At 41.6% G+C, this 144,179-nt stretch overlaps 2 protein-coding genes across 2 annotated transcripts; one reads left to right on the top strand and one right to left on the bottom strand.

The window, feature by feature from the left end:
- Positions 1 to 73,537: 73,537 nt before the first annotated feature.
- On the top strand, positions 73,538 to 88,976 carry dph5 (diphthamide biosynthesis 5). Its single transcript, XM_060941223.1, has 7 exons — positions 73,538 to 73,971; positions 75,920 to 76,044; positions 78,759 to 78,867; positions 80,397 to 80,517; positions 84,520 to 84,559; positions 85,370 to 85,473; positions 88,337 to 88,976. The coding sequence occupies exons 1-7, from the start codon at positions 73,837 to 73,839 to the stop codon at positions 88,567 to 88,569; spliced, it is 867 nt and encodes a 288-aa protein (XP_060797206.1). The 5' UTR covers positions 73,538 to 73,836; the 3' UTR covers positions 88,570 to 88,976.
- Positions 88,977 to 89,424: 448 nt separating this feature from the next.
- Positions 89,425 to 141,266, bottom strand: slc30a7 (solute carrier family 30 member 7). Its single transcript, XM_060941222.1, has 11 exons — positions 141,130 to 141,266; positions 140,556 to 140,657; positions 129,953 to 130,066; positions 123,407 to 123,494; positions 123,188 to 123,317; positions 114,607 to 114,756; positions 113,160 to 113,207; positions 111,829 to 111,964; positions 92,498 to 92,588; positions 92,181 to 92,330; positions 89,425 to 90,306 (listed from the first exon to the last, which is right to left on the bottom strand). The coding sequence occupies exons 1-11, from the start codon at positions 141,207 to 141,209 to the stop codon at positions 90,259 to 90,261; spliced, it is 1,137 nt and encodes a 378-aa protein (XP_060797205.1). The 5' UTR covers positions 141,210 to 141,266; the 3' UTR covers positions 89,425 to 90,258.
- Between the last annotated feature and the right edge of the window lie 2,913 nt (positions 141,267 to 144,179).

Below are 144,179 nucleotides of genomic sequence, written 5' to 3'. Positions count from 1 at the left end.
ACCCTGATATGCAACACAGAGTCTTTAACACAACACCCAGCTGTGCAACACATCCTTGAACATCTTCTGCAACACAGTCTGGAAATTCATAACCAGGTAGGCTATGCAACACACAGAACCTTGAATATCATACCCAGGTATAAACTATAACACAGAGCCCACCATTCTCTTAACATTACTGAACAATATACACACTTCAGATTCATGAACATGAACACTATTTATACACAAATTCTGCCCTCCGCTCCTTTTCCAGAAAATGGTCTGTGACCCTGTCATACCAGCTGGTTGTGCTTTCCAGAGACTTCACCAATTTCTGTTAGCAGCTAGCACTGCAGATCCCAATAAGGCTCAAGCTAGCCTACAACCAGATTGAACTACAAATGAAATAAACGAGTGAATTCACGAATGATCAAACTGATAGAATGGATGAAAGTTAACGGAGCACAACGAGTAATATTTACATTTATTTACAGAGTAATGTACAGAGACATCAATGAGAAGAAACGTTTATATGAAAATAAATTCGGGCAGCACTTTGGCACACGACTGCACTTTCTCGACATCCGCTAGGGACTGATCATACTTCCGTGTTCCTCGCCGAAGTACCGCCCTCCTCATGTCTTTCAAACACTACCTCCAATAATCCTTTATCAGCCTGGCTTCTTGTCCCTCCCACTGTCTCGTTTAGTCCCAGAGAAGCCCGGCTTCCCTGGAAGTGACGATTTTGTTGATTTTAACCAATAACAACTAGCCGAAATTGGCTGTTCAGAGCCGTCTCGTAGACTGCAACGGATACCCGGCTGCCAGTCAGTGTTGCCAGATACTGCTGACGTTTTCCATCCCAAAATATGTTCAAAACCCGCCAAAATGCACTTAAAACCGCCCAATCTGGCAACACTGCTGCCAGTCCATAGAGCCCATTGAAATAAGAAAGGTTACAGCCTGGCAGCAAAGGTGATTCTCGTAGCGAACTGCAAGTTCGTCGGACATCACTCAAATAAGTTACAGGATAGTTATGAACATAAATACAATCTTGGGCATATATTATGTTATGCAAGTTATTGTTTTAATGAGAATTCAACGTCGTAGACGCCGCAGTTTGGGGAGAGAATTTTAGGGGAAGCTCGGCTTCCCTTGTTGTCTCTGAGAAATCGCCCCTGCTATATAGTGAGGATGCCATTTTGTAGTGCTGTCCGAAACCTTAGTTTGGATTATTTACACCCTATATAGTGCACTCAAAGTATCTCACAATGCATCATGAAAAGTAGTGTACAACAATGGTCACTAACCAAGCAATATATCCCATCATGCACTGCAGTTGCGCTGAAAGAAATCAAATTAAAAGCCTCAAATTTGATTTAATAAAAGGCAGCGGCAAAGAAGAAAGTATTCAGCCTTGATTTAAAAAAAACCTGAAAGATGCAGGTACTTTGGACTGATTAATGTGGGAAATACGCTCAGTATAATATGTATTTATCACAAAAATACATATATGTTATTTACCAGTTGGGAGGTCCGTATCGTGAAATACCGTGACCGAGGTCTTGAAAGTACTGAGCGAGGCCCTCTGGGCTGAGGTCAGTATTCAAGGCCGAGGTCACGGTATTTCACCATACGGACCGACCTTAAGCTGGTAAATAATATTTTTATTTTTTTCTTTACCAAATTCTAACAGAAAACGAGAGCGCCCGAAAGGGAAAACTGAGTCGAGGTGAGCCGCCATTTTGAATCCTCATTCACGGCTGTAAGGCAAATGGCTTGCTCCTCGGGATACAAGTGCACTTCCATGGCAGGAAAAAAAAACTACATTTTGCCACCTATGTAGTCCCCCTGGAGTGGCAGACTGGGGTGGTGGTCCCTCTTTTTAAGAAAGGGGACCGGAGAGTGTGCTCCAATTATAGGGGAATCACACTTCTCAGCCTCCCAGGGAAAGTTTACTCCAGGGTACTGGAGAGGAGAATTCAACCAATAGTCGAACCTCGGATCCAGGAGGAACAATGCGGTTTTCGTCCTGGTCGCGGAACACTGGACCAGCTCTATACCCTTCATAGGGTGCTCGAGGGTTCATGGGAGTTTGCCCAACCAGTCCACATGTGCTTTGTGGATCTGGAGAAGGCATTCGACCGTGTCCCCCGTGGTATTCTGTGGGGGGTGCTTCGGGAGTATGGGGTTCGGGGCTCTTTGCTAAGGGCTGTCCGGTCCCTGTACGAACGGAGCAGGAGTCTGGTTCGCATTGCCGGCAGTAAGTCAGACCTGTTCCCAGTGCATGTTGGACTCCGTCAGGGCTGCCCTTTGTCACCGGTTCTGTTCATAATTTTTATGGACAGAATTTCTAGGCGCAGCCAGGGGCCGGAAGGAATCCTGTTTGGGAACCACAGGATTTCATCTCTGCTTTTTGCGGATGATGTTGTCCTGTTGGCTTCTTCAAACCAGGACCTTCAGCATGCACTGGGGCGGTTTGCAGTCGAGTGTGAAGCGGCTGGGATGAGAATCAGCACCTCCAAGTCCGAGGCCATGGTTCTCGACCGGAAAAGGGTGGCTTGCCCTCTCCAGGTTGGTGGAGAAGTCCTGCCTCAAGTGGAGGAGTTTAAGTATCTCGGGATCTTGTTCACGAGTGAGGGAAGGATGGAGCGTGAGATCGACAGGCGGATCGGTGCAGCCTCCGCAGTGATGCGGTCGCTTTACCGGTCCGTCGTGGTGAAGAAGGAGCTGAGCCAAAAGGCGAAGCTCTCAATTTACCGGTCGATCTACGTTCCGACTCTCACCTATGGTCATGAGCTTTGGGTAATGACAGAAAGAACAAGATCGCGGATACAAGCGGCTGAAATGAGTTTCCTTCGCAGGGTGGCTGGGCGCTCCCTTAGAGATAGGGTGAGAAGCACAGTCACTCGGGAGGAGCTCGGAGTAGAGCCGCTGCTCCTCCACATCGAGAGGAACCAGCTGGGGTGGCTCGGGCATCTTTTTCGGATGCCTCCTGGATGCCTCCCTGGGGAGGTGTTCCAGGCATGTCCCCCCGGGAGGAGGCCCCGGGGAAGACCCAGGACACGCTGGAGGGACTATGTCTCTCGGCTGGCCTGGGAACGCCTCGGTGTTCTTCCCGAGGAGCTGGCCGAGGTGTCTGGGGAAAGGGAAGTTTGGGCTTCCATGCTTAGACTGCTGCCTCCGCGACCCGGTCCTGGATAAGCGGAAGAAGACGAGACGAGATGTAGTCCCCTATTTATACAAAATTGAGTCATTCAGGATTCAGCCATGTTTTTGCTCGGAGTTAGCAATAGTTACAGGTTTTTTAGCTTTCTCCTGAAATGTTTTATTTTATTTTATTTCTTCTTCCTCAGGGTAGTAAAACTCGCTTTTGCTGTGAAGACTGTCGTTATCGCTATCCATGATGTAAAATTAATGCTATTCTCCTGAGAAATGCTGGCAAAAATGTATAATATTTTTGATAATCTTATAAATAAATCTTATAAAAAAAGATAAATGTTGACAAAAAATGCTACTATGTTTGTTGTTGTTGTGAAAGAGCAAGTTGCCAGAGGTCCATAACCGGGGTCTGTATCGTAGGATACGGACCCGCTCACCAGCCAATCAGAGCACAGGATTTGATGGAAACCGGACAGCGAAAAAAATAAATGCATGTATTTATTATTTTGAAAACCCACCAGCTGACTGATCTGGCATGTTTTAATTGTGCAACAGTAATGACGTAAATACCACCACGATGGAGTAGTGTCCGAAAGTGTTTTGTCATTTTACCGATGAGCTCACTACATAGTCCTTATATACTGTAATTCCCTATATAGGGAGTAGGGAGTAGTGAACGAGTGAGCAATTTCGGACACAGGGTGAGAGTGGTGAGGTGCAGGAAGTTTGTTGTAGTCCATGGTGGCCATATTTGAAGGCCACTGCAAACTCTGGGAAGTGGAGTCTTGAGTGTGAGCAGGCGCAGACATGACACATACCTTCTAATTCAGTGTTTTTTCTTTATTAATTTTTAATTATTTTCTACATTGTAAAACCATATTGAAGGCATCAAAACTATGAAATAACACATAAGGAATTATTTAGTAAAAAAAGTGTAAATAATGTTTTATATTTTAGATTCTGCAAAGTAGCCACCGTTTACCTTGATGACACTTTGCACACTATTGGCATTATCTTAACCAGCTTCATGAGGGAGTGACCTGGAATGCTTTTCCAACATTTTGCCATCATCATGGACGTAGCGGAAGAGAGCAGACATGCTGCCTTATCTGTACAGGAGTGTCTCCGAGGAGAACAACATAACGTCTGGGTGAAATGGATGCCTGTTTTGTAGGCACTACACATATACACATATACTGTACATTTTAAACATATGAATTTATATATATTATATACACACAACCCCGATTCCAAAAAAGTTGGGACAAAGTACAAATTGTAAATAAAAACGGAATGCAATAATTTACAAATCTCAAAAACTGATATTGTATTCACAATAGAACATAGACAACATATCAAATGTCGAAAGTGAGACATTTTGAAATTTCATGCCAAATATTGGCTCATTTGAAATTTCATGACAGCAACACATCTCAAAAAAGTTGGGACAGGGGCAATAAGAGGCTGGAAAAGTTAAAGGTACAAAAAAGGAACAGCTGGAGGACCAAATTGCAACTCATTAGGTCAATTGGCAATAGGTCGTTAACATGACTGGGTATAAAAAGAGCATCTTGGAGTGGCAGCGGCTCTCAGAAGTAAAGATGGGAAGAGGATCACCAATCCCCCTAATTCTGCACCGACAAATAGTGGAGCAATATCAGAAAGGAGTTCAGCAGTGTAAAATTGAAAAGAGTTTGAACATATCATCATCTACAGTGCATAATATCATCAAAAGATTCAGAGAATCTGGAAGAATCTCTGTGCGTAAGGGTCAAGGCCGGAAAACCATACTGGGTGCCCGTGATCTTCGGGCCCTTAGACGGCACTGCATCACATACAGGCATGCTTCTGTATTGGAAATCACAAAATGGGCTCAGGAATATTTCCAGAGAACATTATCTGTGAACACAATTCACCATGCCATCTGCCGTTGCCAGCTAAAACTCTATAGTTCAAAGAAGAAGCCGTATCTAAACACGATCCAGAAGCGCAGACGTCTTCTCTGGGCCAAGGCTCATTTAAAATGGACTGTGGCAAAGTGGAAAACTGTTCTGTGGTCAGACGAATCAAAATTTCAAGTTCTTTATGGAAATCAGGGACGCCGTGTCATTTGGACTAAAGAGGAGAAGGACGACCCAAGTTGCTATCAGCGCTCAGTTCAGAAGCCTGCATCTCTGATGGTATGGGGTTGCATTAGTGCATGTGGCATGGGCAGCTTACACATCTGGAAAGACACCATCAATGCTGAAAGGTATATCCAGGTTCTAGAGCAACATATGCTCCCATCCAGACGACGTCTCTTTCAGGGAAGACCTTGCATTTTCCAACATGACAATGCCAAACCACATACTGCATCAATTACAGCATCATGGCTGCGTAGAAGAAGGGTCCGGGTACTGAACTGGCCAGCCTGCAGTCCAGATCTTTCACCCATAGAAAACATTTGGCGCATCATAAAACGGAAGATACGACAAAAAAGACCTAAGACAGTTGAGCAACTAGAATCCTACATTAGACAAGAATGGGTTAACATTCCTATCCCTAAACTTGAGCAACTTGTCTCCTCAGTCCCCAGATGTTTACAGACTGTTGTAAAGAGAAAAGGGGATGTCTCACAGTGGTAAACATGGCCTTGTCCCAACTTTTTTGATATGTGTTGTTGTCATGAAATTTAAAATCACCTAATTTTTCTCTTTAAATGATACATTTTCTCAGTTTAAACATTTGATATGTCATCTATGTTCTATTCTGAATAAAATATGGAATTTTGAAACTTCCACATCATTGCATTCCGTTTTTATTTACAATTTGTACTTTGTCCCAACTTTTTTGGAATCAGGGTTGTATATATCCCTCATGTATTTTATAGTTGTAGTATTTCCTATAATTATCTATGTGTAGTACACTATATTTTATTAGTATTTTCTATAATTATTCTATAATATTTAGACTTTTATCAGGGTTTATACTAATATTTAGACAGACAGACAAACAGACAGACACACACACACACACGCGCGCGCACGGTTGAGATATGTTTATCTTGACTTGACTTCTTCATTCACTTGTATTAATATTAAGTAAATTCCTCAGTCATGTGTCATTCTGTGGGTATTAACATGATGACACATGAAGCAGAATGACTCAACGTGCCTTTGGTCAGACGGTCACTGTGCTGCTCTCTGTGATTTCACACAAATCCCACAGTGATGTGACCTGACTCACTGTGAGCCCTCTCGTCCCGCCTGTTTATAAAGAAACTTTGCAGATCTATGAATAATAAATGATGTTGTGCTATAATCTCTCTCTCTCTCTCTCTCTCTCTCTCTCTCTCTCTCTCTCTCTCAAACACACACACAGTAATACCAAGACTGAAAAGTGTGACAAGGTGGAAATCATGAGTGTTTATCAGTTCTGTTCTCAATTTAGAAGAAAATCCAAGTTGATCTGAAATGACCACATGACCATTTATAATCTGTGTAATATGGATGGAAATACAGTTTGATTATTCTGGCACTTGATTTGCCAAAACAAGAGCTCAAGGTGCTTTTTCTTTTTCTTTTAGCAAGTCAAAGATACATAAATAAATAACAAATTTGTGATCAATTCAAACTAGTCTGTATAAAGACTGTTTTGACTTTTGGAACGATTCTTTTTGATGAATCTGTGGAACTGGTTCCCAGTCCATTTAGATCAAACTTTGTGCTGTGGCTGTGCAACATTATTGTTAGTGATTTAAGAATTCTAGCACAATTCTAACAATTTCTTACCAATTACATAAAGTACATCTCATCTCATTATCTCTAGCCACTTTATCCTGTTCTACATAAAGTACATGTCTAATCTAATACATTGGTTCAGTCCATTGCTTTCACTGTATTTAAAACTATTTAAAGGCAACTAATAAATTAGATAGCTAGGTTAGCTATTTAACAGTTATTCCACGAACTCGAGTTGTACATGAGCTGATAGCTGACGAGACACTATGCGTCAAGTTGGCTATAAGTCATGTACGACACGATTGAGTGGAATAACTGTTTTATTCTATTCACATTCACTGGATTTTGAGAAACAGAGCATTTTTATTTTTATTTTTTGCAAATTTGATAAATAAAAAATTTATACAAAATGGCTGACAAAATCATTCCCGCTTAGAATGTAAACAAACCGGTGAAATAACACTAGCAATTTGTGAAAAAACTCTGGTTCATCACATCATCCTGTTGTACATTATTTTCTGATTCTAGCACTTCCCCAAGTCTGTTATTCCTTACATAATATTAGTGCAATTATAAGTCCTTTGATGAATAGTCTCAAATTTAGGCTACATCCACACGACAACGGCAACGAGATTTTATTAAAAAAAAAATCGCGTCCACATGGGCAACGGATCAGTAAAATATCAGGTACATATGGCAACGCAACGCTTGCTGAAAACGATGCAATACACATGCCAGACCTCTACGTGCGCTGTAAGACGGTCCCATCGGAGACACCAGAACAAAAGAAGAAGTAGGACGCATGCGCATAAACCCCTTCTTCTACCCGGCGTGAAGCACTCACAGGAACAAGCACACAACAACAAGAAGAAGATGGCTGCAACTACGCGAGGAAATCGTGCCTTCTGTGTGTACAAATTAGTTTTATTAGTGTGCATAGTTTTATATAACTTAATTTTCTTATTGTGTGTGAACATTTTGAAAAGCATTTTTATATAATTTATATAACTTTTTATATTGTGTGTGAACATTTTGAAAAGCAGTCTTATCCAATAAAAAAAATAAATTCAAGAAATGGTTCAGTTACTTGTTTATTTAAAAGAAAAGCTGTATACAAAAGTGAATGCAATGCAGTGGTTCATACAAAACAGCGAGAGCGCTGCTTGTTCTAGTCATGTGGTTGTGACGTCATCGTAAACAAATCCGTTCTACTCATCCAGACGACTTCGCAACGGCGCCATTGCCAGATCTTTCCACTCTGGAACCCATTCTCAAAAAATATCGTTTTGGGGCACCCAAAACGCCGGTGCCGTGTGGACACCAGGCCGAAACGATAAACAATTTTATCAGATTCACCTGAATCCTTTGCCGTGTGGACAGGGCCTTAGAAACAAGTCTTCTGGGGTGTGACACATCTGAGTAACCATAGTGCTCTGAGATGAGATGTTAATTTCACACTAATAATAAATTACACACTACAGGGGAACGCCAGAACCTAAATTTGGGAAAATATTGATATTTTCGTCTTTCTTGAGTTCTACCTTTAGCTGAAAACAAGACAAAATTACAGCTTATCGTTGCAGTCCATGCTGCCAGAATGATGCTGTGCTAATATTAAGAATGAACTGAACGGCTCGATAGCCATCAAATAGGAAGCTCTCAAATGAATCCCACAATAGATGTTGAAACAGCTGACTCGTTGGCTCCATTGTGCCTGTGGACCATGTGCTTGACAAGAACAAAGAGCAAACAGAGTGCACTAATGTGTTTATGAATGGAAAAGACAAAGTGGGGTACAGCAGTTTCATTGTTGGTCATTAATGTCTGAGTCAGTGAGGTTTGGGAAAGAACCTTCAGCAGAAGGAGTTGGAGGATGCTTGGAGAAGTTCAGCTCATGCACTGTGTTCTGAGATCAGGGTAAGAAATGTAAGATTCCCTCTAAGCAGGAAACTTTTTCTGATGAGCCAATTCTGGGGCTCACAGTTCTCAGAGACGCTCTCCAAAAAGTGGTCTCCATGGAGAGACAAAATCTGAAAAGAGAGAGAGGAACAAGTCTTTTGTTGGAGGAAACGACCCCCCTCTCAACACTCCTTTCCCTTTTCTTCATTGCTCCCATTCTAAACCTCTCTCACAGTCACTCCAACCAATGATTTAGTGCTTGGTTGTGGTTTGTGCCTGAATACAGAGAGCTCCATATTGTTTGGATACTTCAACGTTTTTCTCACACCTTTCTGTATGAGTCTCATCTATAAATGTAAGGAATAAAACATGGCGAAATGGTGTGATGAAACCAGTACCACCCTGAAGTTCATTATTTTTCAACAGAAGCACATCCTGGGGGATTTTATTCCTCTTACAAACGCCACAGCAATTTGCCAATGATACATTTTATAAAAAAAAAATTACACTTGTTAAAAATCTGTTTATAGTTGCATTTAATATTGTTGTGGAACATCCGTGAAAGGAGTTCATTCTTGTTCACACTTAAACAGGAATATAAACAGTCGTTCCCTCACCAGCCTCTGTTTCTTTCTATTTTGAAAGTTATAAGACAAAGAAAACACAGCTCATCATATTACAGAGAAGCCACAAAGTATAAACTCCTCTGTCCTAAAGATGTCAGAAAAAAAAAAGCTATGGCTTTTTCTCTGACTGTTAGAAAGTGCTGACACTCCTTCCATAATCATTAAATAAATGTGTGTGTGTGTGTGTGTGTGTGTGTGTGTGTGTACACAGTGGTATAGAGTGGTGCTTGACAGTTTGTGAACCCTTTAGAATTTTCTAGATTTCTGCATAAATATGACCTACAACTGGCGGCACGGTGGTGTAGTGATTAGCGCTGTTGCCTCACAGCAAGAAGGTCCTGGGTTCGAGCCCCGGGGCCGGCGAGGGCCTTTCTGTGTGGAGTTTGCATGTTCTCCCCGTGTCCGCGTGGGTTTCCTCCGGGTGCTCCGGTTTCCCCCACAGTCCAAAGACATGCAGGTTAGGTTAACTGGTGACTCTAAATTGACCGTAAGTGTGAATGTGAGTGTGAATGGTTGTCTGTGTCTATGTGTCAGCCCTGTGATGACCTGGCGACTTGTCCAGGGTGTACCCCGCCTTTCGCCCGTAGTCAGCTGGGATAGGCTCCAGCTTGCCTGCGACCCTGTAGAAGGATAAAGCGGCTAGAGATAATGAGATGAGATGACCTACAACTACATCAGATTTTCACACAAGTCCTAAAAGTAGATAAAGAGAACCCAGTTATGAGACAAAAATATTATACTTGGTCATTTATTTATTGAGGAAAATGATCCAATATTACATATCTGTGAGTGGCAAAAGTATGTGAACCTCTAGGATTAGCAGTTAATTTGAAGGTGAAATTAGAGTCAGGTGTTTTCAATCAATGGGATGACAATCAGGTGTGAGTGGGCACCCTGTTTTATTTAAAGAACAGGGATCTATCAATGTCTGATCTTCACAACACATGTTTGTGGAAGTGTATCATGGCACGAGCAAAGGAGATTTCTGAGGCCCTCAGAAAAAGCGTTGTTGATGCTCATCAGGCTGGAAAAGGTTACAAAACCATCTCTAAAGAGTTTGAACTCCATCAATCCACAGTCAGACAGATTGTGTACAAATGGAGGAAATTCAAGACCATTGTTACCCTCCCCAGGAGTGGTCGACCAACAAAGATCACTCCAAGAGCAAGGTGTGTAATAGTCGGCAAGGTCACAAGGACCCCAGGGTAACTTCTAAGCAACCGAAGGCCTCTCTCACATTGGCTAATGTTAATGTTCATGAGTCCACCATCAGCAGAACACTGAACAACAATGGTGTGCATGGCAGGGTTGCAAGGAGAAAGCCACTGCTCTCCAAAATGAACATTGCTACTCGTCTGCAGTTTGCTAAAGATCGCGTGGACAAGGCTATTGGAAAAATGTTTTGTGGATGGATGAGACCAAAATAGAACTTTTTGGTTTAAATGAGAAGCATTATGTTTGGAGAAAGAAAAACACTGCATTCCAACATAAGGACCTTATCCCATCTGTGAAACATGGTGGTGGTAGTATTATGGTTTGGGCCTGTTTTGCTGCATCTGGGCCAGGACGGCTTGCCATCATTGATGGAACAATAAATTCTGAATTATACCAGCGAATTCTAAAGGAAAATGTCAGGACATCTGTCCATGAACTGAATCTCAAGAAAAGGTGGGTCATGCAGCAAGACAATGGCCCTAAGCACATAAGTTGTTCAACCAAAGAATGGTTAAAGAAGAATAAAAGTTAATGTTTTGGAATGGCCAAGTCAAAGTCCTGACCTTAATCCAATCGAAATGTTGTGGAAGGTCCTGAAGCGAGCAGTTCATGTGAGGAAACCCACCAACATGCCAGAGTTGAAGTTGTTCTGTATGGAGGAATGGGCTAAAATTCCTCCAAGCCGGTGTGCAGGACTGATCAACAGTTACTGGAAGCGTTTAGTTGCAGTTATTGCTGCACAAGGGGGTCACACCAGATACTGAAAGCAAAGGTTCACATACTTTTGCCACTCACAGATATGTAATATTGGATCATTTTCCTCAATAACTAAATGACCAAGTATAATATTTTTGTCTCATTTGTTTAACTTGGTTCTCTTTTGGCCCTTTTCCACTACCCTTTTTCAGCTCACTTCAGCTCGCTTCAGCTCGACACGGCTCGCGTTTCGACTACCAAAGAACAGCACGACTCGGCTCGCTTCAGCCCTGCTTAGCCCCTAAAACTCGCACCGTTTTGGAGTGGGGCTGAAGCGAGCCAAAGCGAGCCGAGTGAGGCTGGGGGCGTGAGCAGACACTCCCCTGTGCACTGATTGGTGAGGAGGAGTGTCCTCACATGCCCACACACGCCCCGCGAGCATGCTGGGATCTGTAAACACCGTAAACCCGGAAGAAGAATAATTACGAATTACGAGAATTTCTGAAGCCTTATGCGCCTCGCCTCATCTTTACACTCTTGCCAGTATCTGTTGGCGTTGTCGGTGACAACAAGCCACAGCGCCAAGACCAGCAACACTAACGACTCCATGTCCTCCATGTTTATTGTTTACTATTCGGGGCGTGAGACTACCGCTTAAAAGGTCACTGATGTCACTGTTTGCGCCGCTTAACGACATTACGTGACGTCCACCCACTTTCGCTAACTCCACCCAATGTGTCCACCCACTTCCAGCCAGCACGGTTCAGCGTGGTTGTAGTCGAAATGCAACTCCAACAGCCCCACTCAGCTCGACTCAGCCCAACTCAGCACGGCACGGCTCAGCCCAACTCAGACGCGTTGGTAGTGGAAAAGCGGCATTTATCTACTTTTAGGACTTGTGTGAAAATCTGATGTACAGTGGTGCTTGAAAGTTTGTGAACCCTTTAGAATTTTCTAGATTTCGGTATAAATATGACCTAAAACAACATCAGAGTTTCACACAAGTCCTAAAAGTAGATAAAGAGAGCCCAGTTAAACAAATGAGACAAAAATATTATGCTTAGTCATTTAGTTATTGAGGAAAATGATCCAATATTACATATTTGTGAGTGGCAAAAGTATGTGAACCTTTGCTTTCAGTATCTGGTGTGACCCCCTTGTGCAGCAATAACTGCAACTAAACATTTCCAGTAACTGTCGATCAGTCCTGCACACCAGCTTGGAGGAATTTTAGCCCATTCTTCTGTACAGAACAGCTTCAACTCTGGGATGTTGGTGGGTTTCCTCACATGAACTGCCCGCTTCAGGTCCTTCCACAACATTTCAATTGGATTAAGGTCAGGACTTTGACTTGGCCATTCCAAAACATTAACTTTATTCTTCTTTAACCATTCTTTGGTAGAGTGACTTGTGTGCTTAGGGTCGTTGTCTTGCTGGATGACCCACCTTCTCTTGAGATTCAGTTCATGGACAGATGTCCTGACATTTTCCTTTAGAAATCGCTGGTACAATTCAGAATTCATTGTTCCATCAATGATGGCAAGCCGTCCTGGCCCAGATGCAGCAAAACAGGCCCAAACCATGATACTTCTACCACCATGTTTCACAGATGGGATAAGGTTCTTATGCTGGAATGCAGTGTTTTCCTTTCTCCAAACATAACGCTTCTCATTTAACCCACAAATTTCTATTTTGGTCTCATCCATCCACAAAACATTTTTCCAATAGCCTTCTGGCTTGTCCATGTGATCTTTAGCAAACTGCAGATGAGCAGCAACATTCTTTTTGGAGAGCAGTGGCTTTCTCCTTGCAGCCCTGCCATGCACACCATTGTTGTTCAGTGTTCTCTTGATGATGGACTCATGAACATTAACATTAGCCAATGTGAGAGAGGCCTTCAGTTGCTTAGAAGTTACCCTGGGGTCTTTTGTGACCTCGCCGACTATTACATGCCTTGTTCTTGGAGTGATCTTTGTTGGTCGACCACTCCTGGGGAGGGTAACAATGGTCTTGAATTTCCTCCATTTGTACACAATCTGTCTGACTGTGGATTGGTGGAGTCCAAACTCTTTAGAGATGGTTTTGTAAGCTTTTCCAGCTTGATGAGCATCAACAACGCTTTTTCTGAGGTCCTCAGAAATCTCCTTTTTTCATGATACACTTCCACAAACATGTTGTGAAGATCAGACTTTGATAGATCCCTGTTCTTTAAATAAAACAGGGTGCCCACTCACACCTGATTGCCATCCCATTGATTGAAAACACCTGACTTTGATTTCACCTTCAAATTAACCACAAATCCTAGAGGTTCACATACTTTTGCCACTCACAGATATGTACTATTGGATCATTTTCCTCAATAAATCAATGACCAAGTATAATATTTTTGTCTCATTTGTTTAACTGGGTTCTCTTTATCTACTTTTAGGACTTGTGTGAAAATCTGATGATGTTTTCGGTCATATTTATGCAGAAATCTAGAAAATTCTAAAGGGTTCACAAACTTTCAAGCACCACTGTAGTTGTAGGTCATATTTATGCAGAAATCTAGAAAATTCTAAAGGGCTCACAAACTGTCAAGCACCACTGTAACTCTACCTGTGAAAATAGGAAAGTTGGTGGTAGTGACTTGACAGAAACATGTATACTATTACTCAAAATCCAAGAAAAAAAATTGCATGAAAGCAGATGTTTTTCATTTGTTGTTAACATGTTAGGTTTCTAATCTTTCATGATCATAGAGAGGAACAAATTTAATGGCTGCTTAACTTTCCAAACATAACCAAAGGTGCCAAAAATTATATTTTTAGTGCAAAACCTAGCACACATTCAATGACCAATGATTGATGATCCACATCTCCTGGCTTGGCGTGCATGGCATCTGGGCAGGAAGTATGACACAGCCCACTTGGCAGTGGAATTAGAAACAACATGGAGGATTGTGGGTAATTTGCCAGTTGTAAAATGTTATTAGTGACCTGGGCACTCACCAGCATCCTGTTGATTCATACAGCGGTGTTTTCAAGCCCACCAGAGCAGATTATCAGATCTCTGTTCAACTGATATCTCACCTTATACAGTATAAAGTACCTCATGCGACAAGGACTTGACTGATTGCTAACTTCTTAGTGTGCATACTGTAATCTTATATTTTTACCCTCGATACTAAAAGAACAAATCCCACCACAGTCAACCTTATTTCCTGGAATGGAACATTTGTAGCCTGTTGTTGTTCTTTTACATGGCCGTGAACATGTTGTGCTTAACCAGCTGTCTTATTTCCTTCTGCAGATTTCTTGATAATCCCTCCAGTCAGCCTAGCAAAGCATGAGAGGTTCCCAAATGACTTGAGCCTCTCACTGTACCTCTCACTCTCTCACTAACACCTCTTATTAATGTCAAGTTCGATGAAATTTGTAAACCATTCGTGCTCTGTACATCTCCAAGTCCAGCTGTAGCTCCAACCCCAAGCGTGTAGCTTTGATTTGTGAAAGTTTTTTTTTAATTTCTGAAGAGATTATTCATTTCCCCAGATTATTATATGTAATATTAGCTATTTTATTACAACACACAGCTTGAAAACTGCTTGAAAATGTATAGAAATATGTCATTTAATTAAATTTAGTGCTGAAAAATTAGGTCAGTCAAATGAGGACAAATTAGCTCATAGAAGAATTTTCTTTTCTTTCTATGTGATACACTTTTAAAAAGAAAGGATCATCTACTTCTCATCAACATTCTTCATTTTATCTTTCTGGGAGAATGTTCAATGAAGAACTGTTCAATAGAGGGTTTCTCTTGTAAAAAAAAAAAAAAATCCAATACTATGAATGCTATGCACCATCATAAATAGGGGTAAAGTAGGAGTCCATTTCTGTCTCCCAAGGTACAATTTACAGTAATGTATCTCCCTAAGGCTCATTACTCAACCTCAAGGTAACTATGTGCACCTTTTAAGGGACAAAAATGTACATATATGTTCCCAAGCAGTATATAAATGGTACAAATAAGTACCTTCGAGGATACTGCCCCAGTGACAAGCCGTTGTACCCCTAAAGATAGAATAATGTACTTTATTTTCTGAGAGTGTGTGACACAAGCCTTGTGAACATTGTTTTACAAAAGAACAGATGAAATAAAATGTCAGCGATCTGTCTGGATGTGTATCACAGTTAATGATGGCAGTCAAAGCAAAGCAGACTGCAAACTGTGCTCTGTGGAAAAACAGCATCTTTACAATACAAGTAACCTGAGAAAACACTGTATGGTGTTTAAACAAATGCTTAATTAAAACTTTAAAACTTTCTAGACTAGTTAACTAGACTTCCACATAAGCATTCTCGAGCTTTCACTTGCCCGGTGGGCGAGCTAATAAATTTATGATTTGTCCACCCTAATTATAATTCAATTCTCATAATTTGGAAAAGTTGGGGAATACTTAGTAGACCCACCCAACCAGGGGTTAAATTGGGCCGGGGCTGTCCGGGGCTGAGCCCCGGCACATAAGCTCGGAGCGGATGGCATATGATCATGCACACATCAAAAGCAACAAACCCTTTTCACGATTTTCAGTTCTGAATAATTAAATATCGTTTTATTAATCAATAAACCCATGACTTTTATGAGATAGATCATAGTTTTCCTGATAACAAGACGACCTGTCAAAGCTATTTAGAACAGAACTTGCGATCAGAGATTCTGGTTTCTGGAACACTGCGTGGGTTGCCAATTCCGCTTTTTATAAAGGGTTTCTTTTTTTGTGAGCTCGCTTTAAAAAAAAATCAGAAGTCGTGGTTTGCGGGTTTTTGGGCTTGTGTTTCAGCGTTGTGACTTGTTTATAATTTTCTCTGTACACCGTCTCCCCTTTTACCTGCATACGATCCTAATCCATCAGAGGTGCTTGAACGAACTGTCTGTGCATTTGGCGAGTTCAATTTCCATAGTCCTATGCATTCAATTATTTATTTGGCATGTGGTGCTTTTTGTACTGTCTAGAACATACATAAGATGAGCATATTATAGCAGCAAAATAGAAGCACAATCATTTGAATGCAGCAAAACTTTTGCTGCATTCAAATGATTGTGCTTCTATTTTGCTGCTATAATATGCTCATCTTATGTATGTTCTAGACAATACAAAAAGCACCACATGCCAAATAAATAATTGAATACATAATAATAACAATAATAATAAATGCTTCCAATGTTATAGTGTTGTTTGTATTTGGTTGCATTCACTGCATGAATATATTTGATTGACAATTTGACTGACAGTGTTTTGGCATATTTAACATTTATCCTCCAAAATAAATCAACTGTTTTGGTTTAAGATTGTGCAAGCCTTCAAATTTTCTCACTGAACATTTCTCCTTCACATTTTTCACCTGTAGGCATGTGACAAGATTTAACATGATATTGCTCAACCTACCTCTGTAAAGTCAGCTAACAACTTATTAAAATGCACCAGAATTCAGCAAATAACATGTATGATAATAAAAAACTTCTGGGGGAGGACCCCCAGACCCCCCACTAATCATTTCCTTCAAACCAATGTACAACAACCTGTACAATCTGTTACATTGGCCAACCAATCTACATTCAAACTGCCATAATGTGTAGGGGGGCACTACAAGACACACATAGGCCTACAACACACAGATAAGGTGTATATCTCTGTGCAATATGATATGGTTATCAAATTAGAGGGTTATTTTCCAAAAAGTATATTGGGGCAGGGCGGCGGGGGCAGGGGCGGGTACGAGGCAGAGCCCCCCCACATAACCAATCCCAATTTAACCCCTGCACCCAACCCACAACCTCAAGATAGCTTTAAAAGCAAGAGGAACAAAATCTGTAAAGTCTTTAATATAACACACCACCACTGAAACAACTGAGACCAGGTGTGAGATGAGTGCAGGGCAAAGTTGGTTCTGAGAGTTTACATCTTACAATAAACAGACACAGCTTAATAAACTTTAGTTTATCTTTTTCAGTGTATAAAATCTAAACATCAAGCCCCATTGTAATGTGTAAGGAGGTCTCCACGTGAACTCCTCTTACTGCACTAATGGCAGGACGTTATGCGTCTCATTTTCCAACCCTCACTTTTGTAGTAAGTCTTTTTTGTGGTTCAGACAGACAGCACCACATTAATCTACCTCAAAATGGTTTATCCTTTGGTTGTTCAGAGCCCTGTTTGCTGGAAAGGGGGTTGTGTCTCAGGCACATCCCTGAACCCAGACAGAATGGAAACTCTGAGGATTTGGTAACCAATTTCCCAAGATTCTTCCCAAAACCCCCAATTGACCACAATTTTTTGATGATGCTGCAAAATTAACATTATACGCTTTGCATGCATGGTCTTAGCCCTGGCTCAGGTGGGATTAAACACTCACTCTTTGCTCCTGTAGTGTAACCGGTGGGTGCAGATGTTACGGGAAAGAATGTCAGTTTTTGGAAAGGTGCGGCTGGCAGCTGATATCAAGGCTGACACAATGGGAGTATGTGGAAATGCCAGTCCAGTTTCTCATCCCAGCTGTGATGCATCAACACAATTTACCTTGACTGAGTATGAGTACATCTTTTTTAGTACTCAAAATGAATAACCTACTTAGTATTAACCAGAGGCATCAGGGAACATGTTATCTAGCTCTGTTTATGTTGGTTGTTGCTATGCGCTGATAGAACTTTTTTTTTTAAATCGTGTTATTGTGTTTAAACAGTGTCTTTAAAGAAAGAGTGAGATGGTGGCCAGCCTGAGCGTGCAGAGAGGAATCAGTGAGCACAATATGCTATGAATCACACCTTGACTTGTAAGCAAAGTGTATGCTGACAAAAGGAAATGAGCATGTCTTAGTGCTCACAGAACTACCATCATTAATCCTGAAATATGTCCAGAATGCTGTTATTTTGCGTCATCTGTTCATTAGCGGGACAATGTACATTAAACTAAAGTCACGTAATATTATCTGGTATTGGAGCATATCGCATTGCAAGCATTTTTTTATGACTAGGAAGATGAATATAAAATGCACACAATGCTGGTGCATCCTTATTTAAATCTGGAATTTATTCTCAACAGCACATCACTGAATTCATCATTAATCACCCGCCGGTTATAGATGGTCAATATGAGCATGGTGGATATCATAGCCCCAGACAATGAATTGCAATCCATGTTTAAACCTTATTACAAAAACAGAACATCAAGGTCATTAATAAAATCCATGATATATTTTAATAAACGCTACGTAATTAGATGATAGTCAGCACAGATGAGTGCTTCCTAAACCCTATAATGTTTATGCATGAATGCAGCGATTTGCATATTTTCGACAGAGGATTATTAAACTGTGAATACTCTCACAGTCTCTGCTGTGAGCTAAAAATCTTATCAGCCTTTCTCAAAAAAGCAAAACAAAACAAAAAATAAAACCCCACCAAATATGCAATGTGTGAAACAGGCATAAATCATCCATACAAGTGTCAACAATCACTCCAGTGCACTGGTAGGAGACCAAACATGCAAAGACCCCAAGTTATTTTCTGAAAGGCACAGGGTCACGTCTAAAGGGAGAAGAATCTTTTTCATGCTTACACTCAGCCAACAAACTCAGTAACCCAATGATATGATGGATTCAAATCTGTTCCACCCAGTCCTAAATTTAGCCCTCGACTTTATAGCATCCATAAATGAGAAGCATGTTTGTAAATTATGAAATTGTAAACATTCCTTATCCTTTCTATAATCGAGTACCAGCTTCTTGCAGCAGGTTTTTAATTCAATATAATAATTAAAAATAATGTAAAACTTACATTTGTTTTTCTTTCTTTTTTCATATTTCTGGGTCAAATCCCTAATTAATGTTTATATTAAAAATATTCAGAACTTTACGAGTATAGTACCAGTTAAAAGTTTGGACACACCTATTGATTCACTTGTATATATACCAACCTATGTATGTACAGTACTTCATTAAAAAATGTTAAGATCTCATCTCATTATCTCTAGCCGCTTTATCCTGTTCTACAGGGTCACCACCAGGTCATCACAGGGCTGACACATAGACACAGACAACCATTCACACTCACATTCACACCTATGGTCAATTTAGAGTCACCAGTTAACCTAACCTGCATGTCTTTGGACTGTGGGGGAAACTGGAGCACCCGGAGGAAACCCACGCGGATACGGGGAGAACATGCAAACTCTGCACAAAAAGGCCCTCGCCGGCCACAAACCTGGACCTTCTTGCTGTGAGGCGACAGCACTAACCACTACACCACCGTGCCACCTAGGATTATGTATATTCTTTTTTTTCTCATTTTTTCAGTGTGAGATGAAGCTACTTCACAAAATGTGGATTTTTTCTAACCCTTTTTTACTAACCTTTACAAAGGGTACCATACCGCTTATCCATCAAGGTCACAGAGGGGAAGCTGGAATCAGTCCCAGCTGACTTTGGGTGGGAGGTGGGGTACATTCTGGGCATGTTGCCAATCTATCACAGGGCTAGCACAGAGACAAACAACCTTTCACACTCACATTCACACCTACGGGCAATTTAGAGTAGCCAGCTGACCCAATCTGCATGTCTTTAGACTGTGGGAGGAAACCAGAGCACCTGGAGGAAACCCACACAGGCACGTGGAGAACATGCAAACTCCACACAGAAAGGCCCCAGTCAGCCACAAGGTTCAAACCCAGAACCTTGTTGCTGTGAGGTGACAGTACTAACCACTGCACGACCCTGCTGCCCTTTATTTATTTCAGTACTTTTTAAAATTAATATCTTACTTTATTTTGTTAACTGGTGTGATTTTTTTAAACTCTTGTACAGTGCATTAGTCAACACATCTTGATTTTAAATATGCTTAACAAGTAAACTTGACTTTGAAACATCATTTTATGCAATATACTTGTTACATTTTTTGCAAAAGTGTCAAGAACTGTTTCTATAGTAATGCATTTAAGTGCATTTCAACAAAATTCACTTTCAAGTACTTGAAAAACCAGTATTATAGTTTGAGTAAAACATAACCACTTCATGGTACAACTCTTAGCATGCTGACTGAACATTTTAGCAGATGTCTCACCAAAGCGTCTATTAATGCTCACTCTCCAGAGGGAAAGAATGAAAATACAAGAAAAGGAAAATATGGGAAGCAGAATGGAGTTCAGGACCCTCTGATTTGAGGCAGGCAGTATGCTGGGGGTATATATGTGTGTCCTGAGATTTGCAGAGGCTTTGATGATGATGATGATGATGATGATGTGTGTGTGTGTGTGTGTGTGTGTGTGTGTGTGTGTGTGTGTGTGTGTGTGTGAGAGAGAGAGAGATGTTGCCTGTTTATAGTGATCAAGTCTGGGAAAATGGTAAGAGAGAGAGGAAGAAAGAGAAGGGGGCAGGACTGCGTGGGCCTGGGTGGCATTTTAAAAGAGGCAGTGGAGCATGTGAAGAAAATTTAAATGGGGAATTTCAGTGAAGTGCAGCAGGCCAGTGGAGCAGACAAGAGCTGGACAGGAGGAGCCGAGCAATTTGCTAATGAGCCATCCTCAGGATATGAGTGGAAAACCCGTGGGAGCATCGAAGTATATACCGGTATATACAGGCATATCCAAGTGTGCTTCCATTATGCCACATGACATCTGAGTCATACTCCATATTCATGGATGAAATAGTTTATTAATGAAATGATTTGAGGTGACGTTCTCATTTCCTTTCCATGCTATGTGCATTTTTGACAAAGGAAAATATTGAAACTGAACTTGAGTCCTTGTGAGTAATCTGTAGGTTATACAGTGGCCTTGGATTCAAAGGAAGTATAATTACTACTCCAAATGAGCATTTCCTGGAGGCCTCATGAGGAAGGAGAAGGGGAGGGCTCTGGAAAAGCAGAAAGAAAAAAGAAAGAGATGTTAGAGATATGGAAGAGTTTATCCTTGGAGGAATGAACACCTCCTTCCTCTGCTGATGATGTCACTTCAGAAGCCAATGAAAACTCTAAAAGGCCACTTCAGACATGGTGGACATTATGTCATTTAGGAATAATGACTCATAGTTTCTATTGTTTCTCCAAAATGGGCAACGATCTTTTTTTTTCCTGAAAAAAGAAACCTGAAAGAATTTTAAGAACAATAGAGGCACCGATCCAGACTATTTATTTAATAACTATTGCAGACAGTTTAACCCAAAAAAGCAAACCAAATGTGTCTCTGTAACCCCAGACGTGGAGCACTGTCCTACACGAGTTAGCATTCAGCTATCTAATAACAATAAAAGCTCAAGGTCCATTTGAGCTGAGATGTAACCAAACAAGGGCAAGCTGGAGAAAGGGGAAACAATCAGGGGATGTGAGTCTAGTCATTGGACCCTGTGGAATTGTACTTTTTCTTCCTGACTCCATTTTGCATCTACAATACTCGGCGTTACATAGTGTTCCCTTTAAAACAATATTCACTAATGACAAACAATCTGAACCAAAGATCTGATGTGGAAAATATGATAGAGGCCACCAAGGCTGGCTGGTATAAATGTGCTAAAACCGCAATATAAGGTTTCATGTCTTTAACACTTAGACAACATTCAAAAAACGTCTACTTAAACAGAACCATTATGTGATACGAAACTGACGTACTCAACAAGAATATGGTTAGTTTTGGACTAAGATTAGTTGCTGAACCATGCCTCACTGTAACGGGCTATAAATGAATTTATACCGCAGCACTGTTTAATTCTTGATTCTAATTGGTAAAAAGGTGTTGATTAATTTTCTATAACAGCAGCTCTGATAGTTGTACAGCTACACATCACAGATTTCAGTGAGGAGATGTTTATTTAACATTTTTGGAAGACGTCTCCAGTGTCAGCATTGTAACTTTGGGTTTTCTGACATGGGAAAGTCTTCAAAGCCCCATTCACATGCAAAATATGTTATTGTATGAGGTAAAAACAACACGGAATAGATAACAAATTTTCATTCCTACTCAGTCTTCCATAACGGAAAAGTTATGGATATCGTGCATTCCCACCTGACTGCATTCAACACAATGCTATGGAGCACCAATGATGTGAGACGGGAGAAAAGTATAATTCACAAGGCGGCAAGTTCACTGCTGTGAAAAGCCCAAGCTGAGACATTAGCTAGTTAGCAACATGGCACGAGTCAAGCTGCATCACGTCTCTGTTTAGAGAGTTGTCTTGTCTTCCTGTTTCTGAAGATTTGTTTTGTTTAAGCAAAGACTATTTATAACATTTTTGCTTGTTCAGTGGGACCTACGTATCTGCTGACTCGGTCAAGCATATAAGCATGAACCCTTGAACTACACAGCGTAACCGTATTATTAACCGTAAACACCTGCTTTCGTTTTGGACATTTATTACTCTCCTTATTTAAACCCCGGCTTCTGTTAGTTTGTCTTGCATTTGTCTTTATTTTTCATGCCAATGCTGGAAAATATTGTGAAAGAACTGCGTTTCTCACTCCTACTGTCGTGTTTTCATGCCTGGTGTTTTTTTGTTGCTTTGACTATCCTGTGTAAATAAAAGTTTTCTGCACTTGCATGTGTCTCCATGCCTCACCCATGATAAAAATATTAAATGGAAATGTCAGATTCTCATTCATGACAGAGAGAGAGAGAGAGAGAGAGAGAGAGAGAGAGAGAGCACATTCACATAACTTTTATTAAAGAATGTTGTTATAACTGTTTTATTTTAATATTATTTGCTGTTGTTGATGTTATCTCATCTCATCTCATTATCTCTAGCCGCTTTATCCTGTTCTACAGGGTCGCAGGCAAGCTGGAGCCTATCCCAGCTGACTACGGGCGAAAGGCGGGGTACACCCTGGACAAGTCACCAGGTCATCACAGGGCTGACACATATGCCGCTTTTCCACTACAAACGCGGCTGAGCCGTGCCGTGCCGAGTCGAGCTGAGTCGGGCTGAGCGGGGCTGTTGGAGTTGCATTTCGACTACAACCGCGCTGAACCGTGCTGGCTGGAAGTGGGTGGACACATTGGGTGGAGTTAGCGAAAGTGGGTGGACGTCACGTGATGTCGTTAAGCAGCGCAAACAGTGACATCAGTGACAGTGGCGGAACAAGTCAGAGCCGGGCCGGGGGCGGGGCAAATGACCGGGCCCTTTATTAAAGCTTATCATAACATCATTTTAGGCTACAAAATGTCCGCAACTGCGGTGTTTACCAATTTCAACACTACCGGGTGCAACTATGTTATTTAGTACATCAAGTCCTTCAAACGAACATGTAACTCAGAAACAAAAAACATTAGGATACTGTACATGGCTCATAATAAAACATCAATAGCCTATACTGCGCACATTATTTGAAGGGCATACGAATGAGCGCTCAGAGGTTGCAACGGTGACAGGAAGAGTCAGAAATAAAAGGAGGGCGGTGCAAACCTCACTGAATGCACTGTGTTTACCAATTTCAACACTACGGGGTGCAACTATGTTATTTTGTACATTAAGTCCTTCAAACGAACATGTAACTCAAACAAAAAAACATTAGGCGACATACTGTACATGGCTCATAATAAAACATCAATAGCCTACTGCGCGCATTATTTGAAGGGCATACGACGAGCCTTGCGCTCCGCGAACTCGTGCACGATGCTCTGTATGTCACTGATTCAGTGAGCTTTTAAGCGGTAGTCTCACGACCCGGATAGTAAACAATAAACATGGAGGACATGGAGTCGTTAGTGTTGCTGGTCTTGGTGCTGTGGCTTGTTGTCACCGACAACGCGGACAGATACTGGCAAGAGCGTATAGATGAGGCGAGGCGCATAAGGCTTCAGAAATTCTCGTAATTCGTAATTATTCTTCTTCCGGGTTTGCGGTGTTTACAGATCCCAGCGCGCTCGCGGGGCGTGTGTGGGCATGTGAGGACACTCCTCCTCACCAATCAGTGCACAGGGGAGTGTCTGCTCACGCCCCCAACCTCACTCGGCACGGTTTGGCTCGCTTCAGCCCCACTCCAAAACGGTGCGAGTTTTAGGGGCTAAGCGGGGCTGAAACGAGCTGAGTCGTGCTGGTTTTTGGTAGTCGAAACGCGAGCCGTGTCGGGCTGAAGCGAGCTGAAAAAGGGTAGTGGAAAAGGGCCAATAGACACAGACAACCATTCACACCTACGGTCAATTTAGAGTCACCAGTTAACCTAACCTGCATGTCTTTGGACTGTGGGGGAAACCGGAGCACCCGGAGGAAACCCACGCGGACACGGGGAGAACATGCAAACTCCGCACAGAAAGGCCCTTGCCGGCCCCGGGGCTCGAACCCAGGACCTTCTTGCTGTGAGGCGACAGCGCTAACCACTACACCACCGTGCCGCCTGTTGATGTTATATTGTGTGCAATTTATAAATTAAACTTTATCATAGGTATGTACGTACATGAAAAAACCAGCTTTATATATGGTTCACTTCTCGCTTAGATCTTGAAATGTATCCCCCATGGATATAGCGCATCTTTTCCACTAGTTGTTTTACATTGAGGTAGTATGAGTTGTGCTTTTGCAATATCACTACAGCGTCATTTACGTCATCGCCAGCAACGTCATGACTGATGGTTCTGATTTTCACTGAAGCCATAACAACAGATTACCATAAATGTTACTTGGTCACCAGAGGATAGATTAAAGTTTTAACTTTGCTGTTTTGCTCCCATTCCCACAGCACAGCTGCATAGTAGCGGAAAATATACGGTTTTCACTGTGAGTGGGAATGGGGTGCAAGACAGGGGAGAGAGATCACAGTTTATGACTTTTCTGTAACATGACAAGCTACATTTTTGTCTTATTAACTTCAAGAAAGAGAAAAAAGAGAGGATGGTACTGGGAACTAACCTATGTCTCAAATGTTTCATAACAGGTAACTATAACTATAAATGGATAAAAAGTATGAGGTGTCATTCGTTAATAAATAAACATTTGGAACTGGTCATTTGCTTTGATATAAGAGGAAGAAAATACATCATGATGCGCTGTTATAGGAAAATAATCTATTTCAGGATGGTAATAGTAATGCAGCTTCATCACACCACTCCATCATTGATTATTCTCCTAAAATGGAGTATTTTGTTCCATACATAATTTCCAGAAAACAAAATGGTAATCAAAAAACACCTGATTTACAAGAACGTGCTCTGATAGTGCAGCGGATGAGTGGGAAGGATGGGAGTGTAAAAGGTGAGAGAGAGAGAGAGAGAGAGAGAGGAGAAAGGGGAGAAGGGAAACCCTGGGACAGAGCAGGCTTAGTGTTCATGGCCAGCATGGGATCCCCATCCAATGGCTGCCAGGCTTCGGCTGGGAAAGAGAGCCATGTGAAAGAATGCAAAAGGAAGGAAAAACTTCAAGCTGTGTGAAATCCCCAGTTAAAAGAATGTGTTAATGACCCAAGGGGGCACAGGCCAGATTGAAAAACGGACAGCATGACGTGTGTGTGTGTGTGTGTACTGTGAATGTGTTCCTACTGAAATATGCGTCCATGTTTTGTATTCTGTGTGGTTTTCCAGCACAGAGTTTGGCCAGTGCCCAATTGTTGAGCAAGACACCAAACATGTCAGAGAAAAAGATTCTCACACACCTCTGTGAATTAAACAGTGTATTTGCAGACTGCAGACATCAACAGCATTAGAAATACCTGTAACTGCACTTGCATGACAAGATTCACACTATAATTCATACAGTATGTTTAGTATTTTAATTAGTCAACTGGGAAAGTGGACTCTGGCTTCTGATTATTGTTATTTATATTGACATGCATTCATTTGCAAGCGGCACGGTGGTGTAGTGGTAAGCACTGTCGCCTCACAGCAAGAAGGTCCTGGGTTCGAGCCCAGTGGCTGGTAAGGGCCTTTCTGCGTGGAGTTTGGATGTTCTCCCTGTGTCTGCATGGGTTTCCTCTGGGTGCTCCGGTTTCCCCCACAGTCCAAAGACATGCAGGTTAAGCTAATTGGTGTCTCTAAATTGACTGTAGGTGTGAATGGTTGTCTCTGTGTCAGCCCTGCGATAACCTGGCGACAGTGGTGGCTGGTAGCCTTTCAAACAGGGGAGGCTGGTTGGTTACGATATTTCCAGATTTTAAAAGAAAACACATCAATTTTGCCCATACTCTTGCCTCTGATCTGGCTGATTGTTGGCAGGGTCACAAACTGTGAAATAACAGGTTCTTTTGGCCCATTAGCCTACTGTCCAATATACATGATGGCGGTGTTGGGGGGGGGGGGGGGGGGGGTATATTTTAACATTTTATATTTTAAAATTGTGGCATGTTGTTTAAAAATTGATCATTATTGAAAGCAGCTCTTTGTCAGGAACCTCAGCAGTAGAGCTGGGTGCCACACATTTCATTCAATGACACTTTCCCTATATTTTACTTATTTTGACTGAGAAATGTTTTATTGACAATTTTGATAACCCTTCACTTTTAATCCAGGTCTGTAGTGTGAAATGTTCTCGGCTGTGTTTTTGTTTAAAAATGTTTTCCAAATTGTAGCCTTGTTTAATTCATATCCAGAAAAATATATATTCCAATATAATATACTCAGCATAAACATTTTAAATAGATTCTATATTTTTGGTCCATCCATGACATATTACTAAAGTAGCCTATTTACTGTTGTTGATGTGGGTCACTTGCTGTTAGCCAATTCACTTTCTCGTACCAGGAGAGCTGAAAGGAACGAGTATTATTCCCTACCTTTTTCACCAAGTCAATTTGAGGCGTTGGTCTACCCTGCTCTTTAATTTTAATTTTTTCCTCGAAAGGAAGACTGGCAAATGGCTTCACCAAAATTAAATCAGCAATGCTTGGCATCCGTGCGCAGCTTTCTTGCTAGCTGACTAGCCCCCTCAAGTTCAAGTTCAGTCACTCAAATAAACGACATTTCTGGAACTAAGATAGCAAACTTGACAACACTATATTTACACTTTATTTACAATGAAAATATATACAAACTAAAAAAGCTGGTAGAAACCGTATGTAATGAATGAAATCGAAATGTAAGCTGATCTCTTACAATACACCACAGCACTTGCGAATCTGCATGGGACTGAACTGAGATTCACCGCTGCCTGTCTATATTTGAAACGAGCTGTCAATCAAAGAAAATATCCGGCCGCTTTCACCAATCACCAGTCTCCTCGCGGAAACTGCCATGTCCCTCCCATGTGAGGCTGAGAGTCCGTAGGCGGACGCAGTATTTGTCCAATAACCGTCTTGCATTTTGATATTGAAAAGCGCATAGCTCCCAAATGCCATTGAAGTCCACTGAGGCTGGGAGTCCGTGAGACTCCGTGGGCGGGCGTTTTCGCAGTATTTGTCCAATAACCTTCTTGCATTTTGAGATTGAAAAGCGCAGAGCTCCCAAATGCCATTGAAGCCCACTGAGGCTGCGCTGCATCGCGCTGTCACGAGGGGGAAAAACTCACGCACACATTAAAGTTATAAGGGAATGATTTCGCACTGCAGTTGGGTTGAGCACATATATTTCTATGATTCTGGATCTGAAATAGCAATGTTATAAGGTCGGCTATAACATAAGCCTAGCGCAATTCATCCTACACGATGTTCGTCATTTTTAGAGGAGGCTGAGCCTCCCTCGTTGTCTTAGAGCAATCGCCCGTGCCTGGCGACTTGTCCAGGGTGTACCCCGCCTCTCGCCTATAGTCAGCTGGGATAGGTTCCAGCTTGCCTGCGACCCTGTAGAACAGGATAAGTGGCTACAGATAATGGATGGATGTATTCATTTGCCAAATGATTTCATCCAAAAGCAGCATGTAATTGCATATCCACCAACTGACACTTGAACACCAACCAAGTTGGTTGTAACAGCATGGTTCCTTCCAGATTTGATGGGAGTAGAAACACTGGTATTGGGTATCAGTCTGATACTGTGCTCATTGACTCATCCTCATAAAAAAATCCTGTACCATGTAATACTATGTGACATAAGCCTAGTGTACGTTGTCACGGTAAAGAAATAGATGACGCGAAATGACAGCGAGCTGGACATATTTTACAATTAATGCAAACTGTGCTCTGTGAAAACATCAAGAAGAGGAAATATAGCATATTCCTACAAATACAAATAGCCTTAAAAAACATCTTAAACATAAAACTCAGCATGAGTAGCTCATTGCTATCAGCATTCAAGCAGAGAAAATTTTTTACTTTACTTCCAGGTGTGAATTAGTGCCTTTCTGAAGTGAAACTAAACCCTCTCTTCTCCACTGCAACCCTACTTGATCTGAGGTAACTAATGTAGCTATTGTAGCTAATGCACTTCACTTAAAATCACCTCACTAACATTGCAAAGTACATGCTTAGTATTCTATGCACTTCTGTGCACTTTTAATGGCCACTATTTAAATATAGAAAAAGCTAAACAAACTGTTCTCAGATACCCCTGATGGATTAATACAAAGGAAGTTACTCATTTCTGTATCAACAATTACTCATATTGATGCATCTCTAGAAGAAACAATGAATTAAGCTTGATGGTAATATTGGTTAGATGGAGGGACTTGCCTCAATGACAATGTGGTGGAAGATGGATGTAAGTGCAGGAAACATGTTTATTATAAAACAACCTGCAGGCATACAGATCAAAAACATTTGGCAAAAACAGAGTCAGAAAACAGGCATTGGTCAAACGAGGAACAAACAGAGCATCAGAGGTAAATGCAAAGCAGGGTCGAGAAAACAGAAAGCAGAGTCTATAACCAGGAGTAGCATACACAATCTAAAGCTTGGTAAAGTGGGGTACTAGGCAGAGGTGGAAAGTAACGAATTACATTACTCACATTACTGTACTTGAGTAGCTTTTTTGTGTACTTATACTTTTTCAAGTAATTTTTAAAGAGTGTACTTTTACTTTTACTTAAGTATGTTTTCTTTTAAGTAGTGTACTTCGGTACATTTTACATCACAACCGTTACTGAGTAAAAAAAAAAAAAGGCTAAAACGGAGAAGGGGAAATGCGTTCTGGAAATGAATCATGGGAAGGACCGTTGTCGCGCGCGCGAGTCTCACACAGACGATGGCGGACATGGAGGAGACCAAGGAACCTGTGGTGGACGACCCTGCAGAAAATTTCTTCCAGTAATGAAGTGCACCCCTGGCCCTACATATGTGATTACTTCAGCTTCGTAGAGAAAAGGGGTGACAGTTTCATTATGCAATGCAGATTATGTGTGCCCAAGAAGACAACCATTGCGGCATACAAAAATTCGACGTCTAATCCGCGCAAGCATATTGAGGTAAGTATTGTCATTGACATCATAATGTTTCCTTTCCATAGTAAAACCGACAATAGGCTGGTTATATTCCAAAAATAGTGGATGGCATTGCTAATGTTGAAGTAGCAACCTGTTGGTACTGTAACATAACGGTAACTAGTCTGTTATTCGGTTGGCTAATCACAAAAGTTAAAAAATCTCATAAAAAATCTATGGCTTGGCCATGGTATTGTATTGACCTTTTTTGTTTATCTCAGTTTTAATGCAGCATTATCCTAAGCATTCAATTTGATACACTTCCTTTAAATAAAACATCTGGGTTGAGATGTACATATATCCTTGTTTCCTCTTCTTTTTCATTTTTGCACAACACAATGGAGGCAGAAAACACCCATTGTTAAAAGTAACGTTTTACTTTTACTCAAAGTACATTTTAAATGATCTACTTTTTACTTTTACTTGAGTAGATTTTTTGTCTGGTAACTTTACTTGTACTTAAGTAAAATTTCATCAGTGTAACAGTACTTGTACTTGAGTATAATATTTTAGTACTCTTTCCATCTCTGGTACTAGGTACAATGCGTATACTTTGCAAAGTCTATGTGCTTTCAGTCCTTATATGTGCGTGCCGTGATTGCACTCTAATCCGGAACAGGTGCATAACAGATAGTGATCCATCCTTGCGGCACGTGCTGCATGCTCAAAGCACAAATGTGCGCAGATATAAGTGACAGTTTGAAGCTCGCCGAGCGCGAACACGAGCAGACGTGACATCATTAAAAATGGAGTGTTAGGTGAAGATCCTTCACACAGGGTGAGATACAGTATATATAAAGGAATTGAACAGCTGAGTATCATCAGAATAGATTAGATAGATTAGATTAGATAAAACTTTATTGATCCCTTTGGGAGGGTTCCCTCAGGGAAATTAAGATTCCAGCAGCATCATTACAGGATAAACATTCATTCATTCATTCATTCATTCATTATCTCTAGCCGCTTTATCCTTCTACAGGGTCGCAGGCAAGCTGGAGCCTATCCCAGCTGACTATGGGCGAAAGGCGGGGTACACCCTGGACAAGTCACCAGGTCATCACAGGGCTGACACATAGACACAGACAACCATTCACACTCACATTCACACCTACGGTCAATTTAGAGTCACCAGTTAACCTAACCTGCATGTCTTTGGACTGTGGGGGAAACCGGAGCACCCGGAGGAAACCCACGCGGACACGGGGAGAACATGCAAACTCCACACAGAAAGGCCCTCGCCGGCCCCGGGGCTCGAACCCAGGACCTTCTTGCTGTGAGGCGACAGCGCTAACCACTACACCCAGGATAAACAGAGAATAAAAAATAGAGAAAAAACTTCTAGTTAAATTAAATTAAGTATTTACATATACAAATATAAAAAGAATAAGATATGGGGAAGGGGGGGAGAAAAAAATAGTAATTAAAAAAAAACCTAGCAGTGACACTGGGTTTTTTTTTCTAAAATGTGGTGAGACAGGAAGAGGGATCCTTGAGATACACTTGTCATCACTTGATGTGACTTGAAGTCCTTGTTTGTTTAGAACAGTTTGAGGCCAGACTGATGCATGGGCGCAGATAGAGGGGGGGACTCGTCCCACCCAGATTTAAATTCACCTCGTTCGGTCCCCCCCACTTATAGGGAGGAAAAAACGTCTATGCTGTCTTTCTTTGCATAAGGCAAACCTCACGGAAAAATCAAAAGACTAATTACTAGGGCTGCACAATTAATCGAATTTAATCGAAAATCGCGATTTTGGCTGCCACGATTGAATTAAATGAAAATCGCGATTTATTTCCATTTAAAATGCGAGCTCTGCTGGATATCTGATCAAGCACTTTGACCAGTACTCCGCCAAACCATTAGGGGGCGAACCGACGCATGTAAGGTTTCATTACTCCGCCTAAATAAGCAAGCAAGCCAAGTGGGCAGAGCTTCAGTGCAGCGGTAACTTCAAGGGGTGATAGCGTGAGAGTAGGTAACAGACTGAGGTGAGAGAGAAAAGCTAACCATGTCGGAACAACAGACTATTTAGCACTGGAGGCAATGTTGTGACCTGCCTTCGCTCATGTTTAAAGCCAGAGCATGTTGATAGGCTGGTCTTTCTAGCTAAAAACTTGTAGGCCTCAGTATAATGCTATGTAATTGTTGCAATTGAGTTTTCAGTTCCTTCATCCTTTGGTAATTTCTTGGATAAATTTCATTTATTTGTCATTTGGAAATCAGAATTTCTCTTTTAAATTTCATTCTGCACTGAAAGCTGTTCATATTGTTTGTTTGAATATAGTGAAATAAAATTTAAGTGATTTCCCTAACATCAAGAATAATCGTGATTTAATAATCGTGATTACAGTTTTGATCAAGATAATCGTGATTATCATTTTTTCCATAATCATGCAGCCCTACTAATTACCATTCGGTTTATTGAGGTGCACAGCAGTACATACATAGTTGCAACAACTCACATAAAACAAAACAAAGACTGATATTCGGTTGGTTGAGCTGCGCAGACTGCACAGGTTGCGAGCTCGAGCTTGGTTGCTATGGTTACCTACAACAAGTTTGACAGGCATATCGGGGACAGCTCCTAGTTCAGGACCCCAACACGGCATGATGAAGGGTGCCAAACCGAAAAGGCAGAAAACGATTGCATCGTTTTTTCAAAAAACAACGACTGTAAGTAAACTGTGCCTTACTTTATCATATCACCTTGCAATTTTTTGATAGTCTGTTCAAAGTAATGTCGTAGTGAAAGTAAAATCGTACAGAGTAGAGATGCCTTTCTGGTAGCCTCCTTCTTTCGGTGGTAGCCTGTAGATACAGTGCTCAGAAGGCAGTTTTAAGGGCCTCAGAGTATATTCCTCGCACAACACATGTTGGGGGTGGGGTTGGTTTGCTGGCAGCTTTGTCCCCCCAGTTCAAAAAACGTATCTGCGCCCCTGGACTGATGGGATCCAGTAAGCTATTTCAGATTGATCTGAGGTTGGTGAACATTAGGGCACTGACCAGCCTTGCTGGCTGTAGACACTCAATAATTATGATGCATTATCAAGCACTTACAGGAAAATATTGATCTAAGAAGTCTTTACAGATGATTTAAACTTGTCATAATGCTTCGAAGCTTGAAGTTAATACAGACCCCGTGTTCCTAATTTTTATTGCCTATCACACCTTAGTTAACTATAACCACATTAATTTTTTCGCAATATTCCATTTGATGTATAAATCAGATTAAACATGCAAGGTATTTAATAATTATCACTGGCAGGTCACACTGTAGGTTAAATACCATTATAATGGCCACATTTGTTTGGGTATCTTGAATGTTTGGTGTACAAAGCTCCCTTACAGTGGTGCTTGAAAGTTTATGAACCCTTTACAATTTTCTATATTTCTGCATAAATATGACCTAAAATATCATCAGATTTTCACACAAGTCCTAAACGTAGATAAAGAGAACCCAGTTAAACAAATGAGACAAAAATATTATACTTGGTCATTTATTTATTGAAGAAAATGATCCAATATCACATATCTGTGAGTGGCAAAAGTATGTGAACCTTTGCTTTCAGTATCTGGTGTGACCCCCTTGTGCAGCAATAACTGCAACTAAACATTTGCGGTAAGTGTTGATCAGTCCTGCACACCGGCTTGGAGGAATTTTAGCCCATTCCTCTGTACAGAACAGCTTCAACTCTGGGATGTTGGTGGGTTTCCTCACATGAACTGCTCGCTTCAGGTCCTTCCACAACATTTCCATTGGATTAAGGTCAGGACTTTGACTTGGCCATTCCAAAACATGAACTTTATTCTTCTTTAACCATTCTTTGGGAGAATGACTTGCGTGCTTAGGGTCGTTGTCTTGCTGCATGACCCACCTTCTCTTGAGATTCAGTTCATGGACAGATGTCCTGACATTTTCCTTTAGAATTTGCTGGAATAATTCAGAATTCATTGTTCCATCAATGATGGCAAGCCGTCCTGGCCCAGATGCAGCAAAATAGGCCCAAACCATGATACTACCACCACCATGTTTCACAGATGGGATAAGGTTCTTATGCTGGAATGCAGTGTTTTCCTTTCTCCAAACATAACGCTTCTCATTTAAACCAAAAAGTTATATTTTGGTCTCATCTGTCCACAAAACATTTTTCCAATAGCCTTCTGGCTTGTCCATGTGATCTTTAGCAAACTGCAGACGAGCAGCAATGTTCTTTTTGGAGAACAGTGGCTTTCTCCTTGCAACCCTGACATGCACACCATTGTTGTTCAGTGTTCTCCCGATGGTGGACTCATGAACATTAACATTAGCCAATGTGAGAGAGGCCTTCAGTTGCTTAGAAGTTACCCTGGGGTCCTTTGTGACCTTGCCGACTATTACACGCCTTGCTCTTGGAGTGATCCTTGTTGGTCGACCACTCCTGGGGAGGGTAACAATGGTCTCAAATTTCCTCCATTTGTACACAATCTGTCTGACTGTGGATTGGTGGAGTCCAAACTCTTTAGAGATGGTTTTGTAACCTTTTCCAACCTGATGAGCATCAACAACGCTTTTTCTGAGGTCCTCAGAAATCTCCTTTGTTCGTGCCATGATACACTTCCACAAACACGTGTTGTGAAGCTCAGACTTTGATAGATCCCTGTTCTTTAAATAAAACAGGGTGCCCACTCACACCTGATTGTCATCCCATTGATTGAAAACACCTGACTCTAATTTCACCTTCAAATTAACTGCTAATCCTAGAGGTTCACATACTTTTGCCACTCACAGATATGTAATTTTTGATCATTTTTCTCAATAAATAAATGACCAAGTATAATATTTTTGTCTCATTTGTTTAACTGGGTTCTCTTTATCTACTTTTAGGACTTGTGTGAAAATCTGATGTTGTTTAAGGTCATATTTATGCAGAAATATAGAAAATTCTAAAGGGTTCACAAACTTTCAAGCACCACTGTATCTCATTCTTATGTATCATGTCGGAGAGGATGCTGTCTGCTATGAGGATTACACACAATTATTAGGCCCTGACAATCACTGTTCCAAACAAACACAAAAAGGCCAATCTGTAGAGATTTGTTAATCCCTGATACGTTTTTATACTACAATAATAAAATCACACAAAAGAAGACAGAAACTCGTCATGCCTGAGGCATAGTAAAAAACCTTAAGGGGATTTCTTCAGACTCATACTGTATCAAAATGCAGCATATGTTGCTCTTGTATTTTTGATTTTATCTATAAAGCAATGAATGGATTAATCGTTGAGATGATGTTTATTTAACATTTATGGAAAACGTTTCCAATGAGAATGCTTTCAATCAGAGATAAATCTGTAACTTTAAGTTTTCTGGCATGGGAAAGTTTTTGGTATAGAGCAATTTATGCTTTCCAGTTTCCATGTAACATGAAAAGCATTTAGTATGTTTCCAAATAGAAACGGGAGTGGCTGGTGAGGGACTGTCTATTTACAGCTGCTATAGCAGACATGATAACAGGAACTAACTTGTTTCATGGATGTTCCACAACATTTAATGTAATCATAAATAGCCAAAAAAGTATGATCTATCATCAATAAATAAAATATTGGCAAATTACTGTGGTATAAGAGGAATCAAACACTTCAGGGCTAAGAAACAATTGTGGTAAAATGGGCCCCTGGGCACAGACACACAACAACGATCACAACCTGTAGGGAGGGCATGATGTTAAACAGCACAGATTGTTTAAATATAAAATAACACACAGGATTTGATTACATATTAATGAAATGTGCAATTCTGCATGAAACAAAATAGAGGTTTTAGGACATATCACAAAGTCTGTACTCGTGCATGGTAAACAATGCAGACATCTTTTTTTATTTTCCTCAGTTAGTTATACCTTTGTGCCATGCCATCGCTCTTGATTTCTATTATATTTTTCATAGTAACTCTAAAAACATAACTATAACTCAGTATCTAAAAAGGAAAACGAAATAAATACACTAAATCTTAAACACACACACACACACACACACACACACACACACACACACACACACACACACACACACAAAACTCAGATTTTCAAAGGACAGACACAAAGCCAAATATTTGGAGCCTCAGCTGTTTCATCGCTCTACATCACTGATTCTCAGTCCTTCTCCTGGTGCCCCCCTGCTCTGCATGTTTTCCATCTTTTCTTGCTCTACCAACCTGACTGCACTCATCAGTGGCACTTTTAATAAGCTGAATACATCTGATTTAATCAAAAGTATGCTAATCACACTCGTTTCAATCAGGTGTTTGGAGCAAGGACAGATAGAAGATATGCAGGACGGACTGCTCCCGGAGGAGGATTGAGAAACACCTTGGACAGGCTTGGACAGCAGTGGAGACAGATTAGTCTGAACGGAAGCAATCGAATGATGTTCAAGGCCATTCTTTCTGTCTGTGGGATGTCTTTTGTCTGTGTTCACAGTTCATGCCATGGCAATCTCATGGGAGCTGAAGTAGCAATTAGCTGTGTCTGTGTATAAAAAGAGGGGGAGTTTATTTAGGAGATGAGTGCACTCCACCACTATACAGTAACCCAGCCATGATTCCAAAATAATCTGAAATTAAATCATTTTTCTTCATCATATTATATAAACTTTATAAACTGAGGTCATAGCAGATCTCCCTAACTGATATTTTGAACACTCTCAAGCCACATTCTTATCTGCTGTGAGGGTCCAGACTCCAGAGAGATGTTATCTGAAAGCACAGAGGCGCCCTGATGTTCATGGGAAAGCTTTTATCATGTTTAAACAGACATCAAACATGCATCATTTTTAGAGTCAGAAAAATTTACTCAGCCAAAAATAGGGCTATCATATGCTCATAGATGGACTATGTCGATGAAATATGTATTTAAAATATAATTTTTCAATTTTGTGGTGTGAGGAAAAATACAGTGGTGCTTGAAAGTTTGTGAACCCTTTAGAATTTTCTATATTTCTGCATAAATATGACCTAAAACATCATCGGATTTTCACACAAGTCCTAAAAGTAGATAAAGAGAACCCAGTTAAACAAATGAGATAAAAATATTATACTTGGTCATTTATTTATTGAGGAAAATGATCCAATATTACATATCTGTGAGTGGCAAAAGTATGTGAACCTTTGCGTTCAGTATCTGGTGTGACCCCCTTGTGCAGCAATAACTGCAACTAAACATTTGTGGTAACTGTTGATCAGTCCTGCACACCGGCTTGGAGGAATTTTAGCCCATTCCTCTGTACAGAACAGCTTCAACTCTGGGATGTTGGTGGGTTTCCTCACATGAACTGCTCACTTCAGGTCCTTCCACAACATTTCGATTGGATTAAGGTCAGGACTTTGACTTGGCCATTCCAAAACATTAACATTATTCTTCTTTAACCATTCTTTGGTAGAACGACTTGTGTGCTTAGGGTTGCTGTCTTGCTGCATGACTCGCCTTCTCTTGAGATTTAGTTCATGTACAGATGTCCTGATATTTTCCTTTAGAATTTGCTGGTATAATTCAGAATTCCTTGTTCCAACAATGATGGCAAATCATCCTGGCCCAGATGCAGCAAAACAGGCCCAAACCATGATACTACCACCACCATGTTTCACAGATGGGATAAGGTTCTTATGTTGGAATGCAGTGCTTTCCTTTCTCCAAACATAACGCTTCTCATTTAAACCAAAATGTTCTATTTTGATCTCATTTGTCCACAAAACATTTTCCAATAGCCTTCTGGCTTGTCCACATGATCTTTAGCAAACTGCAGATGAGCAGCAATGTTCTTTTTGGAGAGCAGTGGCTTTCTCCTTGCAACCCTGCCATGCACACCATTGTTGTTCAGTGTTCTCCTGATGGTGGACTCATGAACAATGGCTAATGTTAATGTGAGAGAGGTCTTCAGTTGCTTAGAAGTTACCCTGGGGTCCTTTGTGACCTCGCTGACTATTACACGCCTTGCTCCTGGAGTGATCTTTGTTGGTCGACCACTCCTGGGGAGGGTAACAATGGTCTTGAATTTCCTCCATTTGTACACAATCTGTCTGACTGTGGATTGGTGGAGTCCAAACTCTTTAGAGATGGTTTTGTAACCTTTTCCAGCCTGATGAGCATCAACAACGCTTTTTCTGAGGTCCTCAGAAATCTCCTTTGTCCGTGTCATGATACACTTCCACAAACATGTGTTGTGAAGATCAGACTTTGATAGAGCCCTGTTCTTTAAATAAAACAGGGTGCCCACTCACACCTGATTGTCGTCCCATTGAATTAAAATACCTGACTCTAATTTCACCTTCAAATTAACTGCTAATCCTAGAGGTTCACATACTTTTGCCACTCACAGATATGTAATATTGGATCATTTTCCTCAATAAATAAGTGACCAAGTATAATATTTTCATCTCATTTGTTTAACTGGGTTCTCTTTATCTACTTTTAGGACTTGTGTGAAAATATGATGTTTTAGGTCATATTTATGCAGAAATATAGGAAATTCTAAAGGGTTCACAAACTTTCAAGCACCACTGTAGTACATAATTATGCTAATAGCCTTCTGGTGGATTTTAAAGCAATGAGAAAATGGAAACATGCATACTGGCTTGTTTCTATTAACCATTTACTTTTTTTTGTTGAAAAAACATGTACTGAAATATGTATTTAAGTTTAACAAGGCTTCCAAATGAGCCAAAAGAGAAATGTTTTCTATTTTGTCAGGCCCTATTGACCTATTATCAGGAGATCAGTCTGAAACCTCATAATGCAACATACATCCATAGCCAGGAGTCCAAGAGAGCAAAATTGGTCATGCTCTTCCAGTGAGAGGGATGGTGTTACATTCTCTTGTCAATCAGAGCAACAGCAGCCAATCACTGGCATCTGTGAGTGCCTGCGTGACGTACCAAGATGAAGCTTGTGCTAGCCTTCACCCTTCCCAGATGGTAGCTGTTGTAGACAAGGGAGAGCTGGCTAAACAAGTGGGTGGGAAATGACAAATTGAGGAACTGCCAAATTGGAAGAAAATGGGATAAAGTTTTAAAAATATATCACATGATTCATTTTAATGCCTTTTATTATTCATGATCATTTTTGTTAGTCAAAGTTGCTATGATTTGTAGCTATGTTAAATGTACATGACAAATATAAAAGAAGGTTAATATTTGTAATTCATTAATACTTCAAAAAGACAGTTTAATTGAGTTCGCATTTAGCACACAGAACCAGTGTGGATCTGAAAGAGCCCTAGCATTAGCACCGGAGCGCTAACATTACCCTTACCAGCTGATATGGCAGTACTAATCTCTCATGCCACCCTACAAAATATATATATCTATACTAGTGCATCACAAATATTTGAATATCATGAAAAAGTTCAATATTTTCCATCAGTTATTTAAGAAAGTGAAAATGTAATATATTCTACACTCATTACACGTAAACTAAAATGTTTCAAGCATTTTCCTATTTTAATTATGGCCTACAGCACAAAAAAATGAAAAATAAATCTCAGAATATTAGAATATTTCATTTCAAGTTTGAGTAAAACATTATAAATACAATGTTAAAAAAAACTGTAATTGCAGATATGGGATAGTTTTCTATAAGGAGACAGTCCTTTTGCATTCATGGAAGGAGCCTCCAGTGTCAGTGCTTTGTAATAATACAGTACATTATTGTTTCTTTAGTAACAGTGTCTTGGTAACAAGCTGCATCTTTTTGTATTCTAAAGAATACAAGAGCAAGTGAGGGAATGATTGTTTATAGCTGTTTATAAGTAGGAACTAGAACTAACTTGTTTAGTAGTTGTTCCACAAAATGTAACTATAAATGGATAAAAACTATGGAAAAAAAACTATGATGTGTTGTTCTATAATAAATAAGTACGTACAACCATTGGGAAATCACTGTGGCATAAGAAGAATAAAACACTTTGGGACATGCTGTGTTTGGAAAATAATTAGCTTTGGGGCAACAGTAATTCTACTTCATCGCACCACCTCATTGTGAATCATGCTACTGTAACCCCACCATATGCGGATATACTGTATATTAGGATGTTTTCAGGGGCGTAGCTGGGGGGGTCCTGGGGTGCCTGTGCCCCTTTGTAGGACCATACATTTTTTCAATAGCCGCATAAGAATATTAGAAAAGCGCCCACTGTAAGTTTTCTAACTTTTTTTTTTTAAAACTAGATTGTCACCTCAGCCTCATTAGGGTTTCTATAACCTTGACTTCCTGGGGTTTGGGTGCGAAAGCCCAGTTTGTCAGAGTGTGTGCAGGAGAGGCGGATGTAAGTGCAGATATGTTAAATAATACACAGTGCGATATGAGCATAAAGTGCGTGAAACACACAACAGGCAAACAGTCTGAAACAGCAGGCAAAGTTGTAATCGAGGAAACAGGCAGGCGGTTAATCGAGGCATGGGCAGAATATCAGAGGCAAAACTATACAAGATCAAGGGACAAGAAACAGGAGTCAAAAAAACAGGAGGTCAACAGGAACAGGGAACAAGGTTCAGTAAGGCACACTAGATGCGGCGTAATAGTTCACATCGTCCTTGCATGGGCGCAGTCCTTAAATAGCCCAAACGTAGCTCATTGATTAGAGACAGGTGTTCTTTGTTAACGGCGCGCGTGCCAGAGCTCGTTAGGTGCACGCCCAGCCCGAGGCGCGCCATCAGGTGCACGAGCCAAGGCGCGCAGAACTGACATAGTTCTGTGCAAGCGCAACACGATCGCACTAGAAAGCATGGTCAAGCTGCCAGTGTAGTTGCAGTCTTTTTAGTTGCGAATTACGAGTATTTCCTTGTGTTAATAATTCGCCATGTCAAAACAAGCGAAACTTTCCTCCTTCTTTCGATGTGAAGAGAGGTAAGCAATTTATTATACAACCCCGATTCCAAAAAAGTTGGGACAAAGTACAAATTGTAAATAAAAACGGAATGCAATGATGTGGAAGTTTCAAAATTACATATTTTATTCAGAATAGAACATAGATGACATATCAAATGTTTAAACTGAGAAAATGTATCATTTAAGGAGAAAAATTAGGTGATTTTAAATTTCATGACAACACATCTCAAAAAAGTTGGGACAAGGCCATGTTTACCACTGTGAGACATCCCCTTTTCTCTTTACAACAGTCTGTAAACGTCTGGGGACTGAGGAGACAAGTTGCTCAAGTTTAGGGATAGGAATGTTAACCCATTCTATTTCCAGATGTGTAAGCTGCCCATGCCACACACACTAATGCAACCCCATACCATCAGAGATGCAGGCTTCTGAACTGAGCGCTGATAACAACTTGGGTCGTCCTTCTCCTCTTTAGTCCGAATGACACGGCGTCCCTGATTTCCATAAAGAACTTAAAATTTTGATTCATCTGACCACAGAACAGTTTTCCACTTTGCCACAGTCCATTTTAAATGAGCCTTGGCCCAGAGAAGACGTCTGCGCTTCTGGATCGTGTTTAGATACGGCTTCTTCTTTGAACTATAGAGTTTTAGCTGGCAACGGCGGATGGCACGGTGAATTGTGTTCACAGATAATGTTCTCTGGAAATATTCCTGAGCCCATTTTGTGATTTCCAATACAGAAGCATGCCTGTATGTGATGCAGTGCCGTCTAAGGGCCCGAAGATCACGGGCACCCAGTATGGTTTTACGGCCTTGACCCTTGCGCACAGAGATTCTTCCAGATTCTCTGAATCTTTTGATGATATTATGCACTGTAGATGATGATATGTTCAAACTCTTTGCAATTTTACACTGTCGAACTCCTTTCTGATATTGCTCCACTATTTGTCGGCGCAGAATTAGGGGGATTGGTGATCCTCTTCCCATCTTTACTTCTGAGAGCCGCTGCCACTCCAAGATGCTCTTTTTATACCCAGTCATGTTAATGACCTATTGCCAATTGACCTAATGAGTTGCAATTTGGTCCTCCAGCTGTTCCTTTTTTGTACCTTTAACTTTTCCAGCCTCTTATTGCCCCTGTCCCAACTTTTTTGAGATGTGTTGCTGTCATGAAATTTCAAATGAGCCAATATTTGGCATGAAATGTCAAAATGTCTCACTTTCGACATTTGATATGTTGTCTATGTTCTATTGTGAATACAATATCAGTTTTTGAGATTTGTAAATTATTGCATTCCGTTTTTATTTACAATTTGTACTTTGTCCCAACTTTTTTGGAATCGGGGTTGTATATTTTTCCAACAAAGTTGCATTTTGTGGCTTCGAAGCTAAGTTTTAGTGTGCCGTTTCTAGAACACAACATCAAGAAAACGTGGAAGAAACAGCAATAATGGAAGAACCGGTTTCTAAGCTACCTAAAACTAGCAATGGTAATTATTTTTTGTTACATAATGTACTCAGGCTGCCAGTCAGTGTGTGACCCCCCCCCCCCCCCTTGAAAAATCCTAGCTACGTCCCTGGTTTATCTGTCTTTAACAGCTGGATGTGGCTTTCCTGTTCTTACATTAGTTCCACATTTGTCCCTCAGAGATGTGGGTCATTGTTTATGTTGTGCTGTCTATCTCTACTGACATATAAGTGCACATTCCCTTGGTTTTCTCTTTGTATTGTGATGGAAGGATCATGAGAAATCTAACTGTGGTGCAAAATTCTTTGAATAATTTTAGCGCGCCGACAAGAAAACCTCTGTATTAAATCTGATGCCAAGTTCCAGTGTGCTTTAACTTTTCTATGTTGTCCCCAATACAGATTATCTCAACGCAGGAAATTCCGGAGTAGTGACAAACTTTTCTTCCTCTGCCCTGGTCTGTGGACACAAACAAACAACAAATATGCAGAGGACTTTCAGGTAGAGCAATGTCTTAAAGATGTTGTGTGTGTATAACCCCTGCAGACATAATGGGTACAACTGTACACATGGAGTTCCATAGCATTTTTCCTTGTGTCCAAAGGAAATAAAAACACAGTGATGCCTTGAGGCTTAATGAAGTGCCTTGTCCTCACTGGTTGTTTATCTCACTGATAAATCAAAACCTGATGATCAAATCCGGTGCATGTAGAGTCAAGTTCTTATCTGCTAGGAAGGTCTAGACTCTAGAGACATGTTATATGTGGCACCCCAAGGACATGGATTAGTTGTTATCATCATTAACCCTTGCAGAACCACAATGGCTGCTTTTTCACTGAAGGGCCTGAACCCCTAGCTACATTTCCTGTTGCATTCTAGTATGTGCCACTAAAGTCATGCCCACAACAATGTAAACTACTGTACATCTGACATTTAGAACAGTGCATTTTTCAATATAGAAATGTAAAACATAGCAAAGTTTTAGACAGAAAAGTTTTGATCATTAGTATGTGTGAGTTTTTAAATGCAAAAAAAGGTTAGTTCCATTTCCTGTCCTATATATGTTCATCCCCCCATCAGTTTCACATTCTTTGTATGCCTTTTTTGTTTGCCTTTACTGTAGTTGTATTAAGAGTGTCACTTCTAGTAACTTCAAATCATCCATCCATCCATCATCCGTAACCGCCTATCCTGTACAGGGTCGCAGGCAAGCTGGATCCTATCCCAGCTGACTACGGGCGAGAGGCGGGGTACACCTTGGACAAGTCGCCAGGTCATCGCAGGGCTGACACATAGACACAAACAACCATCACATCTACAGTCAATTTAGAGCCACCAATTAACCTAACCTGCGTGTCTTTGGACTGTGGGGAAAACCAGAGCATCTGAAGGAAACCCACGCAGACACAAGGAGAACTTGTGTCTTGCAAACTCCACACAGAAAGGCCCCCGTCGACCACTGGGCTCGAACCCAGAACCTTCTTGCTGTGAGGTGACAGTGTTACCACTACACCACCGTGCCACCTCCCCCTTCAAATCATCTCATCTCATCTCATTATCTCTAGCCGCTTTATCCTGTTCTACAGGGTCGCAGGCAAGCTGGATCCTATCCCAGCTGACTACGGGCGAGAGGCGGGGTACACCTTGGACAAGTCGCCAGGTCATCGCAGGGCTGACACATAGACACAAACAACCATCACACCTACAGTCAATTTAGAGCCACCAATTAACCTAACCTGCGTGTCTTTGGACTGTGGGGGAAACCAGAGCATCTGAAGGAAACCCACGCAGACACAAGGAGAACTTGTGTCTTGCAAACTCCACACAGAACGGCCCTCGCCAGCCACGGGGCTCGAACCTGGACCTTCTTGCTCTGAGGCGACAGCGTTAACCACTACACCACCGTGCCACCTCCCCCTTCAAATCATCTCATCTCATCTCATTATCTCTAGCCGCTTTATCCTGTTCTACAGGGTCGCAGGCAAGCTGGAGCCTATCCCAGCTGACTACGGGCGAAAGGCGGGGTACACCCTGGACAAGTCGCCAGGTCATCACAGGGCTGACACATAGACAGAGACAACCATTCACATTCACACCTACGGTCGATTTAGAGTCACCAGTTAACCTAACCTGCATGTCTTTGGACTGTGGGGGAAACCGGAGCACCCAGAGGAAACCTATGCGGACACGGGGAGAACATGCAGACTCCGCACAGGACGGCCCTCGCCGGCCACGGGGCTCGAACCCGGACCTTCTTGCTCTGAGGCGACAGTGCTAACCACTACACCACCCTGCCGCCCCCCTTCAAATCATTTAACCTTTAAATCCAATAAATATTCAATAATGAAACAAAGGCCTGTAATAATAATGATAATAATAATAGGATGAAGAAGAAATTTAATTCATATAGTGCATTTCATAAATTCCTTAATTATCCAAAATCAAAACTGTTTTTCTGAATATGATATAATGTAGACTTTAATTTCACTTGCTGTTTAGAGTGTTTCATGGTCCTTACTGCTAATTTTCGAATGTCCCTTTTTTTTTGCTTCACTCATTTTTTTCATTCTTTCATTGTATCTTACTGTCTGTTTTGTTTTTATTCTAAACAATGGTTTTACTTTTGGTAGGCATATATAGACTGTAATATCTTTTTCTTCCCCTCCCCATCTCTATGAAGGTCAATATTTTCTTAATATATTTTAGTATGTCCTTCAGGAAACAATTCATTTGCATAGATGAATATGTTTTGAGCTAATTGTATAGTATAATGTGTAACAAATGCAAGTAAATGTTTTCTGATTGCATCCAAATGAGTATCCAAACAAAATAGCAAGACAATACTCAGAAAAGTGAAACAGACTAGTAAACTAGAAAATGAAATCAGGAAGCAGGCTGAAGCCAGAGCATGAATCAAGACAGACAGATAAAACGGACTCAGCTTCGTTGCAGACACAACACTGGAGCAATGCTTTGCACTGTGGCAGTCTGGTTTGTGTAAAGTGAGTAATGTGATTGCAAACAGGTGAATGTCATTAATAATCAGGTGACTTCTAGCAGGAGAGGAGCTTGACTGGAGATCATGTGATGACTAGAGATCATGTGATGAGGTCAGTGGCTAAGGATCATGGTTTTAGCATCATGAAGACATGACAAAGTAAAATAATAACATAATGTTTTTGTATTTACAATATTTTGTCTTGAATAATGTCTGTACTTTGCCATTTTAATTTATATCCCTGTTTAACCATTTAGCCTAAATGTACAGTGGTGTGAAAAAGTGTTTGCCTCCTTCCTGATTTTTTTTTTTTTGCATGATTGTCACACTTAAATGTTCCAGATCATCAAACAAATTTAAAGGAACAGTCCACCGTACTTCCATAATGAAATATGTTCTTCTCTGAATTGAGACGAGCTGATCCATACCTCTATGAGCTTTGTGCGACCTCCCAGTCAGTCAGACGCGCTGTTACTCCTGTTAGCAATGTAGCTAGGCTCAGCATGGCCAATGGTATTTTTTGGGGCTGTAGTTAGATGCGACCAAACTCTTCTAACCATATTTTACTGTTGGTATGATGTTCCTTTTCTGAAAATGCTGTGTTACTTTTACGCCAGATGTAATGGGACATACACCTTCGAAAAAGTTCAACTTTTGTCTCGTCAGTCCACAGAGTGTTTTCCCAAAAGTTTTGGGGATCATCAAGATGTTTTCTGGCAAAACTGAGATGAGCCTTTATGTTCTTTTTGCTCAGCAGTGGTTTTCATCTTGGAACTCTGCCATGTAGGCCATTTTTGCCCAGTCTCTTTCTTATGGTGGAGTCATGAACACTGACCTTAACTGAGGCAAGTGAGGCCTGCAGTTTTTTGAATGTTGTTGTGGGGTCTTTTGTGACCTCTTGGGGTAATTTTGGTCGGCCGGCCACTCCTGGGAAGGTTCACCACTGTTCCATGTCGTCACCATTTGCAGATAATGGCTCTCACTGTGGTTTGCTGGAGTTCCAAAGCGTTAGAAATGGCTTTATAGCCTTTTCCAGACTGATAGATTTCAATTACTTTGTTTCTCATTTGTTCCTGAATTTCTTTGGATCACAGCATGATGTCTAGCTTTTGAGGATCTTTTGGTCTACTTCACTTTGTCAGGCAGGTCCTATTTAAGTAATTTCTTGATTGAGAACAGGTGTGGCAGTAATCAGGTCTGGGTGTGGCTAGAGAAATTGAACTCAGCTTTCCAAAGATGTGATAAACCACAGTTAATTTATGTTTTAATGGGGGGGGGGAATCACTTTTTCACACAGGGTCATGTAGGTTTGGATTTTTTTCCCTTAATAAAAAAACCCTTCATTTAAAAACTGCATTTTGTGTTTACTTGTGTTATCTTTGTCTAATATTTAAAGGAACAGGCCACCGTACTTCCATAATGAAATATGTTCTTCTCTGAATTGAGACGAGCTGATCCGTACCTCTCCGAGCTTTGTGCGACCTCCCAGTCAGTCAGACGCGCTGTTACTCCTGTTAGCAATGTAGCTAGGCTCAACATGGCCAATGGTATTTTTTGGGGCTAACACCTAACACCTTCTGCGCGCTGCGCGCTTCGACAGCGCATTGATACCTTCACTTGAGTGAAGGTATCAATGCGCTGTCGAAGCGCGCAGAAGGTGTTAGTACGCCTGTCATTATAGTGCGGACTTTCCATAGCATAGAAAATTGCCACGTTTCAATTTGTGTAACTGAACTTTGTTTCATGTCACTGGTCATATAAACCTATGTAAACAGGAAAAACGTGGAAGATTTTGGTCGCATCTAACTACAGCCCCAAAAAATACCATTGGCCATGTTGAGCCTAGCTACATTGCTAACAGGAGTGACAGCGCGTCTGACTGACTGAGAGGTCGCACAAAGCTCGGAGAGGTACGGATCAGCTCGTCTCAATTCAGAGAAGAACATATTTCATTATGGAAGTACGGTGGACTGTTCCTTTAAATATTAGACAAAGATAACACAAGTAAACACAAAATGCAGTTTTTAAATGAAGGTTTTTATTATTAAGGGGAAAAAAATCCAAACCTACATGACCCTGTGTGAAAAAGTGATTCCCCCCCCCCATTAAAACATAAATTAACTGTGGTTTATCACATCTTTGGAAAGCTGAGTTCAATTTCTCTAGCCACACCCAGACCTGATTACTGCCACACCTGTTCTCAATCAAGAAATTACTTAAATAGGACCTGCCTGACAAAGTGAAGTAGACCAAAAGATCCTCAAAAGCTAGACATCATGCTGCAATCCAAAGAAATTCAGGAACAAATGAGAAACAAAGTAATTGAAATCTATCAGTCTGGAAAAGGCTATAAAGCCATTTCTAATGCTTTGGAACTCCAGCAAACCACAGTGAGAGCCATTATCTGCAAATGGTGACGACATGGAACAGTGGTGAACCTTCCCAGGAGTGGCCGGCTGACCAAAATTACCCCCAAGAGGTCACAAAAGACCCCACAACAACATTCAAAAAACTGCAAGCCTCACTTGTCTCAGTTAAGGTCAGTTTTCATGACTCCACCATAAGAAAGAGACTGGGCAAAAATGGCCTACATTCCAAGATGAAAACCACTGCTGAGCAAAAAGAACATAAAGGCTCATCTCAGTTTTGCCAGAAAACATCTTGATGATCCCCAAAACTTTTGGGAAAACACTCTGTGGACTGACGAGACAAAAGTTGAACTTTTTGGAAGGTGTATGTCCCATTACATCTGGCGTAAAAGTAACACATCATTTCAGAAAAGGAACATCATACCAACAGTAAAATATGGTGGTGGTAGTGTGATGGTCTGGGGCTGTTTTGCTGCTTCAGGACCTGGAAGACTTGGTGTGGTAAATGGAACCATGAATTCTGCTGTCTACCAAAAAATCCTGAAGGAGAATGACCGGCCATCTGTTCGTAATCTCAAGCTGAAGCGCACTTGGGTTCTACAGGAGGACAATGATCCAAAACACACCAGCAAGTCCACCTCTGAATGGCTTAAGAAAAACAAAATGAAGACTTTGGAGTGGCCTAGTCAAAGTCCGGACCTGAATCCGATTGCGATGCTGTGGCATGATCTTAAAAAGGCGGTTTATGCTCGAAAACCCTCCAATATGGCTGAATTACAACAATTCTGCAAAGATGAGTCGGCCAAAATTCCTCCACAGTGCTGTAAAAGACTCATTGCCAGTTATCACAAACGCTTGATTGCAGTTATTGCTGCTAAGGGTGGCCCAACCAGTTATTAGGTTTTGGGGGCAATCACTTTTTCACACAGGGTCATGTAGGTTTGGATTTTTTTCCCCTTAATAATAAAAACCTTCATTTAAAAACTGCATTTTGTGTTTATTTGTGTTTATCTTTGTCTAATATTTAAATTTCTTTGATGATCTGAAACATTTAAGTGTGACAAACATGCAAAAAAAATAAGAAATCAGCAGAGGTGGAAAAACCCGGGTGCAGAAAGTAAAAACCCTGCCACATTTTTGCTCCAACCAATTCAATGAACCAGCTGATCCTAATTACCACATCCCCTAAGCCAGGTTGATGAGCTAATTGGTGAAATCACCTGTGTTGAGAGCACAGGCAGAAGGAAAACCTAAGCAGGACTTTTACTTTGTCAATCCAGTTTTTCCACCTCTAGAAATCAGGAAGGGGCCAAACACTTTTTCACACCACTGTATTTACTTACAATCTTATTACTCCAATGTTTTTTAAATTATAAGTTCATTATCCATCCATCCATTATCCATAATCCATAACTGCTTGTCCTGTGCAGGGTCGCAGGCAAGCTGGAGCCTATCCCAGCTGTCTACGGGTGAGAGGTGGGGTACACCCTGGACAAGTCACCAGATCATCACAGGACTGACACACAGACACAAACAACCATTCATACTCACACCTACAATCAATTTAGAGCTACCTAACTTGCATGTCTTTGGACTGTGGGGGAAACCAGAGAACCCGGAGAAAACCCATGCAGACACGGGGAGAATACGCAAACTCCACACAGAAGGGTTCCCATCAGCCGCTGGGCTCAAACCCAGAACCTTCTTGCTGTGAGGTGGCAGCACTAATCACTACACCACCGTGTCGCCCTGAATTTGTTATATCCTTTTCTTATCAATACCTAAACCCTATTAGGCAATTTAGTGAAATTTTGTCTGTTTTTGTACTTTTCATATTTTAACACCAAAAATATTAACCAGTTATGTATATCACCAACAAAAAGATGGTAGATGAAATCTAATACAAAACATATACAAAGCAATAAAGGATGCAATGCACCATATCATATAAAACTCAGGGTGTTTTATTTATTTATTACAGATTTACTCCCAACAGGAAATGAACCATAATTATAAAAAATACTCTGAGAAATTCTGTCACAGAAGCTCATGTTAGCTAGAGGCTAGATTTAGCAGTTAGTCATAAAGGCCTCTGCATGCTCTTGCGACAAGGCTTTCGCAGATAGCTTTTCGCAGACAGTTGTAATTTATCGTTGAGCGGGGAGTAATAGGCGTGCGCGATGTTATTCACCGCCACAACGCAAAGGGGCGCGAAGTCGCGAAATCGCTAGGAGTAGTTGGTGAGTGTGGTTAGTGGAGTGTTTATCCTCCGGTTACTTATAATGACTAGAACTGGAGTCATACAGATGTACGTACTTCCTCACTTCCTTGATCAACCGCTCTTCGTACTGCTCCATCTTCGCTCGTGTTTTTAAAAATGGCGGTCGTGAAAACAAACCAAACCGGGAAAGTAGGGAAGCGGAAGTGCGTGTACAGCGGATGTAGAGTGGACCAATCAGAGCCCTCTTGTCTGCGAGGCTGTCTGCGGTGGTCACAATTTTTGGGAGGTGCGCGCAGAGCATCTGCGAGGGGGGGGGGCTTCGCAGACGCCATCTGCGACGCCATCTGCGAGGACTGGGTTGTCAGCATAAATTGGCCTTAAGTATGATGAGTGCTCTCAGAAATCCTGTCAGGTTAGCTATCTGGCTAGCTTCAACTCCAAATAATTTTAAGATAAAAAAATTAATTCCAGGATTTATGAAAAGAAAATATATTGTCATAAAACATGTCAGGTTTAGATCATGTTGGCTATATGGCCAATAATTAGCTCTATGATAAACTTCATTACAGATTTCCTCTCAGGTAAGATTATGTTAGCTATCTGGCTAGCCTTAGCAATAGATAACAACACCTAAAATATGTTTGTTAGAAATCCTGTCAGGTTAGCTATTTAGCTACCATCATCAATAAATAATTACATTTATAATAAAAATCCTCTCAGGATTCCTCTCAGAGAAGCTCATGTTAACTATGTTTCTACCTTTAGAAGTACATACAGGTAGTCGTCGACTTACGACTGCGTTTAGTTACGACTGACAGGTCGTAAACCGATCTGGTCGTAAGCCGGCCTATGTTAAATGAACGTAAGTATATTGTGATGTGTAATGATACTGTAATCATCTTAAAGTCTTATTTTATCAACATTTTCTTATTTCATTACCTTGGCTCATTATTTGGTTTAAGTCAAACACTGCATACTACACTGCGTACAGTATAATTCGTTTAATATGTGCAAAACAAAAAATACGAAATACAGTTGTGAAAAATAGAAAACATTTTAGTTTGAAACATACCAAAATACAAATGTAAAACATAGCAAAATACAAAACTTAGTGACCGCTGGCATCACTGGTGCTTGGCTGTGGGTCGTCTATGTCATCATCAGCTGTTGCAGCGCTCGGGCTGGCGGGAGCATTTGCTCGTTTCATAAACCAGGAGCTGGGGCGGAAACTGTATGACGGAGTGCGCGAGGGCGCGCGAGAGAGACTGCGCATGTGCCTGGAGCTGGGGCGGAAACTGTATGACGGAGTGCGCGAGGGCGTGCAAGAGAGACTGCGCACGTGCCTGGAGCTGGGGCGGAAACTGTTGTACATGGCGAGAGGCGCTGCCGGGAGCTGGGGCGGAAACTGTTGTACGCTGAGCTAGCTCAGCTGGGAAACACTTGCCAGTCATAACCAGACGGTCGTAAAGTCGATCGGTCGTAAGTCGCATAGGTCGTAAGTCGATAACTACCTGTACTTTCTATAATAAATAATTATGTCAGAAATAATGTCAGGTTAGCTCATGTTAGCTATTTGGCTAGATTTAGCATAAAGAAAACTAACAGTCATACCGCACCACTCCCAACACGTTACAAGAACAGCTCACAAGCTAATGTAAGTCCCTGACTTTGACTTGGGTGTATTTCACAAAATGCTCTTTGCACTTGAATTTAATTGAGTCAAAGCAGTGGGTTGTTGACTAATGAAAATGTGCAGTGGGACAGAAATTATCATAAAACAAGACCTGGATTTCAGTAGTATGATGAAAACTGATCCATATACAAAATGGCAAAATAAGCAATGAACCTTTTCTACAAATTTACACCAACAGGATATCTGTTTGCCTGATATCTCTGTTTTCACAGGGAAAAATACTGCATCTCAGAGAGCAGTGATGATTACTAGACAAGCTGAAAGGCAAGTCTGTTAAGATTATAGAGATATAGACATCGTTAAGAGACAGGAAAATCATTTTTACCATTGAAAGATTTTCAGTAAAGCTCCTACAGACTCGCACTGATTCTAGTCAAACAGTTTCACATGGTAAGATGAGGTACTGCAGTGTTAATCACACTTTCTGGTACAGTTTAAACTTCAATAATAATAATAACAATAATAATAATAAAGGGGGGGGCGGCACGGTGGTGTAGTGGTTAGCGCTGTCGCCTCACAGCAAGAAGGTCCTGGGTTCGAGCCCCGGGGCCGGCGAGGGCCTTTCTGTGTGGAGTTTGCATGTTCTCCCTGTGTCCGTGTAGGTTTCCTCCGGGTGCTCCGGTTTCCCCCACAGTCCAAAGACATGCAGGTTAGGTTAACTGGTGACTCTAAATTGAGCGTAGGTGTGAATGTGAGTGTGAATGGTTGTCTGTGTCTATGTGTCAGCCCTGTGATGACCTGGCGACTTGTCCAGGGTGTACCCCGCCTTTTGCCCGTAGTCAGCTGGGATAGGCTCCAGCTTGCCTGCGACCCTGTAGAACAGGATAAAGCAGCTACAGATAATGAGATGAGATGAGATAATAAAGGGGCGGCACGGTGATGTAGTGGTTAGCACTGTCGCCTCACAGCAAGAAGGTCCTGGGTTCGAGCCCAGTGGCCGACGAGGGCCCTTCTGTGTGGAGTTTGCATGCTCTCCCTGTGTCCGCGTGGGTTTCCTCCGGGTGCTCCAGTTTCCCCCACAGTCCAAAGACATGCAGGTTAGGTTAACTGGTGGCTCTAAATTGATCGTAGGTGTGAATGATTGTTTGTGTCTATGTGTCAGCCCTGCGATAACCTGGCAACTTGTCCAGGGTGTACCCCACCTCTCGCCCATAGTTAGATAGGCTCCAGCTTGCCTGTGACCCTGTAGGACAAGATAAGTGGCTACAGATAATGGATGGATGGATGGATGGATGGATAATAATAAAGGCGCTGATTCACCTTGCATGAAAAAGTCACTCTGTAGTAAAATTTGAGTAGATGCTTTCTGACTGAGATGAACAAAAGGCTAACTGGTCTCCATGGCCTCTCAATGGCAACCCAGCCATCCATGTTTTATTTAAAGGGCTGTTATTTAAGTTATAGTGTTTTTACTGAGTTACCTTAGAGATGATGTGGGAATTTCCATTTCCTTGCTAATTTGACCAAACTCTGGATGTATTTCCAGAAAAGTAACCACACCACCTGGATTTCTTTTCCTTCTCCATACCAGGTCTTCAGTATAAATACGCATTGCGACTGACCTTGTGTTTGTTCAGCTGTGGTTATGGCACTGCAGAAAGAACGATGGATACAACAGATTTATTATAATTCAAAGTAGAGCTGAGGAAACAGAACCAGATCTCAATAACAAGCATCAATCATTTAAGGTCCTCATGAATGTCATTTTAAACCATTAAAAATAATTTATGTAGAAATAACTATGAACAGCTCTATACATTTACCCTCATTATACTCATATATGCTCTTAAAGACACTCCCTAATCGTAGTTTTATAACTGCACTCAAAAACATCCTGTCAAGTTAGTGTACATTAGCCATACAGATAACTTTAGCAGAGAACATTATGGGCATTTATAAATATCTCATCTCATCTCATTATCTGTAGCTGCTTTATCCTGTTCTACAGGGTTGCAGGCAAGCTGGAGCCTATCCCAGCTGACTACGGGTGAAAGGCGGGGTACACCCAGTGTTGCCAGATACTGATGTTTTCCAGCCCAAAATTTGTTCAAAACCCTCCAAAATGCTCTTGAAACCGCCCAATCTGGCAACACTGGGTACACCCTGGACAAGTCGCCAGGTCATCACAGGGCTGACACAGAGACACAGGCTACGTTTACATTAGACCGTATCTGTCTTGTTTTCTTCGCGGATGCACTGTCCGTTTACATTAAACCGCCTGGAAACGGGAATCCGCCAGGGTCCACGTATTCAATCCAGATCGTGTCAGCTCCAGTGCTGTGTAAACATTGAGAATACGCGGATACGCTGTGCTGAGCTCTAGCTGGCGTCTCATTGGACAACGTCACTGTGACATCCACCTTCCTGATTCGCTGGCGTTGGTCATGTGACGCGACTGCTGAAAAACGGCGCGGACTTCCGCCTTGTATCACCTTTCATTAAAGAGTATAAAAGTATGAAAATACTGCAAATACTGATGCAAATACTGCCCATTGTGTAGTTATGATTGTCTTTAGGCTTGCCATCCTTCCACTTGCAAGTGGTAAGTGACCTGCGCTGGGATCACACACACAGCGGCTCAGTCCCGAATCACAGCTTGTTCACTTCACTCGCGTGCTCTGTGAGCTGCGCAGGGCCGGAGTGCGCACCCTCCAGAGGGCACTCGCTGTTCAGGGCGGAGTGATTTGGAGCGCAGGATGCCTGCGGAGCCGAGCGTATCCGTGTATTGGTATTGCTGTGTGCACGCAAATCGTGTATTGGTGTTGCTGTGTGCACACTAATCGTTTTAAAAAACGTTAATCTGATGATCCGCTGATACGGTCTAATGTAAACATGGGCACAGACAACCATTCACACTCGCATTCACACCTACGGTCAATTTAGAGTCACCTAACCTGCATGTCTTTGGACTGTGGGGGAAACCGGAGCACCCGGAGGAAACCCACACGGACACGGGGAGAACAGCATTCATAAATATGATCAGAAAATCAGAAAGTTGTGTAGCTGATTAGTTTCATAATAACTATTAAAGATTAAGAACATTTAAAATCCTTTCAGAAATCCTGTCCAGTTATGTCATGCTAGCTATCTTGCTAACTGTATATAATAACATATATGGCGGGAAAAATCTGTCAGAAATACCGCCGGTCAGCTCATGTTAGCTATCTGGCTACCTTTAGTAGTAAATAATAAAATATGGGATTAAATTTCTTACTATCTTTTTTTTTCAACTCATGTTACCTGTCTAGATAGTTTTAGCAGTAAATAATAACAAATAATAATGAAGATGTGACAAAGATTCTGCAAGAAATCTTGCTCGTGTCAGGTTAGCTCATTTGCGACTGTTGAAAAGCTGCAATCTGGAAAGAGGGTTGATGTGTGAGGATTAGCCAAACCTGTCCAAAAAATACACTATAACAAATAAAACTATTTTGTTTATTTCTACATATACATTAGCTAAGTAAGCTAGCTTGTAAATAGCTAGTCTATCTTGTGAGGTAACAAACTGAGCAAAAAAAGAACACTTCCTGAATCAGTTTCACACAGAAATACTGAGAAAGTCTTTGTCTTCATGTCAAAGTGTAGATTTTATGCTGTAGAATCAAATTTACTGCAGGCACCATCTATATAATTATATGATTTAAATCAGTTGTACAAGAGGAGTTAATCGTTTTAAAATTTAATACAAGAGCTCAGGGGTATTTTTTTTTAAATGGGCTCAAACAATCTACTGAAATGAAACACTTTTCCCAAAAATATATAACAGCTGGCAAGAAACATGTGCACAAGTATATTTTTATGCAACAACTTACACAAATGTTGTGAAGAACAGAGAGAGGGGCGTAATGAGGGTGGCAGGGGAAACAAGAAATGAGAGAAAAATGGAGAGAGAAAAAGGAGAAAGAGGCCCTACACCTCTTTGTCAGTAACACAGGGTGATCTCCAATTACTCCACAAAAGGAGCTCATTCAGGAAGCATGGGCTCAAACGCTGGGCCTTTGCATGTGTAATGAGCACTAGGCTGCATGCTAAAAGGAGCTCTCTGCACAGAGAAATACCTCTGGTTAATAAATTCACACACCAGGCCATGGAATATAATTTATAAAAATTTACTTTGGAATTAGATACTGGGTCATATGAATCTATAAACTCATGATTACTTTTCTCTGCATTTCTCTGATTTTTTTTTATTATTATTTAAGGTACTCAAGCCAATCTTTAGTCATTTTTTCTGTATATAAACATAATAAGTAAGAAATAAAACACTGTTCTAGGAAAATAATCAATGACAGTGGTGTGATGAAGCAAAGTTACTGTTACCACCTAAAAGTTGATTAGTTTACTAAAACAGCATATCCTGGAGGGTTTTATTCTTCTTATACCACAGACATTTGGCAACATTAGCAATTTATTTATATGCCATATTTGTAATCTGTTTATAGTTAGATTTAGTGAGTCTAGGCAGAGTGTTCAATGTTTTAATTGCATTGTTTGTATTTTAAACATGGTTTTATTTGTTGATTGATTGACTGATTGACTGATTGATTGATTGATTGATTGATCGTGGAATGAATCGCCTGACATTTTGAAACGAAGATCCTCTGGTTTTTGAAAATAACATAAAATGCACATATTATCCATTACTTGTCTTTACATGTTACATTAAAAGCAACACTATGGGAATAACAGCACAAAAAATTCCGTGTTTTTTTAAATGTGTACAAGTTCTGAATCTTTGCTGAATATCTGGTGAATGTTATATGAATTTTGATGAGGTCAGATCATATCCTTCATCTGCCTCAAATGTTAGTTTGATGCCCAGACAATCTCATAATTATTACTAATAGATTAAAATTTGTAACAGGAACTGTAATATTTGTATTATCATTCCCACATTCCCACAAGAGTATTATTGCACACACACACACACACACACACACACACACACACACACACAGAGAGAGAGTAATCAGACAGAAAAGTTTACATGACTAATATTCTTCTGTTAAACAGAAAAGGATTACCGACCTCGATCAATCAGGTGAAATTTATCAGTCAGTTACTCACAATCTCATTATTAATAGATTATAAGGCTGCATATGCTATAAACATAGCTACTAACAGCTTGAACTTCCATATGACATTCAGCTTGGAACTGATACTGTTTGAATAACTCTGTGTCAACCGACCTGTGTGGTAAATGTTTAATATGCTGCATTTTGTGTGTTTTAGATTATTGTTAATTACTATTATTTACTGTACTAAATAATAGTCTTGAAAACCTTGAAAGGAGCTGCATATTTAGTATGTAGTAATGTGTGGAATTACAGTGGTGCTTGAAAGTTTGTGAACCCTTTAGACTTATCTATATTTCTGCATAAATATGACCTAAAACATCATCAGATTTTCACACAAATCCTAAAAGTAGATAAAGAGAAGCCAGTTAAACAAATGATACAAAAATATTATACTTGGTCATTTATTTATTGAGGAAAATGATTAGATTAGATTAGATTAGATAAAACTTTATTGATCCCCTTGGGAGAGTTCTCTCAGGGAAATTAAGATTCCAGCAGCATCATTACAGATAAACAGAGAAAAGAAATAGAGAAAACTTGTAGATAAATTAAAATAAATTAAGTATTTACATATACAAATATAAAAGAATAAGATATGGGGAAGAGAGGAAGGGGGAGGGGGGAAGAAGGGGGGCAGCAGGAGAGATATTGCACTTTATATTGCACATTGTCCGGTATTGCTTATTGTTAGGCTAGGCTACTGCTCCTTCCCGTCCTCTGTCCTCCTGTTACCCCCCCCAGAGAGGAATTGTACAGTCTGATAGCATGAGGGACAAAGGAGTCTTTGAGTCTGTTTGTCCTGCACTTGGGAAGGAGCATTCTGTCAAATGATCCAATATTACATATCTGTGAGTGGCAAAAGTATGTGAACCTCTAGGATTAGCAGTTAATTTGAAGGTGAAATTAGAGTCAGGTGTTTTCTATCAATGGGATGACAATCAGGTGTCAGTGGGCACCCTGTTTTATTTCAAGAACAGGCATCTATCAAAGTCTGATCTTCACAACACGTTTGTGGAAGTGTATCATGGCACGAACAAAGGAGATTTCTGAGGACCTCAGAAAAAGCGTTGTTGATGCTCATCAAGCTGGAAAAGGTTACAAAACCATCTCTAAAGAGTTTGGACTCCATCAATCCACAGTCAGACAGATTGTGTACAAATGGAGGAAATTCAAGACCATTGTTACCCTTCCCAGGAGTGGTCGACCAACAAAGATCACGCCAAGAGCAAGGCGTGTAATAGTCGGCGAGGTCACAAAGGACCCCAGGGTAACTTCTAAGCAACTGAAGGCCTCTCTCACATTGGCTAATGTTAATGTTCATGAGCCCACCATCAGGAGAACACTGAACAACAATGGTGTGCATGGTAGGGTTGCAAGGAGAAAGCCACCGTTCTCCAAAAAGAACATTGCTGCTCATCTGCAGTTTGCTAAAGATCACGTGGACAAGCCAGAAGGCTATTGGAAAAATGTTTTGTGGATGGATGAGACCAAAATAGAAATTTTTGGTTTAAATGAGAAGCGTTATGTTTGGAGAAAGGAAAACACTGCATTCCAGCATAAGAACCTTATCCCATCTGTGAAACATGGTGGTGGTAGCATCATGGTTTGGGCCTGTTTTGCTGCATCTGGGCCAGGACGGCTTGCCATCATTGATGGAACAATGAATTCTGAATTATTCCAGCAAATTCTAAAGGAAAATGTCAGGACATCTGTCCATGAACTGAATCTCAAGAGAAGGTGGGTCATGCAGCAAGACAACAACCCAAAGCACACAAGTCGTTCTACCAAAGAATGGTTAAAGAAGAATAAAGTTAATGTTTTGGAATGGCCAAGTCAAAGTCCTGACCTTAATCCAATCAAAATGTTGTGGAAGGACCTGAAGCGAGCAGTTCATGTGAGGAAACCCACCAACATCCCAGAGCTGAAGCTGTTCTGTACGGAGGAATGGGCTAAAATTCCTCCAAGCTGGTGTGCAGGACTGATCAACAGTTACCAGAAACATTTAGTTGCAGTTATTGCTGCACAAGGGAATCACACCAGATACTGAAAGCACAGGTTCATATACTTTTGCCACTCACAGATATGTAATATTGGATCATTTTCCTCAATAAATAAATGACCAAGTATAATATTTTTGTCTCATTTGTTTAACTGGGTTCTGTTTATCTACTTTTAGGACTTATGTGAAAATCTGATGATGTTTTAGGTCATATTTATGCAGAAATATAGATAAGTCTAAAGGGTTCGCAAACTTTCAAGCACCACTGTATACTGTAGAAATGTATTATATTTCTGGAATTATGTTTATATTTATGCAATTTTGCATCATATGCACCATGTAATATGTAAAGAGCATCTGATAAAGACTGTCCAGAGTGGTGGCTAAACAAATAAAGTAGTATCATAAAAGTGGGGGGGGGAAAAGGAAACTGGGAGCTCTCATTGTTACTGGTAAGAATATATCAATAATCAGATGTTGCATTAATGTCTACTCCCTTGCTTTGAAGCAAGCTAAGTGTGTCTGGATGGAAGGATGTCCACGTCTCTGTCGTATCAGGAAGACATGTTAGTAAGATGAGAGCTGTGTTTGTTAGGAAATGACTCAGTCTTGCTTATGCATCCCGTAACTGGGAATGGACAGCATACCAATGCATTTAACATTTCCTGATCGCTTCCTTCTACTGCCTTCCAGTGGTGCTCTTTAAGGACAGGATAAACAAGTCTTAGCATGAGCTTGCGTGTATTTATGCACTGGATTTTCCCTACAGAAATGAAGGAAAGATATTGTGTCATGCCAAGTTATTTTCCTCAAATTGATAAACCCACTCATCATGAGCTTTACACTGTAGAAGGAATTGCTAATGGTTTTAAGGACTTTATGCAAAATGTTGTCACCACCTGTTTCATGTATTTACATTTTCATATAATTTCAGATAAAGGTAACATGCAGATGTGTACAGTTGACTTTAACTGACCAGATGCATTGATAAAATGGTTCTCTAAATGCTCTCTAATTTGTAAAATACCTTTTCTTTCATATAGTATACAACCCCCCTCCCCACCAAATCTCAGTGGTGTTAAGGAATGGCGGCAGGGTGTGTGTGGGTGAAGACATTTACAGGAAGTACAATTTATTGCAAAAGTTTGCATCCACCCCCCACCATTTTTAGGAAATTGCGCCTATATGTACCCCTTTATTAACTAAAAAATGGAAGCATGGCTTTTTCCATAATGACCATCTTCTGTTTTATCCATCATGGTAAACACTGGGCTTATATTTCTGATTACAAAGTATTTCCTCTGTAATTTTTTTATATTAATTAAAAATATTTGTTGCCGTTGATATTTTTATTAAGCCGATGTGAAATCATAATCGTAATTGATTTTTTGAATTTATTATTCTTCAATTATTTTTACCCCCATCCCTCAATCAGGTCCAGTATACAATGAAGTCATTCAAACAACTTTTCAGTGATACCTTACTCATGACCCGCATCCTGGAAAGTGTCCATCATAAAGGAAAACAATTACTCAACTCTATCTCTCTGTTTCTGGGTATTCTCTGATGCCAGTTCTGTTATTTGAGACTATTTAAAGCCTGATTCTGTGCAGGGAAAGGGTGGGGTGATGGAGGCAGAGTAAACCTCACAGACCCCCAAAAAAGGCATTCTTCACTATTCCCTTAACACTTTCGCCTCTCAGGAGAAGCTCGAGCCAGGGGGAGCAGCAACTTCCCACCGTGAGCCGTGGGAGAAGGCCGTGGCCGCTGAGGGAAAACATTTTGCTTCATGCCCAGACTGCAGAACAAGGAAACAGGGACAGCCTTCCTGCTATTCGTTTGTTTTGGAAAGTATTTAAGCAGTCAATGTTTTGAACTTTGGGAATATGGGAATTTTTATAGATAATTATAGATATTAATATTGATGTTGATTTCTATGCTATGCATAGCAAGTGGGTAGAAATGGTGGCCCAACCAAAACATGATTCCAGAAACAAAACACAGGATGTGGCACAAAACAGTACAAGTAAACAAGAAATGGAAAAGGACACTTAATAAATTCTGCACAGGATTTTTTCCCCATTTGTCCATTTGCTCATGTATTCATCCAGCAGAGAGAAACAGTTCATTTTCTCATCGCACTTCAGTCGAACAGATTGGCTCAGCCTACTGGGACAATTTGCCATTGGCTCACTTGATTCAAACAAAACCAGGGGAAAGGGAACCTGAATGGTCCTCATATGCCCGACATGGGTGAGCCATTACATAATCTCTCTCTCACAAACACATAAGCAAAAACAGAATATTTACCCAAGTTGATTGAGATAACTCTTACACCTCTTTTGGGAACACATAAATGTGAATGATCATGTTGCCTCATTTAGATGAGACTGCTTTTTAGATGAGAAGCCACGATCACATTCCATCATCTGGCAGTACGTAACAAGCATGCACTTCATTCCTCCCCCTCACGCCCCCACATCCCTTCCCTCACCCCCACTTTCCCACCATTTACGCAAAGTAAATTCTCATTAAGTGCCAAATTGTTCTCAAATGCTGACCCTGGCAGTGTTGTCATGGAGATGAGCCGTGAGGCGACAGGCAGCCCAGCGCTGAGGAATCAGGCATCTCTGGATCCGGAGTCCCATCCCAAAACAACCCTATGCCAGGCCTCAGTGAGCCCATTCTGCCAGGCATAATGCACACTGACGGAGGCCTTTCAGAGCTTAACAAATGACGAGGAAGCACCACTGGAGAGGCCCTCTGACCACTCAAACACACACACACACACACACACACATTTGTCTTACTATCCTGGTGAGGACCTTCCAATGACATACAGTAGCTTGCAAAAGTATTCATCCCCCTTAGTGTCTGTCCTGTTTTGTTGCATTACAAGCTGGTATTAAAATGGATTTTTGGGGGATTAGCACCATTTTATTTGCACAACATGCCTACCACTTTAAAGGTGCACTTTTTTTTATTGCGACACAAACAATAATTAAGATGAAAAAACAGAAATCTGCAGTGTGCATAAGTATTCACCCCCTCAAAGTCAATACTTTGTAGCGCCCCCTTTTGCTACAATTACAGCTGCAAGTCTCTTGGGGTATATCTCTATTAGCTTAGCACATCTAGCCACTGGGATTTTTGCCCATTCCTCAAGGCAAAACTGCTCCAGCTCCTTCAAGTTAGATGGGTTGCGTTGGTGTACAGCAATCTTCAAGTTATGTCACAGATTCTCAATTGGATTGAGGTCTGGGCTTTGATTAGGTCATTTAAATGTTTCCCTTTAAACCACTCCAGTGTAGCTTTAGCAGTCTGTTTAGGGTCATTGTCCTGTTGGACCATGAACTTTCATCCCAGTCTGAAACCTCTGGTTGACTCAAGCAGGTTTACCTCCAGAATTGCCCTGCATTTAGTGCCAGCCATCTTTCCTTCAGCCCTGACCAGCTTTCCTGTCCCTGCAGATGAAAAACACCCCACAGCATGATGCTGCCACCACCATACTTCATTGTAGAGATGGTGTTCTCAGGGTGTTGCATTTGCGCCACACATGGCATTTCCCATGATGGCCAAAAAGTTAAATTTTTGTCTCATTTGACCAGAGAATGTTCTTCCATGTGTTTGGGGAGTCTGCCACATGCTGTTGGGCAAACTCCAAATGTGTTTTCTTCAGCAATGGCTTTTTTCTGGCCACTCTTCCATCAAGCCCCACTCTATGTGGTGTACACCTTAAAGTAGTCCTATGGACAGGTACTCCCATCTCCACTGTGGATCTTTGCAGCTCCCTCAGCGTTATTGTTGGTGTCTTTGTTACATCTCTGATTAATGCCCTCCTTGCCCGGTCTGTGAGTTTTGGTGGGCGGCCTTCTCTTGTCAGGTTTGTAGTGGTGACATATTCTTTCCATTTTGCTATAATGGATTTAATGGTGCTCCCTGGGATATTCAAAGTTTGGGATATTTTTTATAACCCAACCCTGATCCATACTTCTCCATAACGTTGTCTCTGACCTGTTTGGAGGCTCCTTGGTTTTCATGTTGCTTGCTTAGTAGTGCTGCAGAGTCAGGGTCCTTCCAGAACAGGTTGAGTCATACAGACATCATGTGACACTTTGATCGCACACAGGTGGATCTTAATCAACTAATTATGTGACTTCTGAAGTGAATTGTTTGGACCAGCTCTTATTTAGGGGTTTCATATGAAAGGGGGTGAATACCTATGCACACTCCAGATTTTTGTTTCTTCATCTTAATTATTGTTTGCGTCACAATTAAAAAAAAATTATGTGCACCTTTAAAGTGGTAGGCATGTTGTGGAAATCAAATGGTGCTAACCCTCCAAAATCCATTTTAATTCCAGCTTGTAATGCAACAAAACAGGACAAACACCAAGGGGGATAAATACTTTTGCAAGGCACTGTAATTATTAATGCAGCTAAGATACACCGAAATCTAACCTTAACCTCAGTAAGCAAACTGAACTTGTTTGGCTCTTTCAGTTTTTAAAATAAAAACTGTTTGTTTAAAAGAAAAAATGTTTTCCTCACAGGAATCAGCCAAATGTACCCACAAGTTCAAAACAGTCACATATTCCTGTCCTTCCTACACTTGTGGGCAGGGCCGTAACCAGGATTTTTCAAATACCGAGGTCAAACATTGCGATACATCTTATTTGCCAAAAAAAAATGTCCTAATATGGTGACTTTCATACATTTTGGAAACGAGTCAAAATCACAAGCCCAACAAGATGAACATGTAGGTGAACATGTTTATTTTAACAATTTCAAAACTGCACGAACACAAAAGTATTTTGTGTGTGTGCGTGAGTGAGTGTGGGTGAGTGAGTGTGAGTGAGAGTGACAACGCAATCTAGCCGAGCCTGAATAGACTAAAATTGCTTTTTTTAAAAAATATATGCCCTTTTCAATAGCAAAATACTAGACGGTTATTGGACAAAACTGACTAAAACGCTCCATTCGGAGACTGAGCCTCACTGGAGATGGGAGTCAATAAGGCAGCTGGGCCATAAGGTTCACGCTGCATGCTACACGTTCACGTGAAGAACCGGACCCTGGGCCATTAAACTTCATGCTTGGATGTTCACGTGTTGCGTCTGTTCTACTTTGACCGAGTAACCAACAATATGGACTCTTCGGATGACGACGATTGCCTCATTCTGCTTTTACTGAGACAGAGGAAGAGAAAAAGGAACAGAATTTGGAGCCGAGAACACTTCCTTCTGAGAGAAACCCGTGGTGAATTTCACCGAACATTCTATAATCTGCTTGACAATCCCGATGAAGAACTATTTTTCAATTATACCATTCAATTATATTTTTTCTGAAGTTTTCCCCTGAAAGCATAGCGTTATCTCCCTAGACCCGTTCTGATTGGCTGGCGCGGCGGTGACCGCATGCATTGACTGGAATTTCCATCTTCACGCCTAGAAAAAAGTGTGCATGTTCATTTCTCGCTTCACGCGTGAAGTGTGCAGCATGCAACGTGAACGCCGTTCTATGGCCCAGAGCAAGTCATGCTACGTTTGTCCACTTTTCTTTACACGCGTGCAGCGTGAACCTTCTATGGCCCAGCTGCCTAAGAGGGGCGGGACAAGACTTCCCGAGAGGAGGCTCATCTCCAGCTGCTGATCGGAGGAGGAGCTGTGAACGCGGCTGGGCTGCTCATGATTGACAGAAAGCAGTCAGAGGTGGTACATCATGTTGTAAATAAAATGTGATCATAATAAGTTTGCTACCCGTTTTCATTTCCGTTCGAAAATACAACCAATGATCAAAACAATAGTGTCTTGTGTTCACGTTAGCCTATAGTCTGGTAAGTTAGCAAAATAGCTCAAGTCTCGTCAGCACCCAATAACTTCATAAACAACAGGTCACGACTGTCCAGCCTCTTCTGATCTGAAACGCACCAAATCAAATCGAGAGAGAGAATAAAAGAGTTTGTGCCGCCTGGAAAACGAAAATCCTATCTAGCTAAGTGGCTTCGACTGTTGTTGCTTGAAATGCTAATTAAAATTGCACTGTTAATGATCATAAGCATTCCGGCACATAACTGTCAGTGACTGGCAAAATTAACTCCCCTTCTTCCCTCTTTCTTTTTCTCTCACTTGTTGACTTTCCAGAGCTGAGTTTGGTTTGTTTTAGTGTAGTAGACTTCTTCATCTTATGTCAATTTTCAGATTCCACGACTAATTGACAAACTGCCTGGCTGCGGAGTCGGACCTTGATGAGAACACTTCTCAGCTCTTGTATATCCCGCGGTGCTTAGCTGACTATCGCGAGGCTGCCTGATATGAAATGTTTCCAATGTCGGATATTTCAGCTTCGTTTAAAAATGATTATGTGGACTTTATTTTTAGACAAACAAATGAGAACAGGGGGATGCAAGCTGAATTTAGAATTTTCCACCGATCAAAGTCAGAACGATTTTCATCATATATTAATTTCACATTTCTGAGTGAAAAAAAAAATACCGTGGGAAAAAAATGCCGAGGACATGACCTCGGTGTCCTCAATGGTAGTTACGGCCCTGCTTGTGGGGTCCCCAGCAATATAAAAGTACCCCCCAAAGACAGACAGACAGACAGACGCACGCACACACACACACACACACACAACTCTGTAAACACACCAACTCTGCCTGATATTTTAGAGGGAAATATTATTTTCATTAAAACTGGTACCTTTTAATGTGACCTTGGCATCAATTTTCAAATAACTTTTATTTATCCCTTTAAAGACAATCTGAAATCAATACAGATTTTCTTCCTTGCTAGCTCAAGTCCATAGTCTGATTCTGTCCGATACACACACACACACACACACACACACACACACACATATATATATATATATATATATATATATATATATATATATATATACACACAACCCCGATTCCAAAAAAGTTGGGACAAAGTACAAATTGTAAATAAAAACGGAATGCAATAATTTACAAATCTCAAAAACTGACATTGTATTCACAATAGAACATAGACAACATCAAATGTTGAAAGTGAGACATTTTGAAATTTCATGCCAAATATTGGCTCATTTGAAATTTCATGACAGCAACACATCTCAAAAAAGTTGGGACGGGGCAATAAGAGGCTGGAAAAGTTAAAGGTACAAAAAAAGGAACAGCTGGAGGACCAAATTGCAACTCATTAGGTCAATTGGCAATAGGTCGTTAACATGACTGGGTATAAAAAGGGCATCTTGGAGTGGCAGCGGCTCTCAGAAGTAAAGATGGGAAGAGGATCACCAATCCCCCTAATTCTGCGCCGACAAATAGTGGAGCAATATCAGAAAGGAGTTCGACAGTGTAAAATTGCAAAGAGTTTGAACATATCATCATCTACAGTGCATAATATCATCAAAAGATTCAGAGAATCTGAAAGAATCTCTGTGCGTAAGGGTCAAGGCCGGAAAACCATACTGGGTGCCCGTGATCTTCGGGCCCTTAGGCGGCACTGCATCATATACAGGCATGCTTCTGTATTGGAAATCACAAAATGGGCTCAGGAATATTTCCAGAGAACATTATCTGTGAACACAATTCACCGTGCCATCCGCCGTTGCCAGCTAAAACTCTATAGTTCAAAGAAGAAGCCGTATCTAAACATGATCCAGAAGCGCAGATGTCTTCTCTGGGCCAAGGCTCATTTAAAATGGACTGTGGCAAAGTGGAAAACTGTTCTGTGGTCAGACGAATCAAAATTTCAAGTTCTTTATGGAAATCAGGGACGCCGTGTCATTCGGACTAAAGAGGAGAAGGACGACCCAAGCTGTTATCAGCGCTCAGTTCAGAAGCCTGCATCTCTGATGGTATGAGGTTGCATTAGTGCGTGTGGCATGGGCAGCTTACACATCTGGAAAGACACCTTCAATGCTGAAAGGTATATCCAGGTTCTAGAGCAACATATGCTCCCATCCAGACAACGTCTCTTTCAGGGAAGACCTTGCATTTTCCAACATAATGCCAAACCACATACTGCATCAATTACAGCATCATGACTGCGTAGAAGAAGGGTCCGGGTACTGAACTGGCCAGCCTGCAGTCCAGATCTTTCACCCATAGAAAACATTTGGTGCATCATAAAATGGAAGATACGACAAAAAAGACCTAAGACAGTTGAGCAACTAGAATCCTACATTAGACAAGAATGGGTTAACATTCCTATCCCTAAACTTGAGCAACTTGTCTCCTCAGTCCCCAGACGTTTACAGACTGTAGAAGAGAAAAGGGGATGTCTCACAGTGGTAAACATGGCCTTGTCCCAACTTTTTTGAGATGTGTTTTTGTCATGAAATTTAAAATCACCTAATTTTTCTCTTTAAATGATACATTTTCTCAGTTTAAACATTTGATATGTCATCTATGTTCTATTCTGAATAAAATATGTAATTTTGAAATTTCCACATCATTGCATTCCATTTTTATTTACAATTTGTACTTTGTCCCAACTTTTTTGGAATCGGAGTTATATATATAGAGAGAGAGAGAGTCAGAAGTTTGGACACACCCACTCATTCATAGGTTTTTTTGTATTTTGACTATTTTCTAGTCACTTGGAGTGCTTTTCAATTAATTTTAATTTAATTTAATTTTTTTCACACCTCCAAATGAACTCTCAATCTAGCTACATTACTGTGGGAGAAAAAATTTCAAACCATTCAGCGAAGACATGTCAAGATGTACATCTCAGGGTCCCCCCCCCCCCCCCCCATATTTAATTATAAAACTGCTAAAAAAAAAAACCCACAAAGAAACAAGAACACCTTTGACTTTGAACATGTTAAAATGAACTCATTGTGAAGATTAAATTTGTTCAGGTTGTCATCCTCTGACCTCACAGAAGGGGTGTGTCTTGTACTGGGGCAGAGACCAGATGGTACTTTTGCCCCTAGGGTTAAATGGTATTATATTCAGATTAAAGACCTTTGACTTCAATCTGCGTGCTTTGCAGGTATCAGCTGCATCAGACTGAAGGTCAGCACTTTCATTTAGATTTGATTAAACCATGATAACATGCAGTGGGTAGTGTTGTCGTCTTACAGCTCCAGGGTCCCCAGCTCAACCTTGAGCTTGTGTTACTGTCTGTGTTCACATATTCTCCTTGTCTCTATTAATCAGCAACTGTCCTGCAGCTCTGCCTTTTGCTTCTGGTTTCCTCTTTTACTGGCGTTCAATGAGTGGCGTTTTCTAAAATGGAACTAAGCCCATTGGCTCCTATCACAATGAATGAAGGGATTGGATACAGAGAATATTTCCAGTCTGTGTAACAGCAATATCCTGATCCTCCTTTCCTGAAACCAACAAACATATTTCAGGTAACCAGAAACTCATTAACGCATTATATTCTGCCTCTGGTTAAGGTTTCCATTTCTCGTATGTAAGCAAGACATTCTGTCTCTTTTTTCTGGACACTTTAATTTTATTTCTCACATAATATGTGAGTCAGAGTGTCACTGCTACTGAATGTCACAAACACAATAAGAGGTTTATTTATAGCAAGAGACTGATAATGTGGCAGGTAACAAGTCTTATATCTCCATCCTGTTGTCAATTTTATAAACATATTCGTTCATCTTAAGTGAGTGCTTTATGCTGGCATGTTGGATCTGGAGCCTGTCATGGGAATGCTGGGTATGAATCAGAAATATACCAGTCAATCACAGGGCACCATGCACACACATCTAGGAAATTTCATTCAATTCAATTCAGTTTTATTTATATAGTCCTTTGAACAATGGACATTGTCAAAACAGCTTTATAGAAATCCAGATATAAAGTTAAAGTTATCCCTCAGGAGCAAGCCAGAGGAGACGGTGGCAACAAAAAAACTCCCTGAGACAAAATGAAGAAGAAATCTTGAAAAGGATCAGATTTAAGATGGATCCCATCCTCATCTGGGTGACACTGGATAATGAAAATATAAATAATTTCTCTTCTGTAAGTGTATATTATAGAGTCAAGCAATGCTGTGTTGAAAGTAACGAGTATGAGCATCAGGGTTATTTCTGAATTCAGCAGAGTTTTTATTTATTTATTTATTTATTTATTTAATGTTATAGTCTCATCTCATCTCATCTTTTTCCGCTTATCCGGAGCCGGGTCGCGGAGGCAGCAGTCTGAGCATGGAAGCCCAAACTTCCCTCTCCCCAGACACCTCGGCCAGCTCCTTGGGAAGAACACTGAGGCGTTCCCAGGCCACCCGAGAGACATAGTCCCTCTAGCGTGTCCTGGATCTTCCCCGGGGCCTCCTCCCGGGGGGACATGCCTGGAACACCTCCCCAGGGAGGCATCCAGGAGGCATCCGAAAGAGATGCCCGAGCCACCTCAGCTGATTCCTCTTGATGTGGAGGAGCAGCGGCTCTACTCCGAGCTCCTCCAGAGTGACTGTGCTTCTCACCCTATCTCTAAGGGAGCGCCCAGCCACCCTGTGAAGGAAACTCATTTCGGCCACTTGTATCCGTGATCTTGTTCTTTCGGTCATTACCCAAAGCTCATGACCATAGGTGAGAGTTGGAACGTAGATCGACCGGTAAATTGAGAGCTTTGCCTTTTGGCTCAGCTCCTTCTTCACCACGATGGACCGGTAAAGCGACCGCATCACTGCGGAGGCTGCACCGATCTGCCTGTCGATCTCACGCTCCATCCTTCCCTCACTCGTGAACAAGATCCTGAGATACTTAAACTCCTCCACTTGAGGCAGGACTTCTCCACCAACCTGGAGAGGGCAAGCCACCCTTTTCCGGTCGAGAACCATGGCCTCGGACTTGGAGGTGCTGATTCTCATCCCAGCCGCTTCACACTCGACTGCAGACTGCCCCAGTGCATGCTGAAGGTCCTGGTTTGAAGAAGCCAACAGGACAACATCATCCGCAAAAAGCAAAGATGAAATCCTGTGGTTCCCAAACAGGACTCCCTCCGGTCCCTGGCTGCGCCTAGAAATTCTGTCCATAAAAATTATGAACAGAACTGGTGACAAAGAGCAGCCCTGCTGGAGTCCAACATCCACTGGGAACAGGTCTGACTTACTGCCGGCAATGCGAACCAGACTCCTACTCCATTCGTACAGGGACTGGACAGCCCTTAGCAAAGAGTTCCGAACCCCATACTCCCGAAGCACCCCCCACAGAATACCATGAGGGACACGGTCAAATGCCTTCTCTAGATCCACAAAGCACATTTGGACTGGTTGGGCAAACTCCCATGAACCCTCGATCACCCTATGAAGGGAATAGAGCTGGCCCAGTGTTCCACGACCAGGACAAAAACCGCATTGTTCCTCCTGGATCCGAGGTTCGACTATCGGCCGAATTCTCCTTTCCAGTACCCTGGAGTAAACCTTCCCGGGAAGGCTGAGAAGTGTGATTCCCCTATAATTGGTGCACACTCTCCGGTCCCCTTTCTTGAAAAGAGGGACCACCACCCCGGTCTGCCACTCCAGAGGCACTGTCCCCAACTGCCACACAATGTTGCAGAGGTGTGTCAGCCAAGACAGCCCCACAACATCCAGAGACTTGAGATACTCAGGGCGGATCTCATCCACCCCCGGTGCCTTGCCACCGAGGAGCTTGCAAACCACCTCAGTGACTTCGGCTTGTGTAATGGATGGGTCCACCTCTGAGTCATCAGCCTCCGCTTCCTCAGTGGAAGATCTGATGGTGGGATTGAAGAGATCCTCGAAGTATTCCTTCCACCGCCCGACAATATCCCCAGTCGAGGTCAACAGCTCCCCACCCGCACTGTACTGCTTCCCCCTCCTGAGGTGCCGGACGGTTTGCCAGAATTTCTTCAAGGCCGGCCAATAGTCCTTCTCCATGGCCTCACCGAACTCCTCCCAGTTCCGAGTTTTTGCCTCCGCAACTGCCCGAGCTGCGGCATGCCTGGCCTGCCGATACCCATCAGCTGCCTCAGGAGTCCCGGAAGCCAACATGGCCCGATAGGACTCCTTCTTCAGCTTGATGGCATCCCTTACTTCCGGTGTCCACCACCGGGTTCGGGGATTGCCGCCATGACAGGCACCAGAGACCTTGCGGCCACAGCTCCGAACAGCTGCGTCAACAATGGAGGCAGAGAACATGGTCCACTCGGACTCAATGTCCCCCGCCTCCCTCAGAAGCTGGAAGAAGCTCTCCTGGAGGTGGGAGTTAAAGACCTCCCCGACAGAGTGCTTGGCCAGTCATTCCCAGCAGACCCTCACCATACATTTGGGCCTGCCAGGTTTGTCCGGCTTCCTCCTCTGCCAGTGGATCCAACTCACCACCAGGTGGTGATCAGTTGACAGCTCAGCCCCTCTCTTCACCCGAGTGTCCAAGACATAGGGCCGGCGGTCAGATGAAACGACAACAAAGTCAATTATTGACCTCTGACCTAAGGTGTCCTGGTGCCACATGCACTTATGGACACACCTATGCTCGAACATGGTGTTCGTTATGGACAAACCATGACTAGCACAGAAGTCGAATAACAAAACACCACTCGGGTTCAGATCGGGGAGGCCGTTCCTCCCAATCACGCCCCTCCAGGTGTTACTGCCGTCGCCCACATGAGCGTTGAAGTCCCCCAGTAGAACAATGGAGTCCCCAGTCTAAGCACCTCTCAGTACCTCTCCCAGGGACTCCAAGAAGGCCGAATACTCTATACTGCTATTCGGCCCATAGGCACAAACAACAGCAAAAGCCCTCTCCCCGACCCGAAGGCGCAGAGAGGCGACCCTCTCGTTCACTGGGGTAAACTCCAACACATGGCGGCTGAGCTGTGGAGCTATAAGCAAGCCCGCACCAGCCCGCCGCCGCTCACCATGGACAACTCCAGAGAAGTGGAGAGTCCAGCCCCTCTCGAGGAGCTGGGTTCCGGAGCCCAAGCTGTGCGTGGAGGTGAGCCCGACTATCTCTAGCCGGTACCTCTCAACCTCCCACACAAGCTCAGGCTCTTTCCCTCCCAGTGAAGTGACATTCCATGTCCCAACAGCTAGCCGCTGTGTTCGGGGATCAGGTCGTCTAGGCCCCTGCCTTCAACTGCCACCCAATCCACACTGCACTGGCCCCCTACTACTACCTCTGTGGGTGGTGAACCCACAGGAGGTCGGACCCACGTCACTGCTTCGGGCTGAGCCCGGCCGGGCCCCATGGGCAAAGGCCCGGCCACCAGGCGCTCGCATACGAGCCCCAACCCTGGGTAATGTTATAGTGCATCTATCAATTCAAGTGAAGTTATTGAGTATTCAATGATTGAGACTTGAGCATAAACTACTTGTAGCAAGTATGGTCTTTAGGCTATCCAAGCAAGAACAATCACAGCCATCTTTAGGGTGTCGATGTGGTGCCATCCACAGCAATCTCATGGTGATCTTGAGACTTTCCATGTGGGCTATCCTCAGCAGCAGGTGTAGGAGGCTCCAAGCAGAAGTAAAGCACCAGGATAGATTGGGCACGTCTGGATGGCAGAAGGAGCCAAGAACACTGGTAGTCTCATCAGGCAGCAGAAGTAACATGCATGGGGGGAGCCAATTTTTGTGACTTTTTTGGGGTGTGGGAGGAATCCAGGGAAGTAGAACCAGGAGGCAACCCACAGACACTGAAGAACCATAAATAATTTTTAAAAGTACAGTGTATCTGAGAGTGTATATATAGTTGTACCTGATAAAATTATGTCTTTAATGTAATTAATGCAGATATAGACTAGGTGTGCATAATGAAGTGGCCATTGAATCAATACGTTTAATAAAGTTTTCGTCACTGATCATGAATAAAGGTTACTTATTACTGAGGCAAGTGTTAAATGAGTTCCATGGTCACAAAGCTTTCACAATTTGTCTTCGTAAGCTTGAAGACAAATGTTAAAAGAACAAACTTTGGATCGAAACACTGGCTGTGAAAACATTCAGGGCTGTACTGATCAGCTGAGGAACCACTTTTGCAGGGCTGCATTTCTTGTGCCAACATTTCTCAAATAACTTCATAATATTTATTCAATGGTTAGTATTCATTTTCAGTTTTCAAGTTTTGACTCCTGCTTTAACATGAACAAGTGCAGTTGAAGACTGCTGTCTGTCCTGGCTCCCCATTGGTGGAATGACCTTCCCATTGAGGTCAGAACTGACGACTTTCTGACCACCTTCACGCAAAGACCGAAGACTCCCGTCTTCAGGCTGCACCTCTCCTCTGCTTCCCTGCCCATTGTATAACTGCATATCGGTCTTGACCAACCCAGGCTGTGTACTGTCTAGTCTGGGGTTAGCCTTTGGAGTTTTATTTTTCTATTTAGTTGTACTTTGTCAGTTCATTTTTATGGTTGGCTGTTTGTGGAATGTTGGTACTTCAACAGAATATTACAGTAGGCTAAGTGTTATTCTGTTACTTGTTCAGTTGGCACTATAACTTTCTTGTCAAGAAGTTCAGCACTTCTGGTACCTGACTTTTGCACTTGTTGTACATTGCTCTGGATAAAAGTGTCTGCTAAATGCCATGTAATGTAATGTAACGAACAACTTGTTTTGAAATCTAGTCTTGTGAAACACTGAAGATGTCAAATAATCATTTGGATTAGCCAGTGATAGGTTTTGCTCTGTCTGTACTGAAGGAGGTAACAGGTTGAATTGACAAAGTATGATCTAGGAATATACACCTCTGCGGCCTACGAGATTCTGCCTCACGGATCGATCCGGGACCAACGGTCACTGACACAGATACAGCTGTTCAGAGATGTTTCGCAGTTTATTGAAAGACAAACATGAATATCCACATTCAAGAGTGTGTTGTAGCTATATGATTGGAAGATGGGATTTACGAAGCCAAGTTATCTGTGTATGACAAAGTAACGTCAATGGATGATGAAGCATCACATCAGTGGCCACAATAACCTTATGGAAACAGACAGCAGACGTGCAAGTGAAGATAAGTGTCAAGGATTTAACTAGAACTAGCCAAAACAAGAAGCAATCAAACCAGCCTAGACCAGTTTCAAGCATGCCAAACAGATATCTCTATCAGTCAGGTGGATTATTTTTTTTAATAATAAATCTAAATTTAAACTGATTTATATATAATTAAATAATCATTCCATGTTAATATTAACTGGTTATTTTAAATAATGTATGCTAATTGTACATGCTAGTCAAATTATTTTAATATCAGTGAAACTATTGAAAACGTTCTGTATGAGGAAGCATCCCGATTTCCGGCATTGTCGTAAAACGAGTGCTGCTTTACGGCAAATCGGAAGTCAGTTGCTCCAGTAGAGAAACATGTGAGAAAGTCTGGCTGTTACTATTTAGAGCCTGTGCATCTATGAAGTGTACTAAAACTGTTAACTTTTAAGTGTATAATATACTTTAATTGTATCCTAGTTTATATATGCGAACGTAAACATTTTATTAAAATTACATTTATTGAAAAAAAACCCCGTAATGTTAAGCAAGCAGTAAATGAGCAGTTAGCCATCTAGCTGACTACATAGCATTTGGTGTGAGGAGCTGTCAGGATTTTAATCTTAAGTATAAAACTGATACTTCAGCAATGTTTTATTTCATCGGTCTTGGGCTCGGTGATGCTAATGACATCACGGTAAAGGGACTGGATATAATCAAGCGATGCAGCCGTGTTTATCTGGAAGCCTACACGTCCATTCTGACTGTGGGGAAGGAAGCACTGGTATGGAAAACATGCATGAAACGTGACTTTTTAAAAACCTAATCTCAGTAATATTGTATAACAGTGACGTGTACATATGGAGTGGCAAAAGACCATTCCGGCATTACCCAAACTGAAATCCATGATCTGCTAAATGAAATAATTATTGCAGCCTTGTAAGATTTCCCCCCTAAAATCTCTCTAGAATAACTAAAACAACAAATCAGATATTCTGCACATACAATTTTATACAATACATTGTTGGATGGTGTCCTGAAGTACTTCATAACTCGCCCACTTTAACCCTTGAAGGGTTGTTGATTAAAAGATAGATAGATTGATTGATTGAATCAGGCTAAAAAACAACCCCTAAAATTCTATAATAATGATTAGCATGGTTTAGATGTAAGTTGGGGTGTTTAGGCTGATTTAATTGGTGGCAACTCATCACACTCCCGGGGGGGGGAATCATACTAAACTGGGGTGAGTTTCCCAAAAGCCTCTTAACGCTAAGAGCATCTTAACTAGGAGAGAGAGAGAGCATTCATTGTGATGCTCGCGCTACCATTTAACGATGATCTTTGTGCTATGATGCTTTTGGGAAATTCACCCCTGTACAGTTCTTTGTCACATTTTTTACCTTAAGTGTGTGTTTTTACCTAGAAAGGCGCATGGCGTGTACCTCTGAGGCTTTACTCTAAAAGGTAGTTATGATCTGTTTATGTACGTGCAGGACATTAATAGTGAAAAGTATTTTCACATTTTCAGGTGAAAAGTAGTTTAAATATTATAATCTTTATTAGCATAAGCTTTAGGTTAGACATCTTGAAATGTGGAACTGACACTCCGTATTGCCAGCTGTTTTAGGGGAAAGGCTCTAGAAGTGGGCAGATGATGCCATAGACTAATTTGCATATCAGACATATTAGATGAAGGAGAAAGATTTTTTTTGAAGACAATAGAATGCTGTTTTACCAGAAAACAAAATAAAAGATTATAGCCTATGAAAATAATTCATCTTGAGTCATGGCACCACAAACTATTTATGTCTCATTCTCATCTCATTATCTCTAGCTGCTTTATCCTGTTCTACAGGGTCGCAGGCAAGCTGGAGCCTATCCCAGCTGACTACGGGCGAAAGGTGGGGTACACCCTGGACAAGTCGCCAGGTCATCACAGGGCTGACACATAGACACAGACAACCATTCACACTCACATTCACACCTACGGTCAATTTAGAGTCACCAGTTAACCTAACCTGCATGTCTTTGGACTGTGGGGGAAACCGGAGCACCCGGAGGAAACCCACGCGGACACGGGGAGAACATGCAAACTCCACACAGAAAGGCCCTCGCCGGCCACGGGGCTCGAACCCAGACCTTCTTGCTGTGAGGCGACAGCACTAACCACTACACCACCGTGCCGCCCAACTATTTATGTATTTACAGAATTCTATTATTTCTTTCAAGAAAGCAGACAAAATAAAGACATAAGGGAAATGCATGGAGTGCCTTTAAACAAATTACAAAGAATTGTGTGGATGGACAGACAATTTTAATAGCGAATGGTTGTTGTGAACAATAGCGATCAGTGATTAGAATTTAACTTTACACATTGGTGGTGAGTTGAGTGAGCCTGTTCTCTGAACTTGTACAACCAAAAAGCTGTGATGTGAGCTGGAGAGCCATATCAAGTGCAGGACCGTCGCTAATATCTGTTCCAAAAGTCACTAGATTTGTGCTTAGTGACAGCCACTATGTAAGAAGTGCTGACATTGGAGCTTATTGTTGTACAAATACATAGAAATAGAATAGAATAGAATAGAAAGCCTTTATTGTCATCACACAGAGTATAATGAAATTCAGAGCTGCTCCATAAAGTGCACACACACATAGAATAAAAAGAAAAGGTATATTCAAAATTGCTGTGTACTCATTGCTCAGTTGTGTGTGTGTGTTCGTTCGTGCAGGAGGAGTATTATGGGCGAGAGCTGATTTTGGCAGACAGAGACATGGTGGAACAGGAGGCAGATGTGATCCTCAAAGGTGCTGATGTCAGTGATGTGGCCTTCCTCGTGGTGGGAGATCCATTTGGGTAAAAAAAAAAACAAAGAATATGAACCTACAGTGCACTGCATGCTTTACTTGTCTTTACCACGATCTATCACAACATCCATAATTTTCATAAACATGCTTTGGATTATAGCTCATTAAATACAGTAGTTAGAATTCTTACAACCCCAATTCCAAAAAAGTTGGGACAAAGTACAAATTGTAAATAAAAATGGAATGCAATGATGTGGAAGTTTCAAAATTCCATATTTTATTCAGAATAGAACATAGATGACATATCAAATATTTAAACTGAGAAAATGTATCATTTAAAGAGAAAAATTAGGTGATTTTAAATTTCATGACAACAACACATCTCAAAAAAGTTGGGACAAGGCCATGTTTCCCACTGTGAGACATCCCCTTTTCTCTTTACAACAGTCTGTAAACGTCTGGGGACTGAGGAGACAAGTTGCTCAAGTTTAGGGATAGGAATGTTAACCCATTCTTGTCTAATGTAGGATTCTAGTTGCTCAACTGTCTTAGGTCTTTTTTGTCGTATCTTCCATTTTATGATGCGCCAAATGTTTTCTATGGGTGAAAGATCTGGACTGCAGGCTGGCCAGTTCAGTACCCGGACCCTTCTTCTACGCAGCCATGATGCTGTAATTGATGCAGTATGTGGTTTGGCATTGTCATGTTGGAAAATGCAAGGTCTTCCCTGAAAGAGACGTCATCTGGATGGGAGCATATGTTGCTCTAGGACCTGGATAAACCTTTCAGCATTGATGGTGTCTTTCCAGATGTGTAAGCTGCCCATGCCACACGCACTAATGCAACCCCATACCATCAGGGATGCAGGCTTCTGAACTGAGCGCTGATAACAACTTGGGTCATCCTTCTCCTCTTTAGTCCGAATGACACGGCGTCCCTGATTTCCATAAAGAACTTCAAATTTTGATTCGTCTGACCACAGAACAGTTTTCCACTTTGCCACAGTCCATTTTAAATGAGCCTTGGCCCAGTGAAGACGTCTGCGCTTCTGGATCATGTTTAGATATGGCTTCTTCTTTGAACTATAGAGTTTTAGCTGGCAATGGCGGATGGGACAGTGAATTGTGTTCACAGATAATGTTCTCTGGAAATATTCCTGAGCCCATTTTGTGATTTCCAATACAGAAGCATGCCTGTATGTGATGCAGTGCCGTCCGAAGATCACAGGCACCCAGTATGGTTTTCCGGCCTTGACCCTTTCGCACAGAGATTCTTCCAGATTCTCTGAATCTTTTGATGATATTATGCACTGTAGATGATGATATCTTCAAACTCTTTGCAATTTTACACTGTTGAACTCCTTTCTGATATTGCTCCACTACCTATTTGTCGGCGCAGAATTAGGGGGATTGGTGATCCTCTTCCCATCTTTACTTCTGAGAGCCGCTGCCACTCCAAGATGCTCTTTTTATACCCAGTCATGTTAATGACCTATTGCCAATTGACCTACTGAGTTGCAATTTGGTCCTCCAGCTGTTCCTTTTTTGTACCTTTAACTTTTCCAGCCTCTTACTGCCCCGTCCCAACTTTTTTGAGATGTGTTGCTGTCATGAAATTTCAAATGAGCCAATATTTGGCATGAAATTTCAAAATGTCTCACTTTCGACATTTGATATGTTGTCTATGTTCTATTGTGAATACAATATCAGTTTTTGAGATTTGTAATTATTGCATTCCGTTTTTATTTACAATTTGTACTTTGTCCCAACTTTTTTGGAATCGGGGTTGTAATTATAAACTGATACATTGGCAGTTAGCTCATATTGGCTGATAACATCAGCACACTGATTTATCAGTCAGGCCCTAGTGTGTACGCGTGTCTCTCTGTCAGGGTGTCTGTATCTACAGTACCAGTCAAAAGTTTGGACACGCCTAATTCAGTACATCTTTAATTTTTTATAAATTAAGTCACTTCACATCTTAAAGTAATGATGGATGTCGTTTCTCTTTACTTAGTTGAGCGGTTCTTGATATAATATGGATTACTACAGTTGTGGAATAGGGCTATTTACTGTATTTTTATTATTTACTATTTACTGTTTGATCTCAAACACATTAGGAAGGCAAGAAATTGCACTAATTAACTTTTGACGAGGCACGCCTGTTAACTGAAAAGCATTCCAGGTGACTCCCTCATGAAGCTGGTTAAGATAATGCCAATAGTGTGTAAAGCGTCATCAAGGTAAACGCTGGCTACTTTGATAAATCTAAAATATCAACCATATTTTTTTTTAAACACTTTTTTTGTTTGTTTGTTTGCCACATAATTCCTTGCAGTCTCCGGATGATGGAGCAAACACTTTTCTTTTGCTTAATTCAGGAGCCCTCATTGGTCGTTGTTAATTTCTCAGACTCTTTCTCTGACCACACAGTAATATGTGGTGATAGTTTTGTGATATGGGAGTTTTTGTAGGTTTGCACTGTGTTCCTCTGCATTTTTCCTGCCTGAAACCACTCGATGGCTGATGCAGGGAGCGTCTCTGTGTATTTTCCGTTTCTGGAGAATATTTGTATTTAATGATGTTTAATGACATATTTCAAAACCAGACGCTTGACATTTCTTGGGCTGACGCTGAACTGTAAATGCTGCACTCATAAGCAGGAAAATGGCGGTTTGTGCTCGAGTGCCATAACCGTTTTTCATTTTTTGTGTCTTATTCTGTGTGTTTCTTTGTCAGTAACTTAGTTTTTTCTTTGTTTTAGAGCCACAACCCACAGTGACCTGGTCCTGAGAGCAGTGAATGCTGGGATCAAGTATCAAGTCATCCATAATGCCTCGATCCTGAATGCAGTGGGCTGCTGTGGGCTGCAGGTAGAGCTTTTGTTTTTCCAAACTCATCATAGGCAGGAACTACAGCTGATGGTCTTCTCCATGTTTCAGAGCACTAAAGGAGCGGTCTTGTAGTTATCCAGGTTCACATTGCTGAAAAAATCATATCGAGAGTGTTAACTTTGAGTGTAGTGTGCAGAGCCGTATGCCTTCCCAGCACTCGGCGCGAATCCATCAATAACATGGCTGTGTATTGAACTGTCCAAGCACCATTGTGCTCACAAAGACCTCAGCTGTTCTCACACACTGCAGACCTGGGATCAGTCCTGTGATTTATTAGTACTGTAATACAAAATAGTTTCAGTGCTGTCAACTCATCCTGGATCAGCACTGAGCTTTTATACTCTTGTGGCTCGCTTAGGGATTAGCAGTGATAACAAAAGAGCATGTGGAAAGAAGGAACACAAAACAGGTTTGCTTTTCGAATTAAGCGAGTGCAACCAGAGATGTATTAAAAGCGTGTTGCTGTTTATCCAGTCCATCCATCTGACAATAACGTTAATGTGAAAATGTGAATTTGATTGCTCTGATATGACTGGATGTACATAACTAATTATGATATACGATGCCTTTTAGTGCCTGTGTGAGCCAGCACGGGATTGCAGATCAATAAGCTCAGCAGTGTGTGTTTTTGTTGTCAGCTATATGAAAGTGAGCCATGAACTACACACACACACAGAGGCTGGCAGTGATGCCATACACATTGAGTAAAGGCCAATTTATGCTGACAACGCAGTCCTCGCAGATGGCGTCGCAGATGGCGTCTGCGTAGCCCCCCCACCTTCGCAGACGCTCTGCGCGCACCTCCCAAAAATTGTGACCACCGCAGAAGCCTCGCAGACAGCGTCGCAGACAAGAGGGCTCTGATTGGTCCACTCTACATCCGCTGTACACGCACTTCCGCTTCCCTACTTTCCCGGTCTGGTTTGTTTTCACGACCGCCATTTTTAAAAACACGAGTGAAGATGGAGCAGCACGAAGAGCGGTTGATCGAGGAAGTACGTACATCTATACGACTCCAATTCTAGTCATTATAAGTAACCGGAGGATAAACACTCCACTAACCACACCCACCAACTACTCCTAGCGATTTCGCGACTTCGTGCCCCCTTGCATTGTGGCGGTGAATAACATCGCGCACGCCTATTACTCCCCGCTCAACGATAAATTACAACTGTCTGTGAAAAGCTATCTGCGAAAGCCTTGTCTCAAGAGCATGCAGAGGCCCTAACAGGGAAGTACCTTGCCTGGTATGCAGAATTCAGAGCTCATTAAACACGTATTGGAAATCACAGCCAAAAAAGACCAAAAATGTATTTTTCGTAAACTGGAGAACAGCATCAACTTTAAACTGAGCTCTACAATGGACAATTAGGGTTTTATAGTGTTATAGAAGTCAGTGTAGGATTATATACAGTACAAAGGAATTTGGAAGCAGTTCATTTTTCAATGATTACGTATATACATTTCATGTTATTCATTCATTCATTCGTCTGTCTGTCTACTGCTAGTTGTACAATTTTGGTGAGACAGTGTCCATCGTGTTCTGGACAGACAGCTGGAAACCAGAGAGCTTCTATGATAAGATCAAGAGGAACAGGGACATGGGCATGCACACACTCTGCCTTCTGGGTAAGCAAGCTAACGCCTTCATGTAATATACTAACCCTAGGTTCACACTAGCAAGCAACAAGCAGGGTGTTTCTAATGAGAAACAGTAGTAAGTGTGTGTGTGAGATATATATATATATATATATATAGATATATATATATATATATATATAGTTTCTGAAGTGAACTACATAATGAAATGATACACTAATTGGTGCGAAAAGCGTTTGATTTCCATGTTACATGCTTGGCTTCATACTAACTTTGTTCACAGACTAGATTCAGGCCCGTTTCAAGCTATTTGGGGGCCCTAGGCAAAGGGGGATCTGGGGCCCATAATTATCCCCCCCTCGACGAAAGGCCTTATGGCCTCCTACCCACTGAAGACTTAATAAATAAACATCACACATATTGTAATCATTCTTACGATTTTTACTTAATAAATGAACTCTTTACATTATTATAAATAATTATCAAACCCAATTAAACACAAGAATAGACAAAATACACACACACACACACACACATATAGATAGATGGATAGATGGATAGATAGATGGATAGAAATAAATCAAATATGAAAATAAGACAAAGTAATATAAAATGTGCAAATAACACAACACTAAATATTTACAGTATATACACAAGTAGAAATAACTTCAAATGGTGATTTAAATGGTTACAAACATGAATAAGAATCTTAATAAGAACCAGCACACACAGAAAAGTGCAAAAGGTATAGAAAAACACATAAAAATTTAAGAATACACAACTAGAATCATGGGCAAAATGTCTAAAACTGCTGCTTCAGCAAAGGCAGCCACAATACCCTCCATGTCAAAGACCTGTGGACATCACATTCAATTGACATCAGTGCCACTTTTTTTACATAAATAGGCTATTTACGTAAAAAAGAGCTTTCTCGTGAGCCATCCCGTCCTACTCCATTCATGCTCACGACACACTAGCTACTTCTGATGAAAGCCATGCAGTTCGCTGAAACTAACTCTGACTATGACATTTTGCTAAGCACAATAAGTTAATCTGGGAGAAGTTGACAGTCTTTCACCTATTTGTGTGGCACATATTAGAATTTTTAGCCAGTCCTTGCAAGTTTGTAAGCCTGTTGTGCATGACAACGTTTACATCACGGTTATAAACACTGTCTACAAGATAACTACCATTAACGTAAGCTAGCTACCAAATTTGCTTGTCGACCCGCTTGGTATTAATGAGTGTGTACATTCTCACTTACCAGTGTCTTGTTTTTTTCTGTCTTCCTCTTCCCTTTTCTTTCTCTTCTGGCTCCCTGAGGGGTAATTTCGCTTCATATTTGATTTTGTTTTGTTTTTTTGCCGCGGAGTTCTGCAACCACTTGACTGGACGGAGATGGGCATTGAGGGGTTGACAACAGACTGTCATTGCACTTTTCAGCCAAAGCATGTAGGGAGGCGCTGTTGTGCATTAGGGGGCCCCCTTGGAACTAGGGTATTTCAACAAGTGTCATTAGGCGCTGCGCTGTCGTGCTCAAAAAGTTGTCATTGCTATTGAATACATAACCAGTCGTTCGGCAGCGGGGGCCCTTCGAGGGCTGGGGCCCTAGGCAATTGCCAAGTCTGCCTACCTTGTTGCAACGGGTCTGACTAGATTAGCAAAGCAAGCTAACTGTACTAGATTCAAGATTGCTTTATTGTCATTGTGTAAGATACACAACGAAATTCAGTGCACTGCCTTACGAAACGGGCCTCAACATGTTACATACATTAAAGAGATTTACATAAAAGGTACAAAATTTACAAACAAGAAGAAGATGTACAGACAAGGGTTTACAAATTTACAAGATATGGACAAAATTTACAAACAAGAACACTATACAATCTACAGACATTCACATAACATACACTGAGCACTTGGTAATAGATATTGCGCTGGTAATGGGTATTGTGGTAATAGATATTGCACAATAGAGGATAATGCACTTGATAATAGATAAATAGGCGTATTAGCTACATACACTCACCGGAGGAACCAATGATCTCTCTTACTTCCTTCCGAGCTTTATTTTCCTTCATAATGCACATTTAATGAGAGGTCACATAGGACAGGATAACATGTCAAACACAACAGCTCCTGTGTTTTTGCTGCAAATCTACAGCAACAATCACAAAGTACAAAACGTTGTTATTGGCTCGCTGTGACATTAGTGGATCATGACGCATAGCACAAATGCAGCATTCACACATGCGGTTTCTTTCCAGAGTTTCTGTTTCTAACCAGACGCCATCCAGTTGTTTCTGTAGCTAGCTATACCGATTGTGTGGTCATGGTTACCCAGGGAAACCATGGCAACCGCTAGTAACTCAGGACAAGAGCAGTGTAAGACATAAAATTGCTGGCAGTATAAACACATGAACATGACCGACAAAGAAACAGCAATGAAAACGTCAAAGCCAGACACATCCCTGAGGGGCTTGACTCCGCCGCTTCCCCCGCAACACAGTTCCTTTATGTGTACTCCCTGGAGTGTGTTAAATCAGACTAATTCAGACACACAAAAGAATTGAATACATCTGAATATGAGGTGTGTTTGTTTGTGTGTGTGTGTACATGCACCAGATGGTCTGCATGGGGAAATAATGATTTAGGTTTATCAACATGCATTAGAGATTTAACTACTCTCCCTAAAGGGAGCAAATCCCCAGAAGAGGCGGGGTTTTGGTGACGGGTGGCTCCGCCCTCGGTGACTGGTGGGGTGCTTAGGGCTCAGGTGTGGATCAGATCAGCAGGATGAGAGAGTGACTGTGATCTGTGTTATTAACCTCATTATTCAGTAGTGGACAGAGAGACTGGGATTATACGCTTCACCTTCCACCTCCAAGACAATCTCTGTCTCTCTCTTACATGCACTCTCTCTCTTACACACACCGCACAATGATTAGTCTATCCATCATTATATTTACGAATAAGCCAGAGATTATTTATCAGCCTGACGCAGATTACTCCACATTAGCATAAACAATTTGATTGTAAACTTTGAGGATACAAAATGAACGTGTGTGTGTGTGTGTCACTGTCTGTTTTTAGGCAAAATTCTCACCAGAAGCATTCATTTCTGTTCTTTCTTGCAACTGGTTTAATAAATATAACGTAAATATCTATAATTATTATAAACCTGCATTATCACTTTTAATGATGTAAGGAATGAATAACACACTCCTTGTTGTGCTCTTACAGGAAGATTTTAAACAGTTGACTAGTTAGTAATACTGTGTTTATATATATATATATATATATATATATATATATATGAGTGATTCCACGCTTATGGGTACTGAAATGGGGACATGAACTTATTTTTAAAAATTCACCTAAAACCATTTCTTTTTTTTACCATCAGGTCACAAAACATGTAATCTTTAATGAATGATATGTTAAAAGATAACTTTAATTTTCTGAGATGTAATAAAAACATATTTATATGCCAAAGTCAGAACGTAACAGAAGTGTTGTGGACATATATATTCTCAATTTTAACAATGTAGAATTACTTTTTGAAACATAGGAAGGTGATGTTTTAGCAAATATAATTAATAAACATGTGTAGTAGAATAAACATACACATTCTTTCAATAAGATTAACATGGTATATAGCTGGATTGTAATTAATTTGTAACAGACGCGAGATGGACAATCGTAACAGAAGTAATGTAACAGACATCATTTTGGAACTCATAGGCTTGACTTTGGCATATAAATATGTTTTTATTACATCTCAGAAAATTAAAGTTATCTTTTAACATATCATTCATTAAAGATTACATGTTTTGTGACCTGATGGTAAAAAAAGAAATGGTTTTAGGTGAATAAGTTCATGTCCCCATTTCAGTACCCATAAGCGTGGAATCACTCATATATATATGAGAGAGAGAGTGATCAATTCTAGTGTTCTATTTGTGCTTAGACGAAGAAACCCCTAAGAAAGTGCAGAACCCTGTGCGTTTTCATATTTTCTCTGTCGTACAGATATTAAAGTGAAGGAGCAGTCCTTGGAGAACCTCATGAGGTAAGTGCTTCTCATTTTGTGTCCACTCTGATTTATATCTGCTTTGTAGCACTTCGTCAGAGGAGTTTGCGGTTTATTACAGACGTTTGCTGAACATACACACAGCTGGACGAGACCCAGGCGAGCTGACAACGGAAGGAAAAATGTAGCTGTTTGTTTGACTTGGATTCTCGATATACCATCAACGGCTGCCTGAAAAAAAAAAAAGAAACGCATGTTACTTTCTCATTCAAGCAGTTGAAAAATTCCGATTTATGGCCAGCACTTTCCTAACGCACGCGTGAGCGATGCCTCTGCTTACAGAAAGGTCGTTCATTTCTTCCACACTTCAGTGCACGTTGTAATTTCATCTCTCATTTCATGTGAACCCAGGACTGCGTGGACTGGAAAGAGCAGAATCCTCAAGACCACTGCTCCTCAACCCGAATGGAAAGAGGAAAAAGCCCTAATTTCTCCCAGATTGGCTGGCTCAGTTGGATCGTTACTCGGAAATTGAATAAACGCGCACTCTGGGTTTCTGGTCAGGGCAAGCATGCTTGCTGAATGAAGTTCTGCTCTTCGTTCTGTAGAAAGGAAGGAAAATACATTTAGCACATTATATTACATTACATTACAGGCATTTAGCAGATGCTCTTATCCAGAGCGACGTACATTTGTTTCCTGTATTAAGTTAATATGAAGTTGATGGTTAATACCATCTAAACAGCGCTCGGTGCTCACAATCAGTATGTCTGCCTTAAGAACAAGTGCTGTAAGCACTACAAGTCCATTAAAGCTCTCTCACTCTCTCTCTCTCTCTCTCATTTAAAGGGGTCGTAAGGTTTACGAGCCTCCCAGGTTCATGACGGTGGCTCAGGCAGCCGAGCAGCTGCTGGAGGTGGTGCAGAACCGTCGAGAGCAAGCAGAGGAGCCAGGTGAGGAAGAAAATAGGTTTGCTACCCTCATCTCATTATCTCTAGCCGCTTTATCCTTCTACAGGGTCGCAGGCAAGCTGGAGCCAATCCCAGCTGACTACGGGCGAAAGGCGGGGTACACCCTGGACAAGTCGCCAGGTCATCACAGGGCTGACACATAGACACAGACAACCATTCACACTCACATTCACACCTACGGTCAATTTAGAGTCACCAGTTAACCTAACCTGCATGTCTTTGGACTGTGGGGGAAACCGGAGCACCCGGAGGAAACCCACGCGGACACGGGGAGAACATGCAAACTCCACACAGAAAGGCCCTCGCCGGCCCCGGGGCTCGAACCCAGGACCTTCTTGCTGTGAGGCGACAGCGCTAACCACTACACCACCGTGCCGCCCCGGTTTGCTACCCTGCACATGCATTATTGTTGCTTGATAACTAGCTAATGTTAGTTCACTAAAACAGATTGGCTGGCTAATTTTGCACGGTTGACAATCTTACACCAAAACATTGGTTTATGTTACTGTGCTCGTCTCTATAGTAACAAACCATTCACAGAGACTTTTACAGCGGACACTCCACAATAGATTTTAAAAGCATAAAATCATTGATATGGTGACAGTTTCTGTAAGCAGATGTTTATTTAACATTATGGAAGGAGTCTCCTTCAGGATAGAGAGGTTAACGTGACACGTGCGCGTGTGTGTTTTGTTTTTTTTGTCTTATTAACTTCAAGAGAAGGAGGAAAAAGAGGGAATGACTGTTTATAGTAGCTATAACGCAAGTGAGAACAGGAACTAACTTGTTTAACAACTTTAAACGTGTTCCAAGTCGAACCCTTTATAGCAAGCCAAGCATTGTTAGTTAGATTTAATATTGTCGAACGTCCCAAATAATAAGTTGGTTCCTATTCTCACTTCCATTATGGCAGCTATAAACAGTTGTTCCCTCACCAGCTTCTCTCTTCTCTCTGAAAATTAATCAACACTTTCCAACCAGTCAGATTTGATTATTTAGCAGTGCTGTGGTATAAATCATTTTAATGATGCATTTAGCAACTGTGCTTAACTATCCTTGCATAATCCCAGTTCCAAAAAAAATTGGGACACTGTGTAAAACATAAAACTGAATGTGAAGATTTGCAAATCATGGAAACCCTATATTTCATTGAAAATGGTACAAAGACAACATATCAAATGTTGAAACTGATAAATTTTATTGTTTTTGAAAAATATATGCTCATTTTGAAGTTGATGTCAGCAACACGTTTCACAGAAGTTGGGACGGGGCAACAAAAGACTGAAAAAGTTGTCATACCTTTAAAAAAAAAAAACTAATCTGGTTAATTATCAACAGGTCAGTAAGATGATTGGGTATAAAAAGAGCATCCCAGTGAGGCTGAGTCTCTCAGAAGTAAAGATGGGGAGGGGTTCACTGCTCTATGAAGGGCAAACAGTGCAGCAATTTAAGAATAACGTTCCTCAGTGTAAAACTGCAAAGAATTTGGGGATCACATCATCTATGGTACATAATATAATTAAAAGATTCAGAGAATCTGGAGAAATCTCTGTATGCAAGAGACAAGGCTGAAAACTGACATTGGATGCCTGTGATCTTCAGGCTCTCAGGCGACACTGCATTAAAAGCAGACACGTGTCTGTAGTGGAAATCAGTGTATGGGCTCAGGAACACTTCAGAAAACCATAGTGTATGAAAACTGTTCCTTACTGCATCCACAAATGCAAGTTAAAACCAGATATAAACAATATCCAGAAACCCCACCCCCTTCTTTGGGCCCGAGCTCTTTTATGATGGACTGAGGCGAAGTGGAAAATTGTCCCGAGGTCTAATGAATCAAAAGTAGAAATTCTTTTTAGAAATCATGGACGTCACGTCCTCCAGGCTGAAAAGGAGAGGGACCATCCGGCTTATCAGTGCACGGTTCAAAAGCCAGCATTTGTGATGGTGTGAGGATGCATTAGTGCACATGACATGAGTAGCTTGTACATCTGGGAAGGCATCATTAATGCTGAATGATATATACATGTTTCAGAGCAATTTGTTGCCATCCAGACAAAATCTTTTTCAGGGAAGGCCTTCCTTCTTTCAACAAGAAAATTCCAAACTGCTTTCTGCACATATTAAACCTGCATGGATCCATAGTAAGAGAGTCTGGGTGCTAAACTGGCCTGCCTGCAGTCCAGACCATTTTAAAACATTTGGTGCATTATTAAGCGCAAAATACAACAAAGGAGACCCTGAACTGTTGAGCAACTGAAATTGTACATCAGGCATAAACAGAACAACATTTCTCTTTCAAAATTACAGCAACTGGTCTCCTCAGTTCCCAAACGTTTAGTATTGTTAAAAGTAGAGGTGATGCAACACAGTGACACATGCCCCTGTCCCAACTTTTTGGAAATGTGTTGCTGACATCAAATTAAAAACGAGCATGTATTTTTCAAAAAAACAATACAATTTCTCAGTTTCAACATTTTGATATGATGTCTGTACTATTTTCAATAAAATATAGGGTTTTTATGATTTGCAAATTATCGCATTGTTTATTTTAAACAGCGTCCCCACTTTTTTGGAATTGAATTATCCTTCTAACATGTAGCTGCATCACCAAGTCCTTTTCCATTTTATTTCTGTATATAAATCTACATTGTATCTTTGTTTGCATTTCCTTTTATCTGACACTCTTCACCAGGGACTGAGACTCATTGCTTTAAGACACAGTAATAGACTCATGGCTGGACCATCTGCCACGCTGAATGATCTGTCCAGTGTTGTATGAAAAATTGGATTGCACTTGATTGAAAGTGTTTGATGAGATTATTGGCTTTGTGTGTCACTGCAGCCATCACTGAGGACACGGTGTGTGTGGGACTGGCACGGGTGGGGGCCGATGACCAGGCCATTCAAGCTGGATCTTTGCGCGAGATGGCGGAGTCTGATTTGGGAGCACCACTGCACTCCATGATCATCACTGGTCACTTGCACCCACTCGAGGTGGACATGCTGAGGCTCTTCAGCAGCCCAGAGGGTCTCAGTGGCCTGAAGATGACGGACAGCTCCACATATGTCTCATAAGAACCCGTGCAAAACTTTAACCCTCCTGCTGTGTCACGTCTGAAGCTTCAAGGAAACCACATGAATTACGTATTTTTTGGTGTAGCTCAAAAAAGATCTATGCAAGTTGCATTACAGTATGGTGTTTTTGAGTTCATTAAGTTTTCCTACGCGGCCGTTTGGGTGAATTACAGACGAGCAAATGGTAGAAAGGTCACAGGGGAAGGAAGGGAAAAAAAGTTTCATCTGGGGCAAATGAATGCTTCTGTAATTCAAAATTTGGTCTTGTCATGTGACTGTAAAACGTGCATTTTATTGCTGCTGGGTTTCCTCCAATCCCAATCCAACACGCCTTGGCTCTGATTTCTGGATATGAGCCTCATGTCAATTTCTCTCTACAAAATTTATGAAACTAATTTTCAAAACAACATTCTGCTTTTTTTTAAGCATGTTTTTAAAAAGTGCATCAGGACTGGGGTACCATGAGATACTACAACAAAAAAAAATAGCAGGAGGTCAGAGATGAAGCTGATGGGGGGGGGGGAGCAAATACTTAAAAAAAAAAAGCATATTAAAGCAGTGTGAAAAGCCCCCCCTCCCCTTCAGTCTTTCAGTTCTTTGTACCTGGATTGCAGACTAATGAAATTCATTGCATAATTTGTAGCATTTCCTTAACTTCAGAAGTTATGCCTTAGAGGTGTGAGGTTTTTAAATACCTGTCCCATCTGATCCTAACGATTCTGTCCCCAGCTGTCTGTACCTACCTGTGATATTTAACAGTTTGTGTGCAGACATCAAAGTGGGCACAATTTTTGCTCAAGCTAATTCAGTAATCCATGTATGATTTTATTAGTCCATCAAATGAAAAAGTACAAATCAGATGGCAATATAATTTATTGAATTGCACAAATGTACTGGCCTGTGGCACAGATGTTTAAAAAAAAAAAAAAATCTCCATATGGGCAATTAAATTATGGACTTCTCATATTTAAGTGGCTCATGAGCTTCATTATGGCTGAATAAAGCTGGTGTTTCATCCAGTTTTGTATGAGCAGACATCTGAGAAATAAATCAGTGAATCAATCAGAACACCATGCAGTTTAAAAAAAAAAAAAGCGCTAAGGAATGTTAAAACTGGCTAGAATGAACCTACAGCAAAACCCTTGATTTTCCAGATAGTGGATGGAGGAGATGTGTGGAAGATTGTCCGAGAAATCCACCGGGGGGAAAAGGCACTTAAGAGATCAAAGCATAATGCTGAATTGAAGTGCGGAACAACATGAGTGACTGACTTCTGCAGCTGCAAAGACATCGGACCACAGAGAAAATACTAGTGATGATTCAGTTCACATACTGTTAAAGGCTTTTCCTTCTTAAACAAAATTAAAACCTCATTCCGACTGTAATGAGGATGAGACACCAAATACAGACTAAAGTCTTTGAGGGATATTACAAAATATAGGAACATGTACAACTGTTGACCAAAGGCCTCAGTGTAGTCTTCATGTTGTTTGGCTTTCCTGGAAAGAGTCAGTGTACCATACTGTACTGTACTGCAGCCACTCCAGATTGGTCCAACTGGGTGATGACAGCATCGAGAAACCCAGAGATATTAAGAGAAGGGGTAGAAAGGGGGTCAGGGTTTGGTGATGAGCTTCATGTAGCAGCACAGAGGGCTTTGGTCCCAGGACTCCTGAATCAGGGTAACTCCTACATGGCTGCCACATCAATCTGAACGTACAGCTGCCTTACTCCTGCCTGGAGAGACAAAAACAGCGTCAAAAAAGTGTGCACTTTACTATATTTAAAAAAATAATAAAATAAATCACATATCTAACTTAGGGTTGCTATGGTCCTGGTTAATCCCAGTGCACAATTAGACCTCATAGTTGCCATTCAAAATACATTTGTCTATTAACCCATTATATTTAGAAGTATATGAAGTGGCTGTCTCGACATGTCTTTACTGAATGGCTTTAAACTTTTCCTCAAAAGCCATGTAGCTAAATTGAGAGCTCATTTAGAAATTATGGGGGAATGAAATAGAAATAAAATCTTTTAAAATTCACTGCATTTATATATACACATTTTTATTAATTAATTAGATACACTTCATGTCTTAAAGTAATGATGGATGTCGTTTCTCTTTATTTAGTTGAGTGGTTCTTGACAATCAATCAATATGGATTACTACAGTTGTGGAATTGGGCTATTTACTGTTTTTATTATTTACCATTTGATTTCAAAACGCATTAAGAAGCAAGAAATTGCACTAATTAACTTTTGACGAGGCACCTGTTAATTGAAAAGCATTCCAGGTGAGTCCCTCATGAAGCTGGTTAAGATAATGCCAATAGTGTGTAAAGCGTCATCAAGGTAAACGGTGGCTATTTTGAAGAATCTAAAATATGAAACATTTTGTTTACCACACAATTCCTTCGACGTTCTCATCTCATCTCATTATCTCTAGCCGCTTTATCCTGTCCTACAGGGTCGCAGGCAAGCTGGAGCCTATCCCAGCTGACTACGGGCGAAAGGCGGGGTACACCCTGGACAAGTCGCCAGGTCATCACAGGGCTGACACATAGACACAGACAACCATTCACACTCACATTCACACCTACGGTCAATTTAGAGTCACCAGTTAACCTAACCTGCATGTCTTTGGACTGTGGGGGAAACCGGAGCACCCGGAGGAAACCCACGCGGACACGGGGAGAACATGCAAACTCCACACAGAAAGGCCCTCGCCGGCCCCGGGGCTCGAACCCAGGACCTTCTTGCTGTGAGGCGACAGCGCTAACCACTACACCACCGTGCCGCCTCCTTCGACGTTATTTCATAGTTTTGATGTCTTCAATACTGTTCTACAATGTAGAAAATAGTCAAAATACAGGGGAAAAACAAACCTATGAATGAATAGGTGTCCCCAAACGTTTGACTGCTACTGTATATTTCACTATATCAAGTTCCTTACGCCCAGTGGTTCTCATCATTTTATGTCCGTCCCTTTGAAATCGTGCTAAGTCACACTACAGCACATCAGTTTCTCAGGACAGGGACACAACAGCACTGAAAAGCTTTTGGCTGTGTTTAATCCATTACTGCTTCATCGAATACGATGGACATCGAACACAGAAGAATATGCATTTACTGATCACGAGTAAATTAATCATTTTCGTTTAACAGCATTGTACTCTGCTGCAGTAGCAGTCAGAATTTATTTTGGCTCAGTGAGCTAGCTTTTCCTCCCAGACATTCTTTCTGCTGATAACATGATAAAAACTAAACAGTGTATGCAATTTTATGGAAAGTCATTCTCAAGAAAGAGCAACAACTAGGGGATTTCATATTTTTTTGTGCTATATACAAAGATGTGCAAAGAGATTTTATATAAAAGGTTTGTATAGAGGTTTTGTAATATTTTCTTTCTTTAGTTTTTACTGCTGGCTTGTATATGACTGAATGAAAAACCATATCAACCCTAACCAATATCATATCGAAAACGAAAAAAAAAACTAAATAAATAAATAGAAAAGAAAAACGCATCAGTAGTACATTTCACTTTTCATTTCAGTACAGCACTGCAGGTGAAATATACATCAGCGACTCTTATCCCGTTCTTCCCTCACCTGTGTGAAAATGTTGTGTGTCTGACTGAGGATCCATCGGGAATCAGCATCCGGAGCCACAAGGAGTTTCAGCGTGCCGATGTAGACGTCAGTGCACAGTGTCCAGAAGTGTGGCTCCTGCAAGTTATACACACCCTGCAGCTGCTGCACCTGGACAGAAAACCACAAGAACCCACAGCTAACGATTAGGAGGAAGCAGCACTGAAATGGAAGCAGGCAGCTGTTCTGGTCATGCTGGGATTTAAAGCCTGCCAGTCTATTTAGCATTTTCTTAAAAGAAACTGCCATTTTAAGAAGTGAAAAGAAGCAGCACTCACTCTCTGGTAGCACTCAGGAAGGGTGTGGTCAAGAGCAGGTGGAGTTCGCTGCATCAGGATCCCGATGGATTCTCTCAGCAGAGGAACCACACTGTGGGCAAAAAGATTCCTGTTTATTATGGTGTCTCAAGTTGCATGCACATATGCCATTTTGTTTTCTTGCTTACTGGACGTTGAAGTCAGGCAAGAGATATAATCTGACAAAAATAATGAGGAAAAAATACACAATAGACCAAATAAGAACATCTAATAAAATATCACTTCTGGTTGCTACTTCAGGTGCTCACTACATGGTCATTTGTCTCGTTTTAATAGTAACAACTCCTTCACGGCAACTTGTATAGTGAACACTCCAGATAAGCAGACCAAAAGCATGTGAAACGTGTAACTAAAAAGTCATGACTGCACAGTCTTTCCATTAAAAGTGCACCAATAACGTTAGTTAGCCTTATGTCTTTCACCATGTTCCCAGTTTTAGATTTGGGAAACTGTTTACGGCCTTATTTATCTTCCAAAATACTTTGTATTTAGAGAAAATTTGGAAGTACCAACCACTGACTACTGAAACCAATGACAAATGAACCACTGCTTACACCAACCTCCTCTTTCGCCAGCCAATCAGGTAGCACTTCTCATGAATATTCATTCACAAAGGAGATACTCAGATTAGGAGGCATGATCCTAATGAGTTCATGTCAAGGAGCCAAATCTGAATGGCTTGGTGAAGGACATGTTTTCTCAAATAGCCAGCCAAAAGAAACTTACTAGATGGTCTTAATTCAGAGAGTTTGTGGGTTGGCAGGCACTCCAGATATACTAATGTGTACAAGCACTGAAAAAGTGAGTTTTGCATAATGTCTCCTTTAAAATTATTCACATGCTTCAACAATACAGAACATGATCAAAAGTATGCTGTAGCTTTAAGATTTATTTTCACTGGAACTAAAGGGCCCAGACCTGTTCCAACACCACAATACCCCTGTATACAGCAAGTACCATGAAGACATGGTTTTCCAAGGTTGGAGTGGAAGAACCAGAGTGACATCAGTGCTTGATCTCACTAATGCTCTTGTGGCTGAATGGGCAAATCCCTGCAACCACATGCCAAAATCTAGTAGAAAGCTTTCCCAGAAGAGTGGAGACCAAATCTGGAATAGGATGTTCAGCAAGTACATATGAGCGTTATGGTCAGGTGTCCACATACTATTGGCCACATAGTGTATGCTTTAAGGTCAAGAACTTTTTTTTTCCCCCTCCATAATCCAGACAGCACATTAATATGACTTGTACTATAGTGTTGCTGAATTTGGATTGGCCTAAAGGTGTTGATTCATGTTCTAGAACAGCAGCTCTTGCCAGTACTACAGGTATATATTAATGCACTTGTTATACACTTATTTCAGTAGTCATCAGCTCATTCACAGAGATTTGTACAGCAGACAAGCCACAAAAACAGATTTAAAAAAAAAAAACCGTAACCGCTGATATGATGGTTCTATAAGAACTTATTTAAATATTTATTGAAAGGAGAGCCCATCGTCAGCACTTCGAAACAGATCAGAGGTAAACCTGTAATTTTCCTGACATCTTCAGGACAGAGGAGTTTTACGATGCAGTTTCTTTGTAGTGGGACAAGGTGCATTTCTTGGTGAAGGAACGACTGTTTATACATAGCTGCTTAAATGGTAGCAAGAATCAACTTGTTTTGAGGAGGTTCCATAACAAATTAAAAACTAATGATGTACCATTCATTAATTAATTAAAAAAAAAAAAATAAAAGGTTAATCCCTGGGGTAGATCACCACTTTACAGTGCAACAGTAATTCTGCTTTATCACAGGATTACTTTAAACATGGAGAACGTACCCTATGCTGATCCTCTACCAAATTTCCTTTGCAGAATAAACAATAATAAAAATTCAGGGGAGAAGCAGGCAGTATGACTCACCATCTAATTTTTTTTTGTCTCAAAAACGGCAGGTCAGACCAAAACTAGCGAGCAGTCAAGCGTCGATACAATGATGATCATTGTTTTGCAAGAACCAGATGACCGCTGACTGGAACCAATGACAGACCATGCTGCTGCTCATGACGTGGTCAACATAGCTAGCATGTGACCTCACAGCTGGCGTGGCAGTCCTGTGCTAACCACACATGGCACTGCTTCTACATCATCTACTGTAGCATGATCTTCATTCCCTTTACCAAACCATCAACCGTCGACCACGGACGCATATGGGAGCCATTAGAGGGTTTCTGGGCTTGGCCTACTTTCCTCTCCCCTCATCAATTCCGTTTTACCCCTTTTCACCTAAACCCCAATCATAGCTTCGTCTTCAACACAGGCTTGCTTTTAAGCTAAGCAGTCACCTAGTGCTGAGATGTACTTTATCATCCATCAACATCTCTACTGCAGTCAATTGCACAGTGTCAGAGTCACAGATATGAATCTGCAGTAAACAAACATTTATACCTCTTTAAACCCAAATTATATTATCATCTGCGATTTCTCAATAATCACACAGAGATGAGAGTTTCCTTAAGAAGCTACACATAAGCATTCGGTTTTAGACCTCTATTAGGGTTAAACAGGGCTGGTCAATTAGGCAAAAATGTATCCCAATACTTGACAGACTTCAGGCAATGTGCTTTACAGCATTTAGTTTTACTAACAAATGTGTGGAGCCAGTGAATAAAAGTTTACAAAAAGTAAAGCATTTAATAAGGAAAATAAATGTTTACTAATATTCAGTTCCTTGGTCTCATCTCATCTCATTATCTGTAGCCGCTTTATCCTGTTCTACAGGGTCGCAGGCAAGCTGGAGCCTATCCCAGCTGACTACGGGCGAAAGGCGGGGTACACCCTGGACAAGTCGCCAGGTCATCACAGGGCTGACACATAGACAACCATTCACACCTATGCTCAATTTAGAGTCACCAGTTAACCTAACCTGCATGTCTTTGGACTGTGGGGGAAACCGGAGCACCCGGAGGAAACCCACGCGGACATGGAGAGAACATGCAAACTCCACACAGAAAGGCCCTCGCCGGCCACGAGGCTTGAACCCGGACCTTCTTGCTGTGAGGCGACAGCGCTAACCACGACACCACCGTGCCGCCCCAGTTCCTTGGTATTTTAAAAAAAATAATAAATAAATAAAGTGCACAATGATGTTAATATTTTGCAATATTTATACATCATATCACCCAGGTCTAAAAATACTGCATATTTTTAGTGCTTACACTTTTACCTCATTCATTAAAGAGTTTTGTAGAGGTATAGAATACATTTCCAACTTCCACTGTTGAATCCTCATATCCGATTGGTCAGGAGGTGTTGATTAAGTAAGGAAATGTGTACAGCAAGCTGCTTCGCTCTGCATCGGGCTCCTGAATCACCCTGTCAGGGTTTATTTCACAATAATGACCAGTTCACTGTACATTATTATGCTTATTACAGAGCTACTATCAAAGAAAGCAATAATTTGACAAAAACTGATTTAAAATGATTTTATCGATTTAAAAATGATATAATTATTGCTTCTGCTTAAAAAAAAAAAGTTAGATAGATTCTATGGTTAGAACTGCGTCTATAGCAACGTAACCTTCGTAAAATTAACCTACTTATTCACGTAATTCAAGAAAGACCTATGGCGTTTTCTGGTTGAGTAACTTTGTGTGACATGGTGAACTAAACATTGCTAATTTGAGAAATAAAACTTACTGGACTTCTTTCTGCAGACTGATATGATTGTACATGGTCCTCCAGAGTCTATCAGACTCCGTGATCAGAACGGTGTCCATAGCAACCAGTCTGCTATTCAGAAATAACAGACCTTAGAATGCCGTAATTGACCAATCAGTACCAAGTATTGAACAAAGCTGTGTAATAATCTTCTAGAACAGCAGCTCTGACAGTAGCACAGCTCTCTGTCATAGTCATTCTAATACATTATTGTTTCTATAGTAACGGCTCATGCACAGACTTGTACGGTGAACACTCCAGATAAACGGATTAAAAGCATGTGCAATTGTTGAAATGGAGATGATTTCTGTAAGGAGACATTCATGGAAGGAGCCTCCAGTGTAAATCTGTAAGCACACTAGTCACTTTATTAGGAACACCCATAGATCTGCTGTTTTATGCAGTTATCTAATCAGCCGAGCCCTTGACAGCAGCACAATGCATAAAATCATGCAGATACAAATCAATATCCTCAGCCCATGTTTACATTAGACCATATCAGCGGATCATCAGATTAACGTTTTTAAAACGATTAGTGTGCACACAGCAACACCAATACACGGATACGCTCGGCTCCGCAGGCATCCTGCGCTCCAAATCACTCCGCCCTGAACAGCGAGTGCCCTCTGGAGGGTGCGCACTCCGGCCCTGCGCAGCTCACACAGAGCGCGAGTGAAGTGCACAAGCTGTGTTTCTTGACTGAGCCGCTGTGTGTGTGATCCCAGCGCATATCACTTACCACTTGCAAGTGGAAGGATGGCAAGCATAAAGACAATCATAACTACACAATGGGCAGTATTTGCATCAGTATTTGCAGTATTTTCATACTTTTATACTCTTTAATGAAAGGTGATACAAGGCGGAAGTCCGCGCCGTTTTTCAGCAGTCGCGTCACATGACCAACGCCAGCGAATCAGGAAGGTGGCTGTCACAGTGACGTTGTCCAATGAGACGCCAGCTAGAGCTCAGCACAGCGTATCCGCGTATTCTCAATGTTTACACAGCACCGGAGCTGACACGATCTGGATTGAATACGTGGACGCTGGCGGATTCCCGTTTCCCGGCGGTTTAATGTAAACGGACAGTGCATCCGCGAAGAAAACGAGACAGATACGGTCTAATGTAAACTTGGCCTCAGTTAACGCTCACTTCAAACATCAGAATGGGAAAACTTGATCTCTGTGACATGGGTGTTGGTACCAGATGGACTGGTTTGAGTATTTCAGAAACTGCTGATCTCCTGGGGGTCACACACACACACACACACACACGTTTGTAGAGTTTACACAGAATGGTGCGAAAATCCCAAAACACTGAGTGAGTGACCGTTTGGTAGGTGGAAACACCTTGTTGATGAGAGGTCAGAGGAAAATGGCCAGATTGGTTCGAGCTGCTAGGAAGGATATAGTAACTCGTATAATCACTTTTTACAACCATGGCGAGCAGAAAAACATTTCAGCATGTAACAGCAGAAGAACACATTGGGTTCCACTCCTGCAGCCAAGAACAGGAATCTTAATCATGAACAAGTTCCTATTAACGTGGCTGTTGAATGCAAGTTTTCAGACACTGAAAAATCTTGACATTGAGCTTATGGGGAACTAAAAGTAATTGTGTGTGTGTGTGTGTGTGTGTGTGTGTGTGTGTGTGTGTGTGTGTGAGAGAGAGAGAGAGAGAGAGAGAGAGAGAGAGAGAGAGAGAGAGAGAGAGAGTGAGTGAGTGAGAGAGAGGAGGAAAAAAAAAAGTGAGGAAACAACTGTTTATAGCTTCTATAATGCAAGTGAGAGCAGGAACTACTCCATTTTGTGGCTGTTCCATAACATTAAATGTAATTATACAGATAAAAAACCCTCTTATTCTTTAATAAATAAAAAATTGAAATGGTTGATAATCTACAAAGCTACACACACACACACACACACACACACACACACACACACACACACGACAAGCTTTTATAGGAAATGAATCAACTTCATGATGGTAACAGTGCCACTGCATCAACACCCCCCCGGCTATTTTCCTACAATAGCACACCACCAAATGATTTATTCCTTACTTGTACCCAAAATTGAATTTAAATTCTTTATATTCAATGTAGATGTTCAGCACTTTACATAAGCTCTACTCTCCTCATGTTTGGGCTTTAAAAATGAAAACAGGAAAGTGCTACATGAGAGGACCTCCAAGTTCTGACATCATAGTATTGTTTCAGACTTCCTGTGCTTGTAGATGAGTCACTGTTAAGCATACGTTCACTGCACGTTACTCACTGAAGGGCTTACTCAGACTAACGAATGAACACAACTGATCGTTTAAACTGGACCTGGGACAGTTGTCTCACTACATGAAACATATGAAACTAATTCAGCACATCTCCCCATGAGAGTCTAAAGTGGTTGCTCACATTTGAATTTTTCCTACAATTTCTTTTTCCTCAATATATTCTGTACGTATTTTCAAAATATTACTTTTTTCTGGTAAATTGGTTCGTTATTGTTGAAGAAGAACTTTATTCAAATCACACATACACTTGTGAAATTCCTCTTTGCATTTAACCCATCTGAAGCAGTGAACACACACACACACACACACACACACACACACACACCCCATTGCTGCCCAGTGCTCTGGGTAGCCATGCTAACAGCGCCTGGGGAGCAGTTGGGGGTTAGGTGCCTCACTCAAGGGCACCTCAGCCTAAAGACGCCTCATGTTAACCTAACTGCATGTCTTTGGACTGTAGGGGAAACCAGAGCACCCGGAAGAAACCCATGCAGACACGGGGGTGGGGGAGACGGACATGCAAACTCCACCAAAAAAAAAAAAAAACGCCCCTGTTGGCTGCTGGGCTCAAACCCAGAACTCTCTTGCTGTGAGGCGACAATGCTAACCACTATACCACCACCATGCTGCCCAAATATTAACAACGTTTGTTGAAATATTATTCTTTTTATTTTCAATATACTGGCACTTGTTTTCCCTCAAAATATTGCATTTCCTTTCATAGAAATATTTTTCTTTGAAACACGATAAACTATATTTAACCCAGTTTTCTTTCTCAGCTGTCCAAAGTCAACGACATATGAACACAACACAAGGGTTAAGAAATAACCAAGAGAAAGCAGAGTGTAACTGCAGCTTTCGACTTTAAATATAATAGAAATTTTGGATTTTTGAAAGTAACATTTAAGTATATGGGTGCCATTTATTATGGTTTGGATGAAAGACTGAATTAGTGGCATACTGTTTGATAGAAATCAAAGTGCTCGCTGCTCAGAAACTGCGGTCTCAGATTGACTCTCCAAATATGTCCAACATATTGAGAGACTAAAAATAAAGGCTGCTTCTGTGAAACTTCTGAAACAGAGGTTTTGCCTTGTGTGTGTTTGTGTTTTTTTTTTTTTTAAGGAGGGAGAGCTGGAGATTACAAGTGCAGCCTTGAACATGGTCATTAGCTAAAGCCAACTGAGCTGGAAACTGAAACATTTCAAAAAGACCCAGCTGGGGAGCCTGTCATTAGAGAAACCGGAGCTGCTGCTGGCATCGAGTGACGTGTGGCATGCCTATCTCGTCCGACCATGAATGCTTCCCACAACAGACACATCCAGACCCTCCCAAAGTTCTCACAAAAAAGCCTGCTGTAAACATCCAGCACGCCGGTGTGTAAATCTCAGCTGAAAGAGATGTATTCTTTGCAACAGGTTCTCAAACTTGTGAATAAATTTCATTCATTTCAGCCTCCCCTCCCCACAACGCAAAGCTTGTGAGGCATTCAGGTTTAAAAACAAAACCCCAAACGCTTTTTACACGCCGACACACTAACTTCACCGAGCCATTGCTAAATACTACACCTCTGATCACAGCCAGTTAAATCCATCCTCATGAGCTGGGCTTAACATAAAATGTTAATTTATGTTAATATTTCTCCCTCTGGGCAATCATCTGGCTCTGAGCAAGGGCTTAAAGTGATTAAGCAGCATTTTGGAAAGACTCCCTCAAGACCGTTTGAATCTGATTTTTAAATGCGAGACTCAAGTTGATCATGGTTAAGGTCTTAAAACAAAACCGAAGCCTTCTCTCTAGCCTACTGATTTCCTGGAGCTGGAAAATGCATGTTTCAGCTCTTCAGTCACTGGAGTGTCCATCTTACAGTCCAACTACAGAAACCACAGGCATTCCCACAGAGCTGCAATAGTACATGACCTCCCTGAACAAACGAGAAATGATGCCAGAGGAACAATCAGCCAAACTCAAGACAAGCAAATGTAAAAGGACACCAAATTTAAAAATCACTCCTAAACACTCAGCTAAGAATTTCACATGTTTCTTGGACTTTTAAACATTTAAAAAAAAAAAAAAAAATTATAGATGGCACGGTGGTGTATTGGTTAGCGCTGTCGCCTCACAGCAAGAAGGTCCGGGTTCGAGCCCCGTGGCCAGCGAGGGCCTTTCTGTGCGGAGTTTGCATGTTCTCCCCGTGTCCGCGTGGGTTTCCTCCGGGTGCTCCGGTTTCCCCCACAGTCCAAAGACATGCAGGTTAGGTTAACTGGTGACTCTAAATTGACCGTAGGTGTGAATGTGAGTGTGAATGGTTGTCTGTGTCTCTGTGTCAGCCCTGTGATGACCTGGCGACTTGTCCAGGGTGTACCCCGCCTTTCGCCCGTAGTCAGCTGGGATAGGCTCCAGCTTGCCTGCGACCCTGTAGAACAGGATAAAGCGGCTAGAGACTATATATCTCCTGCTGTATTCTGACTTGGATTGAATAGCTGCGCGTTTTAAATCCATGTGCTTCTGAATAAAACAGATTTGCACAGTAGCACAAGGACATCTAATATTCAAGAGAATAATAGTACACAGAAACTTGTAACTTGAGAACACCAAGCTATTCTCTTGACAATTGTTTTCCTTTCTCACAGCTTTCTGTTAACTGACCATGTGTGGGGGAAGAATTGTTCATAAATTAATTATTGAACACTGAATTTTAATAATAGCCGTTTTATAAAAGTAATGTACAACATGCATTACAGTGATCATATCACAGGTAAGGGTGTTCTTAGGCAAGACTCAAAGCAGCATGTATTGCTTTAACATTTAAAGGCCTAGAAAAGTGCTTTTTTTTTGCACTAAAACAGAATAGCAGTTAAATTCGGCAAGGTTTATCGAGTCCCTGGACAGAGGCAACTATTCTCTAAATCGCACAGTAGCGGATATAATCGCAGATGAAAGCCGAGTAAACTTAGCCCTTTTAAAACCACCCGAAAGTAGCAGACTGGAGCCATGTGACATCAGTGGTGTGTGTCGGCCGCAAACAACATGATGAGCGAGCAGGAATTTTGTGAGGGAGAAACTAAGTTTTAGTAGTTTTTCATCAGTTCAAGTTGATGACAATGTACTGACAGAGGAAGAAGTGGCCAGCAACAGGGAAGAAGGGAGAGGTATTTGACCCTACCGATTCGAGCCAGAATTGTCCGATGAGAGCAGGGACAGTGACAATGATGAACCCGAGGACGATCATGAAGACTGACTTGCAAATATGGAAGGGTAAACTTTTCAAAACGTTCTTAGAATTAGAATAGACTTAAAAAAAAAAAAAAAAAAAAAAAAAGAAGGAGGATATGCTAGCCTAGTACAGCTACAGCTGACAGTCTTCAGTTCAACTTTTCCGTGGCCGTCCATCGCCGGCAGTAGACCGCCCAGTAAATGCGCGATGGGGGGTGGGGGTGTTTGGATGACTGGAAGTTGAAGATGCATTCCTCAAGTTAGTAGTATTACAGTATGTTGGAAACAAAATGCTTTGCAGTTCATTGTAGCAAAGTCTTGACTAATTAGTGATTACCTTTATCTTTCGGGAAAAGGAACAGGGCCACTCCCTCCACAGCATTTGTGTTGCTGCACCCGGCAGCGATAGGTCGCTTTCCGGGCTCTTTCCCTTTTTTCTCTCCCCCTTCTTCTCTATGTGGAAAAACCACCAGTAAAACCACCCACACTCCTGACATCGTGTGAAAGCCAGCTAATAATGGCGACACTGGGACCAGGATTCCCTTGGCGGGAAATTTAAACTCGACAAATTCTGAATGCTCCCGACATTTACGACGTGGGTTTCAATTATAAGTTATTATCCAAGGAGGAAAGGGGTACATTTCTCTAGGCCTTTAAAATAACCTTCATTTGTCCTAAACACACTACAGGTACAAAGAAACGGCTATGGACTATAAGATGCATATTCATTCCTCTACATCCATTTGTTAATGTTTTTAGTAGGAGTGACACTGCGGTCTTCTGCTGCCCTAGGTGGTAAAATAATATTGTTGAGTAGTGTTAGACATTTTAAATCCTGTAGTTATGTTCGCAAAATAAGAATTATCAGTAATCTGACAAACAAAAACCATGGACTAAATGTATTATAAGGTTTCAGCATTAAACGCTATTGTATAATGGCTGTATATAAGGATTAGGATGATGACGACATTAGCGAAATCATCAAGCCCATGAAAGGAGAAAGCTCTAAATGAACTAAAACTAAACTAGTATAATTATTAGTATATTTTTTTTTACAAAGTAGACAGAATTTTCTGGCATATAGTACTAGTGAAAAATTTGTATACCCCTACTTATTCATAGACTTCTGTATTTTGACCATTTTTTACACTGTAGAACAATATCAGAACTATGAAATAACAAATGGAACCTATATGGAATTACGTGATAAACAAAACAGTGTTAAGAAACAAAATGTGTTTGATATTTTAGATTTTCAAAGTAGCCATCATTTACCTTGACGCTTTACACACTATTGGCATTATCTTAACCAGCTTCATGAGGTAATCACCTGGAATGCTTTTTAATTAACAAGTGTGCCTCATCAAAAGTTAAATTAGTGCAATTTATTGCTTCTTAATGCGTCAGAGATGAAACAGTAAATAATATAAAAGTAAATAGCCCGATTCCACAACTATAGTAACCCATATGTTGAGAACCGCTCAGCTAAGTAAAGAGAAACAATAGTTCATTTCTTTAAGATAAAGTGCCTTAATTCATAAAAATAAAGAAAAAAACCCACCGAATTAGAAGGTGTGTCCAATCTTTTGTCTGGTACTATACAGGTTGTGCAATAGCTTTGTGAACTTGTTTGTGCCTGGACCCCGTCTCTTTCTTAATGCTGGACCTGTATTAAAAGGTCTCTCTTTCATTCACAGCCCAGTGTTTGTGTTTTAAACAGGAACAGCGGGATGGGCAGTATGCTTTGTGTGTATTGTCAAACTACTGATCTGTTCATTTCTTTGCACTGACTGCATACCACATTACGACTGGAAAGAGAGAGGGGAACTTCAGAAAGAAATAAGATGAAGCTGGGTCTCAATGAGACTGGGCCCCCATCTCTTTTGAGAACAAGGAAGGAGGAGGGAAAATCCATCTTAAAAGAGATGCCTTTGTTCTCACATTTTTAAAGTAACAGTCACAGATCACGGCTGCATTCCAGAGAGGAGAAGAAAAGCCCCAAACATGGGGAGACAGTGAAGAAAAGAGTTGCAGGAGGGCATTTGCGCATTTGTCAACTGAAGCCCTTTTGTCCCCTCCATCACAGCCACATTAAAAGTAAATTCTCAGGTAATGCCACGATCTGCATCTGTGTACTATTCCAAATAGTTATATCTGGATTTGAACAGGAAGTGGCAGAGGCCTAAACCTGAAGCATTTTTTTTTTATATTAAATAATGCTAATTGGAAACACTGGAAAAAATAATGCTGCTGGAAAAGGACATAATTCACAAAATATAACAAACACATCAGAATTTTATTCAACTCTTAAATTTGTCCAGTTCTTCAACCTCAGCTAGATCACTCAAGTTCATAATCAGACTCAACCAGACACCCTGTGGAACTTTATATCTAACACACTTTATACTTAACGTGACTGAGTAAGCTAGCAAAACATGTTTCGAAACAACAAAACTCAGGGAACTGTTGATTATAGTTGACATTAGCCACTTATTTAAAATTTTTAATGAGTGAGTGTTTGGGTGGCGGCACGGTGGTGTAGTGGTTAGCGCTGTCACCTCACAGCAAGAAGGTCTGGGTTCGAGCCCCGTGGCCGGCGAGGGCCTTTCTGTGCGGAGTTTGCATGTTCTCCATGTGTCCGCGTGGGTTTCCTCCGGGTGCTCCGGTTTCCCCCACAGTCCAAAGACATGCAGGTTAGGTTAACTGGTGACTCTAAATTGACCGTAGGTGTGAATGTGAGTGTGAATGGTTGTTGGTGTCTATGTGTCAGCCCTGTGATGACCTGGCGACTTGTCCAGGGTGTACCCCGCCTCTCGCCCGTAGTCAGCTGGGATAGGCTCCAGCTTGCCTGCGACCCTGTAGAAGAGTAAAGCGGCGAGAGATAATATGAGATGAGATGAGGTGTTTGGGTTTATGTTCCAGAAAGATCATAAAAGTTCATTGGACAGGTTATCAGAATCCATTACAAAGCTGAGATGCAGTGCTGTTGCGAGTCAAAATGGAGCTCTTTAAGCGGTGCGTCATTATATCACCCATATGAACTTCCATCTATCCGTTATCTAAACTGTTTATCCCTCAGAGTTGTGGGTGAAGCTGGAGCCAATCCCAGCTGACTTTAGGGGAGTGGCAGGGCATACACTGGGCAGGTTTGCTAATCTACCGCAGGGCTAACACAGAGATGAACAATCCACGCTGGCATGGGGAGGACATGCAAATGCCACACAGAATCATCTCAGTATGCCATAAGATTTGAAACCAGAACCTTCTGACTGTGAGGCAACAGTGCTGACTACTGCACCACCATGCAACCCCACATATGAATTTCTAATATTATTTTCATTTAACAATGACAAAAAGCAGAGATATGCTGCCCTGTGTACAGTGAAAGGTTTGTGTGGGGTTCATGGAATCGTGGCTCTATGAACAAAAACATTTTGGGCCAATTGTACAGAACCATGACACATAATATGGTTTAGTTTTGAAGTGCAGTAAAGTAGTGTGCATTTTATTCATTCATTCATACAGGTTGTTTTTAGTTACTGCACTGATATCTAAATGTTACATGTGTGGCTAGTATTACTAATTCAGTCATGTTAATACCAATAAGCTACACATGCTTTAACTGAACATGTAAGACTAAGACTTACGCTATTAAAGCACAATTCTCAACCTTTATTTTTAGACGAAAACAAATTCACTGTTAACAGAGTTGTAGTGCTACGTAAATGTGTAATACTATGAAAATTTCTGAAATCAGAAGTCCAGCAGATACTCAGTCTCCGTCAGCAGTTGTAACTAAAGGAATAGTAGAGGACAGCTGCTTGCTTTACCACATGTGGGAAACTCTGGTCTCCACCCTGTGTACAAGATTCATTCGGCCATGTGTGCGCGCGCAAGACAGAGAAAGAAGGAGCATGCGAGAGACCACCTCTGGTCAACTCCACCCAAACCCACAGCAACACCTAAATCACAGCAGACTGAAGCCACTTCGCTGCAACCGTGTGTGTGTGTGTGTGTGTGTGTGTGTGTGTCTCTTTCTTTCACACACACACACACACACACACACACACACACACACACACACACACAGGCTGAAAAAGAGCCCAAAAGTTTCATGACTTAAAAAGCTTGAAATCAAAATTATTTGGCCAACTATTTACAATCAATAGATTTATGTATCGGGCGGCACGGTGGTGTAGTGGTTAGCACTGTCGCCTCACAGCAAGAAGGTCCGGGTTCAAGCCCCGTGGCCGGCGAGGGCCTTTCTGTGTGGAGTTTGCATGTTCTCCCCGTGTCCGCGTGGGTTTCCTCCGGGTGCTCCGGTTTCCCCCACAGTCCAAAGACATGCAGGTTAGGTTAACTGGTGACTCTAAATTGACCGTAGGTGTGAATGTGAATGGTTGTCTGTGTCTATTACCCTGTCCACACTAGGGATTTTGTACCGATACGAAACTACTTTTGTACCGCAACACCTGTCCACACTAGCAACTATACCGGTACTGTAGCGGTATAACTATATTGGTACGAAACCCACAAATGTATGGGTTTCATACCGGTACAGTATCGGTACTGTAGCGCTTCGCTGTAGTGTGGACAGATGAAGCTGTTCTGTATCGATACAAATATAATACCCATACGAAAACAAAACGACCGTGGAGCTACATGGAGCAAAGAAAGGGGGGGAGAAAGGAGGAAGAGGGGAAAAGGGAGAGAAAGGGCGGGGAAGAGAAGGAAAGAGGGAGAAAGTGAGGGGGGAGAAAGGGAGATTCGTTTTCTTTGTTTCTTTCTCAACTGCCTTGCGCATTTTATACGATTCAACTGAATAAATGACCACCAGAAATACAGACTGTACATTGACAACAAAAAGCACACACACGTTGTTTCATCCGCCATATTCTCGGAAGGCAGTTACTCGGTAACCACGGAAACATTTCGCACACGCACATTTCAACTACCATGAAAGAAAACCGCAAACATTTCTCGCTAGTGTGGACAGATGCACTAAACTGTACCGGTATACTTTGTATCGATACAGTTATACCACTTTCGTACCGGTATAAGTGTGAACACAGCATGTGTGTCAGCCCTGTGATGACCTGGCGACTTGTCCAGGGTGTACCCCGCCTTTCACCCATAGTCAGCTGGGATAGGCTCCAGCTTGCCTGCGACCCTGTAGAACAGGATAAAGCGGCTACAGATAATGAGATGAGAGATTTATGCATCTTTATCACAATTTCTGAAGTAAAATCAGATTTCTTTTTTTTAAATACTAAAGAAACAATTTTCAAAAATCATATTAAGCTGATTATATGGCAAAAGATGCAATAAAACAAAGATAATACACGTGAATCCATTAACATGATCAGCTTTTGTTGTAGGAAAATAATCGGGTGCCTGGGCGGTGTGATACGTAGTGGTCGGACACTTGACCCAAAACCCCCCAAAATGTTTCTCCATGTCCCTTTCACCATGTTGAGTCTAAAGAATTATTTATACTTCTGCATCAAAGCTATGCCACAGGGTACGGTGTAGCCACATATCCTACACCTAAGCCTGATGTGCACCTCTCCAGAAATCTAACTATACATCACGGCAACACAGACCAGCACAACTATAACTGATTGGTCCATCTGGAAGCATCACATTTCTGGATGTTCTCTCTTATTCCTACTGTGAAACAGAACATGCACCGTTTTTTCCGTTCTTCTTCTGCATGTAAAATCAGTAAATTTTGGTGCGTTTCATGTAACAGTGCCTTCTAGAGGAGACACACACCTTACCTGCAAGCATAAATGTTTCACCTGCGGTGTAGATTCCATGCAGAAGTATACATCTGCCTTAAGTGTCTACTGGTATCTGGTGTGACTCATGCAGAACAACACACACATGTTTGTGTGCCTGTCCATGCATTTGTCCATGTCCACATCTGTGTGTGTTTCTCTGTCTGTGTCCCTGTATGTCTGTCTGTGTGTCCACTTCTGCTTGTGTCTGGGTCTACTAGGGCCCCAAACAATAAGCCAGTTTTGGCACCGATAACGATAAAGATCTGCGATTTCTGATAACTAATATTATCGGTTGATATCTACATCTAAAAAAAAAAAAAAACAACACAATTTCTACATATATACCATTAATCAGGGATGTGATTTGGGGCTGGTGAAATTATCTGAAAATTTTAGCCGGGGGTCTGGGGGCCATAGGCCCCCAACTGGTCCAGGGCAGCGCCCTGGTGGGGGGACAAGGGGGGGGGGGGGGCGGCGAAGCCCCCCGAAGCTCCTGGGGTTTTCTGACTTAAATTGTACTAAAATGGCAAGCAAACACACAAGAAAAAAAACTTGTCATGATTAACAAATTCAAGCCAATTTAATGGTCAACATGCAACTCTGAGCCCCTATAGTACATTCAATGATTCTTAACTGACAAAAAGCCAAAACATGAAACCTAAAAATGTCATTCTAAATTAAATCTGCATTAGATTAAATAGAAAATTGTATAAGGAAAAACAAAATTTATACTTTCAATTACTGTAGAAGTTGAACATACCTAAATGTGCCTTTTCAAACAAACATGATGCAACATAAGAATTCAACCACCATTATTTATTAAACTCTATTGCTCCTGGTAGTCTCCCGGTTTGCTTCTTATGTATGGCAACTTCTAATATTTGATCAAGTTACTGCACACCCCGTTTAGACAGGGTAACAGGATTGACACAAAAAAAAAAAAAATTAGTCATGCATAGACTACTTACCAAAACTGAAATTTTTAAGTAAATATTCTCAGATTCAGTTCATTCTGCTATCCATATAAAAGGTGAGAATATGTAGATCCTTGGCAACAAATAATTTCAATAATAGCTTTTGGGAGCATTTATTTTTGTTGTGATTAATCACGGTAACAGAACTGACACAAACCTCTGGGACAGGTACATTAATTAACAAAACATCGAAAAAATCTCTTTTCTTAATGGCATTTTCAATTTGTGACATCATATGTCCATTGTGGTTTCCACAGTCTTGTCGTTGAACATTAAAAAGTTTCAGTTCCACTTTTGTCCAACATTAAGAATCATGTCTGAAAAAAAGTCTCTTTTCAGTGGAACAGCCATTTTTGCTCATTTTCGACCCTACAATTTGCTACAAAATGCACAATTTATGAACCAAAGTAGTCAAATTTTGAAATGCAAGGTAGAACTGATAATGTTTTATCATATGAGACCATAAAAAGGTTTTAGAAATCTCAAAATGTAAACAAAACACGTCCGGACAAAAAAAAAAAACGTTTTCTGTGAAATTGACTCATATACAGAACTGTACAGTGTTCACTCACTTGAGGATTTTCATATGCAAGAATAAAAATCACTTTTTCACTAAACAACATTCACAAAAAATGTGTTTGCAATTAATTGGGATCCACTGTATCATTTCAACCGCGCATCAGACCCTCGGCCAATTGAAAATGTCTTTCATGCACTTTTCTCCCTCATGAGAATTTTGAAAAGTTGGCAAGTATGTATTATTTGCACCAACATTTTAATATTGAATAAACAAATCAAAATTGTGTATAATTACCTTACATCCACGCTGTGGGAAAAGTTTTGAGCGAAAATTAAAACTAACTTGGAGTGAAAAGGGTGAAATAATCTGTGATGAAGTTGGCAGAGACTCTGAGGTAAAGTGAGAGGAGGCGGGAGGGGTCAAGCATCACTGCCGCCTCACAGACTCACTTTCCCGGGTTAAACTCCCACCACTCCCCCTCTCTCTACACCACTCCCCCTCTCTCTACACCACTCCCCCTCTCTCTACACCACTCCCCCTCTCTCGAGCTTTTGTTTTGTTTTCACTGAGTAACCATTTTGATTTGTAAACTAGAGCCGCGATTTAAACTGCTGTTTCTTCGGACGTAACTAAAACAAACTGAAATAAAAACCGCCCCTTCTTTTCTCCTCAGAAGGTTTAGCCTCCGATGCTAACCTTTTCACCACAGCTTTCATAGCGTGCGCATGCGCGTCAAGCAACAGATGGCGCGAGGCCCCGTTGCCATGGCAACCTTCATCACCCCGCGAAAACATACCCAACTGTCGCACGTGCAGTGACACCATCACCACTCACAGGTTTATTATGGGGGAAGAAATGAGCTGGGTTGTTTTTTTCTTCTTCCCCATGTTTATTTACTTTAAAAACACACACACCAAACTGATTATCAGGTGCATCTTTACGCTCGATCACGGAGGCTGTCATCTTTCAACTCTTTGTTTGAAGCGAGCTTACGTACAGCTATCTAACAAGCGCGTTCATTGGTTGTTACAGAGCGATGGGCCAATCACGTACCTCGTTTCATCTCAATGACGGAATTACTGAAAGTCGGAACGAATAGGATATGAATGCGGATTTTTGAGCGAAAAATCGGAAAAAATTGTTTTTCAAACTTTGAGGTGAAAAAAGCGGAATTCCGCGAATTCGTGGAAAAATCACATCCCTGATTAATTTGTGTGTACAACCAAAACTGACTTTTTAAAAATAGTTGAACACCTTCTTTTTGACATGCCATTGCTACTCTACTCAACTCTGCTTGGGTCAGCTGATTGTTGTGATTTGTGGCATGATCTCTAGCGCTCCAAACATTATGCAATGACACTCGTAACATGGTTATAGGATCCATCTTCTGTCTCTCTGTTTCTTTTTTAATTATAAACCAACACCGATTCATTGGCAATTAGCTCATATTGGCTGATAACATCAACGCACTGATTTATCAGTCAGGCCCTAGTGTCCATCTGTATCTGCAGTACCAGTCAAAAGTTTGGACACACCTTCTAATTCAATGTTTTTATTTTTAGTAATTAAAGGACACTTCATGTCTTAAAGTAAAGTAATGATGGAGATCGTTTCTCTTTACTTAGTTGAGCGGCTCTTGATATAATATGGATTACCAGGGTTTTTTCTAGAAAAATTTAGTATGAGGGTGCTCACCATGGCGAGGGGGTGGGGGGGAGGGGGGGATGTGCCAGTTGTCCCCCCCCCCCCCGCCGTGCAAAGCCTTTGAAAAACGCTCCAATGGGACATTCTAAGGCTATCTGAGAGGGAAATTGTAACAAATTGTCTGTCAACATTGAAAAAGAAAGTAGTAATCATCTTCTGCCCCGGACAGTCTTTGGCTTTCTTCCGTTTCGTGCCGCGGGATGACATCTTTAAATGCCCAAGTGTCAACAAAAACAACTCGCGAACTACTTCTGTCAAAAGCTCCCGCGCCGGTGGGTGAAAGGTCATTCAGTCTCGAGAAATCTCGCTCTACAAGTCAGCTGACCTTGTATGTAACCCATGTCAAATCTCGCGAGAGCAGCCGCGACAAGTAAACAACATGGCACCTCAGTCTGGAAAACGCCAATTCAGATTGTTTTTGCACCGTCTGGCGGTGTATCTACTATGATTGGAATATTTTTGGAGCAATTATAACGTATTTGATGATCAGACACATTGTCACGTAGTGTTGCTGGGATGTTTTCACGGAGTCGGTAAGGGGGCGCATGCCGAGAGTAAGAGGGCACAGCGCCCCTGTTCCCCTGTTTAGACGAAAGCCTGGATTACTACATAATGTTTACTGTGTTTTTATTATTTACTGTTTGAGATCAAACACATTAAAAAGGCAAGAAATTCCACCGACTTTTGACATGGCACCCCTGTTAACTGGAATGTATTCAAGGTGACTAGAATCTAAATTATGAAAGATACTGGAGGATTTTTTTTTTTTAAACACTTTTGTTTACCACAAAGTTCCATGTGTTATTTCATTGCATTTATGTCTTCAGTATTGTCCTACAATGTAGAAAATAGTCAAAATACAGACAAACCTATGAACGAGTAGGGGTGTCCAAAATTTTGACTGGTACTGTACATAGGTGTGTCTGTGTACACACAGACGGACGTGTGTGTATGTTTGTCTATGTTCACTTCTGTGTCTGTGTGCATCTACATTTCTGTCTGTGTGTCTGCTCATGTGCGTGCAACCGTTTGTGTCTGCGTGCATCCTCATCTGTATATGCACCTATTTATCATGAGCGTTTGCTTTGTGCGTGTTGTTCCCACCTGACTCCTATGAGGATGGCGATGAGCATGGAGCAGATCGGATCAGCGATCATCAGGTCGTACTTCTGCATCAGGAAGGCTGAGATGATAACACCAATGCTCCCCAGCGTATCAGCGACAATGTGGAGAAAAACTCCTGCAGGACAGTAAACACCATAGCTGCTTCATCACACCCCACACAACCTCATTCGTGTTCTCCTAAAGACAGTGTTAAATTCAAACCAGTTCTCCTACAAAACGGCAGTCATTTTTGGCTGAGGCTGCAGTTGAGTGGATGTTTGTTCAGTGAACTGTGACGCACAATGAAAGCCAAGGGTCGGGATTTTAATTTCTAGAAATAGACCGGGTCAGACGGAGTCAGGCGAAGGGTTTGCATCAGCACTACTGAAAATGGCAGGCATTCAGACACCTTGCAGGCAGGAAGACGCCCACGTGCACCAGCGCAAACAGCAAGTAAATAGTAGAAGTGTGTGGTGAAAGAACGAGCTAGTTGTGATTGTACAATAAGCTCCCTTTTAAAAAAAGTTTCCCTTGAGCTGAACACGTCATTAAGGAGGCTGCTTTCAGGTTCCCAGAATGCGCAACCGCACAACCCTAAATTAAGTGGAAAGCTCATCCAAAGTGCAGTGAGAGCACAACCAGAGAAAGGAGGAGAGAGAAAGAGAGGGAGGAAAAAAGGGGGAAATAAAAAGGAATGCTAAAGCCCTTAAAAACAGTGACACCCACAAAGAATCGTGAAGAGGATTTGAGCATCGATCCATCACAGGGCAGAGATGTGAAAAGGTGAAAAGGTCTCAGCACCCGAAAACAGAGTAACCTTTTGCACCATCACCTCCTCCCTCCCCGTATTTCCCCCGAGTGGGCCTCCCACAGGACCCATTCTGTGTGTGCGCCAGGGTAAAGGGGACACACTCACTTTCCCTTCTTTGCTCATTTTTCCCACACAGGCTCATACAAAGAGCTTTAAAGCGACAGCGTTCCTGCTCTCTCTCAGATGTCAGTGTTAACCTGGTTAGTCCAAGGGTCAAAGGTCAGTCTATGGGCTGATCTGACCCATCACCTTGCTGCAAATAAAACTCCATCAACTAATCATGTCTGGCAATAATGGTGGTGTCACATGACGATGCATCACTTTTCTTGTAGCCCCGTTTTTTTGTTGTTTTTTTCTATGCATTAACAAAACAAGCAACGCCACTGTCCGAGACATGACCGTTAGAAAGGCAAATATTTTCATAAAAAAAAAAAGCCGGCACAGTGACCAGTACAGAAAAACATTACAGACAGGACTCTCACACCATCTGGTGGTCAGAAGATCGAAAGCAAAATTCTACCTTGTAAGATCTGTTTACTGGAGCCTTTTTCTGGCCTGTGCAAGTGATCTATAAAAAAACAAAACAAAACATGAATTACACCACACAAGTCTTATTATCCAAAAAGATAGTTGGACTATGCAACATGAACAAAAACAGCTTATTGTGATATATTAATTTAGAATAAAACAAGTGAAACTGTCATGTGTAAAAGTAGAGGATTAAAAATTGAGTTCTCAGGGTTTGTCAGTTTATTTAATGTCACTTTTCATGGTGTGTGTGTGTGTGTGTGTGTGTGTGTGTGTGTGTGTGTGTGTGAGAGAGAGAGAGAGAGAGAGAAGTCTTTGCTTTGTAATTATTAAAATATTTTTTTAATTTCAAACAAAAAAAAATTTCAAGCCACATTTATTTACAATGTCCTGATTAAAAGTTAAATGTGACCATAAATGAATCATATTGAACTGCAAATTATTGGGCATTTCATTACATATTTAAACATTTTTTAATCTTGGATAACATTGCACTGATTTTCTCATCTCATCTCATTATCTGTAGCTGCTTTATCCTGTTCTACAGGGTCGCAGGCAAGCTGGAGCCTATCCCAGCTGACTACGGGCGAAAGGCGGGGTACACCCTGGACAAGTCGCCAGGTCATCACAGGGCTGACACATAGACACAGACAACCATTCACACTCACATTCACACCTACGCTCAATTTAGAGTCACCAGTTAACCTAACCTGCATGTCTTTGGACTGTGGGGGAAACCGGAGCACCCGGAGGAAACCCACGCGGACACGGGGAGAACATGCAAACTCCACACAGAAAGGCCTTCGCCGGCCATGGGGCTCAAACCCGGACCTTCTTGCTGTGAGGAGACAGCGCTAACCACTACACCACCGTGCCGCCCTGCATTGATTTTATTATATTTGAACAGGATAAAGGGGCTAGAGATAATGAGATGAGAGATAAGATTTTATACATGATCATATTTATTACATTTACAATGCAAGTCAGTTTAGCTATGCTTCAGATTTAAAAAAGTATTTTAAAACTTCGTGGTTCTTAAATAAAGCAATCCAGTATGGATACTGGTATTAACTGATACTTAAAGTTTCAGAATGAGCGTCACAAAAAATAAAGTGGTATTGTACCATCTCTAGTGCCAACCAATCCTTGTAAACCTTATAAATAAATAAATAAATAAAAAGTTGTATCCATTTAGACTACACTGTCTGCTCATTCCGAACAACGTACTCAAAAGGTTAACATTGTGATCATTAATAATGAAATGTGTGCTACAGCCCTACCTTCCTGAGCCAGAACAAAAGCATTAACTCAAGATATACTCATGACTGATCCGGTGATGAGGATCTTTACTGAAAATGCATGTTCTTAAAAGCTTTTGAAATAAAATAATTAAAATCCACAATCCATAAATAACAAACAAAAACAGCTCCAGATCTTACCATGGCAGTGAGGATCTTCATGTGAATGCCCATGTCCATGATCATGTCCATGTCCGTGCCCGTGTTTAGAATCATGGCTGTGCCCGTGTCCCCCGTGGCTGTGTCCGTGACCCACACTGCCGTTAAAAAGCGAGTGACTGTGCCCATGACCTACAGAGAGAGATAAATCCAACCAATTTGGATGCTGTTATAGGCAATGTTATTTTCACAAGAATTTTAAATTTAATTTTAGTCTTAACTGCTTAAATTATAGTTTTATTTTAGTCACATTTTATTATTTTTTTTGTTTTAATCAAGATTTAGTCAGTGAAACTCAATTGTAGTCTAATTTAATTCAGTGTTTTTCCTCAGGCAGTTTCATGATACTTGTAGTAAAATGTGCCCTGTAGCGTTAAGATGAGCTATTACAGGTGGTGTATTGCCAGATATTTATTTTGAAATGCAACTGGTGTGGTTGCTATGTGGGAGTTATATGTAGTCAGCCATGACTCTCTTATTGTTTTGGTAGTTATGGAGTAAAGATGGAATTTCGTACGCCGTGACGATGAACGCTATTTTCACAAAGATGTTACTTCGTTCAAACCAACGCCATGTTTGTGTGTCCCGACACATACCTGTTAGAATCCAGGAGCATTGTGAAAGCCGTGTGAGCGGCTAAGCGAGAGAACCGGATTCCCTTGCTTCCTGACTATGGTCAGGAACGCGAAACAAGGACACGAACATACTGTAACGGATTTTGCTGAAGGATATTTCTCCTGGCTGTAAACATTCCCTTCAGAAGTAAGCTAGGTTCTCTGCCTGAACAGATCCAGCTATTTCAGCTCATCTTTATTCAGCAGGGCATAATGAACAGAGATTTTGTTCTAACTTTCATTTTCAAAATATTTTTAAATGTTTATGTTGTCCTGACAATGTAGTCATGAAATAAAAGGTTGTCACTGAGTACTTATTGCAAAATTTTCATTAACATAACACTGGTTATAGGAAAATAAAAAGCGACAAACGAAAAACATAAAAGAAAAAGGAGCGAGATGCAGAAAACACCTTCACTATCCAGCGACGTAGGGCATTTACAGGGCGAGCAGAGGGAGAGGTATTTGCAAAAATTGAGGTTAGCAGGCTTAGTGAACGACATTTACCTGCTTCCACCAGGATTGTTCACTGACATACGGAAGTACACGAAGCCCTCGTCTTTACCTGACTTCGGCCCACATGATCTGTATACCTATGTCGTTAAAAACCCATCGCCATACACAGGTATTGATCTGAAAGCGTATAAGAGTTTAGATGCCTACAAATATTTTGTGTCAGGCTGGGTAACATGCCTACATCAGCGGGTCGTCCCTGGAGCCGGTGGTCGCCATCTTATTACAGCTAAGGTTTGTTCACATTTTCATTTACTTTCGGTCCTCAGGATAAACAAAATGTTATTAAATGTCATTGAAATAACTTCTTAGTCTGTTGAGACATGGCCCGTTATAAATTTGCTGTTACCAGGCAATGACCAAGAACTGTATTATTAGGGTCGGTGTCTGTGTTGTAGCAGTGTACTAGCAGCTAGCTGTTAGCACTAGCTAATGTCAACAACATAGTAGCTAGTATGTTACTGTAGCAATGTTTACGTTCAGTCATTTGGATGACTGTTAAAACCTTTCAGTCTCAAGTTTTTCCTTTACTGTATTTACTAGTTTACTGTAATTATGATCTGGCAGCTATTTACACCGGATCCAGTGTAAATAGCTGCCGGAGCGCGCTCCGGAACCTCGGCCGGAGCACTCCGGGAGCAAGCCGGAGCGCGCTGGTTAATTTGAGGGGGAGCAAGCCGGAGCGCGCTCCGGCAGCTATTTACACTGGATCCCGTGTAAATAGCTGCCGGATCATAATCACAGTAAACTAGTAAATACAGTAAAGGAAAAACTTGAGACTGAAAGGTTTTAACAGTCATCCAAATGACTGAACGTAAACATTGCTACAGTAACATACTAGCTACTATGTTGTTGACATTAGCTAGCTTGACCTTCAAAATGGCGGACACCGGGGCGTCACGTGACCCTGTGACGTCAGGTGAAATACCTCAATAACTGCATGTCCTGAAGGGTTCAATTTGTTTTATACCACAGCAAACTGCCAACAATTAGAATTCTACATTTATTTATTTATTAACTAAAATGTCATACTTTTGCCTGTTTATAGCTTCATTTCAAAACATCTGCGAAACTAGCTCGTTCCTGTTAAGGCTTACGTTATAGCAGCTATAAAAAGTCTCTCTCTCTCTCTCTCTCTCTCCCCCCCCCACACACAGTCACTCTTTTTTTCTCTCTCTTGAACTTAATGAGACAAAAAAATGCAGCTTGTCATATTCTGAAGTCAGAAAAGTTAAATGTCACAGTTTTACCTCTGACTGTTACAAAGGGCTGACACTGGAGACTCCTTTAAAGAATTGTTTAAAATAAGTTAAATAACTTAAAAAAAAAAGCCATCTACATAGAAATGTTAAAATCTCCATCGAGAAAACTAATTTTTCACATTTCAGTCCATTTACGTGGAACCTCTGTGAAGGAGCGGTCACTGTAGAAACAACATATTTGAACAAGCATATCAGTATAAACCTATGATTTACAGCTGAACTAAGGACAGAGCTGCTGTTGCAGAAAACGAGGGTTATGTATATAACCGCGGTTCTATGAGTTTCGGATGACCGCCAGAGGCGGTGCTTTCAGCACATGGATATCCATCACACGAACGTGCAGGTCGAGTAATAGTAACAACAAAGTCACGTGTGACCTGGGTGACGTCACCCCGTGACCCCGGCATAAAAGACCGGTAAACCCAGGAAGTGACCTCTTGGCAAATCTTCTCGTGTACACTCCGAGTGACTGCCAAGCTCTGGCGGTCATCCGAAACTCATAGAACCGCGGTTATATACATAACCCTCGTTCTATTTCGTTTCTACTGACCGCCAGAGGCGGTGCTTTCAGCACATGGATGACTAATACCAACCAGGTCATGAGGAGTGCCTACCCGTACCCAGTGCTGCTGCGACGGGCCTGGAATGACAGCCGTCGCCACAGGATTATGTGGGACGACATTAAGACGGTAAAACCTGGTGAAGGTGCAGCTGGAAGCCCAGGAGGCTGCGCTGCATATGTCTGAAAGGGGCACGCCCTTCAGTGATGCCCATGAGGCTACCACGCCCCGTGCAGAGTGCGCCCTGGCAGCCGGAGGAATCGGGAAGCCACTGTGCCTGTAGGCATGTAATATGGCCTCGACTATCCACTTGGATAGCCTCTGCTTAGAGAGCGCCAGACCCCTCGACGGTCCTGTGTGGCACAGAAACAGGGCGTCACTCCTACGGAAGCCCTCTGTACGCGACACGTACACCCTGAGGGCGCGAACTGGGCACAAAAGTTCCGACCTCTCACCATGGCCCGCCTCGAACGCCGCAAGGCTAAGGGGCTGGTTGACGAAGGTAGCAGAGAGGGTCTTTGGGAGGAAAGAGGGGTTAGGCCACAGGGTGACCCCACTGTCGCTGGAGTGCCACTGCAGGCACTCCCCACTGACTGACAGCGCGTGTAGTTCCCCGACGCGCCTCGTCGATGTAATGGCCAGAAGAAAAGCAGTCTTCAGGGAGAGCCATGAAATGTCTGCCGTGAGCAGGGGCTCAGAACGGTGCGTCGCAGAGAGCCTGCAGCACCAATGAAGGTCCCATGTGGGTACCCGGCTCCGTCGGGGGGGTCTCAACCGGAGAGCACCCTTCAAGAAACGTGCCACCAAGGCGTGGGACCCCACGGTCCTTCCCCCAACTCTGGCATGCTGAGCAGAGATGGCAGCTGCATAGACCTTGATGGTGGCAGGGGTAAGACCCTTATCAAAAGCAGAGACTGGCGGAACAGTCAAATGGTCGGCAGGGGGCAGCATGTAGGCTCCTCCCCCCCGAGTTAAGCACCAGTTGGAGAAAAGCCTCCATCTGTTGGCATAGAGGGCATTGGTGGGGGGTGCCCGAGAGCTTGCAATGGTATTGACCACTGCCGGCTCACAAGGACCTCGCAGGGGGTCCGGCCCTTCAGCGGCCATACCCAGAGCTGCAGACGGGCTGGATCCGGGTGCCAGATCTGCCCTCCCAGCTGTGATAGCAGGTCAGTCCTCACTGGCAGGCACCAGGGGTCGCCGTTCAGAAGTTGCAGCAACTTGGGAACCACACTCTGCCCGGCCACCGGGGGGGCGACAAGCAGCAGCCCGTGGTGGTCCATCGCAACCCTGTGTAGGGTTGGCATGATCAGCAGCAGAGGGGGGGAGGCATACAGCAGTTGCCTCGGCCAAGCATGCGCCAGCGCATCCTGGCCCAGGGGACTGGGCCGTGGAGGCTGAACCACAGAGGGCAGTGTGTCGACTCCCGGCAGGCAAAGAGGTCCACCTCTGCCCTGCCAAAATGTTCCCAGATGGCGAGAACCACCGCTGGGTTGAGTCTCCATTCCCCGGGATCGGGGTCCTGGCGGGACAGCAGATCTGCTGCCCTGTTGGCAGTGCCTGGCAAGTACATGGCACGCAGGCTCAAGAGATGTCGATGGGCCCACCGCAGAAGTTGGCCAGCCACTTCCAAGCACTGGAGGGACTTTGTGCCTCCCTGGTGGTTGATGTAGTACACTACCGTAGCGTTGTCCGTCCGCACCAGAACGTGTCTGCCGGTCAGGCCTAGGAGGAAGTGCTGTAGGCCGAGGAACACAGCCCGTAGCTCCAGCACGTTGATGTGCTGCGCCCGTGCAGCACCGGGTGGAGGTGGAGACCGTTGAACCACCTCTGAAGCGGCATAAGTCCAGAAGTCCCAGCGGGACCAGAGAGGAGGCTGCCGTAAGCATGCCCAGCAGGCGCTGAAAGGTCTTCAGGGCGAGTGACCTACCCCGTCCGAAGCGGCCAAGCAGTAGGCGGATGTTGTGGATCCTTGTCTGGGAGGGAGTTACCATCAACGACCTCGAATCCAGGTGCATGCCCAAGAAAGTCGTCTCCCGGCTGGGCACCAGCGAGCTCTTCTTGTAATTCACCCTGAGCCCCAGCTCTACGACATGCGAGAGCACAGTCGCGATGTTGGTGCGGGCCTGAGCTGCTGACCGTGAACAGACAAGCCAGTCGTCCAGGTAGGGCAGGACACGCAAACCCCTTGCCTGAAGTAGTGCCGATGCCGCTGCCGCACACCCGGTGAACACACGGGGTGCCAGCGATATCCCAAAGGGCAGAACATTGAACTCGAAAGCCTGGCCCTCGAAGGCAAACCGCAGGAACTGCCTGTGGTGTGGCACAATGGGAACATGGAAGTAGGCGTCTTTCAGGTCAAAGGTGACAACCAGTCGCCCGCCTGGATGTGGTGTAAGACATCCACTGTACGCAGCATGCGGAATCTCATGGTCCTCAAGTGGGAATTGAGGGACCTCAGGTCGAGGATCGGGCGGATACCGCCGTCCTTCGGAACCAAAAAATACCTGGAGTAGAACCCACCTTGCTGTCTCTGCCTGTCGACGGGAGAGACTGCTCCTTTCTCCAGGAGGGTGGCGATTTCCTGCCGGGGGACGAGGGACTTCCCCGGATGGCTCACGGTGGTGTTTGACCCCATGAAACGTGGTGGACGGCGGCAGAACTGGATGCGGTAACCCTCGGTGAGGGTCACCAGCACCCAGGGGTCAACGCTCTCCAGCTTTGGAGCTGTTCGCTGGAAAAGCAGCCGACCGCCGGCGCGCTGATGTCAGCGCCGTCCAGAGCGCCCCCGTCGGTCACCATGGGGGCGACAAGGAGTGGACTGGGTGTAGGGGGCGGCACCGCGGGTCCGGGAGGTGGTGGGGTGGCGAAAGTCATCAACCCGTCTGGTCTCCTGGCGGGTGCGTGGCCGAGACAGAGCCGGTGTGGGCCCCCTGAAGGACTGGGCAGCATTGCCATGGTGGTGGGCCTGGCGGGGGCCAGCGAACTGCTGTTACGCCTAGATGACCTGGGCACTCCGATCCAGGGCTTGCTGAGTGGCTTCGCCAAACGGCTCCCCGGGGACAACAGGGAGAGAGTGCAGCACACGCCGGTCGGGCTCGGCCAGAGGGGACTGTGCCCGCCATATCTGCTGGCGGCCGAGGGTGAGATACGACATCAGCCGGCCCAGTTCCCGCGACGAGTAGGCAAAGGCCTGGAGCCGCGTCACACAGCTCCCGTGATGCCGCGCTCGTCCCCTCCAGCGTCTGGGGGTCCATGACACCTGGCTGGCAGAAGGGAACTTAAATAGGGCGAGAACGCTCCAAGTAAGTAGCCCAAAATAAACTATCAGGCGGAAATAAAAAATAAACGACCGGGCGAACACACCCGTGGTCGGGAATATTAACAAGGATGGCGCCGTGCGCTACAGAACTGATAAACAGCGGCGAGAAACACCGCTTTAATTTAAATGAATGAAGACCGCTTACCTGAGCGACAACAAACCGGCCTCCAGCAGCGAGGACACGCCTCGGAGGGCTAGTCAGCTAACTCCACCGAGCGAGAGCGCTCAGCTTAACGGAGTAACAACCAATACGAATATAACACACAAGACAGCCGGCCCGTGAGCAGGCCGGAGACAAGACTACACAAAACAAGTGGTTGATAATATTAACAAGGATAGGCACTGTGCGCCACAGAACTGATAAACAGCGGTGAGAAACACCGCTTTAATTTAAATGAATGAAAGCCGCTTCTCAATGTTGGGCATCTGCAGGAGGCCATAGGTAGGGGTGTCCTGCATTGCCGCCAGGGCCCTGCAGTCACTAGGGAGGTGGGAAGGCATCTAGGGTCCGCCCAACACCTCTGTAACTCCTCGATGTATGAGGCCGAGGGCGGAACAGACAACGAGGAAGGCTATGTGGGACCTCTGAAGAAAGCGCTCTGATGCTGGGCCACCGGGGCGTGTCCAACCCCAGACGGGCCAATGCAGCCCTCAGCGTTGGCTGGATGCTCAGGCACATGCAGTCTGCGCAGGCCATGTCCGTCAGCCCCTGCCGCAGGTGATCAATACCCAGGCATGAGGGGCACTCGCGGTGGCCGTCCTCCGGTTCGAGGGGGACCGGCAGTTGGCGCAGCGAGAGAAGAGGTCCATGACGCCTGGCTGGCAGAAGGGAACTTAAAAAATAGGGCGAGAACACCCCAAGTAAGCAGCCCAAAATAAACAATCAGGCGGTAATGAAAAACGACCGGGCGAACACACCCGTGGTCGGGAATATTAACAAGGATAGGCGCCGTGCGCCACAGCACTGATAAGCAGCGGCGAGAAACACCGTTTTAATTTAGATGAATGAAAACCGCTTACCTGGGCGACAACAAGCCAGCCTCCAGCGGCGAGGACACCGCCCCGGAGGGCTAGTCAGCTAACTCCACCGAGCGAGAGCGCTCAGCTTAACGGAGTAACAATATGAATACAACCCACAAGACCGCCGGCCTGTGAGCAGGCCGGAGACAAGGCTACACAAAATAAGGCGGTTAATAATATTAACAAAGATAGGCGCAGTGCGCCACAGAACTGATAAACAGCGGCGAGGAACACCGCTTTAAATTAAATAAATGAAAACCGCTTACCTGAATGAGGACAAGCCGGCCTCCAGCGGTGAGGACACCGCCCTGGAGGACTAATCAGCTAACTCCACCGAGCGAGAGCGCTCAGCTTAACGGAGTAACAAACAATACAACACAAGACCGCCGGCCTGTGAGCAGGCCGGAGACAAGGCTACACAAAATAAGGCGGTTAATAATATTAACAAAGATAGGCGCAGTGCGCCACAGAACTGATAACAGCGGCGAGAACCACCGCTTTAAATTAAATGAATGAAAACCGCTTACCTGAATGAAGACAAGCCGGCCTCCAGCGGTGAGGACACCGCCCCGGAGGACTAATCAGCTAACTCCACCGAGCGAGAGCGCTCAGCTTAACGGAGTAATAAATCAATACGAATACAACACACAAGACAGCCGGCCTGTGAACAGGCCGGCGGCGAGGCTACACAAAACAAGGTGGTTAATAATATTAACAAGGATAGGCGCCGAGCGCCGCAGAACTGATAAACAGCGGCGAGAGGAACGCCGCTTTAATTTAAATAATGAAACCCGCTTACCTGAAGCGAAAACAAGCCGGCCTCCAGCGGTGAGGACACCGCCCCGGAGGGCTAATCAGCTAACTCCACCGAGCGAGAGCGCTCAGCTTACGGAGTAATAAATCAATACGAATATAACGACAAGAAGAAAAGAGTTGGTGGACTTAGCGCAGTTTCTTGGAGGGTGCATAAGCACAGCCCCAACCCTACGGGTAACGAAACTACCACAGCGCTTTGTCCAAATTTCAATCCAACTCGCAACCTGCAAACGCGAGAAGATGTAAAAGGTCACTTCCTGGGTTTACCGGTCTTTTATGCCGGGGTCACGGGGTGACGTCACCCAGGTCACACGTGACTTTGTTGTTACTATTACTCGACCTGCACGTTCGTGTGATGGATATCCATGTGCTGAAAGCACCGCCTCTGGCGGTCAGTAGAAACGAAATAGAACTACAAACACCATCAAGTAAGTTTTAACCCAAAAAAAGGGTTACCTTCTTCACCATGAGAGTGTCCGTGTCCTCCGTGCTGGAACACAAAGATGCCAACAAGGTTAACGAGGAGCCCTGCAATGGACACGGGCAGCAAGCGTTCATGATGCACATCTGGAGGTTCTAACGCTCTCTGAGGTAGGAGACAAAAAAAAAAAAAAATCAAATCAGTAACAACTCAACTCATTGGGCGGTTTTAAAAACAAAAAGTCCTGCACTCACCTCCACTCCTTCTGAGAAGATAAAAAACGCAGTGAAAATAAGGAAGAGACCGTTGACGAAACCCGCCAGCACTTCTGCTCTCACATAACTGCAAAGCAGGATCAGGAGGTCACTGCACAATAATGTTTTTACATGGCACTCTATATACAGCCCAGTGCAAAACTTTGCACACCCTTAGGACAAGATAAAGACAAAGACATGTCATCTATTCCAATAAACCATTTAGGCAGTGGTTAAATTGGCTTTTGTAAGGAGGGGGAGCCCTTCTTCACTCACAGTGGTCAACATCTCTCAAAACATTTTTATTTATCGCACCATCAGTTTAATACATATTTTATCAACTTATGGCCTACTTATTTATAGCTCACATCGGTAACTTAAGCCTATGTTTCACCATCAATCTACACTGTAATTTGTAAAACTTATTCACAATATACACCACCAATTCACATATTAGCAATAGTTATTTACATCTCATCAATCTACACTATTATTTGCATTACTTGTTTACATCTCACACCATCAATTCACATATTAAACAATAGTTCTTTACATTTCACACCATAAATCTACAGCAATCAAATCAATTGTTTGCTAAACTTACTTACATGTCACAACATCAAACCACATATCAGCAATAGCCAGTCATTACAATTTAATTTCCAAATTTCCAAATAGGACTTAGATCAGGTTTCTCCTGCCTTTCCTGTCTCTATGCTCCCGGGGAGACTCCCAGAGCGTCCGGGAGACTAGGGATGTCCGAATCATTTAATTTTGTTATTTAGTCTAGTCTTAGTACCCCACAGCAACCTCATAACTTTAGCCGACCAAAGCAACATTGGATTGGGAGTCGAGCGCGCAAGCCAATGGAAAAGTCCAGGCTGCCAGTTCTCACTATCAAGAGGGAGGTTTGCTAGCGTTCCATGCGCACAGACAGGTTAGCGGGCATCCATTAAATTAGCTAACTCAATTTTCTGATATTTACCTAAAAGCTAAAAACACAGAAAACAGCTACAATTTAGTAAATGAAGATAAAATATGACAGAACTACAGACAAAAAGATCTGAACTTCAGCAAATGGAGGCGTGAATTTTTCCACTAACATCCTGTCTGTCAGTGTTAGCTAATGTTACTTATGTCATCTGCTGCACTAGTATATTTTGCCTGAGAGTTTCTCAACTAAAGACAAAAACAAAAATAACCATGACTTACCTCTGTCTACTTTGCTAAGGCATCGTGTTTAGCAGATAGTTACAACTTCGTACGACATAAATCCTCATAAAATATAAAGTATGACGGACTGATAGAAAACAGTGGTGCCAATTTCTCGAGCTGAAGTCCATTAATGTCAACATTAAACATATGATGATGCTGTGTGATGTCACGCATTCTCGCAGCGCATGTGCAATGATGATTCCAATGAAAATGTTTTTTAAAAATTGATGGGTGTAATTCACTTTAGCTTATTTTTTGTTGTCTAAATCATTATTGACGAACTCTCATATTGATGGTGTTTTTAGAATAGATGAAAATGAATAAAAGTATTATATTATTATAAACACTGAAGCAGAGGGAGCTCAGCTCCTGCTGGCTGTACTACCGAGGCGAGGAGGCGGAGCTGAGCTCCGGAGGGCTCTGGCCCAATTTAATCTCTGCATTTAGGCCTCAAGTTGGGGGCGGGTGATATGACAAACATTCCACAATACTTGAAGACATTTCTACAATACACAATATGCCTCTCTGACCAGCAAAATAGTAGTGTTTCATTGTATTACGAACAACTCGTGTCTACAGTGTAAAAATGTATTTTAAGCTGAGCATTTAAGCTAACAATTTTAATAAATTCTAACAATCTAAATCTAAACTGTTAGTTTTAGTAGTTAACATCAAATGAAACGGCAATGTCTGAGACCTTGCAATTACTATGTTTAAAATAAATTAGCAAGTGTACTGTGACATAATCTATCACAATATCAATATCATGTCAGGGGTCATGTACAGCAAACCGGTCATTATTGTGAAATAAACCCCAAACAAAGTCGTCTTGAATCACCATGAAAGGATTTCTCCGTCAATGACCAGCTTGATGTATATTATCCCACTTATTACACAGCTACTTACGAAAGAATTCAATAATCTGACAAAATATTGATTTAAATTTTTTTTTTTTTACTTCTGATAATGATGTGTTCCATAGCAATGCTCTGTTATACAGAAACAATGGACTGGAGAATGCAGTAACTGATGAACGAGAAACGAGCCTTCAACAAAGCTGTGTAATAAATCATGACATCACCCAGCCCCATTTCAAGGGTTCCTTAAGCCGGGTTTTATAGTGTACAATTTTCCATCCAAATGTGCTTTTACAGAAAACATCGCACACTGTAAAATAATTATTTGGCCATGAATCGAGATTGGCAGAATCACTGAGCTCTATATAAAATGTGGAGAGCTCATAGCCTATTCCCCGCTATAAAGACGAGTGAAGCCATCAGGCCACCATATTATCACTCCCATCGCGTGTATTTGGCTTGTGTGTTAAACCGTGGTATCCAATCAAATTTGCCCCAAGAAAAAAAATCTCCTGACTTTTTTTTTCTCCATTTCATTAGGCCAAAAAAAAAAAAAAAAGTAGTGTGTTTCCGGTAACATGAAATACTAAAATAAGGTCGGTAGGTAGGAAAAAGTTTTCTTAATTTTTTTTTTATTTTGTTCGAAAAAATTAACACAAGTAAACATCTTACAAAATAGCATTTTGGCACAGAATCCTTTATACCACACATCATAATAAAATAAGTGTTTTAAATCTTTAAACGAATAAAAAATATATATATATCGCGAGAGTTCGAGTTATGATCTACGGAAGCGATATTTCACGATATTTTCATGTAATAACGTGAAAACACCTTATCAAGAAATAACGTGAAAATAACGTCCTAGGCTAGGCTACTTCCATTAAAAGCAGACGGCCTAGCCTAGCCTACTGTAGAACTTGGGTCGAGCAAAAACACCAAGCAAAAACATGGCTGAATCCTGAATGACTCCTATTTGTATAAATAGGGGACTACATAGGCGGCAAAATGTAGTGTTTTTCCCTGCCATGGAAGTGCACTTGTATACTGAACAGGAAGCAATTTGCATTACAGCCTTGAATGAGGATTCAAAATGGCGGCTCGGCTCAGTTTTGCCTTCCTCCTTCAGTATACGAGTGCGCTTCCATGTTTATGCAGGAGGGCTGATAGAAGTGGCGAAACATTTTACTTTTTATCGTTTCTTTCACAACTTGAATGCGTTGAAACAAAAAATTATGACAAACTAACGCCGCTTACACTAAAAGATCGAGGGAAATTTGTAATAAAAACTTTACGGTCGGCAATTTCGACGCGGAAATTCTCGATCGGTCGGGTTACCGGAAACACACTATTTTTTATTTGGCCTTACCTTCTCTTATTTTCTCAACTTTACCCACATTCCTTACATATTTTTATAGCGCTCCCCTTCACTGTTATGTTTTTTTCTCCCCTTTTCTAGTTGTCTCTGAGCATTTTTTTTTGAATGGCTCTTTTTTACTACTATAATTATTTTTAGAGCAATTCCAGCGTTATGGACGCGACACTTGAACTCAAAATGGCAACAAATGACCCAGTGCATGTTTTATTGTCTCCCAGTATTTAAACAGGTGTTGCATATTTTAAGGCTGTACCATACTGGAGAAGTGATAGAACAAGAACAATTCCCATAGTACATCTAGGGCATGCCAGAAAATGCCAATAAAAGATGCGTTATGGATGTGACAGAAAAAGTATCACTTTTCTTGGGTGACTGTACATTTTTATCAAACTCTGTGAAACTGTAAACCTAATGTCGAAATGGAGATATCAGTTTGACAGAGGGGTCCAAGGTGAATATTTAAAAAAATCTTTGTTTAAAATATTTTGTATTTCATGCAGAGTTTCGGAAGGAAAAGTCAGCGTTATGGATGTGACGAAATTCCGTTACGGATGTGACGCGTCTGAAATAGACATGGCGTATGTTTAGAAAATCAGCAATTTAACCACCATAACCCTTTGAAAAACTCTCTAAATATCAGCTAAAACTATCAAAGTTCTTAAATAATATTTAGGATGGCTATTGTTTTGCTGTTTTGTGGATTTTAGCATACATTTCTGTGGCTTGTGGCAATAATATAGAATTGTACATGATCAAAGTTGATTTTAGCTTGGGTTTTACATTATAAGAAAGAAAGACTGACAGTGACATATTAGGTTGGTTACAAATTGGTTCAACTTATTCACATCTGTAAAATACAGGCCTAGGTGATATCTCTGGGAGTGGTTTTGATGTATTACATGTTGCTTTATTTTTGCATGGTGAGGTTGACATTTACATGGAATTGCCCTTTACAGAGATTTCAGTTTTTCTCTTATACAGTGTACCATTCTCTTTCATATATTTCTTCTCTTATCTATCTATCTATCTATCTATCTATCTATCTATCTATCTATCTATCTATCTATCTATCTCTTACTTTAATTATACCAACAGAAAGGCTGTACAATACTTCCTTTCTATTTATGACAGTTGTTGAAACAGGATTGTCTCATGTTATTTGATCATGCACATTTTGTCAATTTGTGCAAGTGGGTGTGACATGTGCAGATGATCTGCACAGTCAATTGTGTTTAGCCTTAGGTAAAAGAAAATAACTCCTAACCAAACTAGAATAACATCTCTCTTTTTATTTACATCCCTCACTGCCATTTCTGCCTAAGGCTATGGTCCTTCTTTCACTTATGCTACTGAGGCTAATTTACTTAGTTGATTTTTCTTTTTGAATTTGAGCCGTTAAGCTTGAGCCCTCACATTCAATATCAAACACGCCTAGACACTGGCTTTGCTCTAGTCCGGGACATCTCATCTCATTATCTCTAGCTGCTTTATCCTTCTACAGGGTCGCAGGCAAGCCGGAGCCTATCCCAGCTGACTACGGGCGAAAGGCGGGGTACACCCTGGACAAGTCGCCAGGTCATCACAGGGCTGACACATAGACACAGACAACCATTCACACTCACATTCACACCTACGGTCAATTTAGAGTCACCAGTTAACCTAACCTGCATGTCTTTGGACTGTGGGGGAAACCGGAGCACCCGGAGGAAACCCACGCGGACACAGGGAGAACATGCAAACTCCGCACAGAAAGGCCCTCGCCGGCCCCGGGGCTCGAACCCAGGACCTTCTTGCTGTGAGGCAACAGCGCTAACCACTACACCACCGTGCCGCCTAGTCCGGGACATTTCCACTGAAAATCTGACACAGTGTTCATCCCAGATATCAATGTCAGACTTTCAACAAAAACAGACAAGATGATGAGACAGATTTATAGAGGGTCCACACAAATGGTGCTGTGCACACACGTAAAAAATGATCACACACTAGCTATCAATACTCACAGGTGAAATGCCCGTCCACAACCTTTGACTTGACGATTTGTACAGTTCACTGCTGCACATGTAGGCATTTTTCTTCTAATTTTTCTTACCAGCTACATAAATAACTTGTCCAATTTTGGGTAGCTTCCAGTAGTCTAAATGACAGTTCCGCTCCGCAATGCGAGTGGTAAGATGGCGGCCAGCTGGCTTCAGTCTGATGAGCCTCTGAGTTCTCCATGTTTTATATAGAGCTCAGCGGGCAGAACGCTTAATGCGATGGCCAGTTTAGTGCCACTGCAACCAAAGATGACCAACTCTGGCAGTGTCTGAACTTTTTTTTTTTTCCAGTCTCAGTGCGAGATTATGATGCTCGTCTACAAGCCACTATAATAGGAGCACAGCAGAAATGTTCATGACTGAGCTAGTGATAATTCTGACTCTGACATTAAATTAATATAACATTACAAGCTACCACGCAAGCTAACGGACAGGAAAAAAAATCCTTATCCTCATCCCCTCAAGTTCACTTTGAAGAACAGGTTTTCAATGTTCTCTTTTCCCCCCAACTACAACCAGCAGCAAAAAAAAATCCTCTTCTACATGTTTAAAAAAATTTTTTTTAAATAAGCATACTATTGTTACTTTTATATGGAAGGCTCATTTCTGACTATGCAAGCCTGTTTTCTGCATGAGCCAATTCCTGGATTGCACTGATTGTGAATAGAACGTAGTAATTTTCTTTCATCACACATTTATCTTTAGAGGATCATCATCATATAATCTGAAATGAACACATTATCACACATTTATAGAATGTGGTCAAGATTTTTTGAGGGCTCTCAAACAGCACAACAAGCAATAATTGTAAAAAGAGCGCAGCAAATCACAGTGTAAAAAAAAAAACAAACAGCTTATCAATACAAGTAATAAAATGCGTCAATATCATGAGCAGTTATTATTATCATGGTGCAGGTTACAAAGACATAACCCAGCAAACCATACAAAGGTCACTGAATAGAAAACAGATTAAATACTTTTAACAAAATAACGGCAATCACATGCTTCATTAGTGATCAAAGCACAAAAGCTACTGTGTGCATGTCTAAGCACTTACCCATATGAGAAGGAGTCATTGGACCTCCACCGTGAAATCACCGATGCTGCAAGACCTGCCAGAAGTGCTGTGCAGTCGAAAAACATGTGAAAGGAATCTGATATCAGCCCTAAACTGGTATGGAGGAGAGACAAAAGAGAGAAACAAAACGCTGATGAGTTATCTTCTGTATATTAATACATCTGTAATTAAATTAAAAACACCCACAAACAACCCTGGCTGTATGTTTAAGACCAAACAAATCCTTTCGGAGCAACCCTTATGGTACGTTTAGGCAGCTGGGCCATAGAAGGTTCACGCTGCACGCTGCATGCTGCACGCTACACGCGTGTAAAGAAAAGTGGACAAACGTAGCATGACTTGCTCTGGGCCATAGAACGGCGTTCACGTTGCACACTTCACGCGTGAAGCGAGAAATGAACATGCACACTTTTTTCTAGGCGTGAAGATGGAAATTCCAGTCAATGCATGCGGTCACCACCGCGCCAGCCAATCAGAACGGGTCTAGGGAGATAACTCTATGCTTTCAGGGGAAAACTTCAGAAAAAATATAAATGAATGGTATAATTGAAAAATAGTTCTTCATCGGGATTGTCAAGCAGATTATAGAATGTTCGGTGAAATTCACCACGGGTTTCTCTCAGAAGGAAGTGTTCTCGGCTCCAAATTCTGTTCCTTTTTCTCTTCCTCTGTCTCAGTAAAAGCAGAATGAGGCAATCGTCGTCATCCGAAGAGTCCATATTGTTGGTTACTCGGTCAAAGTAGAACAGACGCAACACGTGAACATCCAAGCATGAAGTTTAATGGCCCAGGGTCCGGTTCTTCACGTGAACGTGTAGCGTGCAGCATGCAGTGTGAACCTTCTATGGCCCAGCTGCCTTAGACCAAATGCAGCAACAGCATCAAAGCAATCGGAAGTCGTTCATTTTCTATGTCAGCCAGCGTCTCTTGGCAATGAGATCATTGGCGGTGCATCCTGGGCAGTGGGGGCATCAGAATAAAGCTGAAATCCAAGCAACTTCATGGTAATGAGCTATGACGTGGTTTGGTGGCAACCAATTGAAATTTAGAAGTGGTCCGCTCAAAAGGATACTAAAGAACACAGTTGTCTAAATATCAGTTCCGTTCAAACCGTTCCCAAGTACAATGGAGGAGAAATGAATAATTGCTGCTGTGGGTTTCCCCATTATTTATGATGTGTCCCTGTTTGCAACATGATTTATAAATAAAAAAACATTTTCACCCTTCAATACTTGTTTTTAAGCTAGAACGCAACGCATTGGCTCAAAACAACACTGATTTAACCAATTACAGTAATTAGCCACTAAACATCCACCACGTAATGTTAATGTAAAAGACCAAGGCTAGTAAACGTGTTCTATAAAGTGCCTGTTAAACTTAGCATCAATGCAAAAGTCACACCACACAAATGGCTTTTAATTAGTTTATTTTCTTACCAATCATAATTGTTCATTATTTTCCTTCAATGATTGTTTCTTTACCTTCACATTTAAAAGATTTCATGAAGTTAACTGGTCAGTACAAAAGTACTGGTTGACGTGTTTGTTTTGCAGCCCCTTTAAATAAAGTTTGCAAAATAAGCATTCTGAACTAACTTGTAGCCGCCTAAATCATCCTAAAACAGAGCATCCACAAACTTCAACAGCGTCGTTGGCAAGGCAGCCAGAGTGAAATCTGACGCCCTCACTGCGTTTGCTCTGAACGTACCATTAGAGGAACACGAGTTAATCCAAAGAGTAGGTCTTTCATTGCTCTGTAAATTTTGGTAGTTAAATCAGACATCAACCACAATGCACAAAAAGGGACTGCATACCAAAATTAGTCCCTAAACACACTGTGAAACATGGTTGAGGTGGATCAGTGATGCTTTTGATCTGTTTTATGGCTGCCAGTTAAGCAGCTCTTAATAATACTTAGTGTCATGAAGCATATTTCAACCCAAAAACTGGTTGCCCCGTGTCTGAAGTCACTCACTCATTCACTACTCCCGACTCACTATATAGGGAATTACTATATAGAGGACTATATAGTGAGCTCATTAGTAAAATTAAAAAACACTTTACTCCGCCACACTGTTATTTACATCACTACTGTCGTACAATTAAAATGTGCCAGATCAGTCAGCTGGTGGGTTTTCAAAATAATAAATACATGCATGTATTTTTGTGATAAATACATATTACACGGAACTTATTTGCCACATTAATAAATACAAAGTCCTTTGTGTCTGCTGCATCTTTCAGTTCTTTTAAATCAAGGCTGAATACTTTCTTCTTTGCCGCTGCCTTTTATTAAATCAAATTTGAGGCTTTTGATTAATTCCCCGGCAGTACGGTGGTGTAGTGGTTAGTGCTGTCGCCTCACAGCAAGAAGGTCCGGGTTCGAGCCCCATGGCTGACGAGGGCCTTTCTGTGTGGAGTTTTGCATGTTCTCCCCGTGGGTTTCCTCCGGGTGCTCCGGTTTCCCCCACAGTCCAAAGACATGCAGGTTAGGTTAACTGGTGACTCTAAATTGACCGTAGGTGTGAATGTGAGTGTGAATGGTGGTCTGTGTCTATGTGTCAGCCCTGTGATGACCTGGCGACTTGTCCAGGGTGTACCCCGCCTTTCGCCCGTAGTCAGCTGGGATAGGCTCCAGCTTGCCTGCGACCCTGTAGAAGGATAAAGCAGCTAGAGATAAATGAGATGAGATTAATTCCCCGCTCTGCACTGTAACTTTTATTCTTATACTTCATTGGTCGGGCGGCACGGTGGTGTAGTGGTTAGCGCTGTCGCCTCACAGCAAGAAGGTCCTGGGTTCGAGCCCCGGGGCCAGTGAGGGCCTTTCTGTGTGGAGTTTGCATGTTCTCCCCGTGTCCGCGTGGGTTTCCTCCGGGTGCTCCGGTTTCCCCCACAGTCCAAAGACATGCAGGTTAGGTTAACTGGTGACTAAATTGACCGTAGGTGTGAATGTGAGTGTGAATGGTTGTCTGTGTCTATGTGTCAGCCCTGTGATGACCTGGCGACTTGTCCAGGGTGTACCCAGCCTTTCGCCCATAGTCAGCTGGGATAGGCTCCAGCTTGCCTGCGACCCTGTAGAAGGATAAAGCGGCTAGAGATAATGAGATGAGACTTCATTGGTCTTATTTTAGCTTATTTTCTATTCTCTTACCATTTTTAAACTGTACTTGAATATTCGTTTATAATGTGTTTCTTTGTCCGTTCATTCACCCCAACACACTTTTTCTTTCAGCGCAACCACAATGCATGATGGTATATACTGCTTGGTTAGTGACCATCGGTTGTACACTACTTTTAACAATGCATTGCGGGATGCTATGAGCGCACTATATAGGGTGTAATAATTCTCACTATACATTCAGACAACACTACAAAATTGCAAACTCATTATATAGTCCACTATACAGTGAGCAGTGAGCGATTTCGGACACAGCGTTGGTCACAGTTTGAGATTTCAAAAAGATAGTAAACCCTATTGAAAACCCATGATCTGAACTGGAAAGAGCAGTCCAGTAGTGCTGTCAAGGAATATTTTAAGTTCAAGTATACCATCAAATTGTTTAAAAAACAAAACAAAAAAAACAACAACACACCTTGATTGTGAAAGTTAATATTCGATTGTGAGGAAAAAAAAGCCGCACTACTGCAGCTGTCTGCCTCGCAAGTTCTTGGCTGGGTAAAAATGTTCTTTTCAGGTGGCTGGGGAAAACTCATTATGAGGAAAGCGCTACCTGATTGGTTAGGTTTAGGGACTGAAGGCATTCACTGGCCAATCAGGTAGCACTTTCCTCATGAATATTGATGAGTTTCCCCCACTCTGTTAAAATAAAATTCATGGCCTGGGCTCCTGCACTGAATGTACTGTAGGGTTGGGCGGTATTACGGTAAGAAGGTATCCCGAGGTATCCAAAAGTACCAACGGTATCGGTCTCATTACCGTCATTTTAAAAATATATATAATATCTAAATAAATATGGAGTACATGAGGTCATAATATAAAATAATAAATTGAAGATCATCCCGAATAACTTTTCACTAATTCTATCAATTTCCTAAAGAAGTTCTCATCGCGTGCAGGGTTGTTTATGTCGTTACCATGGCAACCCTGCGTGACATTTGGAGTCTGACAGAAAGCTTCGCAAGAGACTGAGACCGCGGTTGAAAGATGGCAAGTCAAGATAACGAGTTAGTGGCAAAAAAAAAAAACAACATCGGCAGTGTGGCAGTATTTTGGTTTCAAACCAAACGAAAAGGAAGAGCCAGCAATAATGTAAATGACCGCGCAAAATCGAAAAAAAATCTAATATGTCCCCTAAGGCACACCATAGCCTGGGGTACTCCACTTCCACGAGATCTCTCCAATGAGTTGTGTTTTGAGTAGGTTACATGAGTAACAACAAGGTAAAATAATATAACGTATGACATTTGGGATGTGGGTAATAAACGTTTGAAATGTCATCTACTGAAGAAACGGAAGAAAACATCGTAGCGTAAACTGTTAGGTTTCTGGTGGGAATTAGCAATGCGCTTGCTATCTTTGTTGGGTGTGTTAAACCGTATGGATTTAAGTGGAATAATTGTAAGGAGTTATGTGATCAAGACAACGTTTTAAGCAAGGTAAGGCCATTTGATTATTAATTTCCCCGCCATGGCATGACGTGGGCCCATATGATTTTGCCTTGTGCAGCTATCACGCATTTGAATTAGGTTCGCCTCATTTGCGCTGAAGAATATGGTTTATCGCGCAGTCTAAACGGACTTGGGTGTTGGTTGATTCTTTTTCTTTTCTTTTTTTATTTCCCATGCTTGAAAGGGTATGATCCTGCTCATCGTGTACTTTTTTTGATGGAGTAGGTGAAATAGTGCTGCAAATGGAGTTTCAACGCAGACGTGTGTAAACAACAGTTGAATGCTATTTTCAAGATGAAGGAAGAGTTGCGTGATGCTTTGAAATATCTCTTAATCCATTCATCAATGCACAAAATTCGCTTTGCTGCTTAATCCATACCACAATGCACACAATTCGCTATGCTGCTTTTAAATAGTACATTTGAGGCATAGGTGCAGGTCTGGACAAGGTCCGCCGGTATAGGCGCACGTTACACAGTAGGCCGAAACAAAATATTTTTTTCTCGGTAATACCGTATACCCCGGGAAAACACAGACAGTTTAAAAGGTATCAAAATTTGGATACCGCCCAACCCTAATGTACTGTATGATGGTAGGTTAACTGTCTAGTTACTTTACAGTCACTTTCTTTGATTACAAATAAAAAAAGACTGGACAGTCAGTGACAGTGGGATAAAATACAGAACCGGTTACATCAGTTTTACCCTTTTTCATGCTAGTGTTTTGAGAGTTCTAGCATCAAGGTTGTAAGTAGCCTACGTTTCTGTCATAATAGCACATTATTGTAAATTTTCCCACAGGGTAAAACTTCTGTTGTCACATTTCCTTCCATTCTATATTTATATTATTCGTTTATTTTGTAATGTGTAGGTATGCAAATCTTTTATCCAAAATATTTTATTTATTTTTATCCATCATATTTTTGCAACATAGAGTACCAGTCAAATGTTTAGACACACCTACTCATAGGTTTTACTATATTTTGACCATTTTCTACATTGCAGAACAATACTGAAGACATCAAAACTATCAAACAATTCCATTTATTTTTTTCATGGTCTGGTTTCCATCAAATCCTGCGCTCTGATTGGCTGGTGAGCGGGTCCGTATCCAGTTACGGACCTCTGGCGACTTGCTCGTTCACAACAAAAACAAACCTAGTAGCATTTTTGCCAACATTTATCTTTTTTATAGGATTTATTTATAAGATTATCAAAAATCTTATAAACTTTTGCCAGCATTTCTCAGGAGAATAGCATTAATTTTACATCATGGATAGCGAGAACGACAGTGTTCACAGCGAAAGCGAGTTTTACTACCCTGAGGAAGAAATAAAAGAAAACATTTCAGGAGAAAGCTAAAAACCTGTAACTGTTGCTAACGCCAAGCAAAAACATGGCTGAATCCTGAATGACTCAATTTTGTATAAACAGGGGACTACATATGCGGCAAAATGTAGTTTTTTTCCTGCCATGGAAGTGCACTTCTATACAGAGGAGGAAGCAATTTGCATTACAGCCGTGAATGAGGATTCAAAATGGCGGCTCGCCTCGGCTCAGTTTTCCCTTTCGGGTGCTCTCGTTTTCTGTTAGAATTTGGTAAAGAAAAAAATAAATATATTTACATGGGTGCAAGTATAAAATTTTCAAAAACCTGAAAAGTCTGACAAAGGCAGACGTGCATGGCACAGCCATGCAGGGGGGGTTACAAGGGGGGGGGGGGGTGAGCCCCCCCTTAGGGCTTGAAAAAAACTTAAATTACAAGTTAAAATGGTTGTCTCTCATGCAAACATTTATAATATTAATAGTTATATGATTTGCATATTCACATCAAATGTTTAATTCATTTCATCAATTCATCTGAAATAATATTTCAAGTACAAGGCTTGATATTTCAAAACATCTAGCAACTACTAATTTAAATGTTGAAACAACCATTTTTAATATGCTTTTGCTGTGATACCTTTTTTACAATAAATACACAGCTTGAGTTAAAACAAGGGGCCACATGTCTTGATGTCCTCAGAAACTCCTGATTTTAAGAAATAAGATTCAGCTTTTTCCATATACAAAAATATCTATATTTTATAATCCATTACTGACTACAAATGAGTTTTCAACCTAACAACCACATTAGAAAAGATGATAAAAAAAGCTAACTAACTTATTTCAAGACCTACCTTGATAGTCTTTGAACAGCAGTCACAATACGCAACTCCCGGGACATCCGGTTTTCTCAGCCATATTCCCCATTTGTCACCGTTTTTGTCACACTCGCTTAACCATTCCCATCTCCATTTATTTCTAGACGTCTTTTCTAATTCTTTTGTATTGGAGCCTTCCGATGAAAACTTCATTTTGACATTTTGATCAGCAACCAGAGGCAAAGCACGTGGATCTGTCGCAAGGGAGGGAAGCGAAATAAGGCTTATTATAAAAGCTGAAGTTTCATTGGACGGCAGTTAACAGTGAGCCAATCAAAAGCACCGTTCTAACTTGCACCAAAAGAAACAGCGACTCATGGGAATAGCTGTGTTGATTTGGTCGAACAATGTGCTACGTGCGTGAAACATGATATCACATGTATAACGCCGTGAAACAACGGGCTAGTCAGGACCGCTCGTTGGTGAGCGGCGTATAAATTGAATGAGGTTTGTGGCAACGACGAGATGAAAAGATTTGTCTCGTGCAGAGACTGTACCGCAGTAACCCGGTAATATGCCAAGAGTGAGACAGTGAGAGGGCCACACCCCCCGAAAATCTCAACTGATTTACACGATTTGGAAAAATGACTTTTTCAGAACCGAAAAAAACCGGAGCTTCCGGCACATGCCGGAAAACTTGCACCCATGTATTTACCAGCTTAAGGTCGGTCCGTATGAGGATGAAAATCTGCTAATGGGTAATATGTAACAAATCATGTCAAAATTCATATTCTTTTATTGAAAAATTAAACTACATCATATTAAACTTTTATTATTTTATTAAACACATTAACAATTGAAAAGATAGTAATCACACTGGATTTTCAAAAAAATCATCTGCAAAATTATCAAATCTACGCTTATGCATGTTATTTTTTGACGGAAAAAAATGAAGTATTTTTAGTTTTTTTCTCCTTATTTTACAAAACTCCATGCATATAAGAATGAAATAATCAGGTTTTTACAATACTTAATGGAAAATATCAAAGATCTTTCCAGAAAATGAGAATATAATTATTCAAGAAACAGGTGAAAAGATTCACGACCAAGAGCCAAGGTGATAACTTTTCTGTTATCACTTATGAACCGACATAACACAAGAATTCATTGTGAAGAAATCCTCATAACATAACAGTAGTAACTTACTATTAACATTAAGGATTGGAAACAGGACTCTGTGGAACAATACAATATTAAAACACGTGGGTTAGTATACTTATGCATGTTACTTTTGACGGACATAAATTACCAAAGATGAATTCATTGAAATGTACTCTAATTGCACTATAAGATCTGACTAGGGAAAGGGGAATATGAATATTTAAGTAACAGGAGAAATCTAAGACTAAAATTATATTGTAAAATTCATAAATGAAGACTACAACATGCGTATTGCACACAGCCGGAACTGTCTGATAGTAATATGCATGCACCATAAAGTAATAAATGAGACTTAAAATTTGGATTACAGCCATGGAAACATTTCTGGGCCATCAGTCTCTTCCTTTTTCCAACAAGTCCACTTAAAGCTCTCTGACTCCAGAAGGAAACCTGTCTGACATGGTGACAAGTACACCCAAAACAAATTTTATTTATCTTCAATTGGGGGACGTCAAAATATAACATGCATAAGAAATGTCCGTCAGATTGTGCGACTTCCTGCTTCCGTCAGGGACCAGCACATTCCACACGATCATTCACCCTCCCGGCAAATTCTTTCAGTTGCACTGGCGTCAATTTTTGTTTACATCCATTATGAAGTATTTCAGCCAGTTCCCCGATCGCTACGGTTCATTTTTAGTGAGTGAAGAACAAATCTATACTTACGTGCGTTACGTATTATGCACGTTAGCTTTCTTGACAGACTGCAAACACACGCTGCTCAGGCGGCCAGTTTCTCCATCTTCTCGGAAAGCGATGATGTCATCAAAACTTGTGGTAGTGTGGATTTCCTGGAGGTTTGTGTATCATGCGGTGCTATGCCGGTCGGAGATATACGATACAGTCTTGTGTACGTTATTTTCTGACAGACAGCGATCCTTTGATTTTACCATCGATGTATTTTGAAAACAGGCAGATTCCAAGGCGAGAATTAATTATAAATCAATTGGTGCTTTTATATTAAAGTGATTGATTACATATATTGTTCTATATTAATGTTTTTAGTTAGAATATTCTTATTCACAAGTTGATGTTGACTTCTGACGGACACAGTAACGTGCATAAGGGTCTTTTTTTTAAATGATTTTTTCGTGTTTAGAAAATGTGCAGGCCCATTGTATGTGGTTTTTTAAACACTTCAGTAAACCTGTTTTATGGAGTGTAGTTGATTTAATTCCGACAATAAGTTGTATAGCAATCAAACCTTGTCGAAGTTGGTTAGTCAGAACTGTTACGGTCGGGTGTCTAAAATTCACCAACTTCAAAAAATTAATTCATGATTTTATTGGGAAAATATAGCTTGTGATATCTGAAGTTGTCAACATTATTTCTTAGAGCAATATTATTTTATTTAAACCAAAAAATATCCAATTTATGTTTAAAATAGTGGATGGAGATGATTTTTTATACGTGTCTCACCATTATTACCCATTAGCAAATTTTGACTCATGATGAAATACCATGACCTCGGCCTCGAATACTGACCTCGACCCAGAGGGCCTCGGTCAGTACTTTCAAGACCTCGGTCACGGTATTTCACGATACGGACCTCCTAGCTGGTAAATAACACATTTATGTTCTTTGTGTTATGTGATAAACAAAAAAAATTGTTTAAAAAAATATAATTTTATATTTTAGATTCTTCAAAGTAGCCACTGTTTACCTTGATGACACTTTGCACATGATCGGCATTATCTTAACCAGCTTCATGAAGTAGTCACTTGGAATGCTTTTCAACCGACCCTGGTGGCTCGCCACGACCAGATGACCAGTCACCGACCCCGGCAGTTCGCCACGACCAGATGACCAGTCACCGACCCCGGCAGTTCGCCACGACCAGATGACCAGTCACCGACCCCGGCAGTTCGCCACGACCAGATGACCAGTCACCGACCCCGGCAGTTCGCCACGACCAGATGACCAGTCACCGACCCCGGCAGCTCGCCACGACCAGATGACCAGTCACCGACCCCGGCGGTTCACCACAACCAGTCACTTATCACAACTATCCAATACACACACTTCTTTTCACTAATAAAAGCTCTTTACAAAGAACTTCTGTACAAAAATAAAAATTATATTTTCTGTGAAAACTATGTTTTCAGAAAAACATATTGACATACAAAAAAAATCATAACGACTGAGTGAAAATGCAAATTAGTTTATACAGTTATTTAGACCATTCTGTGAGCTTTTTGAACATTCAGTAGGTACTTCCCCCTGAAAAGAGCTGGCAACAGTAATGTTTTCGAGGAATACAGCTTGTTTTGCTGCTATCTTATCAGAGTTCAGAAACGTTCCAACTCCAGTGAAAACATCACAGAGGCTGCTGCTATCACTTTCCGGATTTGCTTATAAACATACAGTACAATGCAGTCAGCATTTCTTTAAAGCAGACAGGATGTTTTTTTTTTTTTAAATAAAGAACTGTCCGTTTCACGGTCAGAGGAGCTGTAAGCAGTGAGCACAGGCTGCTGCAGTCTTTAGACCTACGTGGCACATCTGAGCTCACAGTGACGTTAGTTTGGTTCCCACTCAGCTAAACTGCTAGCGGTTAGCTTTAGCTAAAATTTCAAACCCACACGCTTACCTGTTACTCCATATGCCGTACAGTAACTCCACAAAGGCAAAGGACAAATTCAGGCACAGGAAGAAAAATAAATTCCGCGATGTCTTGTCAGCCAGAATTGATCTGAAGCAGTGGGGGAAAAAAAGTCACATTAGCTTAGTCGTGTCAGCTCATTTAAAAGAAGCTAGTTACCTTTACACCAGCTAAGCTAGCCAAACATAGCTGAATAACAGTATTTCTTATTTGCATAAACAATAAAAAAAACACTTCTGATCTAACCTTCTTAGCTGATAGTCGTGTGTACATGGCTAGTTAACAAAGCTAGCGTTAATCATACCAAAGTTAGATAGCTTTCTAACCTAGCCGTTTCCACTAGAAACTATTTACACACATTCATTCAACTTCTAGTCACTTGTGAAACAATGTTCAGTTGATTCTTTAAGTTCAGACAAATGTTTTTATTATCCTTTGCCACCTGACTAAAGCTTCACAACCGGGTGAATTAGCCTGCTAACTGCTTCACCACTTACTAGCTTCTCTGTTCCATTCGGAAAAGCAGTTATGAAAAAAAAAGAACAGTATGAATGGGGATTACCTGAACCATCCGGAGAGTTTAAGGACCAGATTGAATTTTGCAGGTTTATATTCATCATCTTTAATGGATAATGGTAACATCTTAGCTTAGCCAGCACCTGCAGCTCCGGTTCCTTCAACTGTTATTACAGGAGAGGAGTATGGTAACGTCATCACGCTGACGTCAGCGTGCGGCCTTTTAACGCCATACTACCCAAATACTACAGGACTATATCATACTGTACTATACCTTATTAAATACTACAGGACTATACCCCACTGTACTACACTCTAACTTACTAAATACTTACTACAGGACCCCACTGTACTACACTCTACCTACTAAATACTACAGGACCCCACTGTACTACACTAACTTACTAAATACTACAGGACCCCACTGTACTACACTAACTTACTAAACACTACAGGACCCCACTGTACTACACTAACTTACTAAATACTACAGGACCCCACTGTACTACATTCTAACTTACTAAATACTACAGGACCCCACTGTACTACACTAACTTACTAAATACTACAGGACCCCACTGTACTACACTCTAACTTACTAAATACTACAGGACCCCACTGTACTACACTCTAACTTACTAAATACTACAGGACCCCACTGTACTACACTCTAACTTACTAAATACTACAGGACCCCACTGTACTACACTCTAACTTACTAAATACTACAGGACCCCACTGTACTACACTCTAACTTACTAAATACTACAGGACCCCACTGTACTACACTCTAACTTACTAAATACTACAGGACCCCACTGTACTACATTCTAACTTACTAAATACTACAGGACCCCACTGTACTACACTCTAACTTACTAAATACTACACAACTATACCCCACTGTACTACACTCTAACTTACTAAATACTACAGGACCCCACTGTACTACACTCTACTTACTAAATACTACAGGACCCCACTGTACTGCACTCAAACTTACTAAATACTACAGTACTATACCCCACTGTACTACACTCTAACTTACTAAATACTACAAGACTATATCCTACTGTACTATACCTTATTAAATACTACAGTACTTTATCCCACTGTACTACACTCCACCTTACTAAATGCTACAGGACTATACCCCACTGTACTACACTCCATCTTACTAAATACTACAGTACTATACCCCACTGTACTACACTCTAACTTACTAAATACTACAGGACCCCACTGTACTACACTCTAACTTACTAAATACTACAGGACTATATCCTACTGTACTCCACCTTATTAAATACTACATTTTATCATGATATATTCCACATTATTACATACTAGATTATTACATTTTACCATACTACATTCTACCATACTAAATACAACCTTATTACATTTTATTTTCATAAATACCTTACTACATTCTACCTGATTAAATACAACCTTGTTACATTTTATCATAAAACATTCTACTATTGTCATGGTCCTACCTGTGGGCTTCTCTCTTCAGGTAACATCTCCACTCAGCATTACCGGCCACGCCCGCACTCACTTCCTCTTATTATCTTTCAGTGACTGTCATTGGCTGTTGCCGATCACCTGCTTTTCCCTTGTGTGTATTTAAGCTGCAGTCCTCCCAAGCTTCTGTGTCAGATTGTCTGCAACTCTCAGCCTGATAACCTGCTCTGTGTTCCTACTACTCTGACTCCTGAAAATAGCCTGTTCCATCTGATTCTGTCTGCTCTCCAGCCCCGGTGACCTGATCTGCCTTCCGTTCTGTTGACTCTGCCTCTCCTGTACCTTTGCCTGCTCTCCAGCTCGCTCAGCCCTGCTGCTCGCCTGCCTCCATCTGTCTGGTGTGAGCAGCCCTGCCTGGAGCCCTACTCTTCAGCCCTGGTAACCTGACCCTGCATTTCTGTCCCCTATCTTGCTACCTGATTTGTGACTCTGTGTTCCAGCCTGCTCTCTAACTCCTGCCTGCTGAGGGTCTGCTTGCTGGGAGACTGCCTGAAACCCAAGTACTGTCAGCCTACAGCCACACCTCTCTGACAGTGCCTCATCCTGTCAGATCTCAGCTGCTAAGCAGGGTCAGGCCTGGTCAGTACTTGGATGGGAGACCTCAGACGTCACCACCAGACGTCACCACCAGCCATCCCTGCCTCTCCGTTCTCCTGCCACTGGACTTCACCCACACACATTCTCCCAACTCCCTTTTCCCCTGTTATTAATAAACTGTGGTTTGAGTGCATTTGATCTCCTCTCCTGTTTGGTCCCTGACAACTATACTACATTCTACCTTGTTAAATACAAACTTATTATATTTTATCATAATACATTCTACCATAATACATTATACCAAAGTAAACACTGCCTTAGTACATCCTGCTGTAGGCTAATAGTACATCTCTCCATAACACATCCACCTCTACTATATACTAAATCTTACTGTACTACATTCTACTGTAGTAAACACTGTACTACCTTATCACATCCGACTATGCTACATCTATCTTATTACTTTCTACTGTAGTAAATTCTAACATGCTACATTTCTATGCACAACACTGTATTACACTAAAGGCCCTACTGAAAAAAAATACTGCTCTACTACATATACTACATTCTACCCTAATACATATTACTGTAGTACACACTGCCTTCCTACACATTCCTGTAATACATTCTACCATATTAAATACTACCTTAGTGCATCCTGCTGTACTATATCCTTCCATAATAAATCCCATACATTACACTGTAGTAAATACTGCCACCTTACTGAATATTTTGGACTGTTTGACCATATTATATTCTACTGTACTACATTTTACCACAGTAAAATTATTCTACTACAGTAAATACTATCTTACAACATCCTACTATAATTCAGCCTTCCCTACTACATCCCATTACACGTCACACTATACTACATTCTCCATAATTCATACTACTATACTACATCCTGTCATACTAAGTAAATCTACAGGATATCAGTTCAAAATCCTGTATTTCTTAATGTGAAATAATATAAAATAAAATTATATTTTAGGATATCATAAAAAATATCTTGCAACTTTCCTCAATATT

Source organism: Neoarius graeffei, chromosome 15, assembly GCF_027579695.1.
Source record: "Neoarius graeffei isolate fNeoGra1 chromosome 15, fNeoGra1.pri, whole genome shotgun sequence".
NCBI classification, from domain to species: Eukaryota; Metazoa; Chordata; class Actinopteri; order Siluriformes; family Ariidae; genus Neoarius; species Neoarius graeffei.
The sequence above is the reverse complement of the archived record's forward strand: the minus strand, read 5'-3'. Positions and strand labels throughout refer to the sequence as shown.

What these genes read in the sequence shown, in the direction of transcription:
- slc30a7 (XM_060941222.1), bottom strand. Translation starts at nt 141,209, where the DNA reads ATGTTACCATTATCCATTAAAGATGATGAATATAAACCTGCAAAATTC. An exon ending in AATGACTCCTTCTCATATGG is followed by an intron (nt 123,495 to 129,952) that starts GTAAGTGCTTAG and finishes CCTGCTTTGCAG; the next exon opens with TTATGTGAGAGCAGAAGTGC. An exon ending in TGAAGATCCTCACTGCCATG is followed by an intron (nt 113,208 to 114,606) that starts GTAAGATCTGGA and finishes GTTTTTTTATAG; the next exon opens with ATCACTTGCACAGGCCAGAA.
- dph5 (XM_060941223.1), top strand. Translation starts at nt 73,837, where the DNA reads ATGTTTTATTTCATCGGTCTTGGGCTCGGTGATGCTAATGACATCACG. An exon ending in TGGGCTGCTGTGGGCTGCAG is followed by an intron (nt 78,868 to 80,396) that starts GTAGAGCTTTTG and finishes GTCTACTGCTAG; the next exon opens with TTGTACAATTTTGGTGAGAC. An exon ending in TCCTTGGAGAACCTCATGAG is followed by an intron (nt 84,560 to 85,369) that starts GTAAGTGCTTCT and finishes TCTCATTTAAAG; the next exon opens with GGGTCGTAAGGTTTACGAGC.